This window comes from Cavia porcellus, unplaced genomic scaffold (genome assembly GCF_034190915.1).
Source record: "Cavia porcellus strain 051 isolate PalLab524CR breed Dunkin Hartley unplaced genomic scaffold, mCavPor4.1 scaffold_17, whole genome shotgun sequence".
In the NCBI taxonomy this organism is placed as follows: domain Eukaryota; kingdom Metazoa; phylum Chordata; class Mammalia; order Rodentia; family Caviidae; genus Cavia; species Cavia porcellus.
In genome coordinates this window covers 63,933,242-64,077,420 of record NW_026947500.1, presented here as the reverse complement: position 1 = coordinate 64,077,420, position 144,179 = coordinate 63,933,242, and the positions used below count along the sequence as shown (strand labels likewise).

At 37.2% G+C, this 144,179-nt stretch overlaps 1 protein-coding gene, 1 long non-coding RNA gene and 1 pseudogene across 2 annotated transcripts; all 3 read left to right on the top strand.

The window, feature by feature from the left end:
• Positions 1 to 18,343: 18,343 nt before the first annotated feature.
• LOC111756290 (uncharacterized) lies at positions 18,344 to 24,554 on the top strand. Its single transcript, XR_002790783.2, has 3 exons — positions 18,344 to 18,532; positions 19,084 to 19,177; positions 22,494 to 24,554. It is a non-coding gene; the product is annotated as an uncharacterized LOC111756290 (long non-coding RNA).
• A 32,856-nt stretch (positions 24,555 to 57,410) lies between these two features.
• On the top strand, positions 57,411 to 96,751 carry LOC100732831 (vomeronasal type-2 receptor 116-like). The gene is made up of 7 exons (XM_063229122.1): positions 57,411 to 57,511; positions 63,533 to 63,824; positions 64,959 to 65,765; positions 67,255 to 67,482; positions 68,604 to 68,730; positions 70,703 to 71,584; positions 96,549 to 96,751. Exons 1-7 carry the CDS (start codon positions 57,411 to 57,413, stop codon positions 96,749 to 96,751), a joined length of 2,640 nt encoding a protein of 879 aa, XP_063085192.1.
• A 4,499-nt stretch (positions 96,752 to 101,250) lies between these two features.
• On the top strand, positions 101,251 to 111,734 carry LOC100733119 (vomeronasal type-2 receptor 116-like; annotated as a pseudogene).
• The last annotated feature ends 32,445 nt before the right edge of the window (positions 111,735 to 144,179 follow it).

Genomic DNA, 144,179 nt, shown 5'->3' with positions numbered 1-144,179 from the left:
TTCTGAAATTCTCTCTGAGATATGCTTATACATTCTTTTCTCATTTAAGTGCCATTTTGGGAACTGGGTTTTCTATTTTGCTTCTCACTACACAGCTGTTGGATTAAAATGTTAATAGATATTAAATAACTGTGGGTTTTCCAGAATGATGGCAGGGTAGTGACCAGCAGAAACATAGCCTCTCCAGTATTTGGAATCCGGACGCTGGGATACAGCATTGTGAAGAGCAGGAGGAGGTGAGAAGTGGGTGCCTGGGACTCAGAATGGGTCACAGGGGGAGCGAACAGGGAAACCACAATGCAGAACAGCAAGGTGGCAAAGCAGTGTCTTCCCTGAGCTCACACTTAGGGTCTGTGGGGGCAGCTAGAACTCACAAAGGCACAGAGACACTGGTGACCCCTGAGACCTCCACAGAGAAACACGCCAGTGGAAGAGAGCAGTGGACACTGTGAATTGTTGTGATTGATGACTTATTTGGATTAAGATGTTTCCCAAAAAGGATGATTGGTCAGTACCCATTCAGGAAAAGGCAACAGAAATCACAACTCAGAACACCTAGAGGCTTGACTGTATCTATTAGCCAAAAGTGTCAGACTGAAGGGCAATCAAGTTCAAATTGGCTGTTTAGGGAGTAGAACCCAAGCAGATGGAGCAGATTTCAAGTACACAGCAGCAGCTAGAACAAGAAGCTCTTTGACGGTGAAGGTACATATGCTAGGTTAGATAAATGTCAAGAGACATTTAAAGATATCGGGTAGTATAAGTACAAAAAATTGCGATTCAAGGGCTTAAAATGGGGAAGATAATGGGTGTGCAAGAGTCTACATTGGGTCACCAGGAAAGCCAGAGAAGAGAACCAGATCTTGTGATCATTTATTATATGTCAACCACAAGCTCCTGAAGCTTTTTAACTTGATTTTTGACAATACCTGACTGATTTACAAAGTAACAGCACTCTTCCCCCAGCATTTCACAGGCGCTTCCCTTTTCAGCCACCAGGACATCAAAAACTCAGAGATTTTGGAGAACTACTGAAGCCAGTGAGTTGATTTGGTCCTGAAGGGAGTCTACAGTTTTTGAGGTGCCATAAAGGGATGTTATTAATTCCTAAGATAACTGGGTGTAGAAGTCAGTGCCCATTCTGATACCTCCAACTTTCATACCAATAGCTGAGAGGAAACCTAATCCTGTAAGACTTAGAGAAACAGGAATGCCTCTGTGGGATATTTGATTATGTGAGGGTGTTGGGGAGATTTGCAACCTGCTTATGATTTGGGTTCTAGTATGAAGTATGACTCATGGTACCACTACTGCTAAAGTACAGGAGCCCTGCCATTTGTATGGGAGACAGATGAAAAATTATCCATGAAGTGGACATACAACAGTTGAGATGTCTGTCATAGAGTGGAAAGATGTGCAACAGTCTAAATTTTCCACTTTAGAGACAGTTCCATGAGGGTTAAGGTGGTGAATACCAGAAATGTATTTGAGCTAGATTTAGGTGGCCAATGATTTTGGCATGTGAGTTTCTTTGTGGTGTAGAGATGCTTTGAGTGACAGGATAAGCAATATAGAGGTCTTGTTGAAGAGGTAGGCAGAGCCAGCAATCAGAGAGGTCTGTAGTTTTGGGTATCTGAAGAACAGTCTTTAAAAGTTGACAAGTATTGTTAAAGATCTGAGGTATAGATAGTGAGACAGGGGTGTGAGAAGATAAAGATGAAGGCAGTAGACAAAGAAGGAGGAATCACATGTTTCATATTACCCTCTTGTGGAGGGTTAGAAACCTCTTGCATTATACAATGTTGGTACCCGATGCAGTTGGAAACCCCATGTTTGGCTTTATGGAAGCAGAGGAAATGTCTGCAGATGTTGAATGGTAAAATGTAAATTTTTTTTATTTAAAGAGAAAAACAAAACAAAATGAAGCAAGACAGTAAAATGCTAGAAGCAACACAGATTTTCAAGAGAAAAAACATACAGTAAGAGTTCACCAGTTAATAGATCACACATTGTCAACTTACAAACAGCTGTCCAGATGACAAAATTAAAGCATACAAAGTGGAGATTAATACGGTGAGGTTGCAGTCAGTTCTGTTCAATGATCCAAGAAAAACTCAGCAATATGGTTCTCTTTCCTAAACATTTAAATAAACTTGCAGTTATATCCTTGAGATCACTTTCCTTCCTCTCATTTTTACACTAACAATCGCGCATTTTAGTTTCCATTACTTCCACAGTTTTTTTTAACTTTTTCTTTGAAGAGGAAAAGAAAAAAGATTGAAAAAAAAGGCCAAAAAACAAAAAACAAAACAAGACGGATCAAAGAAATACCCAATGTGACAAAGCAAAACAGAGTCATTTAGATCAGGAGGATGGACATAGCATAAAATGAAAAAAAAAATAAAAAAAATAAAGGGGGGGGGATTACTAGGTGATCAACAATGGTCACCATTATGCCTCTTGTTATCCTAAAAAGAATAACCTATATCAGCTAGTATAAAAGAATTGAACAAAACTATACATAAGACCAATAAAACCACATTGGAGAGCTTACAGGATTCCAAAGAAGATAATAGTCAAATAATAACGGGCATCATAGAATATCTTGTTGCCTTCTAAATGGCTGCCTATACCCTCAAACTTGATACTATTAAGTGAAATAGAATATAATAAAATCAGTCAGAACAAGATATGAAGAACACTACAGAGGTTCAAATCAGGTTAATAGGGAAACAAAAAAATTACTATAATCTATCGCACTATTTTTAATTTAATTTTTCCTTAGTTAAAAGATACTAAGAAATAAATTAAATTTTTTTAAAAAAGGAAAGAAAAAGGTGGGGGGACCTAGATAAAAAAGTATCAATATAACAACATCAGTCAGAATCGAAAAATTTAACCATCATTGTGTTTCACTCCCAGATAGCTTGACATTAATAGTAGTTACCACAGTGACTCTTTCCTTGAAATATTTTAGTCTAACTTCGTATACTATAGCATCAAATTTATCAAGACAGTATGAGACCGTTCAAGAGAATGAAATTGTTGCAGGGAATTTAGAACCAGCTAGCAGAAAGCAAACATCAATTTCTATATTATCTTTGTCTATAAAAAACTTGCTTATACTATCGCATCCATTAAGATATAATAAGGTACCACATGTTAGAACCAATGGAAACAAATGAACAAAAACTTGATGGGGCTTCAAAACAGGATGATATTAAATCAGCGCTAGCTATTACGCTCTTATTCTCTTCAAAATAGTCATTTGTAGTATTGCGAAGTTTTTTTTAAAAACAAAACCACAAATGTATTAATCTAATTGTGGTCTTCAGGTCACAATTGAAAAGACCCTTTTCCTTGGCTATTACGAATAAATTATTTACCCCTTGGTTTATTCTAGGATTGGGTATGGTTTTAATGTTTACATGTAAATGCATGATAACTCTTTTCAAAATCAACTAGTGGTGCCAGACTTCAAGACAGCTTTTCTTTTGAACTATCTGTGTTGCCTTTACTACCTTAGCAGCCAGGTCACCTGCCTCCACATTATGGTGGAACAATTTCCAGCAATCTGTGACTTGAGGACAAGGATATATATATATATATATATATATATATATATATATATATATGTGGAAGACGTGCCTACTGGGGCCCAGATTGACCTGTTTTGTCTGGGATAAGGCAGTGGTCATTACCCAAGCATCATCAGCTGTGAGGAGTTGAGGAATTTGGATTCTGAGCTCATATTGGGAGAGCTGTTTGCTGATGCTTTTTAAATTTTTTTATTTAAAAAAGACTAAGGTAAAAGAGGACATAACAAAACAGGTCAGAACAGAACAGTTTAAGCTACATAGTGTTTCACAAGAAGACAATCCGACATAACAGTAGCTACCAGAGTGTCTCTTTCCTTGAAATATTTGAGTATACCTTCGTATACTATAGCATCAAACATAAAAAGACAGTGTGAAACTATTCAAGGGGATGAAAGTATAACAGAGTATTCAGAATCAACTAACAGAAAATGAACAATGGTTACTATATTATCACCTTATCTATAAAATATTTTATTTATACTATCACATATAATAAAAGCCATTAAGATACAAAATGATAAAACCAATGGAGACAGAACAAATGTTTGGTGGGACTTCAAAACAAGATAATATTAAATCAGCATTAGCTATTATAATGTCTTGTTTTCTTCAAAATAGCTGTTCATACCAACACAGACAATAAAATCAAACAACCCAGAATAAAACCATTCTAATTAATGAATGACAACATTATAATGCTTCAAAGCAATGTAATGGGCAATCATGATTACCACATACTTTTATGTATTCTTACCATTTCTTATAGTAGGGAAACTATTCAGTATTTATACATGTGAGTTTGATTTATTTTGCTTATGAGTATGGTCTCAAGCTGCATCAATGTAGTTATAAATATCTCAATGTGATCATTCTTTATAGCTGAGTAGTACTCCATTGTATAAAAATACCACAATTTTTAAAATCCATTCCTCAGTTGATGGACACTTAGGTTGTTCATAAGATCTGGCTATTACAAATTGTGCTTCTATAAATATGGGTGAACATATATCATTGTGCTATAAAGTCTTCAGTTCTTCTGGGAATATGCCTAGAAGTGGAATAGCTGGAACAAATGGGACCTCCACCCCCAGGTTTCTGAGAAATTTCCAGACTGACCTCCACAATGGTTGCACCAGTCTACACTCCCACCAACAGTGCAGAAGAGTTTCTTTTTCACCACAGGCTCTCTAGCATTTGTCGTCAGTAGTTTTCTTGATTCTGGCCATTCTTTCTTCAATGACATGGAATCTCAGTGTGGTTTTAATTTACATTTCTTTAATGAGTAATGATGATGAACATTTTTCATGTATTTATTTGCCATTTGTATTTCTTCATTTGAGAACTGTGTATTCATCTCAGATGCTCACTTTTGGATTGAATCTTTGAATTCTGTGGTTCTGATTTTTAAAAATTCTTTATAGGTTTTAGACAGAAGACCTTTGTCTGAGGGATATTTCACTAAGATTGTTTCCCAGTTTTTAGGAGTTCTTTTCACTATGCTAGAGATTTCTTTTGAAGTGCAGAAACTTTTTAAAAAGACATGATCCCAGTTGTTGATTCTGGGAAGTATTTGCCGTGCAGTTTGATTCCTGTTCATGAACTCTCCACTTACCCCTATGTGCCCAAGGGTTTTAACCAACTTGTCTTGCAATAGATTTAGTGTTTCTGATTTAATATTCAGATCTTTGATCCATTTAGATTTTAATTTAGTACATGATAGGCATGGGTCTAGTCTTAGTTTTAGGCATACAGAGAGCCAGTTTTTCCACCACTATATATTAAAGAGACTGTTGTTCTGCCAGTGAACATGTTTGGCCCCTTTATCAAAGATAAGGTGGTTGAGTGTGTTGGTAGTTGTGGTTGGATCTTCTAATGTATCCCATTGATCTTTAGCTCTGTTTTTATTCCAGTACTTTATTACACTTGCTTTGTAGCATAACTTCAAGTCAGGGATTGTGATGCTTCCTGCCTTGCCTTTGCTGCTTAGAACTGTGTTTGCTATTCTTGGTCTCTTCTGGTTCCAGATGAATTTTAGAAGTGATTTCTATAGATCTGTGAGGTATGTTGATGGTATTGTGCTTGGAATTGCATTGAATCTGTATAAAAATTTTGGAAGATTGGCCATTTTCACAATATGTATTCTTCCTATCCATCAACAAGGGGTGTCTTTCCACTTTCTGAGAGCCTTTCAATTTGTTTTTTTCATTGTATCATAATTTTCCCTATATAGATCTTTCACTACTTTAATGAGGATAATTCATAAATATTTCATTTTTTTGGTTGCTAGTGTGAAGGTTGTGGCTTCTCATATTTCTCTCTCTGTGATCTTGTGGTTAGTGTATAGAAATCCTATTGATTTTTGAGTATTGATTTGTATCCAGCTACATTGCTGAATTTATTTATTATATCTAGGAGTCTTTCCATGGAGTTTTGAGAGTCTTCTATGTAGAGTATCATGGCATCCACAAATAATGATAATTTAACTTCTTCTTTTCCTATCTTTACCCCTTTTATTTCTCTCTCTTGCCTAATTGCTCGGGCTAGTATTTCCAGTACTACATTAAATAGGAGCAGTGACAAAGTGTCTTTGCCTGATTTCAAGGTAATGACCTTCAGTTTTTGGCCATTTAGAACGATACTGGTTGTTGGTTTGTCATAGATGCCGTTTATCATATTGAGGTAAAGACCATGTATTCCAATTTTCTGTAAGGTTCTTATCATGAATGAATGTTGGAATTTATCATAAGCTTTTTCTGCATCTATAGAAATGATCATGCATTCTTACTTTTGGCTTTACTGATATGGTGGATTACATTTATTGATTTACGTATGTTGAACCATCTCTGCATGCCTGGGATGAATTCCACCTGGTCACGGTGTATAATCAGTCATCTTGATGATTTGCTGCATCCTATTTGCCAATACTTTTTTGAGGATTTTTGCATCTGTGTTCATTAGGGAGATTGGCCTGTAGTTCTCTTTTTTAGTTGGGTCTTTCTCAGGTTTGCTACTAGAGTAATACTTGCTTTCAGGAATGACTTAGGAAGGATTGCTTTCCTTTCAATTTCATTGAAGGATTTGAGTAGTGTCAGCATTAAGTCTTCGTTGTATTTCTTGTAGAATTCTGCAGTGAATCCGTCTGGGCCTGGGCTCTTCTTTGTAGGTAAGGACTTAATTACATTTTCAATTTCATTAATATAAATTGGATTATTCAACAGTTTTACATCTTCTTGACCTAACTTTGTTACTTTATGTTTCTAGGAATCTGTCATTCTCTTCTGTATTATCAAACCTATGAGACTAGAGGTTTTTGACATAGGTGTTGATGAACTTCTGTATTTCTAGAGTCTGTAGTGATTTCACCTTTTTCATTCCTTATTGCAAGAATTTGGCTCAGAGTCACCACAGGACAGACACAGTATCCCTTGTGTCTGGAAGCATGGGGACCCATGGGACCTGTTTTAGCCTCCAGCAGGGCAGGGCTTTCCTCCAGGTTGGCGGCTTACATGGGAACTGGGGGGGCAGGCGGGAGGGTCAGAGATGGCCCTGCCTGGAGGGGGCCAGTGTGGGCATCAGAGGGTCACAGGTTGGGGACTCAGGTAGAGCTGGGAGCTGTGTCTCTGTGGCGAGCGCAGCACAGGTCCCCAGGAGATGCTATGTGAGGAGGAAGCTGTTATAGTCAGGTGAGGCGCGGTCCTACTGAGGAGCTGCCTGTGCAGTGTGCTGGTGCAGCAGTAGGCATGCACACATGGGCCAGCAGAGAGGAGGGAGGGACAGAGGTACAGAGGATGGGGAGGTGGCAGATTTTGTGGGCCTCATAGGCCAAGGAAGCGGCGAGCATCCCCCAGAGAATAGGAGGAGGCCAGAAGTCATAGCTCTTCTGAGGGTGGGAGCATCCCTGCAGTTGCTCACATCAGTCCCTAGCTGGGTCAAGGTCTGACACAAGGCTGATGAGCCCCTCTCTGTCAGGGACACTGCTGTCCCTGAGCCTGAGGGTAACTGAGGCTGCAGCCTCTGGGGATGCAGAGGGACAGGTGCAGCTCTTGTGGATCAGGATCCCCAAACACTGCTGTACCCTGGCTGCCCTGCTAGGCTCTGCACCAGGTCTCTCCTCTGGCTGGGGTCAGGTACTCACTTCCCACACTGTCCCCAGGGTCCTTCCCTCCTCCCAGCAAAGGTCCCCAGCTCCTGCAAGTCCCTTCCCAGCAACTGCCACAGCCTGGATGTTGGCACCCCTGCATTGTGGAAGATCTGCTCATGTTGGAATCTGTCATTCTGTCTTCCTCTTCCCTGGGTTGGCCTGCTGCATGACCTGAGCCTCCTGCAGACGGACCCCAGGTCCTGTGCCTGCACCCTCCATGCTCAGTCACAAAGCAGCCCTTTCTTAGAGGTATTTTTGTTTTGAGTCCAGGACCCTGGGTAGTGACTTGGGCTTGGGGACCCAGAGCACCTTTCCCTTCCTCTCCATACTCCTTGGGCCACACAGACCCGAGTGGCAGGGCAGGTGGTGCTGGAGCTTATGGGGTGGCAGGCAGCACCCCAGTGGTTGTGGGGCACATTGATGTGGTGTGAAGCTCTGCTGCCTTTTGGCCCTGAACCCCCACCAGCTAGGTCTGTGTCCAGGAGCAGAACTGCCTGGGGGGGGGGGAGGGCAGTGCCCTGGGCTTATCACTCGCTGTCCTTCGCTTAGCTGAGTTTGTGAGGAGAGACTGGTGTGTTCTGCCCCTAAGGGTGGACTAGGATGAGGAGGACCTGGAGGAGGAGCACATCATGAAGATGAGACGCCCAGCCTGGGGCATCTGCATAGGGCTTTTCCCTGCCTGCACCACTTTTCTCTCTTGCTGTCCTCACGCTGAAGTTCCAGAGGAGATGGAGTGTCAGCCTCAGTCTCCACGTCACACTTGGGGTGATGTATGGGTGCAGCCCCCCGGCCCATGCTGTCCCTGGGAGGTGAGGGGGAGGACATGGCAGTCCCGAGCCCCTGAGACCTATGCTCCTGCAGTGTCACCAGGCCTGGCTGGTGTTGCCCAGCTGGCCTTCCTTGGTGCCATCTGATGCAGGTGATGCTGCCTCCTTTGGAACCTGAAATTGTAGTCACTGTCCTTTTTCCCGCAGGCTCCAGGCCTGGATGCTCCGAGAGCACCTGGGGCTGTTGTGTCCCCTCTTTGACCTCCCCTTCATCTGCTCTGGGCAGATTTACTACTGCAGCCGGATGCACTCCCAGCTGGCCCAGGTTATGCAGAGAGTTCAAAAGAGCCCCTTTGGTAAGGACACCAGGCTGGGACATGGAGCAGCTTGTGACCCTCGACAGGGACACCCGGGCCTTCCCTTATTATGGGAGCCGGCTTGCCATCCCTGTGGCCCAGGTGAGAGTGTATTTATGCAGGGGTTCCTGCTCTGTAGTCTGGGGAGACACCCCTCAAAAGGCAAGGTTGTCCAGCTCTGATGGATCCAAGGGTAGGAGGCCAATTATTGGCATGGGACTCTAGACTGGGTGGGTAATCATGGAGAAACTGAGGCACGCTTCTCCTCCCTTCCTCAGTCTCCACCCTGAATCTGGCCCTGTGTGGGTGAGGTGAGTGTAAGGAGTGCTGGACCTGCTGACGGATGCACAGGAAGAAGCTGGGCAGTCAGGGACCTGAATTCCTCAGTCCACTTTGCCCTTGTGGTGTCCCACTGAGGTTGCCATGTGTTGTATGTGACGTTCTGGGACTGCCCTGTGTGATCACTGTACGTGAGCTTCAGTGCTCACACCTGAACTAGGACCTTATGCTTCCTGGGTTCTGAGTACTTCTCACTGTTCATCACTATTTTAATTGGAGAATGTGTTTTCCCTTGTGCAGCACTCGAGACTGAACCCAGGTCCTTTGCACTGAGCTGTATCACCTCCACCTTTTGTTTTTGTTTGTATTTTTAAAAAAAATGTTAAGACAGGGTCTTATCACATTGTTGCCCAGGCTAAGCCAGAACTTGCCATCTTCCTGTCTCAGCTTCCCAGGGTGCTGGGATGACACATGCACCACCACACCTGCCTTGGAAAATCTTTATAACAAAATGTACCTAAAATTGACAAAGTGCAAAAGTTTGATTACTGCCCTCCACTCCTCCACCCTCAGCTGAGGCAGAGTTTATTGAGCTGAGTAGCAAATGAGGAATCTGAGCCTCCGAGGTTACACAGCTGTCACAGAGTCACACAACTCTGTGAGTGGCAGCAGCTCCAGCACTGCAGATCATAGCTGATTCCTGGGCTTCAGAGCTGCATGGGGGCTTAGGTGAGGTCAGCAGCAGAGATTCCCCAGTTCTTTCTCATCCTTGATCCCCTCTGAGTCTGTCAGCTCCAAGCCTCCTGTGTCGGTACTTCTGAGACAGGCTGGGGATGCAGTCACAGTTCTACGCAGTCATTTTCTCTTCAAATTTCCCTAAACATGGATGATCCAGGCAGGGAATAACACAATTCCCATCAGGACTGAGGGGAGCAGGCAGGTTCTCCATGGGACCAGCCTGGCCACCACCCCAGCAGCCTGCTCTCCCCTCCAGATGGTGGTGCTGCCCTACCTGATGCTCCCACATGTGGCCACACAGCAGGCTGTGGGTATCTGGCTGCAGGGCCAGGTCATCATCATTGATGAGGCGCATAATCTGATCTATAGCATCACAGGCATCCATGGCACAGAGGCCAGTGGGTCCAGGTGGGTTGGCCTACATGGGGCTGCAGGCCATGGACCCTTCCCCAAGGCCCCTGACCTTGATTCTTCTAGGGACAGCACTTGGCAGAGCTTTACAGAGGCTGCTGGTTGGATGGGAAGGGGGCCATAGAGCAGCAGGCATCTCGGGTCGCTGGATCTTGTTACTCTCTTGTGTTGCTCAGGGAAATTTAATTGGGGTATACTTGGGGTCCCCAGAGGCTCCTCTTCCTACTCCTTCATGTCCCATGTGCTGCATTAGCTGCTTCTGCCCTTCTTGCTGACCCTCAGTGGGGCCAAAGTCCTGACTCATGCTGTGAGCCTGGGAACTCAGAGGGTCAGGCTGGTCCCCAAGTTCACACAGTGCAGGAATGGGGAGCAGAGATGGGACCGCTGGCTTCACACCAGCTGAGCAGAGCCCAGGTTCTTTAGGCTGCAGTGTGGTGTTTGCCATGTGAAACCCCAGGTCTTTCCCCGTTCCATGAAAACCAGCAGGGAGCTTCCTTTGCTGAGGGTTTCAGCCTCTCCTTTTGCCCAGCCTGAAGTGGCTGCACACGGAGCAGAGCTTCCTGTGCCCTCAGCTCCATCAGCCCCAGGGTCACAGACCCACACTGTATGGGTTCCTGGCTTCTGAGCCCCATGCCTGTGACAGCTCGTGTGAGTCCCAAGCTGGCATTTTCTGCACGTGGCATCAGTTCTCCCCTGCCCCAGTGCTCAGCTGCTTGTCCAGAGCCTGGTCTGACCTCAGCCTGTGCTCCATGCTCTGTCCACAGCTCTGCATGGCCCACTTCTAGTTGGTGCAGTACATGGACCTGTACAGGTGGGACATGCCTCGGGGTTAAAGGGAAGGTCCTGGTCACTTTGGCTTACAGAGAGTGTGCCTGGCTCACCTTCTCATCAGGGTCCTCTGTCCTCGGGGTGTGCCTCAAGGGGCTCTGATTGAGACAAGACTGCTGGCTCTTGGGAGCCAGCCTGTCTTTTTCCTGGGGTGGTGATAGTTTTGTGATCCAGCTGGGCCAGGTAGTGGGGACCTGTAGCGGAGCACTAACTCGAGGCCTGCAGGTTTCTCAGCAGGAAGCATCTGAAGGTCAGGAACCTGATGTCCATCAAGCAGATCCTGTATTTGCTGGAGCAGTTTGTGGACATGCTGGAAGGTAGGCAGGCACTTTCCTAAACCCCCACCTTTTCCTTGGCTGCCAGTAGGGACCCGGAGATCTCCCGTGGGTATCCTGTGTCTTGGTCATTGATCTGTGAGATTCTCCTATCTTCTGCTGAGTCCACCAGTCCAACCTCACAGCCTAGTGCATTTGCCCACATTCTGTGCCCTTTTATTGTTTTCTTTTTGGTACCAGAAATGAAACTCAGGACCTTGCACTTGCCGGGAAGGCATTGTGCCCTGACCCCTCTATGCCCTTCCCCCCACCAACTCTTTTCCACGGGTGACGCAGTGTGTGACATTCTGTGAATGGACTGCAGTCTGGCAGCATCTACAGTGCCCTGCATGGCCTCAGTTTCATTTGTCCCATGACAGGAGTAGCCTGTGTGTGTGAACCCAGTTTATAGATCAGTCACTGAGCACAGACCAGGTACTTCTGGTGTGACCCTGCTGCAGACATCTGGCCTGGTTGTGCATTGGTGCCTATGATGGTGGGGTTCTGCAGAGGGATCTTAACCCACACGGGGGGTCTCAGCTTCCTCTGCCTTGGCTGCTGCAGCCCACAGCCCTGGCTGCCATTGGCTCCCTGCACTGTGCACAGTGGGTGGCTGGCTGCCCTGCCCAGGAGGAGGAGCAAAAGGAAACAGTTTTCATGCACAACAGGCCCAGGAGGCAACTGAAACCTCTGCTCTCTCTGTGGGTCTCTGACCACCAAAAATGACCAAAAGCAAAGCAGCCACAGGAGTGCGCTGAGACGCTAAGGCTTAGTTATATGAGCAGTGTGGAGATGAGAAAGCGGAAGTGGGTGGTGGGTGACTCCACCTTGATCTGTTTGTATCTCTCTCTGAGGAAATATCAAGTAGAACCCCAACACACAGAGCCGCTCACAGACAGGTGAGGGGTCAGCTGCTGTGTCCTGTGACACCGGAAACTGGGCTCCGAGCAGCCTCCCAAACCCTCCTGTCTCCTTGTCCTGTCTGCTCTCAGGATGGAGCTAAATACCATCAATGACTTCCTCTTTCAGAGCCAGGTGGACAGAATCAACCTGTTCAAGGTAGAGCTGCCACTTTTCCATGCAGGCCCATCACGTGTCCTTTATGGTGCCAGCTGCCTTCAGGTCACAGAAGGAATAAAAAGCAGAGATCCCATCAGGCAGCAGTCAGAGGACTGAGGACCCCAAACACAAACATGGGAAATTACTGGCCCCTTAAAGCATTGTATATCCAGAAACTGACCTTCAGTCTGGGGTCGGGCTCAGTGAGAACAGGAGCCTTTCTTGAACCTCAAGGGGCATAGTGGAGACTGCAAGTTCCCCTACTCCTCTTCCATCTCACCCCAGAGCCTCAGCTCTATTCACAGCTTCTGACCTTCGCTTCCCTCACCCTGTACATCTAGGTCCTCTGCATGGTGAATAGACACTGTCGCTGGAATCAATACCTAGTGACTCCACAGCCTTAGCCACCCCTGTAAACAGAACACGTGCTGAGTTGTGAGGAGTGGCAGTTGGGGGCCACATGACAGCACCCCAATCTATGGGCATAACAGTCCGCACACCCAGCTGCCGGGAAAGCCTTATGGTTTGTCCACTGATGCTCTGGACATTTCCTTTCTAGGGGATTCATGGCCGGAATTACAGGTGCATAGTCTTGGAAAAACACAGGGCATGAGCTGACATTTAAGTAGCGTGGAAATGATGTGGTGTTTGAGAAGCTCCTTTCTTTTTGAGTGTGTAGGGGGTTGGGTCTTTTGTTTTTTGGTTTCTATCATCTCTGATACTTAGTCATACAGGGATCTCTTGGTTAGTGTTTCAGTTTCCGTATGAAGAGTCCCCTAACACTCTTGTATGGAGGGCCTGATTCGCAATGCAGTAGAGTTCAGAGCTGGAGTCTAGAAAGGTCAGTGAGTCCTGAGGGATCTCAGCTCATCAGTGGATTGATCTTTTGAGTTCAGAACTGGGGGGCCATGAGGAGGTGGGCCCAGGTGGAGAGAGTAGGTCATGGAGGAAGGAGGGGAGGAGACATGTTTGAGCATATCTTGCCTTTCCCCATGCTCTTGCTCTCTGATTGCCTTCTCTTTGAGATGAAGTATCCTGCTTTCCTGTGCCATGCTTTTCCACCATGTGATTCTGCCTTGAAGTTGGCTACAGCCATGAACCAAGACATCTGAAATCAAGAGCCCAAATCAATCTTTGCTCCTTTAAGCCATGGAAGTCAGGTATTTAGTTTCAGGAATGCAAAGCTGACTAATACAACCCCAGAGAAGTGGGATTGTTGGCTGTGATGATGGGATGGCCGGTGATGTGATTCAGAAGCCTTCAGTTTGTGGAAGTAATTTGGAAAGGTTTAGAAACCCATGCTAGAGAAGCTCTAGAATATGGTAAGTGGAAGTGAATGGACAATCTTGAGGGGGAGTTTAGAGGACCAGAATGCCCATAGAATGAGAACGGATTATGTTCCTCAATTTCCACATGCGGAGAAGGATATTACTAGAAGTCAAACTAGAGGCCATTCATGTTACATTCTGGCAAAGCAATTGTCTATATTTTATCCATGCATTAAAAATTTGCAGGAGGCTCAAAGGTGATGAACTAGTTTACCTAGTGGCAGAAGTGTCAAGGCAGTACAGCTCTCAGACCGTGTCACAGTAGGGATCCACTGACAAGTTCAGTGGCTGAGTGTGATGTCAGGGGCTGGGTCCTGGTGTTATTCTTGGCCCTGGCTTCTCTGTTCTGTTTTCCTTCCTGGCTAGTGAGAGCTGGGAACCCTTTCCTCCACTATTTTCTTCCTGAGGCCATCTCTGCATCCAATGGTGGCCTGGAAACATGACATGAAAGAAACCTTCCTTCTTTTAGTTGTGGATGACAGTACTGTCTCAGAGTTGTGAAAGTGACTTCTACAGCGCAGGAGGGTGATATGTGACAGACTCCCTGCAGGAGCCACTGAGAGGTTGATGTGTGAAGCCATGTGAAAGAGGCCAAAGCTTCGATGGAGACCCCTAAACCTGAAAATGCTAGGAATGTGGAATGTGGGCCAAGGGATGATGTGGGTAAGGAACCCAGCCAGCTCTAGAGAGAGGCTATGTGGCTGCAGCTGGCAAATCATAGAGGCGGAACCACACAATACCTTTGGGGTTCATGTACTGTCACCTTGTGCACAGATGCCGGTCATGGAGTTCCCAGATTTAATGTTTGCCTTGCCAGAGTTTTGTCCTACTTCCATCCAATTCTTTTCTGCCCCATATTCAACCCTTTTGCTGTGAGAGTGTTGATACTAGGTATCAAGTTTACTGGCTATTTTACATTGGGAGTGTGTATTACACATCTGGAATCTTACAGGGGTTCACAGGTAAGAGTTGCTTTAAGTCTCAGAGGAGGCTTTGGACGTGGGCTTTTGAGAAATGCTGAGAACTTTTGAGAGGTTAGCAACACTTTGTCATAGACTAAATTCATTTTCCATAACAAAACGCACAAGAGGCCTTGGGGGCCAGGAGAAGAATGTTACATTTTGGATAAATGTGATCTTCAAATGGCTTATGTGTTCAGGGAGGGGGCGGCATTGGGAGGTGATTAGATAATGTGGCACTGATCTCATCAATGGATTGATTCACCAGTGAGGTCATCACAGAATGGGTGACTAGAGAGGGCAGGCCCTAGGTGGAGGGAAGGGCCCTTGGGTATGCCTTTGGAAGGTTTCTCTTTCTTGCCATTACTGTTTCCTAGCTGCTGTGAGGCAAACCTCTGAAACCAAGAGCCAAAATAAACTTTCTCCTTCAAACTGTGTGTGCCATCATTTTGTTCTGCAACACAAAGCTGTGGTCCCAATTAAGTCTGTCTCTGAATCTTAGTGCCGCATAACTGGGAATAGCAGTGTCTGAGGAAGGGTAAGAAATGCTTGGCTACCTTCTGTGGTCTCCCCACATTCTGTCCACAGCTGAATGCAGCACTCTATGAAAATTCTATCCCAAGTGTCTGACTTAGTGTATCAACTGTTTCCTGCTGGGATGCTGATATTTCAATGCACTGAAAGTATAAGCAAAACCATGATAATGGATGTATCCCTACACAGTGAGGCACACAGTCACATCTGCAATGACATTGTCTCCACCCTTCCCTCATCACCACTCCCCTGTTCTACTCCAGCCAAACTGTTTCCTCGGGGTAGGTTCTTGCATGGCAAGATAGCTGTTACCATCCCATTTATTAGTATCTGTCCAAATGCCTTTTATATGAGTACCTTTCCTCTCCTGCTCTGTGAATGGTAAGTTTTCAGACCCTTCACCTCTTGTAACAGAAGATCCGTTACCAATTTGTTAGTTTCCCAGGTAATACTTCTGGTTACAGCTGGTCACTGCGAAGCATAGCTGGTCATTACGATGCATATTGTGAGATCCAGTACCCAGTTTACAATGCATTCTGCCTTGAACTTCCTTCTTTCTTATCCCATATAAGCCCTAGACCACTAGATATCAGGACCTGATATTTTGGGGATGATCCCAATGAGTGCCTGCTGACTTAAATAAATCTGTCTTCAAATACTGGGTGTTGTTCTGGTGTTTTTGGCTGCTGTAGCATCTGGTGCATCAGCTGGGAAGATCAAGCATGTTGACCTCTTTGGTCACCTGTAATGGCCCTCTTGCATGGAGCAAGGACCTCTCCAGGTCTTGACAGGAAAGTGCATCTTGAAGATTTTTTGAGTCCTCTCAGAGGTCGGGATACCTGGCTTCATATTTGAATGGGTCACATAGCACCCCAAGGGGAGGAGGATGCAGTCTGTTTGTCTGTCTGTGTATTCTAATGTGATCCTTGACAGCATTATTCTGTAAGTCCTGCTCAGCTTGAGCAGAAGGGGAGTCTAATCAATTCTCCTGAGGGAAAGGGTTAGAATGTTTAACTTGTGAGTGCCTGTTGAAGGAGTGTGTGAGTGAGTGGAATGGACACTAAGCAAAAATGTATGAATGAAAGTCCTCCCGAGGTGCATTTAAGAAAAGGCAGGATGGTGCTGGGCTTACTGAGCGAGGCCAGATTCCTTTGGTTTTCCAGCATCACCTCCCTGTACAGTGATGCTGGGGATCCCTGGAGGAAGAGCAATGCCCACTCCTCCTGGTAGAAGTCCATGTCTGCAAGCTGAAAGGTCCCCAGGTCTTAAACCATTGAAAACCTCATGGCTCCATCCAGTACCCTCCATTATGGACAGGGAGGGGGCACAAGCTGACAGAGCCAGGGAAGAAAGTACAGAGGACAGGATGTGTGGAAGGGCTTAGCACTTCAGCCTTAGGGCGCAGACTTCAGTGCTCACCTCCTGTCTACTTGTGTTGCTTCGAAGATCCAGTGTGATGCTATGCAGGGCATCTCTCCTGGTCATATTGGAGGCTCCAGGAATCCAACAACCTTCAAGCAACAGAGTTGAGCACAGTCCAGAGACAATGCAAAGACAGCAGAAACATTTAGTAAATGAATGATGATTTGGAAGAGCTTAGACTCACCTGCAACCAGCATGTCAGGAGCTCACTGATGAGTCTCCTTCCTGCTCCATGCTTTCTCATCAGAGGCTGGGCACAGGGAGGACTGAGCTGTGGAGGAAGAAATAAATCACAAGAATCCAGGTTATCCCACATTGTGACAGGCTGGAGCCTTCTCCCCCCAGTCTGATTGTACAAAGCCCAACTAGTACATAAACAACACATGCACATACCATGCACACTCACAGCACACATGTCCTCCTTATGCAGACACTTACAGATTCCATGAGAAACCAGGGTCCATCTCATCCCAGCCAGAATACAAGGCTCAAGGCTCTGGCTGACTATGCCTAATTCACAGATGAGGAAAGTGAGATTGTCAAGGAATCATTTTTTATCAGATTTACAGAAGTATTAAGTGTCATTCTCCCACACAGGTGACACTCAGGACAAACCGTAAACCTCCAAGTCCCAAACTGCAAAAGCTGCCCATCAGACCAAGGATCTTGGGTTCCCAAAATCCACTCTCACTATATCCAGGATCCCATCCCTGTGCCTCTGTATGGGCAGGGCTCCCAGGACTCCATGATGCCAGCCTTCAATCTGAGATCTGCTTGTCTTTAAATTTGAGACAGGGTGTGACCAAGATGCCCTGGCTGGGTTTTGACTTGTGATTCTCTTGTCACCTACAAGCTCGCATTACAGATCTAGGTCACTACTGTTGGCCTCAGTTACTACTTTAAAAAGAAAAATTACTGAGTTAAGGTGTAAGAAGTGCTCAGCCTTGACTGGATTTATCCAATTTCGATTTCCATCTGGCCATCTGCCAGCTCATTTGGCTGGAGACAGATTTTATGCTCTCATCAGACTCTGCAACCTTGTCATGACGAGATCCGGTACTGAATGCTAAACAGTTCCTACAGTTCATTTAGGACTCCAGACTCAGGCCAGGGGACCCTTTCACGGGGACAATGCAAACAGCTGAGTGGCATGTTGCTTGCTCCCCATGACAGGCCTTCCTCTTCCGGTTCTGCGCAGAAGCGTTTATGTCTCAGCTTGCGGTCTCGCTCTGTCTGTGGCAGTTAGGGAGAGGGGAGGTGTCGCGTGTGGGGACGGAGGCGGGTCAACGGCCGAGCAGCTGTTCTCAGGGGCCAGAAGTTTCAGTTGGCTTAGTGGATTCAAGACGGGCCCCCCACTGGGTAGACATGGAGTTGGGGGAGAGGCCCAGGGCCAGCAATCGGGTTTTGGGGTGTTGACTGAGCATGGATGAGAGGGCGGGAACTGAGATATTTGCAGGACTAGTTCTGGGGTCCGGGGGCGGTGCCAGCTGTGGTCCAGATACCAGGGTTACTGGGTTAACGTGTAGTAAATGTGGACAGCGTGATGGGCCTGGGATGGGGTTGGGTTCAGAGGCTTGGCGGTGAGACTCTCAGAGTAGGCCAGACTGCACTAGATTTATCAGATAGCGGGATGGGAACAAATCCTAAACTTTACTTCTGTCCCTGTCCTCGTTCACACACCCTGTGGAGCAAGACAGGCTTTCAGGGCTTTTCTATGTATGAATTTTTAATCCTTTTAATTGCTTTCAGAAATGGATCATCTAGACATCTTACCAACTTTTTTCCTGGAGCCAGTAGGTAAGCATCTAATTACCTCTTACACTAAGATTCTTTGTTTTGGAGGAGCTGCCCTAGACTATACATAAATATATAGGAAAGGTTCAATTTTACAAGTCAGTAAAATAGCCTCATTCCTACTCCTGTTTCTCAGTCGGTGTGCTCAGGTATAAACTATCATTTTCCCCTGTGTCTCTCCAGGTGCAGAGAGAGATTGTGTGTGTGTGTGTGTGTGAGAATGTTAGAGTCATTCATTTAGTAAATCCTGCTGGACACCTCCGTAATCACTGTTTTAGGTGCTGTGGGTATTACCTGGATGAAACAAAGTTCCCTGCCCTGACGTAACTTGAATTTCACTTGGGAGGCTGAGGACGGATGCACAGGAACTAGAATTCCTGACATTCAAGGCACTTGTGAGCACAAGGGGGAAAGAGGAAAGGGCCTGAGAACAGTCTCAAGCGATCTTCCCCTTGGCTGCTGCTCCCCGCTTATTTATCACACTGGGCCTCTCCTCTCCTTGTCACCTGTGCCCTTGTCACACACATTGCCAGCCACAGCCTGTCCTCCTTCAGTACACAGCATCTGCTCTGATTGTGGGCACTCAGGACGGCTGCAGGGTGTCGTGTCCTTGGATTTGGGAGCTTGGAAGCCACAGCAGCTGCACGGGTGAGTGCTTTGCTCATTTTCACTGCCCAGCTCCTGTCTGGGATCTGTGGTGTGGGAAACTTCACAAGCATGGATGCCCCGGAAATGGAGGTCCAGGAAAGGAGTTGCTGATTGCATCTGAAATGACTTTTAGATTCTGAACAGGGAAAACTGGCATCTTTTTCAGGTCTTCCCAATTTTGAATGTGATACAGCCACTAACTGACTCAGTTCTTTCTACAGAAAGCCTTTTGACATGTGATTCTCATGAAATGCGCTGCATTTCATTTAGGTTTATTACTAGGCAGTTTATGTATATTTAGCTTTAATTTTTCTCTTCTCCTTACCCCTGATTTTTTTGGTGGTTTTGTTTTGGGGGAGTTTTGAGACAAGGGTCTTACTGTGGAGTGGAGACTATCCTGGAATTCACTATGTAGCCAGGCTTATCTGAAGCTCCTGGTCCTCCTGCTTCACCTTCCTGGGTTATGGCCATTCACCATCAAGCCTGGCTTATTTATTTCCTCTTTCAATTTTTTGATAAGATTTTTGTATGCAAGGAAGAATTGTGTGAGAATTTTACAGAAGAATCCTGGATAGAACTCCAGTCTATATGTGAATAAAGCTTGCCCAGTATTCACATTTTCCCCATTTACTTTGTAGTCACACTTTATATTCTCACTTTATACATACCTATACCATGGGCATTATGTTCACAATCTCCCTTACATATGGCTTTCATAATAAAAAGGGTAATTTTCTTACAGTAATTAACAGAATCTGGAAGTCTGTCTTTTGCAGTGCTATTATCTCACACAAAGCCCACATTCACAATTCATTGATTTTCACAAAGACCTCTTCTATAGCTTCATTTTTCATGTGCCAGGTTCTGGTCCAGGATCATGTCTTGGATTTAGTTGTTGAATTCCTTCAGTACTGATCTGGAAGTTTTTCAGGTTTTTTCTCTCATGTAATTACCATTTTTGAACCAGGAAGACCAGATATTTTGTAGAATGTTTTAGGATATTGATGAAGCTGGTACTTCTTCTGGCAAGATGCAAGTTTGATATATGTGTGTATACTTCATGTATAGGCATATGTATACATAGCACCATGTGAAAATGTGCACACACACATATATGTATATATTAACATGGAGAGATACTGGTATGTAGCTATATATTTAAATGTTTATGTATATACATATGGTTGGCGTAATTTGCATGCTTTAAAATTTATATTAAAAACTATGACTTGATACCTTGAATTAAAATCCAACAACACAAATCATTCTAAGTCCTTTGTCTTTCCCATCTCGCACAATTTTCTCTAAGAGTGATAATCGTGGGTGTTAATACACTTAAGACTCTTCAGTTTCACCATGAGTGAAAAATAGTTTCATTGGGCCAAGTCACTTTTTAAAGTTTGTATTTTTATTGGTGCAAGCTTGCAGTATACAATGATTACGATCATTGTAGGGAATTGGTATATGTATATAACATATCCCAATTTTTATCCTCTTCTAGCCCTCTTTAAAAAATTTTTCAGCATTTCATTTATCCAGATAAGCATGAAGTGAAATATCATAAATACATATTAATTATCATTAGTACAGATATCAAGTTAATTATAAATAAAGATTAAGAGTCATACTAATGGGCACAAACACATATAAAGCCACTATACTAAATCATGGTACACACTTAGATATTGTTATTGTTGATCCTAATACTTTTTCTCTCTTTTTTCTATTTTATTTTGTATTTTATTTATGTATTGAGTTGCCTAGATGAGAGAAGGGGTATTTAAACCTGTGTGTCTGGTTTACTTCACTTAACATTGTGGTCTGAACTTAATGTACAGGACTGATTCCTAAAAGCTGTAAAGGATGGAAAGGGAGGGTGGATAAAGGGGGCTGGATCTGATCAGTGCATGCTGCATGCATGTGTTGAAATATCACACTGAGTCCAATTGGTAGGTGCCACTCATGTTAATAAGAACACTAAAAATATAAAACTCAGAGGCAAATGAAACGTTGTTAAATTTTTATTGATGCCTAATGGCATATCTTTATGGGCACCACGTGATGAACTGATGTTTGTTCACCTTGTGTAATGAACAGAACAGGTGGTCAGTGTATTGATCACCCAGTGCACCAATATTTTCTTATGCTTAACTTTATGAAAAGCTCTCTGCTAGCTGCTCTGGAGTGTAAGGTGCTCCATTCATAATAGCTCTGTTTATCCTGATGTGCCGGTAGAGCCCTAGTGCACATTTCTCCTGTCTACTTGTAACCTTGTGCTTTTTGGTCATTCCTGCCTGGTCCTGCCTTCCTCTCTTTCCTTCTCAGGAAAGATAACCACTGTTATTCTTGGGACTTCTCTATAGTTACTTTGCTTTTCCTTTTTTTTTGGTGAGATCATGTGGTTTTTGTCTTTCTTTAACTTACTTTGCTTAGTTTCTTCCAGTTGAATGCACATTATTGCAAAAGGTGAGATTCCATATCATGTTTAAAAAGTCACTGAGCAAGACTTCATTATGTATTTATAAAGCACACTGTTTCCTTGTATTCCTCTGTTGAGTGAATGTGGAACTTTGATAGATTTTAAAGCTTGGCTCTCATGATTATAACTGCTATTAGGTTGCATGCTCAGATATACTTTTTAAAATAATGATGTTATTATTTATTGAAAGATATCCAGTTGAGAAATAGGGAAATAATGATCAGGTTATATGGGACATAATTTTGATTAAGTCTAGCTATGTCATATTTCTGATTTAGACTTTGCATTCAGAGAATTCTATACAGGAAGCAGGGGCAGGGAACATATTTTTCTTTACATCCACCCTCTTGATAAAGCAAGGTAGTGGCAGAACCATTTTATTTGGAATCATTTTGTTCCCTTTGAATACATAACACTTCTAATGTTAAGAAATCAAGTCTCAGACTAGGAAATTTGCAGTGTTATTTCTACTGTGCTGCACTCATTATCGATCCTGTAGTTGGACCTGGCTTTCTTCCTATCCATGTTTGGAAGTTTTCCATCACAAGAGGTTGAGCCAAGACAATGTTCTGAGCCATGGGATTGAGGTAGTGAAATAACCTGAAGTAGCACACTGTCCAGGCGTCCACTGATTTATCTGAAGGCTGTTTTTTCTCTTTTGAAGTGTCTTAAGTGTGTCATCAGATGCCTGAGACATAGCAGATGTAATCTGAGGAGTCACAGTGTGTCCAAGCCCTCGGTTAGTGACCCCTGCGTGGAGATGGCAGGGAAAAGGCAATGAGAATCGCACTCATGATGACAATGACAACAAACTTTCCTTTTGGTCTTGTTCCTCAGGAGTGATACTTTCCTGTGACATTCCCTGGCTGTCTGCTCAACATGCCCTCTTGTTCAGAAACATCTGCACTAACTGAAACATCCCTCACAGTGAGAAAAGGATCAAACATGAGCCTGGTGCTTCCCGGACACATGGTTTCTTTGAGGACCTGTGGTGGTGAGCATTAACTGCAATGGGCATCTCAGTACAGATAACAGAGTCCCAGAGTCCTGTGACCAAGCCTATACAAGTTACGATTGCTCTGCATGGATTCCAGAAACAACACGAACTTTTACCAGTAAAGCAGTAACTATGGATTCTAACAGCAAACAGAACAGATCAGCTTTGCCAGGAGAAATTTATTATACGCTGGCTTAGATTGGTCTTCTGTTAGTGCTTCCCAAAACAGTAAGAGGCAATAAATAGTAAGGAGTGCTAAACTATTGTTATCACCAGATACGTGTGTGCATTTTAAGTCCAAAGCTGCTGATTCATGTATGTCAAGTAATTGACAGATGGAAGTGTTTATGGTAGTGAATTGTCAGACCCCTGTGTATTGCAGTTTGCACCCTGTTTGCACTCAAAGAGCAATGCTTCTCCCATAGGCCATAGTGAGCAGTTGCATAAAGGAGGGGAATGCGTGTGCTCATCTTTGGCTTCTAGGACTAATAACAGATCTGAGTACCAGATAGTTGGTAAAAAATCTTTTAAGTTGCAAAATCACATAAGCTTCGTAACGTTCTCTAAATGTATATTGCAGTTTTGGGTACGTTAAAGGTACTCAACTATCTATACCGCCTACAGGAACCTTCCAATAGATCCTTATGACTGATTTTATGTGGAATGCAGTTAATGTTGCAGTATTGTCCACAACAATGTAGATCTAGTCAACAGTAAAAAGATTCCAGCAATAAACAGGCCTTGTGTGTAATCCAACCTCTAGCTTTTCAGTTCCCACATGCACAGGGAAATTGCGGTGACTCCAGGCTCCAGGTGGATGACCACTGCTGAAGGTCAGTCAGATCCATGGCCTCTGCACCTTTCAGATACACATGCAAGGAATGATTTGTCACACGGAAACTCTGAGTTGCAAGGAAAGGAAAGTTGATGAAGAAGGTAAAGGGAGCCGTTCATTCCCCTGTTTCCTTACCGTGCACACAACTGAGAAAGAACAGGTGGGCTTTCCCCACTGAAGGCTTCTCCAGTGAAGCTGTGATTCTGCTGCTGTGATGCTGGGCACTCAGGGTGCTTGGATGGAGCAGTGGGGGCAGCATCATTTCTTCCTTAACATGCATCTGTCCAGTGCAATGGGAGTGGAGCCATGGACAGGCCACTGCCTTCACCTGGGGCTCACACAAAGATCTAGCAGCAAACCCTGGAGGAGAACTGTGCCTTTGGGTATCAGCCTCTAGAGACCCTGCACACTGTGTTCTGCCCTGAAGCTGTCTGCCTGCTCTGCCTGCTCTGCCTCTTCTTTGTGAATCAAGCTTCCTGACACCTGCACTCCAAGGCATCTCTTCCCCTGACTCTGTTTATGGATGGGACCCCAGGAGTTCCTCACTCAGAAAGGACATCCCCCTGGGAAAAATCCAAGGCCATCCCATGTATGTCTCAGATGCTCTTTGTACTGATTTCATTTCCTTTGGATGTATTCCCAAATGTAGGGTTGCCAGTAAAGGATGACAATATTTTTCTGTATTTAGAGAAACTGCCCCACCATTTTCCATGTTGCCAGTTCTCATTCATTGCCATTTCCATTCTCAAATTGTAAATTTCTGTGACATTAGGTATAACAAGCTTTAGTTGTGAAATGGAAAGCATGAAAAACAAAGGAATAAGAATATTAACTGTATTAAAAGCTTTTATGTATCAAAGGACAATATCATCATAGTGCAAATATGTCCTACAACAAGTGGGAAGATGGGAAGGGGACCGGGAGCTGGAAGTAGCAAGGTTGGGTGGCGGGGTGAGGGATGAAAAAAGATGTGTCCCATGCATGTGTCAACTGCCCACCGTGAGTGTAATCATTATGTACTGCAAGTGTATACAAATAAAATGAATTCCAATAATGGAAGAAAACTTGTGCAAGTCATGTTGCAGAAAGCGCTCATATCCAAAATATGTAAATGACAATGAAAGGACAAACAAGACATTGACATAGGTAGAGAAATCGGGTAGTTCTAAAGGTATTTTCATGAGGCTAAATGTGCACAGGAAGCTTCAAAACACTACTAGTAATCAAATAGGTGCAGGGAGAAAACCACAATTAGGTCACAGTTCATGCACACTAGGGAGTCCTGAGTAATGAAAATGTGAAGTAAGCCTAGTACCAGAGAGGATGTGGAGAAGTTGGGGCCTTCATACAGTGCTGATTGGAATGTAAACCGATGCGGTCAATGTGGGAAGAGATCAGAAGTTGAACACAGGGCAGCAGGGCAGCAGGCCATCTGAAGCTGCTGTCTGCCTCGGGGAGGTTGGTGTGGTAAAGGTTTAAGGAGAAGCTGCACCTCAAAGCCAGGTCCCTCTCACCAAGTTTTGGGCACTGTGGGCTCCAGAGTGAGTGCAGATGGAGGCATAACAGCAAACTTCCAGAAAGACAACCCTCAACTTGTTTATAAAGGTGGAAACTAAAGATGTTTTGAATTATCTGAGAAACATAAATTCTGTAACCAGGATTATGTTTTTTGACACTTTCAAAAAGTCAAATGATTAAATGCACACATGCCCTAGTGTTGAGAAAAACCTGTAAGCACCGCTCTATGAAACATCACACACACCCACACTCTCACACACACACATTCCTCTTCCCATTGAGTGCTAATACCATTCTGGCATATGGTAGAAACTTCACCAGCCTAATATTGAGTGCAGTATTCTTTTCCTGATGCATATTCAAGAGAGATAAACAGATGCATTCTATAAATTCCTGAAAAATATTTACAATGGGTTCCTTAGAGCTCCTCAGAGGTGACAACAAATTGGTTTCCTATTCTAGGATGAGTGCAGACAGTATGGTATTCTGGGAGGAATACTGCTCAGGCATAAGAAGTAATGAAAGGTGTCTACTGTCCTGCGGGTGATCTTCAAACTTAACAAGTGAGTGAAATGAGAATAATAGGTCACGTGTTATTTCATTTCTTGAAGCCATCAAAGAGGTACATCCACATAAACAGAATGAGACAGATGACTACATAATCTGATGCTGGGGACTTACATAAATACCTACATTAATAACTATGTCGTGGGAACAGAGATTGTTACAAGGTGATGAAAATATTTTTTCATTTGATGGGACGATTCCAGACATTTGTGAATGGAATCTATGCAGTATGCATGTGAGTATATAATTGCCAGAGATTTGTTCCCTACGAGGTAGTTCATATTTATTCTGTTAGTTACACTTCAATCAGAAACCATTATCTCAAGTATGGACGTGGAAAAAGGAAAAACTATAGCCAAAGCAGAGTCACAATATGTAAGGTGTTAGTAGAACACATGGTTTCATTTTAAATTTTTATTAGTGCATGCTTGTAGTGTATGATCTTTAATTCCTTGTGTGGAATTGTATAGGAACATAACACGTCTTAATTCTTTTTTCTTCCCTTTCCCACTCCCCCACGGTCTCTGGACCCCTTTCAGTCTCACAGAGATCCATCTCCTACTTCCTATTACCTAATTTTTTGTTCTTTTTATTTTTAAAATAATTATTTTAAAGAGATTAAGACATAAGAGGACATAAGAAGGCTGATCAGAAGAGAACAATGTAAGCAACGCAACATTTTACCACAAGACAACCTGTAATTAACAGTAACTACCATAATGTCTCTTTCTTTGAAACAGTTTAGTGTAACTTCATGTACAATAGAATCAAACATAACAAAGTAGTATAACACCATTCAAGAGAAGGCAAGTATTACAGGGCATTTACAACCAAATAACAGAAAATGAACAATGGCTGCTATATTATCTCATTTTCCATAGAATTTGTTTATATTATCAAACACAATATAATCCAGTAAGATACAACATGATAGAACCAATGGAAAAAGAAGAACAAAAGCATGGTAGGACTTCAGAGCAAGATGATATTAAGTCAGCACTGGCTATTATAATGTCTTCTTTAAAACAGCTGTTCATACCATCACAGGTAATAAAATCAAACACACGAGGGTAAAACCATTCCAACTAATGAATGCAAACATTATAACGCTTCAAAGCAATATAATGGAGAATCATGATTACCATAAAGTCTTGTATACTCTTAGCATTTCTCACCCTAGGGAGACTATATAGTATTTATACATATGAGTTTGATGTATTTTGCTTATAAGTATGGTCTCAGATTGGTCCTTTTACTTATAAATATCTCAATGTGATAATTTTTATAGCTGAGCAATACTTCATTGTATAAAAATACTACAAGTTTTTTAATCCATTCCTCAATTGATGGACATTTAAGTTGTTTCCAAGATCTGGCTCTTACAAATTGTGCTGCTATAAACATGGGTGCACATTATATCACTGTGGTATGATGTTTTCAGTTCTTCTGGGAATATACCTAGAAGTGGAATAGCTGGAAAAAGTGGGACTTCCGCTGGGCAGGCCTGCAGTGGCCTCCCTGCTCCCAGTGGTGCTTGGCGGACTCTCTCTTGTCTAATTGCTCTGGCTAGTATTTCCAGTACTATATTAAATAGGAATGGTAATAAGGGACATCCTTGTCTTGTGCCTGATTTTAAAGTAAAGGCCTTGAATTTTTGGCCATTTAGTATGATACTGGCTGTTTGTTTGTCATAGATAGCCTTTATTACATTGATATAAAGACCATCTATTCCAATTTTCTGTAAAGTTCTTATCATAAAATAATGATTGACCTTATCACATGTTTTTTCTGCATCTATTGAAATGATCATGATTTTTACTTTTTGCTTTATTGATATCATGTATTACATTTATTGACTTTCATATGTTGAACCATCTCTGCATGCCTGAGATGAATCCCACTTGGTCATGGTTTATAATCTTCTTAATGATTTGCTGCATACTATTTGCCAATATTTCATTTAGGACTTTTGCATCTGTTTTCATTAGGGAGATTGGACAGTAGTTCGCTTTTTTATTTGGATCTTTCTGTAGCTTTGGTACTAGAGTAGTATTTGCTCTCAGGAATGACTTAGGAAAGATTGATTCCCTTTCAGTTTCATTGAAGAGTTTGAGGAGTTTTGGCATTAGGTCTTCTTCGTATTTCTTGTGGAATTGTGCAGTGAATCTGTTTGGGCCTCACCTCTTATTTGTAGGTAATGACTTAATTACACTTTCAATTTAAATGATAGAAATTGGGTTATTCAACAGTTTTACATCCTCTTGATCTAGCTTTGGTACTTCATATGTTTCTAGGAATCTCTCTATTTCTTCTGTGTTATCAAACCTTTGAGAGTAGAAGTTTTCAAAATAGGTGTTGATGATCTTCTGTATTACTATAGAGTCTATAGTGATTTTGCCTTTTTCCTTTCTTATTGCATGAATTTGAGCTTTCTCTTCCCTTTTTAAAATAAGGTTGGCCAGGCACTTATCAATTTTGTTTATTCTTTCAAAGAACCTACTCTTTTATTCATTGAGTCTTTGGATTGTTTTCTTAGTTTCCATTGCATTGATTTCTGCTCTGATTTGCATAATTTCCTCTTTTCTTTTTGCTTTGGGCTTGACTTGCTCGTCTTTTTCTAGACGCTTGAGGTTTAACATCTGGTAAATTATTTGTATTCATTCTGTTTTCCTGATGTTCTAACTCAGTACAATAAATTTTCCTCTGAGGATGGCTTTCATTGCACCCCACAGATTCTGGTAAGCTGTATTTGTGTTTTTGTTTGCTTGTGGATATTGTTTAATTTCTTCTTTAATTTCCCCTGTGACCGACTGATTATTCAAGAGTGTGTTATTTAGTTTCCATGCGTTTGTGGGATTTTGGCTGTATCTTTTATCATTAATTTCTAATTTCATAGTGCTATGATCTGATAATTTGCAAGGGATATTTTCAACTCGTTTGCATTGATTTAAATATGTTCCGTGAGTTAATATATGGTCTGTTTTAGAGAATGCCCCATGTATTGCTGGGAAGAATGTGTCTTCTGATGTTGGATGGAATACGCTGTATATGTCTATCAAGCCCATTTGTTCACAGGTGTGATTCAGTTCTGTTATTTCTTTGTTGATTTTCTGTCTGGTTGATCTCTCCCTTTGTGTCAATGGTGTTTTAAGGTCTCCTGTTATAATTGTGTTACTGATAATTTGATTTTTAATTTCTATTAATATTTGTTTTATATAACTGGGTGCTCTGGAATTTGGTGCATACATATTTATGGTAGTTATCGCTTTCACCTAACCAGCATGTAGTGACCTTCTTTATCTCTTCTCATCATTACTCATTTAAAGTTCACATTGTCTGCAAACAGAATTGTATTCCCACTTTTTTGGGGGACTCCTGTTGCATGAAGTATTGTTTTACATCCTTTGACTTTCAGTCTGTGAGTATCCTTTTGGATTAGATGTGTTTCTTATAGACAGCATATGGTTGAATTTTGTTTCTTGATCCATTCTGCAAGTCTGTTTCTTTTAATTGGTGCATTAAGACCATTTACGTTAATGTTCATAACTGTTATATGTTGGTTTATTGTTGATATGTTATCTTTCTGCTGTTGCATCTGTATCTTCTGTTGTGTTTATTGTATGCTTTGCTTAGTGGTTTTTTCCTAAGTGTATCTAAACTGTCTTTCAGTATTCTGGCAGAGTTGACTTGGTGATCATAAAGTTCTTCACCTGTTCTTTGTCATGGAATTATCTTACTTACACATCAATTTTGAAGAACAGTGTTGCAGGGTACATCCATCTAGATTGGAACTCATTTTCCTTTAGAATCTGAAATACTTCACCCCATGCACTTCTTGACTTTATGGTGCTGAGAAGTCTGCTGTAATTCTGGTAAGTTTTTCATTATAAGAGATCTCTCTTTTCTCTATGACAGCTTTTAATATTCCATTCTTATGTTGGATTTCTGGGATATTGATTTTTATGTTTTGGTGTAGTTTTATTTTGGTTATGACTATTTGGAATTCTGTATGCTTCACTGATCCTGATTTCAGTTTCCTATGTAATGGTTGGGAAATTTTCAGCTATTACTTCTCTAAATATCTTCTTGACAACCTTTATGTTGTCCCCTTCTTTTTCATCAATCACTATCAAAATTATGTTGTTTTTCTTTGAGTCTTCTTGCAGTTGTTTAGTTGTTATTTCCTGATTCCTTGTTATTTTTAAAAGATCTTTCCTTTCCTGTTCACTAGCTGCAATCTTGTCTTTGAGTTGTGAAATTCTATCTTCACTTTCATTGAGGCAGTTTTTACAGCTTTCAGTGTAATTTTTTATTTCCTGTATATCTCTTTGCATCTGCTTTATGTATTCTGTTTGTTTCTTATATTGCTCATCCAAGGATCCTATATTTTTGTTTAGTTCCTTCACTGAGACATTTATAAACAAATGGGTGCAGCTTGACACCATACTCATAAGTGGAATAAATCAAACCTACATGTATAAGTACTGAGTAGTTTCCCTAGTGTAAGAAATGATAAGAATACATAAAAGTATGTGTTAATCATGATTCCCAGTTATACTGGTTTGAAGCCATATAATGTTTTCACTCACTAATTGGAATCGTTTTAATCTGGGTTGTTTGATTTTACTGTCTGTGATAGTACGAATAGTTATTTTCAAGAAAATAAGACAGCGTAATAGCTAGCTTTAATTTAATGTCTTCCTCTTTTGAAGCCCCATCAAGTTGTTGTTCGTCTTTTTCCATTGGTTTTAACATGCTGTATCTTATTATATTTTAATATATGCGATAGTATAAATAAAAATTTTTATAGGCAAAGAGATAATATAGAAACTGTTGTTTGTTTTCTGTTAGCTGGTTCTAAATACCCTGCAATACTTTCATTCTCTTGAATGGTTTCACACTGTCATGACAAGTTTGATGCTATATTATACGAAGTTTATTCATGTTTCAATATAAAGATTTATTAATTAAAGTGAAAATGTAGTTACATAACTTAAAAAGTACTGATGGTGAAATTGTGCAAATATGCTTGCAGTGTTCTAATAGCATTCGAAAGAACAACAATTTACAATATACAATGAGGCTAGAATATATTTACAAATTTGCTGTTATTAAAATTTTAGAATAGGTCCCTGGTAAATGGTGGTGGTCAGGCAGAGTGTGGCCCTTCCAGGGGGAGAACCAGCAGCAGCTCCTGAGATCCCCAATATTCAAAGACCCAATCCAAAAGTTGGCATCTGAAACGAATACACAGTTCTTAGATGAAGAAATACAAATGGCAAATAAATACATGAAAAAATGTTCATCATCATTAGTCATTAGAGAAATGCAAATTAAAACCACACAATTAAAACAGGAGACCTTAACACACCAGTGACACCAAGGGACAGATCCACCAAAAAGAAAATCATCAAAGAAATAACAGAATTGAATCACACTGATGAACAAATGGACTTGATAGACATATAGAAAGTGTACCATCCAACAACCTCAGAATACACATTCTACTCCGCAGTACATGGGTCATTCTCTAAAATAGACCATATATCAGCTCACAGGACATATTTAAATAAAATTAAAAATATTAAAAAAATTGAAATTATCCTTAGCATGCTATCCGATCACAGGGCCATGAAATTAGAAATTAATGATAAAAGATACTGCAAAAATCTCACAAATACATGGAAATTGAATAACACACTATTGAGTAATCAGTGAGTCACAGGGGAAATTAAAGAATAAATTAAACAACACCTAAAAGAAAATGAAAATACAAATACAACTTACCAGAATGTGTGGGATACAATGAAAGCTGTCCTCAGAGGAAAATTTATTGCACTGAGTTTCCACATCAGGAAAACAGAATGAATACAGATAAATAACATGACGTTATAGCTCAAACATCTAGAAAAAGAAGAGAAAGTCAAGCCCAAAGCCAAAAGAAGAGAAGAAATTATAAAAATCAGAGCAATAGAGACTAAAAAAACAATCCAAAAAACCAATGAATCAAAGAGTTGGTTCTTTGAAAGAATAAATAAAATTGATAAAGCCCCCAGCCAACCTTATTTAAAAAAAGGAAGAAAAAGCTAGGTCAAGAGGATGTAAAAGTGCTGAACAACCCGGTTTCTATTAATGAAATTGAAAACATTATTGAGTCCTTACCTACAAAGAGCCCAGGCCCAGATGGATTCACTGCAGAGTTCTATAAGAAATACAAAGAAGCTGGGGATTTAGCTCAGTGGCATAAGTGCCTGCCTTGCAAGCAGGTAGTCGTGAGTTCGATCCTTAGTACCAATAAAAAAGAAAAGGACAAAAAAAAAAAAAGAAATACAAAGAAGACCTAATGCTGACACTCCTCAAACTCTTCAATGAAATTGAAAGGAAAGTAATCCTTCCTAAGTGATTCCTGGAAGCAAATATTACTCTAGTACCAAAACCTGAGAAAGACTCAACTGAAAAAAACTACAGACAAATCTTCGTAATGAACACAGATGCAAAAATCCTCAATATAATATTGGAAAATAGGATGCAGCAAATCATTAAGAAGATTATACACTATGATCAAGTGGGATTCTTCCAAGGCATGTAGGGATGATTCAATATATGTTAATCAACAAATGTAATCCACCATATCAATAAAGCCAAAAGTAATAATCACCTGATCATTTCTATAGATGCAGAAAAAGCTTTTGATAAGGTCCAAGATTCATTCATGATAAGAACCTTGCAGACAACTGGAGTAGATGGTTTTTACCTCAATAAAATAAAGGCCATCTATGACAAACTAACAGCCAGTATCATACTAAAGGGCAAAAAATGAAGGCCTTTACTTTAAAATCAGGCCCAAGACAAGGATGTCCTTTGTCACCACTGCTATTGAGCACTGCTAATATCGCACTGGATGTACTAGCCAGAGCAATTAGACAAGAGTGAGAAATAAAAGGGGTAAATATAGGAAAAGAAGAAGTTAAAGTATCAATTTTTGCACATGACATGATACTCTGCATAAAAGACCTGCAAAACTCCATTGAAAGACTCTTAGGTAAAATAAATAAATTCAGCAATGTGGCTGGATACAAAATCAATACAAAAAAGTCAATAGCATTCCTTTACACTAACAACAATATCACAGAGAGACAAATAAGTGAACCCACACCCTTCACACTAGCAACCAAAAAATGAAATATTTAGAAAGTATTCTCATGAAAGAAGTGAAAGATCTATACAAGGAAAATTATAATACACTGAAAAAAGCAATTGTAGAGAATCTCAGAAATTGGAAAGACTCCCTTGATCATGGATATGAAGAATAAATATTGTGAAAATGGCCATTCTCCCAAAAGTGTTATACAGATTCAATGCAATCCCAATAAAAATACCATCAACATACTTCAAAGTTCTAGATAAATCACTCTTAAAAATTCATTTGGAGTGAGAAGAGACCTAGAATAGCAAAGACAGTTTTAAGCAGTGAAGGCAAGACAGGAGGCATCACAATTCCTGGCTTGAAGTTGTATTACAGAGCAGCAGTAGTAAAATCAACATGGTACTGAAATCAAGACAGAGCTCAAGGTCAATGGAATAGATTAGAAGATAAAACCAAAATACCAGCACACTCAACCACCTTGTCTTTGATAAAGGGGCCACATATGTTCACTGGAAGAAGGACAGTCTCTTTAATAAATGATGTTGGAAAAACTGGCTCTTCATGTGCCAAAAACTAAAACTAGTCCCATGCCTGTTACCATGTACTAAATTAAAATCTAAATGGATCAAAGATCTGAGTATTAATACAGAAATACTAAGTCTATTGTAAGACAAATTGAGTAAAATCCTTGAAGACATAGGGGTAGGTAGAGAATGCATGAATAGGACTAAAACCACATGGGAAATGCTTTGCAGAATCAATCACTGGGATCACCTCTTATTAAAAAGTTTCTGCATATCAAAAGAAATCTTCAGCATAGGGGAAAGAATCTGCACAAACTGGGAAAAATCTTTTAGTGAACCGTCCCTCATACAAAGGACTTCTGTTTAAAACATATGATGATTTAAAAAAATCAGATCCCCAAAATTCAAATATTGAATCCAAAATGGGCATCTGAGATGAATACACACTTATGAAGAAATACAAATGACAAATAAATACATGAAAAAATATTCATCATCATTACTCATTAGAGAAATGCAAATAAAACCACACTGAGATTCCATCTCATGCTTGATGGAATGGCCAGTATCAAGAAAACCACCACCAACAAATGCCGGAGAGGCTCTGGGGAAAAAGGAACCCTCCTGCACTGTTGGTGGGACTTTGGACTGGTGCAACCATTGTCGAAGTCAGCCTGGAGATTTCTCAAGATCCTGGAATTGGAAGTCCCATTTGTTCCAGCTATTCCACTTCTAGGCATATTCCCAAAAGAACTGAAAGCATCATTCCACACTGATAAATGTGCAGCCATGTTTATATCAGCACAATTTGTATTAGTAATATCTCGGAAACAACCTAAGTGTCCATCATCTGAAGAATGGATTAAAAATTCTGGTATTTTTATACAATGGAATACTACTCAGTTACAAAGAATGATCTCATTGCAATATTAATAACTAAATGGGCACAGCTTGTGACCATACTCATAAGTGAAATAAATCAAACCCACATGTATAAATACCTAATAATTTCCCTAGTTTATGAAATGATAACAATTCATAAAAGTATGTCCTTGTTTTTACTGATTTTATTATATTCTTCTCCTAAAATGTATCTAGTGTCCGAATCAGTTCTACAATATTTTCCTGTCTAATATTTGATACAGTTTGAGATTTATTATATTACATAGAGTAGTTTTACTTCCTTCTTTAGTAGTCTTGTGTCAGGAAATGTTATATATATATATATATATATATATATATATATATATATATATATTTTAAAGAGATTAAGACAAAACAGGTCATAACAAAACATGAGAAAAGAACAATGTAAGCAAAACATTATTTCATCCGAAGACAACCAATAATTAAAAGTAACTACCACAATGTCTTTCTTCTAAATAGTTGAGTATAACTTCATATATAATAGTATCAAACATAACAAAATAGTATAAAATCATTCAAGAAAATGAGAGTATTACAGGGTTTTCAGAACCAAATAACAGAAAACGAACAATGGCTACTATATTATTTCATTTTCTATAGGAAATTAGTTTATACTTTCTTTTTAATGAACAAAATTTTATTACTTTTTTATTTAAAGAGAAAAAACAAACAAAACAGTAAAAGGGTACAAGTTATACAGAATTTCAAGAAAAATTATACAGTAAGAAATCACTAGTTAATAGATTACATATTTTCATCTTAGAAATAGTTGTTCAAATTACAAAATTAAAGCATACAAAGTGGACATTCAAACAGTGATATTGCAAACAGTTCTGTTTAATGATCCAACAAAAACTTAGTAATACGGTTTTCTATCTTAGACACTTAAATATACATGCAGTCATATCCTTTAGATCACTTTCTTTTCCTCTCTTTTTTACATTAACAATTACAAATTTTGGGTTGTATTATTCCTACAGTTCTTATTACTTTTTTGAAGAGAAAAAAAACCAAATGTGACAAAGCAAAACAGAGTCAGTTAGAACAGAAGGATGGACATAGTACATAATGTAAAAACAGAATACCAGGTGATCAACAATGGTTACCATTATGCTTCTTGCTGTCTTAAGAAGAGTTGCCTATATCATCAGGTATAATAAAATTGAACAAACAGTACAGAACAAAACCAATAAAACCTAAACAATGGAAACCTTATAGGACTTCAAACCATAATGGGCATCATACTAAATCTTATTGCCTTCAAAGTGGTTGCCTATGCTCTCTAACTTGTTACTATCAAAAAAAAAGAATAGAGTAAAACCAGTCAAAACAAGATGGGGAGAGCAATACAGGGTTTGAAATCAGGTTAATAGGAAAACAAAAAAGTGCTATAATATAACCCACTATTTTAAAATTTATTTTTCCCTTAATTAAAAAATAATAAATAAATAAATTTAAAAAAAAGAAAAAATGGGGAGATTGAGATAAAAGAGGACATAACAACATAACACAGGTCAGAAGAGAACAATTTAAGCATCATAGTGTTTCACCACCCGATAACCTGACATAATAGTAGTCACCATAGTGTCTCTTTCCTTGAAATATTTGAGTATAACTTCATATACTATAGTATCAAACATATCAAGGTAGTGTGAAACCATTCAAGAGAATGAAAGTATTACAGGGTACTTAGAACCAGCTAACAGAAAATGAACAACGGTTTCTATATTATCTCTTTGCCTATAAAAAATTTTGTTTATACTATGACATATTAAAATATAATAAGATACAACATGTTAAAATCAATGGAAACAGATGAGCAACAGCATGATGTGACTTCAAAACAAGATGATATTAAATCAACACTAGTTATTATGATGTCTTATTTTCTTCAAAATATCTATTCGTACTATCACAGACAATAAAATTGAACAACCCAGGTTAAAACCATTCCAATTAATGAGTGAAAACATTATATGGCTTCAAACCAATATGATTGGGAATCATGATCACCACACACTTTTATGTATTCTTAATATTTCTTACACTAGGGAAACTATTTGGTATTTATATATGTGAGTTTGATTTATTTCACTTATGAGTATGGTCTCAAGCTGCACCCACTTATTTATAAATATTTCAATGTGATCATTCTTTATAGCTGAGTAGCACTCCATTGTATAAAAATACCACAACTTTTTATCCATTCCTCATTTGATGGATACTTAGGTTGTTTCCAAGATCTGACTATTACGAGTTGTGCTACTATAAACATGGGTGCACATAATATCACTGTGGGATGATGCTTTCAGTTCTTCTGGGAATATGCCTAGAAGTGGAATAGCTGGGTCAAATGGGGCTTCCAGTCCCAGCTTTCTGAGAAATCTCCAGATTGACCTCCACAATGGTTGCACCAGTATACACTCACACTCACAGTGCAGGAGAGTTCCTTTTCCCCCAGAGCCTTTCCAGCATTTGTTGTTGTTGGTTTTCTTGATCTTGGCCATTCTTTCAAGAGTGAGATGGAATCTCAGTGTGGTTGAAATTTGCATTTCTCTAATGACGATGAACTTTTTAAATATATTTATTTGCCATTTGTATTTCTTCATCTGAGAATTGTATATTCATCTCAGATGCCCATTTTTGGATTGGATCTTTGAATTTTGGAGGTCTGAGTTTTTAAAATTTTTTATATGTTTTAGACAGGAGTCCTTTGTTTGAGGGGCAGTTCACTAAGATTTTTTTTCCCAGTTTGTGCGTTTTCTTTTCATTATCCTGGAGATTTCTTTTGACATGCAGAAACTTTTTAATAAGAGGTGATCCCAGTTATTGATTCTGGGAAGTATTTTCCGTGTGGTTTGAGTCCTGTTTATGAATTTTCTAGCTACCCATATGTCCTCAAGATTTTTACCCAATTTATCTTCCAATATACTTAGTGTTTCTGTTTTAATATTCAGATCTTTGATCCATTTAGATTTTTTTTAATACATGGTGATACGCATGGGTCTCATTTTAGTTTTAGGCATATGGAGAACCAGTTTTTCCACCATTATTTATTAAAGAGACTTTCATTCTTCCAGTGAACATGTTTGGCCCCTTTACCAATGATAAGGTGGTTGAATGTGTTTGTAGTTGTGGTTGTATCTTCTAATGTATTCCAGTGGTCGACACAAGTCTCACATTAGAAAATGAAATTTAAAGAAGATCAGTAGAAAGATCTCAACAAGCAATGCTATAAAAATTCACTGTACTTTGGTACTACCATACAGAATTTTCCTGAATTTGACACATAAATTCAGTACATTGTCATTTTAAATTCAAGAGAATTTGGTATCATGAATACTAACTGAGATTTGTGACAAGGGAAATACAAAACCAAATATCAAACTAAGTTTGAATCAGCATATTTAAATGACACTAATTCTTAAAGAGGACAAAACATAATGTGATACACTGGAGAATTGTGAAATGTAATGATTTGAACAAATCTATCATAATAAAAATGATGGAAAAGGACAAGTGGAAGACAGGTAAAATTAAGTAAAATAGTCAAACAAAAATTTAAAAAATTATGACAAAATTTATAGAACAAGACTTCCAGACAAATATGCATGTCAAAAGTTGAGTTTTTCAGTTGTTGTTAACATTAAGACTATCACAGGAAAAAATAAGAGTCATTTCTTTACTGATGTAAACTCTAAGTTTTATTCTAATAACTAACTCAAAAAATGTTGCAGATTTGCACTGAAAGCACTGTACTTTAGAAATGACTTTTGTTAAAACTAAGTTTTCTTATTTACCAGAATATTTTATCTCTGAACTCATGCAGATAATTTTTTCTGATCTTAACAAAATAACATAGCACTTAGAGACCAGCCCTGCACCAGTGGCCAAGATGGAGAAGACCTCCATGGCCACCATTACCTTCCCCTTGTTGCTGTGGTACACGGGGAGGAAGGTGACCCACACACTGAAGAACACCAGCATGGTGAATGTCAGGAACTTGGTTTCATTGAATGTGTCTGGCAAGGAAAATCACTGTGAAGTGAGTGGGACCAGGGAGCCCACGTATCCCAGGACGCAATAGAAGGCAGTGAGGGAGCCCTTGTTGCACATGATGATGATGTGGCTGTGTTCAGAATGTGCATATGTGTCCAAGTAGGGTGAATTTGTCTGCATATAGATGCCACAGTGAGTTATACCAGGGTGTAGATGGGGATAATACAGTTTTCTTCCCCTGATACCAGCAACTGCCTCATCCTTCTGCCTGGAGCAGTCATCCTAAAGGCCAGCACCAGAGTAAGTGTTTTGGCCAAGATGGTGGAAACAGCCACAGTGAAGACAACTGCAAATGTGATCTGCTAGATGATGCTGGTGGCTGTGTTGGGGTGGCCAATGAAGAGCAAGGAACAGAGGAAACAGAGTGTGAGGGAGATGAGCAGGGTGTACCTGAGAGCCAGGTTATTTGCCTTGACAATGTGAGTGTCTTGGTGCTTCACAAAGAGCCCAAGGACAGCAGCTGTGAGAACAGTGAGACTCAGGGCTGTGCCAGCCAGCACCTTCCCCATGAGATCTTCATGAGCCAGGAATGTCACTGACTTTTGGAGGCAGTAGTATTGCTGTATTGTGACATACTTGTCGTCAGGGCACTTCACACACTGTTCCATATCTACTGAGACATTCAAACAGTCTTTAGCTCATGTTCATTAATTCTCTCCATTCAGTCAACCATTCACAGAATTTCATGTCTTCCTAAGAAACATTGTGATCTTTTGCTTCTGTTTCATATTTTTTTCATCTTAAAGTATTTTCTTTCCATTTCTAGACAAGCATCTCTAATGCAAGAACTTTGTACTGTTACATCAACTCTACTTTCAAAAATTATTACATTTTGAAATTATCTTATCACAGCATTGCCCAGGCTGCACTCCAGTCTGTGATCCTTTTGTCACAGCCTCCTGGAGTGACTGGATTCCGGGTCTGCATCAACAACCCCACATTTTCATTTGATTTTCTAGACAGCAAGCAAAGGAATGTTATCCTTACAGTACTTTACAAACAATCCTCCCCTTCACAGTTCTATATTTTCAAAGATCAATAAAGTATACACATACTCATAGCTATCCTATGTAAATTCATGTTTTACAGGTTTGTTTAGTAAATAACAGCTTGAGAAAACTAAGTACTTTACTATGTTATAGAAATATAATGAAATTTACACACTGTCCAGTAGGATATGTTCTCACCCTCCATGAAAGTTTGAAGCTTTCTTGAAAGGTCATGCTGCAGTTTGTATGACAATTATGTAGTTTGTGTAGAATAAATTGTAAAATACTAACTTCCTCCCATTGTTGACTAATTCCATCCATGAACATGCTTTCTTCAATTATTTCAGTTTTTTATTAGAAATGTTTTTTTGGTCTTATATAATACAGGAAAGTGTTCTGTACTTTCAGAACACTTATTCGTTTTACAACTATATCACAGTGCTTTATCACTTCTTAAGTGTGAATCTGTCTAATATCATCTTTCAATGGGTAATAACTCACCTACAGATATAGATTACTTTTCACTTTATATTCCACCACCATTGGTTCAGTTATTAATTTCTGTGTGCTTTATATTTACAAACTAACACTGCATTAACGTTATCCCAGATATATCCTTCTTTCCCATACTTAAATGCTTTTGTATGTTTTTCTGAGTGTTTTATATCAGCAGACACATATAGCATACCTGGTAGAAGGAGTCACAAGGAATATTCCACTGTGACATTTGCTTTCAGAATTTAACTGCAAGAAGTGTGCTGTTCCTTAGGGTTGTATAAATGTCATTTATAGGATGTATGCTGTTTCTTAATATCCTTAATTTATTAACTTTTACTTTTCTTTATAAATCATGGAAATGATTTCAATTTTATATTTTCTTAATTCATTGATACCACTTTTAGTTTTACTGACATAGAACACTAAATTATGTTTAATAGATTGAATTTGGTCATGGATTCCCTATTTAGAATATGTGTCAATTTGAATAGAATATGCCAGTTTAGTTCCCAAAGGAAAGTGTTCTGTAAACTTAGCTCCTTGTAACAACATGCTCAGCTGTTGGTAACAGAGTGTAGCCTTTTCCTCTCTTTTAAAAAGTATACATTCATATTACATTAATATACATTTTTAGTACATAATGAGTCCATTAACTGATGGGAATTGGTATATGTACATGACACATTCATAATTATTTCTCTCCTTTCAACTCTCCTTTTATTGTGCCAGCTTCTAATTCATTTATTTATCTTGTAAATCCTTATACATTTTGTAGGATAAGTGACATATAAACCATAAGACAACTATCCTACATTTTTTTCTAAAGTTTCACTGCTGGACTATGGTAACTTAATCTCCCTTTCCTTTTTCCTCTTCAATACCTTTTATTATGTTTCTACGTGTTAAATTTTTCAAATGAGAGAAGCTTGGCAATATTTTCACTAAGGTGTCAGATGTACTTCACCTTACATTATGGGCTCAAGGTACATCATATTTCCAACAAATAAGTCATTATTCTTCTTTATGACAGAGTAGTAGTCTATAGAACTCCTAGATTTTGTATATCTTCTTAACATAACTGATTTTGTCACTTTTTGCTTTCTTTGAAGGAGTTTTCATAAATGGGCATTAGCACAATGATTTAAGCATTGAAATTTCACAGCTAGTACATTTTTTTGAGTTTTGACTTCTCAGCATTTACTTTTATTATATTTTATTAGTGCTTATTAATTTTATGAAATAATAAGTTTCACTGTAATATTTTCTGCCTGTATATAATAATATCTTTTTCTCAACTTTGCCCTCCCTTACACCCCCTCCCACCTACTCTTTTCCCCTTCTCTAGTAGCAGACTCCTTCCACTTTATACAATCAGTGTCGATCCCACATATCAGGGAGAATGTGTGATACTTCTCAGCACGAGTCCGGTTTATTTAATTTTACATGAAGATGTCCAGTTTTGTTAGTCATGAAAATGTCCTAATGGCATTTTACTTTATGACTGAATGCATTGATGCATATGTATAATACATATCTTTATTGACTTTCTAATGGCATCTTAGGCTGACTCAATATATTAGCTATTATGCATTCTGTACCATGAACATAAACATGAAAGTATGTCAGTAGAATGCTGACCAATTCCTTCATGCATATACTATGGATTATATAACTGGGAGTAGGTTAGAGTTATTACTTTTAATACTTAATCCACATAAACAGTTTAGGGATTTATTAAATTAAGAACCCAAATTTGTTAATAGAATTTGGTCAATTTGTTTTTTTTTCTTTAAACTCTAGGTATTTTCTGTATTTTGTGAATTTCAGATAAACATTTAAATAGATTGGTGTAGAACATTGAACTATATACTATATTTTCATAAGGCAAATTTACACACATCTGAATAAATGGTGAAATTTTTAGTTATGATATTATTATTTTTTGAAATATGTCTGTCAACTTTTTGTAAAGTATTCATTTTCGTCATTTTTTTTTTACCAAAATCAATCTTGGTTCTGTTGAGTTCTTTATCTGTGTTTTAATTTCCTAAGCATTCATTTCATTTTCTTTCTCAGCTGGCATTTCTAGTTTCAATTTTCTCTTTGTTACCTAGTTTGTAAAAATGTTTCAAATGCAGAATTTGTTTTTCAATGACTGAATATTCATAGAAGCATACAATATGAAATACGTACTTTTCACTAAAATAGATTTTGCTTCAAATTTAGTATTTGATAAGTCTTTCAAGTACAGGTGCGTGCTAATTTGTATTTTAAATTTTTTTATGAGAAATAAAATTTTTGAGAATCGTTATTGAGAAACCAGAATTATAAACAACTTAATAGAAACGTATCACACACTCAAACTCCATTGAGAATACATATCCAAGTTAATACAAGTTATATCATCTGTCTTGATAACATCAATCCAAATTTGAAGTCATAGTAGGTAGGTTGCAAAATGATATCACATGTCAGCTGTTCAAGTAAATTAGAAAATATCCAGTATAATGGTAAGTGTACCATGTCATGCTTTTTCATCATGTCAAATGTTTGCAAAGTCATAATTCTTAATTTGTGTGATTCAGTAATTTTCTATACACTGTCTCTATTCTCACTCTAATAATATCTGTGTTTCAAGGACATAGAATTTCATTTTTATCCTTTTGAATAGTGCACTAATAGGAACTAGCTATTTAGGCCATGAATGCTACTCTTAAGCAAGAATTTATGGCGTCTTAATTCTTCTTGGCACAATAATGAATGAGTCAATTTCTCATCTCTGCTTCAAAACATCCAACATGGAGAACTTAGAACAAGAGAATTTATTGTGGCCCAGATTTTCAGTCGATAGTCAGTGTCCTGAAGGCAGAAACGGCATGGAAGAAAGATTAGGGCAACAACAATTGTTCATGCCATGGAAGCAAACAGCACAAAGAGAGACAGACCAAAGTGTGTGTGTGTGTGTGTGTGTGTGTGTGTGTGTGTGTGTGATTCACATCCCCACAAATCCCCACTGAGGCATGAAAACTCCTCTTACATTCTCCTAAAAATATAGAGCCCATCATTTATTCATTCTCTTAGACTGAATGCATACCATCCAGCAGCTCTGTGGCACAAAATATGATTCAGGGTATATGCGATTAATATGTGACTTCTAGTATATCAGAGATAACATGCCAATAACTGCTGTCATACTGTACTCCAGGCATGTACCACACTAAAGATATATCTCTGTCTCAAGTCATGCACAATAATTCTGAACACCTGCTTTCTGTCAAGATCAGTGCTAGATCCTGAAAAGTAAAAATATTCTGGATCTTCATCTCCAAGTAATCAAAATGAGGTTTCAATAATATGCACAGCTGTTGTTTAATAATTCTAAGTGGTAAGATTTATGGTGAAAATAGAACTCAGAGATGAAAAGTTGGGAGAAGTGTTCTCATGAGAAAATACTTTAATGGGGTATAGAAAAGCAACTCAGAATAGCTTGGGAGTGCATTGGGCACCTGTAATCCCACCTACACAGTAATCTGAGACAGACTGGGGAAATGTTTCAAGATTTGTCTCAAAATAACAACAAAAACATATGGACATATGGCGGAGGGTGAGGGAGCCACTTGGCCCAAACCTCACTAAATGAAATCCAATTTTAAAAAAGAATGTATGAGTACATATAGAGAGAAGGACAGAGAATATACTGAGTTCAAGAAATGAATTCTACCTGACAGAAGAAACAATTTTGTCATCATTGTCCTTTGGAAGATATTTTTCTTTCTATTTCTTGGATGGATAAGGTGAATAATATGAAATGAACATGGAGAATTTCTCCCTAAGACACACTCTTAGCATTGCCATCAGTGATCTCATTCTCTGGGCAAGGAGTGCAATCAAACAGCAGGCAGCTTTTCCCTCCTGAAAGGTTTTCCTGAATCCATGATGACAACTCTCATTGCATTCAAAGCGAGCCATCTGAGGAAAAAATATAGATTGCTGCATTCTTTGAAATATATCATTTAGTACTGGAAAGAAAAAAATACATACATAAATAGTATTACATATACGTATTGTGAGTGTTATATTTAACAACAAAATTAATAAGCATTTACAAAATATAATTAAATATGTTCTTTTCCAATTCTTTGGAAAGCTAAGAATAAATGACAAAATTGAAACTGAAATTTTTAAATGTCATAGTTTTTCCTATTACAAAAATTTAGTGTACAAAATCTACAGCAATATTTTGGTTATTCGTTGTTACTGATGTTCTTTGTAAAGAAGTGAAAAATATCAGGCCTCAAATTCAAATACCCAATCTAAAAATGGGCATCTGATATAAGCACATACTTTTCAGATGAAGAAATACATGTGGCTCATAAATGTATGAAGACATGCTCAACATCACTAGCCTTTCAAGAAATTCAAATTAAGGCAACATTGAGATTTCGTTTCACTCCAGAAAGAATTAATGCCATCAAGAAATCAACAATATCAAATATTGGCAAGCCTGTGGGGAAAAATGAACACTTCTCTATTGCTGGTGGCAGTAGAGAGTACTGTTGGTGGTTGTAGACTGGCACAACCACTGTGGTAATCAGTGTGGAGATGCCTCAAAATCTCTCATTGGAGGCCCCTTTCAAACCAGATATTCCCCTCTGTGCATTTTCCCAGAAGCACTGGAAACATTACATCACAGTGATATATGTGTACCCGTGTTTACATATAAAGCACATATAAAGAAGCACAATTTGTAATAACTAAATCTTGGAAACAACCCAAATCCCCATCAACCAAAGAATGGATAAAAAAGATATGTTTTTTTACCACATGGAATATTAATCAGCTTAAAGAATGGTGAACTTGAGGTTTTTATAGATAGATGGATGCAACTTGAGGCCATATTCATAAGTCAAATAAATCAATGTCTTATGTGTAAATATCATATTGTCTCCTAGTATAAAAATCATTGAAAATGTAATAAGATTCAAAATGTACAATAGATATTGTGAAAATGAAAGTGCAAGAAAGTGCTTAAAAGGAAAGAACAACTAGAATTGGTGAAAGGAGAAAAGGGAGAAGGGAAGGAAGAGAGCATATGTACATAGGTGTACATATATATATATATATATGTATATATATATACAAGATAGATAATAATATTATTAATCTTTGTAAGTTCATTCAGAAGAATATTTTGTGTTTTCATTGTTTGATCATTTATATATATATTATATATTAATATTGCATACTTTTATCTTATAAATAGTTCAGATTACAAGATTTAGGCAAAAAAAGATGAAAATGACAGAAGACATGGATAGATTCATATAAATATATATGAAATATATGAATTGTCAAAACTGAATCAAAAGACACAAATACACTAAATAATTAAATATCAGTCAAAGAAATTGAAAACACAATTAAAAACTTACCAACAAAGAAAAATAACTGGTCCTGATAGATTCATTGTTGGATTCTAAAAGAAATTCAGACAAGACATAATACTACTATTTCACAATCTTTTTAATAATATTGAAGGAAAACAGTATTTCAAAACTAATTCCTAAAAGCAAATACTATACAAATATCAAAACCAGAGAAGGACCCAACTAAATGAAGGAAAGTCAGATCAATCTATTAATGAATACAGATGTAAACATTCTAAATAAGATGCTGACAAAAGAATTCAGCAAATTATCAAGATTATTGACCATGGTCAAGTAAATTCATCCAAGGGATCCAGGGGTGGTTCCATATACACAAGTCAACAAATATAATTTACCATGTCAACAGAATTCGTGCTAAAAATCACATGATCATATCAATAGATTATCCATTTGTAATAAACAACTCACAGAAAAGTTGAATAGAATATCTTTACATCAATCTGGTAAAGGTCATCTACAATAAACCAACACTAAGATGTTCACAATAGTCTGAAAGTAAAAGAAATCCAAAAATACACCAACAGATAGCAGGGTACACAAAGAGTGGCATATACTCACAAGGGAATAATACTTAGCCATTAAAATTAAGGAAACTTAAACATCTGTCAAAATGGGTGACTCTTGAAAACATGATAGACAAAGGAACCAACATAAGTATGCATACTTTATGAGCGCCTATGTGATATGCAGAATAGACAGATACATAGAAATTGGATTAAGTGTTTGCAAGGAGACTAACTGGTGGGAGGAGGAAGGAAGGAAATGAGCATCAACTGAGAAATGGATTTGGAGTTTCTTTTAGGGGGAAGAAATGTTCTAAAATTAAATAGAGTGGATGGTTCCATAACATTATGAATATACTAAATTGCTTCCTTAAATAAGTTTTAAGTTCTGTGGATTTTATGTCAGTAAACACATAAGAATAAAAGGCCATCTGAGGCACATTTAACAAACTTCAAGATAGTACCAAGCTTACTGAGAAAGGTCAGGTTCCACCAGTTCTCCAGCATTACCTTCCGGTTCAATGACCAGCAATTCCCACTCCTCCTGAGTGAAGTCCTTGGCTATAACCTTAAAAATCACCATGTCATGAATCATTGCAAACATCATGGCTTCTGCAAGGGTACTTTAGTGTGGACAGGAAAGGACACAGGCTCACAGGGAACAGGAGGGCTCAGCACTCTTTCATTAGGCTCTGGGCTCAGACTTCAGTGCTAATTTGCCAACTACTTGGCTGGATCTGAAGGTCCAGTGCGATGCTATGCAGTAATTCTCTCCCTACTCAGACTGGGAGCTCCTGCAATCTAACCTCTATCAAGCTGCAGAGTTGAGCACAGTCAAGGACAATGCAAAGATAGCAGAAATAATTATTAAGTGAGTGATGATTGGACTAAGGGAGCTTAGATTCCCCTGAAATCTGTGTGTCAGGAATTCACTAATGAACCTCTCCTTCTCTATGCATCCTTTCTGAGTGGAGGCTGGGAAGAGCAAGGACTGAGCTGGGGAAGAGGTAATGAATTGCAAGAACTCAGCATGCTTAGTTTTCTGACAGCCTGGAGGCCTCTCCACCCATCTGATTGTACAAAGCCCAATGAGCACATGTAAAAATCATGCACACAACAAGCACACTCACAGTGCACACATTCACCCCTCACATATACCTACAGCTTCCATGAGAATCCAGGGTTCCTCTAAATGCACACAGGGCTCCAGGTTCTTGATGATTATACATGTGTCCTAGGTGAGGAAAGTGATATTCTGATGGCATTGTTGTTTTTATCAGGTTTGCAGAAGAATTAAGAATCATTCTCTCATACAGGTGACACATAAAAAAACCCCAAAAACTCTAAGTCCCATATTACAGGAGTTTCCCATCAGACCTAGGAGGTTTGGCTCTCAGAATCTACTCCTGCTATGCCTTCTTTGCAATCCTTAGATGTGCTGTACCACAATATGAATTGGGGTCCATAGAACCTGACTCCCATGGCTCCAGAGTGCCAAATTGATCATGCTGTCCTTAAACTTGTGATCCTCTTGTCTTGAATTCTGAGACTGAGTGTGGCCCAGATGCCTAGCCTGGAACTACAGGTTCATATGACCATGACCAGGTTCCTTTATTTCTTTCAAAATAATAATTATAGTATTAATAATGATAATTGCTGAGTTAAGGTATAATAAATCCTCAGGGTTAGTCAGCACAGGACACACCCAACAGGACCCAGAGGAGAAATTTAGGTGACTGGTCCTCCTCTTCATTGTGGCACTCAATAATAAGACAAAGATTAACCACAAAGTAGGAAAATAAGATACACAAAACTGACAGTTGTGACTATTAAGACCGAAAGGCCAAATATTAGCCCAAAAGCTGAAAATGACAAAATGAAAAAGCAAAATTCAATGTGAAAGATCTAATCCATTAGAAGCAAGAAAAAATGACAGTGAAATAGCAGATTTTAAAAGTCATTTTGTAAGAACCGGCGTCGCAGGGAGGAAGACCCCAAGGACTCAGCTCGTAGTGAGGAGTAAAAAGTTTATTTCCATGCGCATGGGGTCCCCCAGGCAAACAAGTGCGGAGGGCCCCGAGGGGGAATTGTGTAGGGTTTTTAAGGGCGCAAACGGGAGGCAAGCGAGTTTACAGAAGCAGATTGCATTGGTTAATTTTGAGCAGCATAGGATTTGGCAGAAATTGATTGGAGGGGTTTGGGGTTGAGTAACCATGGAGACTGGGGGTCCTAGCCCAGTCACTATGTGCCCAGAACAGAACAGTTACTTGTCTTACTTATCTCGTTGAGACAGAACAACCTTGCAGGTGCATTTTTTCTTCTTTTTTTTTTTTTGCTCGGTTTTGATAGCTCTGGGGAGTTAGGCATTCCTTTCTGCTCTGCTCTGATAACTCTGGGGAGTTAGGGAGTTAACCCTTTTATTCCCCGCTCTGGGGAGTTAGGGAGTTAACCCTTTCATTCCCCGCTCTGGGGAGTTAGGGAGTGAAACATTCTTTGCTGCTTTTTATAACTCGGGGAGGGGGTTATAGCAGGGGGGTCAACTCTCACAATTTACCAGAAACCTCTGAAAAGATAGCACCTAAAATAAAGAAACAAGTTCATGAGACTACAGAGGAAATCAAAATATAAATAACTTTTTATATAAAGATAGAAATAACAACCTTAGTAATTGAGATGTTCAGCATAGCTAGAGAAGAAATAGAAAATAAAATTGATTGAAACCTTAAATGAACAATATAGAAATAAGCAGAATCCATGAAACAAACTCAAGGAGATATTAAAAAAAAAACAAAAAAAAACCCCAAATTCTATTGAAACCTGGCAGAACCATTTAAACAAAGCCGAGGATAGAATTTTGGACCCTGAGGACATGACGCCAGATAGCGATCATGAAAGGATAGAACTATGGAAAACAACAAAGCAGCATGAAAAAACTATCCAGCAGATTCAAGATGATGCCAAGAGAAATAATATAAGACTCATAGGCATCAATGAAGAGGCAGGAGTCAACGCAAATGAGACTGCAAACTATTCACAGAATAGCAGAAAATTTCCCACACATAGAGAAAAATGTCTGATACACAAATAAGAGAGGCATGTGGAATGCCAAGCAGTCACAATCAATGTAAGATTACTTTAAGGCATACAATATTAAGTTCCCCAACATACAGCATAAAACTGAATATTAAAAGGTATTAGAGAAAAGAAACATCTCACCTATCAAGGAAAGACCAGGAGGATCATGGGAGATTTTTCAGTGCAAATCGTCAAGTTAAGACAATCTTGGAGTGAAGCATTTCAAGCCATAAAAGAAAGCAACTTTCATGTCAGAGTGATGTACCCAGAAAAACTGTCTTTCAAGTTTAATGGAAAACAAGATGCTTCCATTACTAAGAACAACTGAAGAAATTCATTTCCACTAAAGCAACCCTAGAAACAGTATTGAAATGTATACTACATAGAGATAAAAATGATCACAGTCTCCAGAACAAAAGTAAAAAGAAACCACCAGGCAGGGCAAGAAATTAAACATGGGGAAAAATCAGAAAACAGACAACAGGAACATAATAAGACAAAATTAAGCCAGGACATATCAGTTAATTCCATAAATGTAAATGATCTCAATTCATCTATCAAAAGAAAAAGATTGATAGCATTGATCAAGAAATAGGATACCACAATGTGGTGTATACAAGAAACACATATGACTCAAAAGAAAAAATCACAGCTTAAAGGCCAAAGGCTGGAAAACAGTATCCCATGCAACAGGAACCCAGAAAAAAGCAGGGGTAGCTCTTCTTTTTGCAGACAACTTTAACTTGAAAACTAAAATTGTTGAAAGAGATAAAGAATGTCACTATATACTTGTTAATGGAAAACTTCAAGAGGAAAAACTAACAATTATAAATATATATGCACCACATACAGGAGCACTCAACTATGTAAGACAAATACAAATGGACATGAAAAACCACATACAAAAGAACACAATTGTAATAGGGGACCTTAACATCACACTGTCACAGACAGAACTAGCCAAAAATTCAGCAAAGAAATAACAGAAATGAATCATACCCATGAGCAGTTGGACTTAGTGTATGTTTACAGAGTGTTCCACCTAATCACACCATAATATTCATTCTTCTCAGCTCCACGTGAGATATTCTCCAATATAGACGATATATTAACCCATAAACATTCTCAGGTAAATGAAAAGGGAGTGAAATTATCCTGTGCAAAATATCTTACCATATCACACTGAAATTTGAAATTAATTGTAAGACAAATTGCAAAACATACATGAATATATGTAAATTAAACAACAACATTTTGAACAACCAGGGGGTTACAGGGGAAATTAAACAAGAAATAAAACAATACATTCATTCAATGAAAATGCAGAAATAATATGTTGTAACCTGTCAGGTGCAAAGAAAGAAGTCATAATAGGGAAATATATAGCAACAAATAGTCACATCAAGAAAACAGAATGAGCACAGATAATCAACCTGATGCTACATCTCAAGCTTCTAGAAAAGGAAGAGCAAGTCAAACCTAAATTTCCTAGAAGAGAGGAAATTGTAAAGACCAGAAAAGAAATTAATGCAATGGAAACTAAAAAGATACAAAGAATTAACAAATCAAAGATCTGTTTTTGAGAGAATAAACAAAATCAATAAACCTCTAACCAACCTTATTAAGAAAAAGAAAGTTAAAACTCAAATTCATGCAATAAAGACTTAAAAATGGAGATTAGTACAGATCCCATGGAAATTCAAAAGATTATGAACACCTACCTTGAAAACCTCTACTCATATAGAGTGGAAAACACAGAGGAAATGGACAGATTTCTAGAAACATATGAACTACCAAAGCTCAATCAAGAAGCTATAACAAATTTGAATAACTCAATATCAACTACCAAAATTGAAAATGTGACTAAAAACTTATCAACAAAGAAAATCCAGGTCCTGATTCATTTACAATTCTATAATAAATTTAGAAAAGATTTGACACCTATAATTCTTAAAATCCTCAATGAAATCCCAAGAGATGCCATCCTACCTAACTCATTGCTGGAGGCAAGTGATACCAAAACCAGAGAAAGACCAAACCAAAAAGGAGAACTATAGGCCAATCTAATGAACATTGATGCAAAGATTTTCAACACAATATTGATAAATAGAATACAAAAAATCATCAAGAAGATTATACATCTAGACCATGTGGGATTTATTCCAGGAATGTGGGCATGTGTACACATACGCAAATCAATAAGCTAGTACACCACATCAAAAGAGCCAAAAATAAAAATCACATGATTATCTCAATAGGCATTGAAAAAGCTTTTGATAAAGCCTAACACCTGTTCATGATAAAAACCCTACAGAAACTCAGAATAGATGGTGTCTACCTAAATTTCATGAAGGCCATTTATGACAAACCAACATCCAACATCATACTAAATGAAAGCCTTCACTCTAGAATCAGGAACAAGATAAGGATGTACACTATCATCATTCCCATTTAATATAGTTCTGTAAATAGTAACCAGAACAATCAGACAAGAGAAAGAAATAAAAGAATAAAGATAAGAAAAGAAGAGGCTAAATTATTATTATGTGCAGATGACATAGTACTTTACAGAGAAGACACAAAAAATTCTATTAAAATACAACTAGAGGTAACAAATAAATTCATCAGTGTAGCTGGATGTAAAGTCAGCACTCAAAATTCAATAGCATTTCTGTACACAAACAAAAACTCAGAGAGGGAAATTATTGAAATATCAACTTCCACAATAGTATCTAAAAAATGAAATATTAGTAATTGACCTAACCAAGAGTGTAAAAGATCTATATGCTGAAAATTATACTACTGTAAAAAAAAGGAGATTGAAGAGGATACAAGAAAATGGAAGGCTATCTCTCATTCTTGGGCAGGGAGAACCAACATAGTGTAAATAGCCATACTCCCAAAATGGTCATACAGATTTAATGGAATCTGAATCAAAATACCATTAACATACCTCATGTGCTATGTTTATCCTTGGTTTTGACTGACAGCTTTGTTTTGCCATATTTGACTTTATTCTCTCCCCCCCCAAAAGTAATAAGAACTAAGGAGTAATAAAATCCAAAATGTGTAAATTTTGTTGTAAAAAAGAGAGGGAGGAAAAAAAAAAGAGCTCTAACGGATATAACAGCAAGTGTGTTTAGGGGTGTTAAATAGCTGACTATATTAATGTTTTTGGATCATTGAACACAGCTGTTTGCAGTCTCTCTGTTTGAATGTCTACTTTGTATTCTTTGATACTGTGATGTGAGCAACTATTTCCAAGATGATAATATGTAATCTATTAATAGGTGATTTCTTACTGTTATTTTTTTTGTAGTTTTGTATTATGTGTAACCTTACACCACTTTGTTTTGTTTTGTGTTTTTCTCTTTTTCCTCTTAAATAAAAAAAAAGATCTACAGAAAATATGTCTAAAATTCATTTTGAAACAGAAGAGATGTAGAATAGCAAAAGCAATTCTGGTCAATAAATGCAAAGCAGGGGGATCTCAATTCCTGACCTGAAACTATACTACAAAGCTACAATGATAAAATCAACATGGTACTGGCAAAGAAATAGAGCTGAGGATCAATGGAACAGATTAGAAGATGCAAACACTAGGACAAAGATACTAAGCCACCTTGTATTTGACAAAGGGGCCAAACACATTTACTAGAAAAAAAACCTGTTTAACAAATGGTGTTGGAGATACTAGCTCTTTACATGGTGAAGCCTAAAACTATACTGAGTCTAGTTTAAACTAAACTAAACTAAACTAAACTAAACTAAACTAACCTCAACTGAAATTCACACACTAAATTAAAGTGAAAATGGATCAAGGACCTAAATATTAAAACAGAAATACTAAATTCTGTTGGAAGACAAGGTAGGTAAAAATCTTAGAGACATAGCAGTAGTCAGAAAATTCATGGACAAAACACAAGCTGCATTGGAAACACTTCAAAGAATCAACAACTGGGATCTCATATTACTAAAAAGTTTTTGCACTTCAAACAATTCACGAACAAAGTGAAAGGAAAACGCAACCAATGGGGAAGAATTTTAGCACACAATCCCTCCGACAAAGGACTTATATCCAGAACATATAAAGTATTGAAAAATGCCAAGCCCCGCAAATTCGAAGATCCTCTCCAAAACTTGACATCTGACCTGAAAACACTTTTCTCTGATGAAGATTTACAAATGGAAAATAAATAAATACATGATAAAATGCTCACCATCACTGATCATTTGAGAAAGTTAAAACAACACTGAGGTATCATCTCACCCCAGATAAATGGTTGTCATCAAGAAATCTACTGATGAAAATGATGCAGAGGCTGTGAGGAAAAAGGAACACTTCACCACTGTTGGTGAGAATGTAGACTGGCACAGCAACTGTGAAAATCAGCATGGAGAATCCCCAATAAACTAGGACTGGAATTTCCATTCAATCTAGCTATTCTCCTACTGGATATATCCCAGAAAAATTAAAAAGCTCATGTCACAATAATATATGTACACCCATGTTTACATCAGCACAATTCATAATCTCTAAATCTTCTAAACATCCAAAATGCACATCAACTGCAGAGTGGATGAAAAAATATGGTATTTTTATAAAACAATTACTCAACTATAAAAAAGGATGATCTTGAACCCTTTGTAGATAAATGGAGGCAAATTGAGACTATCCTCATCAGTGAAATAAACAAGACTCACTGTCTGTGTAGTGAAAAAATAATAATAACTGAATGAGTAACAGGATTCAAAATGTATAATAGGTATTGTAAGAATCAAGGGGATGGTAAGTGTTATAAAGTGTGTAACTGTATATATAAGTGTTTAAGATAGAGGACCATACCACTAAATTTTTATTGGATTATTTAACAGAATGCTTTGTACTGTCAATGTTTGAGTGCCTATCCAATTTTTTTTATTTAAGGAGAAAAGAAAAAAAAACAGTGAAAGGGTACAAGTTATACAGATTTACAGAAGAAAAAAATGAACAGTAGGAAATCATTAGTTAATGGATTACATATTGCCATCTTAGAAATAATTGTTCAAGTCACAAAATTAAAGCTTGTAGAGTGGACATTCCAACAATGATACTGCAAACAGTTCTGTTCAATGATTCAATAAAACTCTGTGATATCATTTTCTATCTTATACACTTAAATATACATGCAGTTATATAGTTTAGAGCACTTTCTTTTCCTCTCTTTTGTACAATGACTATTACACATTTTGGGTTTCATTGCTCCCACGGTTCTTATTGCTTTTTTGGAAGAGAGTAAAACCAAATGAGACATAACAGAACAGAATCGGTCAAGTCAAAAGAGTGGACATAATAGATAATATAAAAACATAATACAAGGTGATCAACAATGGTTACCATAATGCCTCCCGCTATCTCTAATAGAATTGCCTATATCATTAGTTATAATACAATTGAACAAAACAGTAAAGAACAAAACCGACAAAACCAAAACATTGGAGACATTGTAGGTCTTCAAAAGTAGATAAAAGTCAACGAGAATGGGCGTTATAATGAATCTCATTATCTTCACAGCTGATGCCTAAACTTTCGAACCTGATACTATCCAGCAAAACAGAATAGGGGAACATCAGTCAAAAACAAGATGGTGAGAGTAATACAGGGCTTCAAATCGAGATAATAGAAAGTCAAAGTGGGTTACTATATTATATCCTGCTATTTTTTCCCTTTAATTAAATGGATAAAAATAAAAAAGTAAATAATGGAGTGGAGATTGAGAAAAAAGAGGGCATAACAGCGAAACAGCACAGATCAAAACATAACCATTTAAGCAGAATAGTGTTTCACCACCAGATACTTCCAACCCAAAAGTAGTTACCGTATTGACTCTTTCCTTGAAGTCCTTGAGTACAACTTCGTATACTGTAGCATTAAATATATCAAAACAATGTAAAACCATTTAAGAGAATGACAGCATTACAGAGTTATTTAGAATCGACTAACAGAAAATGAACAATGGTTTCTGTATAATCTCCTTGTCTTTAAAAGGTTTTTGCTTATACTATCATACATAATAAAATCCAATAAGATACAACCTGTTTAGACCATTGGAGACAGAAGAACAAAAGCTAGATGAGACTTCAAAACAAGATGATACTAAATCAGTATTACCTATTAAGATGTCATTTTCTCCAAAATAGCTGTTCCTATCATCCAATCTTCTCTGTCTCATTTCTGTTGTGCTCTTTTTCTGTCAGTAGCTGTCAGTTTGTCTTCTTCATTTTGTTCTCTGCTCCATTCGTTGTGGCCTCCCCGCCACTATTTCTGGGTTCTTTGTATTTTTCTTTTTTTAGAATATCCTGCAATACTTTCTGTAGGGTTGAATTGGTGGTTGCAAATTCCCCCAGTTCCTTTTTATCTTGGAAGCACCTTGTTTTTCCATCAATTTCCAGGGACAGTTGTGCAGGATATCTCAATCTTGGCTGGAGATTATTATCTTTCAAAGCTTAAATTATTTCCCCCCATGCTCTTCATGATTTGATGGTTTGTGCAGAGAAATCTGCTGTAATTCTGATGGGTGTTCCCTTGTAAGTGGTCTGTTTCTTGTCTCTTACAGCTTTTAATATTCTGTTCTTGTATTGAATTTCTGGAATTTTTATTATTATATGCCTGGGTGTTTCTCTGTTAGGGTTGTAGGTAGCTGGGGTCCTGTATGCCTCATACATCTGAGTATCTTTACCTTTTGCTAAATTAGGAAAATTCTCCTGGATTATTTCTGTGAGTAGCTTTTGAAGTTCACTTGTTTGTGTCCCTACTTCTTCTTTTATGTTCTTAATCCTTAAGTTATGGCTCCTCTTATCATCTTCTTGTCTTTGTATTATTGCTGTTTGTTTCTTTGTTATTTTTAAGAAGTTTTTCATTTCATTCTCCCATATTACAAGTCTGCCCTCCAGTTCAGATAGTCTGTCCTTAGTTTCTTTCAAGCTGTTATGCCAGTCTTGGATAGATTTCTTATTTTCTTGATAGTCCCTTTGAACCTGCTTCACGTACTCTATGCTTTCTCTGTTTTCTCCTTCAAACAATTCTCCCCTCTTTTTCTGTTCTTCCATTCCACCATCTGTTTTTTCCTGGGTGGTGCTTAGCATTTCTCTAACTATTCTGCATACTTCTAGCTTCAGGTCGTTGATAACTTCATTCCTGAATTGGTCTATGAGGCTCTCTATGTGGTGCTTAATGTCTATTGGTGCGGTGTCCACTATGGCCTGTTTCTCAGAATTGGGGGCCGAGGAGCCTTTCTTGTTGCTTCCCTTCCCCATATTCTCCGTTCCTTATATATATGCAAGTTTACATAGGAGGCCCAGCTTCCCTGCCTGTCAGCCACAGCCTGATCAAATTGCGCTGGCTAGGTGTTCCCGCCCACTGCTGCGCACCAGGGAGTTACGGACTAGGCAGCCTACGCGGGAGTCAGTCGCCCCTCCGGGCCACCATCAGGCTCTGGGATCTGGGTTAGGCCAGCCTACTGAGTCCGCCTGCAGTGTCACGCAGGCCAGGCACTTTTCACCAATCCCATCCAAGAGGGGAATGTGTGGCTAGAGTCGCCACCGCACCCTGCTCTTACAGGACTGCCCGAGCCCAGAAAGTCCTCCGCTGGAGTCAAACTGTGGTAGAGTGTCAGTTTCTCTCACTCATCTCGCCACAAGTCAGTGTATGCCTCTTTGTCCGTCCTGTTTTCAACTCCGTTCGCAAACTCCCATTTCCAGAGCTTCTGCGCGTCTCTCCTTGCCGAGCCGCTGTGGAGTCAGCCAGCCGCCGAGCGGCGGGAAACCCAAATCGCAGTTTCCAATGGCGCAGGGTCCAGCCTCCACACTGAGTCTTTTCTGTTCCTATTTTAGCGCCAGGACTGCATTCCAAGTTGGTTTCTCTCAGCCCAGTTCGTTCCTGAGTCAGCAGAGCATATCTCTACCAGCTCATGTCTCCTTAGTCCGCATCATTCCTGACTTCTGAGCCGAGCCTTTCAGAGAGCCTCCGGTAGTTGCTGTTATCTGTCCGCCATGTTCTCCTGGAAGTTTGCCTATCCAATTTTTATGATCTTATTTTGTAACTTGAACAATTATTTCTATAATGACAGTATGTACTGTATCAACTAGCGGTTTCTTAGTATTAATATTTTTTGAATTCTATATTACTCTACCTTTTTGTATTTTGCTTCATCTTTCTTTCTTTAAAAAAATAAACACTAAAATAACAAATCTGACATTCACACTAGAGATAAAAGAGACAAGAGCAGAAAATAAAATATGATTTACATAACTTAACAAAGAATAGATATTGAAAATAAGTATAATTAAAAATACAGAAATTAATTCAGGGATAACAACTTGAAAAACATTAATTCATCTGTATTAGCACTGTGGTTTGTAATTTTAGGCAGTACAATTTGTTATGCTAGGTGAAAAGATTATACTAAAAATGAGGTTGTATTTTAAGGTAAAAAATATTTTCATTGAAAATTTTGGAATGAATAATGGAGGTAGTGTTTAAATCTGAAATGTTAAAATGTATGGTAGAGACTAAATGTGGTTGGTATATTTTGAATGTCTGTTTCCCCTAAACTTTCTTCTGTTCATCAGATCTGTCAAAGATTTATTCTTTTATCTTATGAGAATAACATAGCACTTAGAAACAAAGATGCAGCCCCACACTGGAGGCCAAGGTGGAGAAGACCTCCATGGCTTCATTGAAGATGTCAGGCAGGTTTCTGGCCAGGAAAGCAGGACTAGGGAGCACAGGTATGCCAGGACACAATACAAGGCAGTGAGTGAGCCCTCGATACACACAATGACGATGTGTTCATATTCAGAGTGGGCATCTGTGTCACTATAGGGTAGATTTATCCCTACCCAGGTGCCTCAGAGAGTGAGTTGGATCAGATAGCAAATGGGGTTAATATAGTTTGGTTCTCCTGATACCAACAACTGCCTCCCTTCTGCCTGGAGCAGTGATTTTAAAGGCTAGAACCACAGGAATGGTCTTGGCCAAGACAGAGGAAATAGCCACACTGAACACAAGTCCGAATGTCATTTGTTAGAGGATGCTGGTGGCTGTGTTGAGACGGCCAATGAAGAGCAAGGAACAGAGGAAGCACAAGAGGAGGGAGATAAGCAGAGCATAGCTGAGAGTCCTGTCATTGGTCTTGACTATGGCAATGTCTTGGTACTCCACAAAGATTGCCATAATCACGGCTGTGAGTACAGAGAAACACAGAGCTATGTGAGTCAGAGTCAACTCTAGGGCATCCTCAAAGGATAGGAAACCCACAATCTTGGGGAGATAGCAATCTCTGTTTCTGTTTGGATACTCATGCTTTGGGCATTGTGTGCATTGCTCTGCATCTGGGGAAAAAGCAAATATTCAGTATTTCTTTTTCAGGAAGTTTTCATTTTTACTAAATTGATGAAACTCACTACTCTTTCAATGTCATTATGTATACATACTGCTTAACATGCAGTATTGTGGTGTAACAGATTGCATTTCTGCTTGCTTGGCTCAGACATAATTCATCTATCTAAATGTCATGTCAAAGGCATTCAAGTGGCATGTCCACCAGATTTAACAGAATGGGATTGGAGGCCAGGTCATCCTGGGACTCAGTGATGTCACTAGGATTGTGAGCTCCTCTCCATCTTTCTCTTGACTTTCCTCAGTCTTCCTCAGGAATAGCTTTGTAGTGGCACAAAGTTTACTCAAGGCAATCTGTTTCAAAGGTTTCCCTCATTTCCCCCCAAATGGAGAATTGTGTAGTACTGATAAAAGCTGAATGTGTCCTCACAATATAACTTTTGTGTATTGATTCTTGTGAGTAATGTCTCTTAAACACTCAAATTTAAATACTGTTACATATATACTCTACAACCTAAGTTTATAATTATCTATAGCTTTTCTTATTTTCTTTTTTGTCGGTCTACATTTGTATTTATCAATAACGTTTTATCAATTTTTTCACCTAAATATTGAAAAAAATGAAAATATTTTCATTTTGAATGCAATTGTTTTACAGGTTTATAACACTTTTGGTAGTAATTTGTATTTTAATCCTGTTACAGAAGAACAGTGTATTTTTAAATATCTCCAATTTAAAAAGTCTATAATCTTCAAAATGTAAAACTGGAAGTCAATTTTGCACTATATACATCATTTGACATAACAGAGTCTTTACACTATAGAAGAATACATAATAATGTATCACAATTCATTTAACTCAGATTCAATATAATGCAAAAATTCTATAACCATTTTTTTATTTTACCAATTCTTGTGAGTATGCAGTTCCTAAAATGAATGTTTTCATTACGTATTGCAAAAATATATGAAAATAGCAAAAATTTTGTACTTGAAATTTGTTATGAAAAAGTATTGTAATTAAAACATCAAAGAATCCACAGGAACCTTTGAGAATTACATGTTTTTTTTTTTGATTTTTTTTTATTTAAGAGGAAAAAGAGAAAAACACAAAACAAACCAAAGCGGTGTAAGGGTACACGTAATACAGAACTACAAAAAAAAAAAAAACAAAACAAACAAACAAAAAAACCCCAACAGTCTCCCTGTTTGAATGTCCACCTTGTATTCTTTGATACTGTGATTTGAGGAACTATTTTCAAGAATTACATGTTTTGTTTCACAGGTTAGCTTAGTCCAGGTTCACTGTTCCATTTTATCCATGCCCTTCAAATAAAATGACTTTGGTTTTGTAATATTAAGGTCAATGAATGTAAACTAGCAGACAATTCAATAGTTTAGAGGCTCCTCCAAAAGTCTAAACTACAAATATTTTTAATTTAGTAATCTCACTACTGAGTGTATATAGAGAGAATACAAATGATTTTAAGGACATATTTGCTCTGTCATTTCCTTTGCAGAATTACTCAAGCAGCCAATACATGAAATGAAACAGAGCATCTACTCACAAGTGAGTGCAAAACAAAGTGTATATATTTTTAATAAAACACTACAGTCTCTTTAGAAGAGACCAATTCTCTCATGTTCAGCAACATGGATAAAAGTAGTGTATATTGGATGAAATAAGGGAGGCATAGAAAGAAAAACACTATAGATCTCTGTAACGCCAAGGTTAAAAAGCCAAAGACAGAGAGAGTAAACTGGGAAACAAAAGTATTTGGAAAGATTTTGGAGAAAGGAAACAGCTTTATTCAGACAGAAGGAATAATTTAGCAGTTTTATTATACATCATTCTTCATATAGACGACAACAAACGTTGCATTTTGTTTCTTTTCACCACAAACTGATATAAGATTTGTATGCTTTGATATAACAATTTCACAACATACACAAATCACAAAATATCCAGTTGAACTGTATAAATAACTTCAACTTCTACTTCTCAACAATAAACTATAAATAAACAGTCAGGAAAATCTATCAGAAAAGTTTATAAGAAGAGAATTGAAACACAAGAATAAGAAAGCAGTCAAGGATACAGCTCAGTGGCTCAGTGATTACCTGGAAAGGGCAAGGTTGGGAGTTTGACTTCTGTTAGCAATACAAATAAATAAATTAATTAATAAATTAAGAAAACAGGACCTAATTTCTGGATGACAAGTAAAGTTATTCTTAGTTACAGCTCAGTAAACAATTTAATAGTGTTAGAATTCAAAGTGGGCAGAGTGTAAACTATCAGGCTCAGAGATAATCACTGAAACTCTGTCATGTGTCAGGGCAGCTGGTTTTCTGTGTCAAGCAGCTTATTTTGCTATGAATCCTGAGGTCCATTTCTTCCAGGAGTGCAATGCAGGCAGGAAGACAGAGACTAAACTAAATCACTTAAGGTGGATCTAGGGGCTGCACAACTGGTCATCAGTGCTAAATTTCAGTTGTGTACTTTCTTCTTAAGATGTCATATAGAATTTGGCCACTAGATGTTTTCCCAATATCAAAACCCTCTATCAAAGTATGCCACATTCCTCAGAACAGGCTCTTACAGGCTGCATACACAAAAATATTCACGCACTATCTCAGGATGCGGTGTGGAAATCTTGGTGGACCAAGACGAGATAATAAAGCCCAAGAAGGATTCATAAACATATTTTTAAGTGTTATTTCACCAAACTGTGGGGTGGCAGGTGCAGAGCCCAAGGCCTGGGAGATCCCCAGAGATCCTTCAGCAGGTGACATGAAGCACTGAAAAGAGAGAGCCAGCAATGATCTGATCATAACATGATCTAGGGTGATATGTGGCCTCCGTGGCTATGTTGCTGATCCATCACTTTCTGTTTAGCTGTGCTGCTGTCTAGTAAGCTGGTTTGGCAAATGTTACACTTTGTAAAGTCATCTAATGATTTTGGGACTCCTCAGTGCCTTTGATTCTCATTGCTGAAGGCTGGTTCCACAGACAGGATCCAGCTCCATTTATTTAAGTGAGACATAAAAAAAAAACTTTTTCTCTACTTTGGGGGAGCTGAACATGTTCTTTATTTTCCTCTTTCTCCTCTTGAAAACTTTACATGCATCATGGAGGGAAGTTTCATGGTGCTTAACATACCTGCGTCCGAGTGTCCACAGAGATGGAGACTTGGTGCTTGGTGGGTTTTTCCCCCTCTACCACACGAACCAGGATCCAGATGTATCCCGCCTGTCCTTTCTATTCACACCAAAAACTTATATAAGAGCCAGTAGGTAAGTTCCACACTGTGTGTGTGTGTGTATTAAATATGGTTATGACTCTGTGTGATTGGATGTGCTTGCATTTGTGTAATGCTTGGATTGGTATGCCTTGAGAACTATTTTTTAAATATAAAGACATGGCTGGAAGACATACTGATGATTTCTGAGATTATCTTGCTTCTTGATCTTTTGACCATGTTTCAATTTTCTTCTTCTCTCCTCTCCATGAAACATAGATTATAGAATTCCTCATTTTTATGCACAAAGCATCACATGCAAGCTCATTATCAAGCATTATAAAGTACTTCAAATAAATGAAGTACCTGCTGCTTCATCATCCCCTTCTGAGACATCTCATGGAGTGGTAGCCTTAGGCATCTGACAAACCAAGCCCTGGTCTGACATTAATAATGAACCCAAGTGACTCACTTTATGTGTCCACTTTGGACAGGGAAATTTTAAAAGTATGTCTCATAGTGAAGCCCACCACAGCTGAGATCCATAGCCAAAGCTGAACGTGTCCTACAAAATGTCCATAATTGAATCTTATCAGACTTGATGGTCTTTCTTCTTATCTTAGATTAATTAGAAGAAAATGAAACCATCATTTAGGCGGGCTTATTGCTCTACTCCAGGAATCTCTTTGTTAACTCTTCCTGAAAGAAAAGCAGAAATTTATTAATTGGAGGCTTAGTCTACCGTATGGTATATGAGTGTAATAACTAAATTGCTGAATTAATTTAGGGATTCAATGGCAGGTTAGCATGTTCTCTGTACATGACTTGCTGGTGTAAATGTTGTGTACCTTAAAAGTGTTGCACATATCAGTATGTTCATGTCATAAGAGAGTCAAGCTGTATGCAGTTTGGTTCCATGGCTGTCTCTATCCTTAGCCATTTCTCCCAACATCCTTTAATAATTATCATTTCAGTCATAAGTATGCACTTGATATAAACGATACTGGTCTACCAACTTGTGGAGTAAAATTCTAGTTCTCTGCCATTGTAAGGACAATTGGCTACCATTTACCTCTCTATTGTTAACTTTGAATTTATCTCCCTTTTGTCTATTTCTATATCTTTACCAAAAACATAAAATGGACTATTTTCTGTCCACTACTTCATTCATGTAAAATCTAAAGTTAGATAACTTCACTGATTCTTCTCATGTTCCGCAGTTAGGAATGTAGGAATTGATGATAGAGAAGAGAAAATCTTAATCACAGATAACCTTCAGGAAACCTGTGTGCCCACGAGTTCATGGGGCCAGATTAAGGCTACTACCCAATTTTACAAAAACAGACGCCCCATTTTGCTCTCCACATTGTGATATCCACTCAGAGATATTCTGAATACTCTTTTTTTTCCAAAAAGCCAATCAAATTTATCATAGTTATAAAACAGTCAAAATGTCTATTTCCATACTTGTGAAAGACCTAATATAAGCACAGACTCTCAACTTTATTCTGTAAATGGTGTTGTAGTCAGAGGGATTATAGCTCAAACATAATTTCCTGTGATTAATGAACATTTCTGTTATATTTTGCAGTTCTATTATGTGTTACTTTACCTAAGTATGCCAACACAAATTTAAGCAATGTTAAATATTTTATGTGTAATTAACTTTCTGTACTTCTGATACCTAAATGTCCAGTATTTTAAAACAAACTCTGCACATTTTCTTGATCAATGTAAGCGAAATAAAATCAATGGACCAAAATGTATGGTCACTGACAAAGCTGATGATATTTCTTGTTAAACACTCATAGGAAGCCAGCATATTTTTCACTACCACCATAGCTTGTCCCATTTCCTCCTTCAGCTCCTGGAAGACACTAGTCTAATTTGTGATGCTATTGATTTGTCTATTCAAAATATATCCTATGAGTGAATCCATATGATTTCTGACATTTTCTGTCTGGATTATTTCATGTTGTGCAATTTGTTCAAGTTTTACTCAGATAGCAGGTACTCTTGTGAGCAATAACCTTACAGTGTCCTAGTATATTTGTCTTTTGGGGCATCAACTCTCTCTGTTTGCACAAAATGGGGAAAATACTACCAATTCTACCAAATTCTACCAATTCATGGCTACAATTAGTGAAACTGATACAATTTCTACTTGAACAGATGGTTTTGGAAGAGCTACCAGTATGTTCTGGCTTTCTACTTTGCCATTGAGGAGATCAACAAGGACTCCCAGCTGCTCCCCAATGTGACCTTGGGTTTCCATGTCTACAATGCCATTGCCAGTGACCACTTTGCCTTGTGGAGCACTCTGCATTGGCTTTGTGGAACAGACATATCCCTCCCTAACTACAACTGCCAGACACACAGAAAATTTGCTGCTGTCATTGCAGGAACCTCAGCAGCATTTTCAGCTGAGACTGGAACAATTTTGGAACTCTACAAATTTCCCCAGGCAAGTGGACCATGAATTTGGGCAATAATTTTTCCAGTATCTCCAATAGGGGTACCTCTGGTAAGAGAGAAATATGGAGACTAAGCATAGACACCCTGTAAAAAGTTAAATGATAAAGGAATATCCTTGTGTTTACAGATAATCAAGATTACAAAGAGAGAGAGAGAGAGTGGAAATGTGGTTACTATGGGCCTCAATCCATATTTTTGTCCAGCTCCAGAGCACTGACTTCTCATTTTCCTTTACACTGACTGCTGGCAGCTCACAGTCGGTGTTGTGATGCATGTCCATTACAGAATATGACAGTCTCAGGAGTCTCTAGAGGTCAGTAACTGTCCCATGTGGGGCTAGAAAGAGCAGGACATGTGACTTCTTTGAGAAAACACTGTGGGCTTAAGTTTTAGAGAACCCAATGAACAGCTAAATCTCTTACAACTATATTAAGATAGAGATACTTGCTTTTCTAAGTCCTACCTTAAATTCACCTACTTGGGAAACTCACACAAAAATTTCTGCTTCCTGTAGTCTGTGTTGTGTTTGTTTCCAGATGATATTTACAGCAGGAATATCAGTTAAGTAGAATAACTGAAAAACAGGAGCATTGCATTGGAAAAAATCTTGAAACAGTGTTTTTGCAGTTATCCAGGGATAGTGTTTATATTACTTAAGGAAACCTAGGTTTTAGTGCTTTAATAATGTGAAAACATTCAGAGATTAGAACATTGAAGATTTGTTTCTTTATCAGACAGTCCATCCACTATTGGTTGCTGCCAGGTGACTTTACAGATGAAGGCAGAATGGAGAGTGGTAGGCAGATATCCTATCTTAATGCTATAGCCAAAGTTTATTCCATCTTGAATCATGTGCCAGATGTGAAAAGTACATGTGGACCGTAACAATTATTTCACTAAATAAGACATACATGTGATAATTCCTAAATGCTGTGCAACAGTAAGCACAGCACTCTGTTCAGAACTTGAGGACTGGGAAATCTCTACACAGCTTTCTCTTTACCAATTAGTAGTTTATTGAGTAACCCCACCTTGGAGAAAACAGTCAAACTCTCCCTGCAAAGTGTGCAAACACCAATCTCAGTAATCTCCGGAGTCATGATATTTCTGTTTGTTTTTCCAGGTTACATATGGACCTTTTGACCCCATTCTCAGTGACAAATACCAATATCCATCGGTCTATCAGATGGCCCCCACGGACAGCACTCTGGTGCATGCAATGGTCTCATTATTGCTGCATTTTGGCTGGATATGGGTGACCATCTTTGTATCTGATGATGTGAAAGGTGAGCACTTCCTGGGGGACCTGAAAGCAGAGATGCTAAAGAAAGGTATCTGTGTGGCCTTGACAGAAAAGCTCCCTGCCACTAAGATAATGTATGCATCGAGTGACATCACTTTCATGAGCAAGATCAGAGCTTCATCTGCCAATGTGCATATCCTGTATGGGGAAGTCGGGAGTCTCATCACTGTGGACATTGCAGCAGAATTCTTTTTGACAACAGGAAAGGTGTGGATCATGACTGCAAAGTGGGACATTGTTGTGTATGAGACAAACCACATGCTGCATTCCTTTCATGGAAGCTTCTCATTTTCTCCTCACAAGGGGGAAATTCCTGGTTTCAGACACTTTCTCCAAACAATCAAGCCTTCCCAATACCCTGAAGACTTTTATTTCAGCAAATTGTGGCTCACTTTTTTTGATTGCTCACTTCCTGGTTCACAATGTGGGAGAATTGGAGTTTGCCCACCAAATACATCCTTAGAGTTTATGCCTGGAAACATTGACCTCATGACATTGTCTGACTCCAGCTATTTCATCTACAATGCTGTTTATGCATTGGCCCATGTGCTGCATAAAATGCTTTTGCAAAAAGCAGAATTGGGTTCTTCTGAAGATGCAGAGCCACCTGGTCTTCTTCCTTGGCAGGTAAACCTACTTCAGAAGAAGAATAGGTACTGAGGAGTTGATGGTGTGTGAAGGTATTTTAATGTGATGTACCATAAGCAGGTTTTCATTCCTAGATCAGCAGGGTTAGGCAAATGAATTAGTGGCCTTTTGCTCTGGACATGTATATATCTGTAATTATCACCTGCAGTGGTAGACTTTTGTGGATGAGTATTGGGATCCCAAACTACTTAATTATATATTACACCATAACTTTCCAAAGTAGTATAAAGTGATGCTAAGTACCTAAATAGGAATCATGACAAAAATACATGTTGAATAACTGGTCGGATCTATAACACTCCTTGAAATAAATCCAAACCAGAAAAACATGGTCACAATAATTGTATCTATTTCATTCAGATTGTTGTATACTTTGTAGCCCAAATCCTTTTTTTTGTAATTTGAATGAAAATGAAAAGACCCCTACAAAACAATGCTGGGAAATATATTGCTCATCAACATTGCTAGTCTTTACATTTGGACAAGGACTTTGGTTTCATTTTTACTTGCGATGCTATGAAATATATATATTGCATATATATATTGCATCCTGTTACCAGTCAAACACAAATATGTTTAAATTTTAAAATTGAAGTAATTAAATACCAGCATAGGGTATGTTTATGAAGTCTTCCCTTTATATGTATAGGCAAGCACATTAATCAGAATTTGAGTCATTAAATAAAATACTACAGAAACAAAAATACATAATATTCATTTCAGTACCAACAATAATAACTGTGTACAACACTGCACTTAAGCCCTTGATTCTAAGAAAAGTTGATGTTTGGCATGGCATATCCAGAAGGACAATGGTGGATCATTTAGAGTGTTTATGTCCACATTTTGAAGAGCTTAAATAAAAATTGTTAAAAGAATCAGAGGTGAATTATTTTCCACAATACAATGTCACAGACCATATATACTGGACTACATAACACCAAAATAAACCCAGATATTTCAGGATACTCTCACTTTATGAAAAAAATCATCGCAAACAAAAGAAAAAAATAATTCATCTTGTGCATTCTTAAGTTTTACACAGGTATAAGTCAGATATGAAAAGTACACACAGTCGGTGATTATATTTTCATGAGCATGGGTATTTCTGCACATTCATGGTGCTATTGGTAGAATGCATTAAACCAGTGCATCCATGTTTAGTCCTTATCAGTGTTTGAGAGTTAGCATTGTATTGGCCTAAAATCAAACTATGAGTCTGGGTTGGAAAAGAGATCACTTAACTGCCACTCAGGAGGCAATCTTCTAGAATTTTTGCAATGCTATTTCTTTACACCTCCAGTCATGTATGGGGATCAAGGTTCCCACTTAGACTCATGGAACAGTGACTACCCAAGCAGAAAAGACTGTCAACAATTACACATGAGCACTTAGTTTTGACAAAACTACTTAACATGTATGTAATCTGTATGCAGTCCTCATTTCCTGTCTGATGCCTCTCCTGCAGCTCCATACCCACCTGAAGAAAGTGGAATTTACAAACAGTGCTGGATACTCCATATTCTTGGATGAGGAAAGACAGCATGTGGCACAGTATGACATCCAGAACACACTGAATTTTCCAGGTGGCCTTAGCGTGCTGGTTAAAGTAGGGGAGTTTTTCTTTAAGAGATCACATGGCCAAAGCTTGGTGATTAATGAAGACTTGATAGAATGGCCTATTGGTTTCACAGAGGTATGAATCCATTTCAGTATAAGACACATAAAGACATACTTGAAAACAGTTCCAGAATCAGACTGTAATGCGTTCTACTAAGCACTGATGTCACCTTCATATTTTGTCTCTGCACCACATCTTCTGAGCTAACTTCCTGAGAAACAGCAAGTTTGTAGAACATACTATATTTTAGTTTGGATATATTTATTTGTGGTACAGTTGAGTGATAAATACAAATAGCAGTAAAATATGGCTGGATGTATACCAATCATATCCCTCTAAATAACTCAACATATTTTAGTTATACATGGCAAGAGTCATTTTTAAGCTTTGACTCCCACTAATTAAGCCCGATATTAACATATGATTAATGTTTTCTACATGTTATCATTATTCTCTTTTGTCAGCATTAAGAATCTTTGACCTCCAAATTTTGTTCTTCTTAGCTTCCAAATGAACTGACAGGATATCATTTTATCTTTCCAAACTTGGACCATTCCACACAAATTTTCAGATTAAAATAACAATCATGCTCTGCATACTGGTTGTGTTTTTCATTGTTAGAACATGGTATCCTCTTGATTATGAAGCCATAAGTGCAATAAACTGAAGTGGAGACTCACTTGTTTCTGTATTTTATGTTGGTACTATTTTGTTGGTTTGTTTATTGTTTTTCCCATTAGTTACTCTGTGTTTAGCCAAATTATCAACTCATTGCACTGTGTTTTCTAGAACAAAGGCCTATGTCCAACCAAGTACTATGGCCTGGTAAAAATCCCCTCAGGAGGAGTACAAGGACTCTTAACTTACTACATGGAAATATGCCTCTAAAGACATGGTGAAGTAGATAGATCAAAAAGCAAAATCGCACGGGTGTGTTGCTTGTGATCTAATAAAGTGACCAAGGACCCTGGAAATACTTGACAAATAGTTTCATAAACAATAGAAAGATAACCATTTTGATCCTGAATTTGATAACTAGGTCATATAAACATGACAGATGGTGGGAAAAGTGGTTGTGATCCATTCCTAATGCAAATCAAATATCTTTCTGTTTTATTAATCTGGAAATATGTACATCATATTTCATCTGCTCATATTGTGAAAAATCATAACCAGTGCTTGTTTCTTCCCCTTAGACTCCTCCTCAATCAGTGTGTAGCCAGAGCTGTGGTCCAGGATTCAGCAAGATTCCTCAGGAAGGAAGACCTGTCTGCTGCTTTACCTGCATTTTCTGCCCAGAGAGACACATATCCAATCAGACAGGTACCAAATCTACAATGACACTGTGGTAACTGCTCCCTCTAACAACTTCTCACTAATGTGAAGCTGAGTTTTTTGCTAATGGGGTAAGAGTGAAGCACTGTTTGCCACTCGCCTACTAATTCATTCTTTCAATGTACCCTGTTATAGTCATAGTCACCAGGTACACACTTTTGTTTGGTGATGTTGATTCTATGGTGCTCAACTGACGCACTAATTCCCATGGTCATCTGAGGTTATATCCAATGGTGAGTGAGACAGGGTCACTATGAAATCTTACAGTGAACCTAGATTAAGGTAATTGATGAAACAAAATGTGTGTATTTCTCAAAGCTTCCTGTGGATGCTTTGATGTCTCAAATCTAAAACTTTTCTATAACAAATTCCAAGTACATAAATTTTTGATCTTTGTAAGTATATGTCTACAATGCCTAATAACATTCATTTTCATGACTTGTTGCTCACTTGAATGGATAAAGTGGAAAACCTATTTTAGAATCATTGTATTACATTGTATGCCTTGTCATGGATTTTGTACACAGTGTTACACATTCGTCATTAGTGTGAGAACTGTTAGTTACATCATATGGTATATATAGTGCAAATGAACATAGAACTCACTTTCAGTTTTAAACTTTGGAGATTTTAAATTTTAAATATTGGAGACTTTTAAAAATGCACCGTTCTTAAGTAATAGTATTAAAATACAAATTGCTACCCAAAGAGTTATAAACCATTAATACAATTGCATTAAAATTGAAAATATTTTCACTTTTTCAATATTTATATGCAAAATTAATGAAAAAAGTCACAGAGAATTACAAATGTATGAAGACAAAGACAAAATAGAAACAGAAAATGCTACAGATAGTTATAAACTTAGGTTGTAGAGTATGTATGTGAGAACATTTAAATATGATTGCTGAAAAAATATTACTTACAAGAATAATAACACAAATGATAAAATAAAAGGTCAAGAAACAATTGTCCAATCAGACGGGATGATAGCTTTGACAGAAGATAGTTGGATAACAATAAAGCAATCATAAATCTCATGTTATATCAGGACTATACGTTTCACAATTTAAGGAGAATTGAGGGAAATATTCAAAATATACTCTCTTGGGTGAATTTTGTGCCAATAAAAAGCTTAACCTGAGAAAGATTGAGGAGAGTCAAGAGAAGGGTGGAAAGGACCTCACCATCATAGTGACATCACAGAGTCTCACGATGACCCAGCCAGCTATCCCATCCTGCTGAATCTGGTGGACATGTCACTTGAATACATTTGAAATGAAATTTAATTAGATTAATTATTCCTGAGTCAGGCATGTAGAAATAAAATCTAGTATATATTAACCACTATGTATTCATAGTGAAATTGAAGCAGAGTTGAATTTCTTTAGTAAATTTTTTATTTTAAAGAGGATAAAACTAAACATAACAAAACAGAACAAAGTAGATCAGAAGAAAACAATGTGACACAGATTTCAAAGCAAGACACCAGGAGATCTACAGTGGTTACCATAATGTTTCTCATTTCCTTTTAGGTAGTTGTCAATATCTTCACACATAATGAATTCATACAAAACAAAATAATATTGAACAGATTAGAACAGAGTGATGAAGACATTATAGTAATTCAAAACCAGACAATAGGAAAATCAACCATGGCTGACATAATGCCTCTTGTTCTCCTCTGAATAGCTTTTCATATCTTCATATATGTTGAAATTAAACAATATATAAGAGATTAAAACCCCTCTGGACAAGAATAAAATCATCGGATTTCACAACAAGAGAATATGGAATCAGCAATGGATACCCTGATGTCTCTTTTTCTTCAATGTAGCTGTTCTTTTCATCACACATAATAAAATCAATTCTTGTAAACTGTTTAAGATGCAAATTTCATTAACTTGATAAAAATGAAGAATTTCTGAAAAAGAGTACTGAATCTTTGCTTTTTCCCCAGATGCAGAGCAATGCACACAATGCCCAAAGCATGAATACACAAACAGAAATAGAGATCGCTGTCTCCCCAAGATTTTGGACTTCCTGTCCTTTGAGGATCCCCTAGGAATGGCCCTGACACAAATAGCTCTGAGTTTCTCTGTAATCACAGCTGTGATTTTGGCAATCTTTGTGAAGCACCGAGACACTGCCATAGTCAAGGCCAATAACAGGACTCTCAGCTACACCCTGCTCATCTCCCTCCTCCTGTGCTTCCTCTGCTCCTTGCTCTTCATTGGCCGTCCCAACACAGCCACCTGCATCCTCCAACAAATGACATTTGGACTCGTGTTCACTGTGGCTGTTTCCTCTGTCTTGGCCAAGACCATTACTGTGGTTCTGGCCTTTAAAGTCACTGGAAGAAGGATGAGGCATTTGCTGGTATCAGGGGCACCAAACTATGTCATCCCCATTTGCACCCTGATCCAACTCACTCTCTGTGGCTTCTGGATGGGGACAAATCCACCCTACATTGACACAGATGCACACTCTGAACCTGGCCACATCATCCTCTTGTGCAACAAGGGCTCCCTCACTGCCTTCTACTGTGTCCTGGGATACCTGGGCTTCTTGGCTCTGCTCAGCTTCACTGTGGCTTTCCTGGGCAAGAACCTGCCTGACACCTTCAATGAAGCCAAGTTTCTGACATTCAGCATGCTGGTGTTCTGCAGTGTGTGGGTCACCTTCCTCCCCGTGTACCACAGCAGCAAGGGGAAGGTGATGGTGGCCATGGAGGTCTTCTCTATCTTGGCCTCCAGTGCAGGGCTGCTGGGCTGCATCTTTCTTCCTAAGTGCTATATTATTCTCATAAGATCTGAGAACAACACTTTTACAGGTTTAAAGAGTAGGAAAAATGTTAGGGGAAATAGATATTCTAAAAATATCAACTGCCTGTAGTGGCTACCATGTATTGCAGTTTACATAATTAAACTCCACCTTCGGTATTCATTGCCAAATTCTGAATGAAAATAAAATGTTTTTACGTTAAAATACATTTTAATTTTAATATAATAATTGCAGTAAATAAATCAATTTCTGCTGTCTATAACTACAAACAACAATGCTATTGAAGATGAGTGTATGTTTTTCAAGTTGTTAACCCTGGTTTTACTTCCATATATTTTCAATCTACACAAATTCTCAAGATCTAATTTTGCTAAATTATTTAAATTATTCATGTTTTGTTTTCTGCTGCTTGCATCTATTTTAACTCTTGCGTATATCTCAGGTGTTATTTTTGTTAGTATCATCTTTTACTAGACTTATCCTCAAATCTATTGGCTTGTGAAGTTAAATCTTTTATATAATTATAGTGTGTGGGGACCAATCACTCTCAGTACTCCTGCTCTTAAATCTAATTTTAATTTGGCTGTTGTAAGTGTTAAATAATCCACTCCCTAAGCCTGTCTAAATATTCTGAAGCATTGAATTATCGTTTTGTCCATAAGTACATACATTAACATTACTTATAAGGAAATACAATTCAGTTCCACGCAATAGTCTCATCCGAAGATTGAGAACATGATCTCACTAAGGCAGGTCAAAACTTACTTGGTGGTGTCAGCTACGCTCATTATCATTATTGTGTGTGTATGTGTGTGTGTGTTGTGTGTATGTGTGTAAATACAGTGCAAATCAGGCAGTTCAAATGAATTATCACTCAAAAGCTTCAATTTAATAAAAATCTTAATCACATATTCTATTTCAAACAATAAAATCAATATTGTCTTAACACACATGTGATATTAAAATTGAAATTTGTTATTTTTTCTTGAAAAATATTGAAATGCATTCACTGTAAATCACAACTTTAATTAATATACCTAGCTTGTATGTATACAGTCTTGACATGTTACCATCTCTTAAGTTGACAAATACTTCCTTAACATTTAGTGACAATATTTTTCAATTTTAAAATTTAAAAGTAAGTTGAAAATATATTTCTATTTTAACACTTTTCTCATCCTCTTCATCTTTTTTATGTAATTACATTAAACAATTGATAAACTGATATTGACATATTGATTTTAAATAATTCCATGTTTAATACTCATGCTCAACATCATTCCTATTTTGACAAACTCAAAATGAACTTTAATTGAACCACAAATAGTTCCACTCTTTTGAGAGGACTTCTGAATTCAAGAGTTGTCAAAGTCTACCTATGTGATTCTTCTTATCAATAATTTTGATGGTGGAAAACATATAAAAGTATGTTCCAGTGTTTCTGGTAAAAATCCCATAGTTTCATGAAATTGTAAACATGGAGAGGCACAGGTTTCATGTTAGAAACGGAGCTTCATGACATATTTAGCCATAAAATTAGTATATTAGAAAAAACTGAAAAGTCAAAAGCTGGCAAAGCTTATTGTTCTGAAATACAAATTATTTCTGCATTGGCTTTGAGTTACTGATTTAAGGATTTCTGATTTTAGTGTAATTATTGGTTTCTCAAATAATGTGGAATGTGTGGCTGAGAGATGTTTCTGGTACATATTAAAGCAGAATTTAGGTTTATTTTCTTACTTGAGGAGTTCTCTTCTCAATTTACTCCTCCCCAATGTTTATGACTCTGACATCACCTATGAAGAAAGAATTAAAGCTTCTGTCTCAGAGGGAAGATGAGGCAAGCCAAAGGATCAAATGATCTACCTTTGTTTGGGCAAGAAGTGGGCCTTATAGACATCCCTGCAAGACAGTAGAGTGGCTTAACTATTATGATCTAGAGACACAAATCCAAGAATGACATCGTAGCTTTGTCCGTCAATCCTTTTCAACTACTGCCCTCCTGAATGAGAAACACCACTGTCCCTCCTACTTAAAGAAGTCCCATTCCCTCATAGATGTAATGCAATTCAAGTTTCAGATTCACAGCTCAACCTGACCAGACTTGAATCATCTATTCTTTTTTTTTTTATTTTTATTTAAGGAGAAAAGAAAAGAAAGAAAAAAAAACAGTGAAGGGGTACAAGTTATACAGATTTACAGAATAAAAAAATGCGCAGTAGGAAATCACTAGTTAATGGATTACATATTGCCATCTTAGAAATAATTGTTCAAGTCACAAAATTAAAGCTTGTAGAGTGGACATTCCACCAATGATACTGCAAACAGAATCATCTATTCTTGATGCTGTTAGACATTAAGCACAAGAGGGTGACACAAACAGCCCTCTGGTGATTGGAAGACAATGACAAAGTGGGTGTGTTTAATGTTCAATATCTTCTCATGAACAATTCTGAGAAAAAGTTTCCAAATGGGACCCCAAAATAGAAAATAGTTACAATGCTTGAAGTAATACCAAGACAATCTCCTAGAAGGCATTAAAGAGAGTGCAAATAGAACAATAATATGGGAAAGATTCTAGAGGTGCTGCAGGAGACTAATAAAAGCCCTAACCAGTTTTACAAAAGGCTCTTTGCAGTTTTTTGACTGTAAAGTCCATTTAGTACTTGGGATATTTGAGAATCAGCACATGATAAATGCTGCCTTTGTGCAAGAGGCTCAAAGAGACAGTAGGCATTAGCTACAAAATATAAATGGTTTGCTGGCATGAAGGTAATCCAGGTTTTGGAGGTGACCAATAAAGCTATGTAAATTGTTACGAGAGGCCCAATGGCAAGACGATAGGAAGCTAAAAAGGAAAGCAGATCTGCTAGCAGCAGCACTCACAGGAAAGATGACAGAGGTCACAAGAAGGCAGGGGTGTGGACAGGGACAAGGCACAGGTCAACTGGGCAGGGACCCACAACCAAGCAACAGTTAGAATGGGATCTGTGTGTGTGTGTGTGTGTGTGTGTGTGTGTGTGGTAAAAAGAATGGGAACTTGAAAATTGAATTTCCAGAAATAATGCAAAGTATGAATCTAGGAAGTCACCTGTTAAAGTCTAGCACCCTCAAAGGAGTCAGGTTCCCACCTTATTACACTTTCACAAACTTCAGACTATGAGGACTGTGTAAAACTGGGCTCCATCTCTTTAGGTCTCCCAAAGAAGATGTATGGTCACAATGCAAGTAGGGGATCAAGTGATGGACTTTATGTTACAGAATGTAGCTGAGAACTCAGTAATAGCACAACTGATTGGATGAGTATCAAACTGAAATGTGATTATTTTGGAAGCCACTGGGGTCCCAGTAATAAAGCCATTTTGCTAGTCAAAAAGAAGAGGAATAGGGGAATGAGAGCACCAGCAAGAATTTCTGTATATTCCAAACTGTCCAGTTCCTTTGCTGGGAAGCTAATTCTTCCAAAACCTACAGGCCTAGTTTACCTGTGGGATACAGGGAAATATCACTGTAATGCTGGCTCAACTTGGGGACATTGTGCCAACTCCTACAGTCTCATAAGCAGAGGAATGGAGACTGTGCTCAGATAAGTCAGCCAAGCTGAGACATGATGAGCTATATGGGAAGGTGCATAAGGTTCTCTCATTGTATTTGATAGATAACCTTCTGAGCTGGGTGTAAATCAGCCACTGGTGATAGTGGAACTGACACTGTGGACAGTTCTGATTTGGTTCTGCCTGTATCTCCACCCAAAGGAAGCCATAATATAGGCATTCAAGGACATTTAAATCAACTCTTAGAACATGTTATCTTGCCTAGAGGCCTGTTATCCTGGGACACCCTAGTTGCTTGTGAACAAGCAACTAATGAACATGGACCAGTATATTTTTGTGCTGTGAATCAGGCCACTATATTCATCCACTCTATAATACCAAATAAATATACATTGATGGGACTCATTCAAAGAAGTGCTTCTGTTAAATCCAAACCTTGCTTGGATTTAACAAATGCGCTTTTCTGCCTATAGCTTGCAAGTCAGTTCATTTTTGCATTCCAATGAGAAGACCTCATCAAGGATTGCAAAGAAAAACTCACTTGGGCCGGAGTTCCATTGGGATTTAAACTCTTTCCCACAATCTTTGGAGAGGTTCTGGGTACTGATCTCAAAGCTTTCACCAAACCAGAGGAAAACTGCATCTTGCTGCAGTATGTAGATGACATTCTTCTGGCAACTGCAGCCAATGTGGATTTATCAGGGAAACATAGACCTCCATCACTTATTTGAAGGGCAAGAAATATATCCAAGAAAAATGCACTAATCTTCCAACTAAAGGATGAATATTTAGATTTCATAGTGACACAAGGGGAACACAAACAGGGCACTGAATGAAAACAGTCTGTTCGTGCCCTCTCGATTCTTTCCACTTGGTGCAGACAAGAGTGATCTTGAGGACAGCAGGATTGTCATAACTGGGCCCCAAATTTCTCACTTATGCTTAAACCCCTATATTAAGCCACAAGAGGGAGAGGCCAGGCTCTGAAATGCGAATCAAGTAAAAACATTTAAACAAATCACAGAAGCCTTGACTTGGGCTCCACCCTTAGGACAGTCTAAACCTTTTCTCCATATGTCCATTAATGAAAGGATATGGCCATAGGGATCTTAACCCAAGGCATGGATTTCTGGTCTTCCCTGGTACCATAATTATCAAGAACTATTGAACTCTGTATTCCAAGGATGATGTCCATACTTCAAGACTGTTGCTGCCACTGCCCTAATGATACAGGAGGCTGACTAGTAACTCTAGGACTACAATTGATCATTAAAATTTCACACTTTGTTGTAAGTTTAATTAACCAAATGAAGCACTGTTGTTTGGCAAATATAAAGATGTTGATATGTGGGCAACTAAGTAAAAAAACCCATATAATTCTAGAAGCAGTGAAAATTTTCAACCAAGTTACTTTACTCTAGTCAATACTTGTCAAAGTTTGTCAGTTTCTAAGCTGTGCTTGGTGCTATTGCCAGTTGTTCTACTTCAGCCATGATGTCACTCCTATTGTAATCCTTTTATCACAATACTGTGATTGTTTTGAGTCACAATCATCATAAGACTCTACTATAAAAGGACTGCAAGCTGAATCAAACAGAGCAATTTCTCTTCTACCCTAAATTGGGCAGGTAGTATCTTCAGAGTGACACAAAGATGAAGAATCAAATAAACCTACAACATGGCTCTGAGGAATAGACATTGTCTAGGGAAGCATCAATACTAATCATAAAGCTATTTACCATAAAGCAATATATAAATATCAACCCGGAAAACAAATTACAATTAAAAATAGAAAACTACAAGATGCATAAGCCAAATGCAAACCAGAATTCCAACCCACAAATGACAAGTCCAAATGAGGTCAAGGAAATCAAAAGTCAATACCTTCTATTTTCTGGAATGATGGCTACATAATTAAAAAAGAATCAGATAAATGAAGCTATCAAGAAAATTATCTCAGACAAAAAAGTATTGGCAACCAAAACAATGTGTTACTCAATGATTCTAGACTAGACACAGAGGTAAATCAGAAGAGATAAGGAAAATGATGGAAGCCGTAAATTTCCAACAAGAAAAGAAATGGAATCCATGAAACACTTTCAAACAGATATCCAGGAGACTGAAGATGGCACTGAATATATACACAACTGACTGAATGAAGGCAAGGACAGGAAGTCAGATTTAGAAGACAGGATTTAAGATAATAACCATGAAAGAAATATATCTTTTTTTTTTATTTAAGAGGAAAAAGAGAAAAACACAAAACAAACCAAAGCGGTGTAAGGGTACACGTAATACAGAACTACAAAAAACAAAACAAAACAAACAAAACAAAACAAACAAACAAACAAACAAAAAAAACATAACAGTAAGAAATCACCTGTTAGTAGATTACATATTATCATCTTGAAAATAGTTCCTCAAATAACAGTATCAAAGAATACAAGGTGGACATTCAAAAGGGAGACTGCAAACAGCTGTGTTCAATGATCCAAAAACATTGATATAGTCAGCTATTTAACACCCCTAAACACACTTGCTGTTATAGAAAGAAATATATCTTAAAAAGAGAAATTGTCAGAAAAATTAATCAAATTGCTGTAAGATTATACAAATAACAACAACAAAAGAGCACCTAGCATTAATAAGAAAGCTTGAGACAAAATGAGTGCCACACATAGAAACAAAACTTCACATAAGTAAGGACAGAAAGTTTCAAGAACATCAAAAATAATTTGAAATCCAAATAACTGCTGAATATGAAGCTCCAGTTAGCTATGACCAATATATAATTTCATCAAGGCACATACTCATCAAGATTCCAGAAACTCAGCATAGTTATAGAGTATTAAAACCTTTTAAATAAAAGAAGCAAATCATTCATAAATGAAAACCCTTCACAATCAAGGCAGACTTCTTAACACAAATGATTAAGTCAAAGAGTTTGCAATAAAGTATTCCACATTCAGTAGGAAACCAGCCTTCAAAAGGACTTACATAGCTTATAGAATTCTCTTTCAAAATTAGTGAAGCAAGATGCTTCCACAATAAAGTATAACTCAATAAATTCATGACCGCCAAATCAGCTCTCCAAAAATTCTGAAGGATATTTTAGAGAGAGATAATGAAAACCACAATTCCAAGAACAGCAATATAAAAAATCCACCAGGTAGGGAAATATGTCAAAGTGAGGGGAAAGGAAAAAATGAACAATAATAAAATAAAATGAAAAGAAGTTTACAATACACATCAGCTTTAACCATCAATGAAAATGATCTCAATTTGCCAATAAAAATAAACAGACTTGCTGGAGATATCAAGAAATGATACTCAAGAGTATCCTGTGCTCAGAAAACACATGTAACTCGAAAACCTTGCTTGATCAGTCCACTGAGCAGATCAGCACAGCCCTACTCCAAGTAGACACGATACTGCATGAGGCAATTAGAGAGATTTACACATCCCACCACTCTCCTGTTGTTTTTGTTATATTTCACTGCCATGAACAATTGCTTTATAGCCAGCCAATTATGGACTGAAAGCTCTACAAATTGTGAGGTAATAAACTTTTCCCCTTTCAACTTTGAATGTCTTGGTATTTTTTCTTAGTAATGAGAAAAGTAGCTAAGAGAGGGATGATCATGCATATCTAAGTTGTGTCAGTATACTTAATATTAAAAGATCCCAATGATAGGACGTGTTTTTCAAGTCCAGGAATGTATCATTTGTGGAGCAGACACATTGCTATCAAATATTCTTTTCACATATTTTGATACAGATGGAGAAATAGATATCAGTTGTTTTACATGGAAAATTTAGCAACATGGAGAACCTGGGTTACAAACTAACAGTGGCAGGTTACATTCACTGGAAGCAATTTCATACTTTATCCACTCCGAGAGACTGTCATTTTCATAAATGACCATATTTATGGTTTGAAAAATTTTATACAGACAGCTAAATAATCCACATACCCAAAATATAGTTACCACATGACATACAGTATCATATATTTAATTAATTGCATCTGTTTTTTGATTGTTCATTTAAGAGCTGTCATCACAATGCCCATTTGACATAGTGGCCTGTGAATATTATTTATACAAACATGACTGATGAGAAAAGACAAAGCTCATCTATTAAGGTAAGACCATTAGAATCACAGCAGTTGTTTCAGCACAAACCCTCAAGTCAAGATGAACTTGGAGTTAGGTACTTCAAGCCCTGAATGAAAACAAATTTCAACCTAGACTGATGTATTCAGCAAAATTTTCACTCAAATTTAATGGAGAAACAAGGTATTTCCATGACAAAGAACAACTGAAGAAATTCACATCCAACAAGTCAACCTTAGAAAGAATATTGAAAGACATACTAGAGATAAAAAAAGAAGACGTTCCCAGAACAACAACAGAAAAAAACACCAGATAGGACAAGCAATTAAACAAGGGGGAAAATCAGAAACAAATAACTGGAACATAATGTGGCAAAGTTGCGCCAGTATATATGAATGATAGTTATAAATGTAAATCCCCTCAATTCACCTATCAAAGGGACATAATGGATCAAGAAACATGATCCTACAATATTCTGTATATAAGAAACACATCAAATCCAAAAGGAAACTCATAGATTAAAAGTCAGAGGATGGCAGATGGTATTCCATGCAACAGAAGCCCAGAGAAAAGCAGGGGTAATATTCTATTTGCAGACAACATAAACTTCAAACTTAAAATGATTAAAAGAGATAAAGAAGGTCAATACATACTTGTTAGTGAAAAACTCAAGAAGAACAACTCAATAATTATAAATATATTTGCACTAAATACTTGAGCACCCAACTATATAAGATAGATACTAATGGACATGAGAAACCAAATACATAAGAACACAATTTTAATAATGGACGTTAACACCCCATTGTCACAAAGACATTGATTACCTAGACAAAAATCAGCAAAGAAATAATAGAATTGAATCATACCTGTGAGCAATTGGACTTTGTAGATATTTACAGGGTGTTCCACTGAACCACATCAGAATACACATTCTTTTAAGCTGTGCATGAGACATTCTCCAAAATAGACCATATACTATCCCATAAAACATTGTTAAGCAACTGCAAAGGTATTGCAATTATCCCATTCATACTATCTGACATAATGCACTGAATTTGGAAATTAATGGCCAAAAATTTCAAAAACTGCATAAATACATAGAAATTAAATAATAACCTTTTGAACAACCATTGGACTACAGATGAAATTAAAGAAGAAATAAAGCAATATCTACAATTCAGTGAAAATGTAGACAACACACTGTTAGCTGTGGAATGCAATGAAAATAGTCTTAAGAGGGAAAAATGTAACAATAAATTGTCATATCAAGAAAACAGAATGAGCACAAATAAAAAATCTAATGCTTCATCTCAAGCTTCTTGAAAAAGAATAAACCCAAAGCCTATAAAGTAGAGGAAATTGTAAAGATTAGAGCAGAAATCAATGGAATTGGAATTTAAAAACTACAAAGAGTTATTGATTTAAAAAGCTGTTTTTTGAGAGAATAAACAAAATTGACAAATCTCTAGCTCTCTGCACAAAGAAAAAGAAAGAAAATACACAAATTCAAGCAATAAGGACTTAAAAGGGGGAAATTACTACAGATCCCATGGAATTTCAATAGATCATGAATAACTAATTTGAAAAATCTGTACTGATATTGAATGGAAAACACAAAGGAAAAGGAAAGTTTTCTAAACACATATGAACTACCAAAGCTCAACCAAGAAGATATAGCAAGTTTAAATGACACAATATAAGCTACTGAAATCGAAAACATCATTAAAAACTTACCAACAAAGGAAAAAGTGCAGGTCCTGATGGATTCATGGCTGAATTCTACAAGAAATTTAGAGAATATTTGATGCCAATATCTGTAAGCTTTTCAATGAAATTGAAAAGGAAGCTATCCTCCCTAAATGATGACTGGAGGCAAGTATGACACTCATTCCAAAACCAGACAAAGACCCAACCAAAAAGGAGAAATATAGGCCAATCTCACTAATGAACATTGATTCTCAATAAAATACTGGCAAGTACAATGCAGCAAATAAACAAGAAGATTACCACAGGGGATTCATTCGAGGAATGCAGGAATTGCTTAATATGCAAATCAGTAAATGTGATACACCACATCAACAGAGCCAAAAACAAAAAAATACATGGTCATCTCAATAGATGCAGAAAAGCTAATGATAAAGTCCAACACATGTTCATTATAAAACCCTTCATAAACTTGGATTGAAGTTACATGGTGGTAACTTCAATCTTATAAAGGCCATCGATTGTCCCTTATCACCACTCCTGTTCAAATATAGTTCTGGAAATAATAGCCAGAGAAATTAGACAAGTGAGAGAAATAAAAGGATTAAAGGCAGGAAAAGAGGAAATTAAATTATCATTACGTGCAGATGACATGATACTCTATATAGAAGACTCCCAAAACTCCATTGAAGGACTCCTAGATATATAAATAAATTCAGCAATGTAGCTGGATACAAAGTCAATACTCAGAAATCAATAGCATTCCTGTACACTAAAAAAATCATTGAGAATTAAATGAGACACCACCCCCTTCACACTAGCATCCCCCCAAATGAAATAGTTAGGAATTAATCTCATGAAGCAAATAAAAGATCTATATAGCGAAGATTATAATACCCTGAAATATAAATCGAATAGGATCTCAGAAAATAGAAAGGCACCCCTTATTAAGGGATAGGAAGGATAAATATTGTGAAAATGGTCAAGCTACCAAAACTTTTATACATATTCAACGCAATCCCAAAGAAAATATCACTGACATGCTTCATATATTTAGAGAAATCACTCCTGAAATTCATCTGTGTCCAGAAGAGATCTAGAATAGCAAAGGCAATTCTGAGCAGCAAAGACAGGGCAGGAGGCATCACAATCCATGGCTTGAAGTTAAACTACAAAGTTATTGTAATAAAATCAACATGGTGCTGGAAAAACAGATCAGAAGAACAATGGAATAGATTATAAGATACAACCACTACTACAAACACACCCAACCACCATACCTTTGACAAAGGGGCCAAACATGTTCACTGGAAGAATGATAGTCTCTTTATTAAATGGTGCTGGAAAAACTGGCTCTCCATATGTTGAAAAGTAAAATTGGACCCATGCCTATCACCATGTACTAAACTAAAATCTAAATTGACCTAAGATCTAAATATTAAAACAGAAACATTAAATCTATTGGATAACAAATTAGCTAAAAATCTTGAAGACATAGGGATAGGTAGGCAATTCATTAACAGGTGTCAAACCACACAGGAAATTCTTCCCAGAATCAATAACTGGGATTATGTCTTATGAAATAGTTTCTACAGGTTGAAAGAAATCACAAGAATAGTGAAAAGAAAACCTACAAACTGGGAAAAAATGTTAGTGAACTGTCCTTCAGACAAAGGACTTCTGTCTAAAATATTTAAAGAATTTTAAAAAGTCAGACCCATGGAATTCAAAGATCCAATCCAAAAATGGTCATTCAATATGAATACACAATTCTCAGATGACGAAATACAAATGACAAATAAATACATAAAAAATGGTCATCATCATTAGTCATTAGAGAAATGCAAATTAAAACAACACAGATTCCATCTCAATCTAGAAATGATGGCCAGGATCAAGGAAACTACCAACAATTAATGCTGGAGAGGCTTTGGGAAAAAGAACTCTCACGTACTTTTGGTATACTCATGTATATTGGTGCACTCCCTTGGAGGTTAGTCTGGAGATTCTTTAAAATTCTGGGATTGGAAGTCCCATTGCCATAGCTATTCTGCTTCTAAGAATATCCCCAGAAGAACTGAAAACATCATGACACAGTGGTATATGTGCACCCATGTTTATAGAAGCACAATTTGTAGTAGCCAGATCTTGGAAACAACCTAAGCGTCCTTTAACTGAGGAATGGATAATAAAAGTTGTGGTATTTTTATACAATGGAGTACTACTCAGCTATAAAGAATGATCACATTGAGATATTTATAAATAAATGGATGCAAGTTGAGACCATACTCATAAGCAAAATAAATCGAAGTCACATAACAGATACCATATAATCTCCCTAGCATACAAAATGGTAAGAATACATAAGATTTTATAGCAATCATGATTCACCATTGCATTGATTTGAAGCCTTATATGTTTTTATTCATTAGTTGGAATGGTTTTATTCTGATTTGTTTGATTTTATTATGTGTGATGATATGAACAGCTGTTTTGAGGAAAACAATACACTATGGCAGCCATTGCTGATTTATCATCATCTTTCTTTGAAGTCCTACCATGCTTTTGTTATTTTGTTTCAATTGGTTCTATCATGTTGTGTCTCATTGGATTTTAATATGTGTGATAGTATAAAAATTTTTCAATAGAAAAGGAGATAATATGGTAGCCATTGTTCATTTGCTGTTATTTGATTCTGAATGCCCTGTAATATTTTTATTTTCTTGAATGGTTTTATACTATTTTGCTATGTTTGATACTATTGTATGTGAAGGTATGCTCAACTATTTCAAAGAAAGAGACATTATAGTAGCTACTGATAATATCTGGTTATCTTGTTGGAAGTCCTGTATTGTTTATGTTCTTTCTTATTCTGTTTGTTTTGTCCTCTTTTATTAAACCCTTTAAATAAAAAAATATACACCACCTGTCACAAACCAACAGCCAACATTATACCAAACAGACAAAAACTGAAAGCTTTCACTTTAAAATCAGGAACAAGAAAAGGATGTGCACTGTCACCACTCCTATTCAATATAATTCTGGAAACACTATCCAGGGTGATCAGACAAGAGAGATAAATAAAAGGAGTAAAGACAGGAAAGGAAGAAGTTAAATTATCACTATTTGCAGATGACATGATACTCCATATACTTGACCTACAAAAAACTCCATTAAAAGACTACTAGACGTAATAAACAAATTAAGCTGTGTAGCTGGATACAAATTCAATGCTCAAAAATAGCTTTCCTGCACACAAACTAAAAACTCACTGAGAGAGAAATCATGGAAATATTACCCTTTACAATAGAATCTAAACAAGTGAAATACTTAGGGATCAATCTAACTAAAAATGTTGAAGACCTGTATATGAAAGGTATGCTACACTAAAAAGGAAATTGAAGGGGATATTAGAAAATGGAAGGATACTCAATGCTATTGGCTAGACAGAACAACAGTGTGAAAATGGCCATACTCCCAAAACTGTTTTACAGATATAATGCAATCCAAATCAAAATCCCATTAATGTAACTCACAAATATAGAGAAAACACTCCTAAAATTCATCTGGAAACAGAAGAAAGTTAGAATTGCAAAGGCAATTCTGGTCCACACACACAAGGAAGGAAGCATCTTAATTTCTGACTTAGATCTATACTAAAAAGCCACAGTGATAAAATCAGCATGGTACTGGCAAATAAATAGACCTGAGGAACAATGAAACAGATTAGAAGATGCAAAGATGACTAAAAAGATATTCAGCCACCTGACACTTGACAAAGATGCTGAGCATGTTCACTGGAATAAGGTTAGCCTCTTTAACGAATGGTGTTGGAAAAATTGGCATTCCACATAATGAAGACTGAAAATAGATCCATGCCTATCATCATGCACAAATCTAAAGTCTAAATGGATCAAAGATCTAACTATTAAAACAGAACACTAAATCTACTGGAAGAGAAGGTAAGTAGAAGTCTTGGAGAGATAGGAATAGGCAGAGAATTCATGAACAAACCACAAACTGCACAAGAAACACTTCAAAGAATCAACAACTGATTGATATTATTTTATTGTTTCTGCACTTCAAAAGAATTCACCAACAGAAAGAAAAGAAAGCCCACAGAATGGGAAAGAATTTTAACCAGCAACCTCTCAGACAAAGGACTTATATCCAAAACATATAAAGAATTGAAAAACATCAAGCCCTCCAAATTGAAAGACCTTCTCCAAAAATTGGCATCTGGGATGAGCACGTAGTTCTGAGGTGAAGTTACACGAAGGGCAAATAAATACATTAATAAATGTTTACCATTACTCGTCATTTGAGAAATGCAAATTAAAATAGCATTTAATTTTGCCTCACCCCAGAAAGATTAGCTGTCATCAAGAAAACAAATTATAACAAATGTTGCCAAGGCTGCAGGGAAAAGGAACACTGCTCCAATGTTGGTGGAAGTATAGACTGGTACAGACACTGTGTAAATCACTATGGAGATTTCTCAGAAGACTAGCATTGGAAGTTCTATTCAACCCAGCTATTCCCCTCCTGGGTATTTTCCCAGAAAACCTGAAAAGATCATGTCACAGTGATATATGTGCACCCATGTTTATAGTAGAACAATTTGTAATAGCTAAATCTTGGAAACAACAAAAATGCCCATCAACTTCAGACAACTTTAGACAATGGAATATTACTCAGCTATAAGAAAACATGATCTCGAGGCCTTCATAGGTAAATGGGGGCAACATGAGACTATCCTCATAAGTAAAATAAATAAGGTTTATAAATATTACATTGTGTCTCTAGTGTAAAAAGTAATAAGAACTGGAGAAGTAATAAAATCCAAAATGTGTAATTGCTATTGTCAAAAGGAGAGGAAAAGAAACTGCTCTAAATAATATAACTGTATGTGTGTTTAAGTGTGTAGGATTCATAACTATATTACTAAGTTTTTGTTGGATCACTGAGCAGAACTGTTTGCAGTCTCACTGAATGTCCACCTTGTGTGATTTAATTTTGTAACTTGAACAACTATTTCTAAGATGATAGTATGTAATTTGTCAACTAATGATTTCTAAGTGTTTATTTTATTGTTTTGAATTTTGTATTATTCTTTTTTCTGTTTTGCTTTTTTCTCTTAAAATAAAATAAAATAAAAAAAGATGGCTGATGAAAGTTGCAACATACCCATAAAATAGTGTGTATGCCCTCACTTGCATCTTCCATGAGATGTCTCTATTGAAAGTTGAAATGTAGTCGGTGAGAAATCATGTTTTCCCTGTCAGGTAGTGTCTTCCACTTTTATCAAAGTTCCATAATTAAAGGCTTTCCAAGGGGCTGCAAAAGAGACAATTCTTGAATCCATGATGACAAATCTCACTGCATACAAAGTGGGCCATTTGAGGAAAAAATATAGATTGCCGAGTTCTTTGAAATGTATCATTTAGTACTGGAAAGAAAAGAAATACATACATAAATAGTATTACATATACGTATTGTGAGTGTTATATTTAAGAACAAAATTAATAAACATTTACAATATATAGTTAAATATGTTCTTTTCCTATTCATTGGAAAGCTAGGAATAAATGACAAAATTGATAAAATTGAAACTGAAATTTTTAAATGTCATAGTTTTTCCTATTACATAAAATTTGGTGTACAAAATCTACAGCAATATTTTGGTTATTTGTTGTTACTGATGTACTTTATAAAGAATTGAAAAATATCAGGCCCCCAAATTCACATACCCAATCTAAAAATTGTCATCTGATATAAGCACATACTTCTCAGATGAAGAAATACAAGTGGCTCATAAATATATTAAGATATGCTCAACATCACTAGCCTTTTTAAGAAATGCAAATTAAGTCAACCTTGAGATTTCATTTCACTCCAGAAAGAATGAATGCCATCAAGAAATCAACCAATATAAAATATTGGCAAGTCTGTGGGGAACAATGAACACTTCTCTGCTGCTGGCAGTAGAGAGTACTGTTGGTGGTTGTACACTGGTATAACCACTGTGGAAATCAGAGTGGATATTCCTCAAAATGTATCATAATAGGCCCTTTTCAAACCAGATATTTCCCTCTGTGCATTTTCCCAGAAGAACTGGAAACATCACATCACAGTGATATATGTGCACCTGTGTGTACAGAAGCACAATTCATAATAAATAAACCTTGGAAACAACACAAATACCCATCAACCATAGAATGGATAAAAAGATATTTTTTACCACACGGAATATTAATCAGCTTAAAGAAAGGTTAACTTGAGGTTTTTATAGATAGATGGATGCAACTTGAGGCTATATTCATAAGTCAAATAAATCAATATCTTACTTGTAAATATCATATTGCCTCCTAGTGTAAAAAGCATTGAAAATGTAATAAGATCCAAAATGTACAATAGATATTGTGAAAATGAAAGTTCAAGAAAGTGCTTAAAAGGAAATAACAAGTAGAATTGGTGAAAGGAGAAAAGGGAGAAAGAAAGGAAGAGATCATATGTTTATAGGTGTATATATATGTACATATATATATATATGCACACAAGATAGAAAAAAATACTATTAATCCTTGTAGGTTCATCCAGAAGAATATTTTGTGTTTTCATTGTTTGATCATTTTTATATATATTATATATTAATATTGCATACTTTTATCTTTTAAGTAGTTCAGATTATAAGATTTAGGCATAAAAGATGAAAAAGACAGAAGACATGGATAGATTCATATATATATATAAATACATATATATATATATGAATTGTCAAAACTGAATCAAAAGATACAAGTACACTAAATAACTAAACATCAGTCAAAGAAATTGAAAACACAATTAAAAACTTACCAACAAAGAAAAATAACTGGTCCTGATAGATTCATTGCTGAATTCTAAAAGAAATTTAGACAAGACATAGTAGTACTATTTCTTAATCTTTTTAATGATATTGAAGGAAAACAATTCTTCCAAAGTAACTCCTAAAAGCAAATACTAGGCAGATATCGAAGCCAGAGAAGGACCCAACTAAATAAAGGGAATTCAAACCAATCTGATGATGAATATAGACGTAAACATTCTAAATAAGATTCTGGGAAAAGAATTCAGCAACTCATCAAGATTGTTGACCATGGTCAAGTAAATTCATCCAAGGGATACAGGGGTGGTTCAATATACACAAGTCAACAAATATAATTTACCATATCAACAGAACTTGTGGTAAAAATCACATGACCATATCAATAGATTATCCATTCATAATAAACACCTCACAGAAAAGTTGAATAGAATGTCTTTACATCAATCTGGTAAAGGTCACCTACAATAAACCAACACCAAGATGTTCACAATAGTCTGAAAGTAGAAGAAATCCAAAATACATCAACTGATGGCAGGGTACACAAAGAGTGGCATATACTCACAAGGGAATAATACTTAGCCATTAAAATTAAGGAAACTTAAACATCTGCCAAAAAATGGATGACTCTTGAAAACATGATATACAAAGGAACCAACATAAGCCCACACACTTTTGAGCGCCTATGTGATATGCAGCATAGACAGATGTATAGAAATTGGGCTAAGTGTTTGCAAGGAGACTAAGTGATGTGAGAAGGAAAGAAGGGAATGAGCATCAATTGAGGAATGGATTTGGAGTTTTTTTGGGAGAAGAAATGTTCTAAAATTAAATAGAGTGGATGGTTCCTTAACACTGTGAATATACTAAATTGCTTCCTAAAATGAGTTTTAAGTTCTGCGGATTTTATGTCAGTAAACACTTAAGGCCATCTCAGGCACATTTAAGAAACTGCAAGATAGTACTGAGCTTATCGAGAAAGGTCAGGTTCCACCAGTTCTCCAGCATCACCTCCAGGTACAATGACCAGCAATTCCCACTCCTCCTGGGTAAAGTCCTTGGCTATAACCTGAAAAATTACCATGTCACGAATCATTGCAAACATCATGGCTTATTCAAGGGTACTTTAGTGTGGATAGGAAAGGACACAAGCTCATAGGGAACAGGAGGGCTCAGCACTCTTTCGTGAGGCTCTGGGTTCAGAATTCAGTGCTAATCTGTTGTATACTTGGCTGGATCTGAAGGTCCTTTGCGATGCTATGTAGTGATTCTCTCCCTACTCAGACTGGGAACTCCTGCAATCTAACTTCTATCAAGCTGCAGAGTTGAGCACAGACAGGGACAATGCAAAGATAGCAGAAATATTTAGTAAATGAGTGATTATTGGACTAAGCGAGCTCAGATTCTCCTGCAATCTGTGTGTCAGGAATTCACTAATGAACCTCTCCTTCTTTATGCATCCTTGCTGAGTGGAGGCTGGGAAGAGGGAGGACTGAGCTGGGGAAGAGGTAATGAATCGCAAGAACTCAGAATGATTAATTTTCTGAGAGCCTGGAGGCCTCTCCACCCATCTGATTGTACAAAGCCCAATGAGTACATGTCAAAATCATGCACACAACAAGCACATTCACAGTGCACACATGCACCCCTCACATACACCTACAGCTTCCATGAGAATCCAGGGTCCCTCTCAATGCACACAGCAAACAGGGCTCAAGGTTCTTGATACAATATCCCAGGTGAAAAAGTGATGCTCTGATGGCATTGTTTTTTTTTTATCAGGTTTACAGAAGAATTTAGAATCATTCTCTCATAAAAACAACCCAAAAACTGAAGGTCCTATATTACAGGAGTTGCCCATCCGACTTAGGAGGTTTGGTTCTTGGAATCTACTCCTGCTATGCCTTCTTTGCAATCCTTAGATGTGCTGCACCACAGTATGAATTGGGCTCCATAGAACCTGACTCCCATGGCTCCAGAGTGCCAAGTTGATCATGCTGTCCTTAAACTTGTGATCCTCTTGTCTTGAATTCTGAGACTAAGTGTGGCCCAGATGCCTAGCCTGGAACTACAGGTTCATATGACCATGACCAGATTCCTTTATTTCTTTCAAAATAATAATTATAGTATTAATAATGATAATTGCTGAGTTAAGGTGTAATAAAACCTTAGGGTTAGTCAGCACAGGAATAATACAGGACATACCCAACAGGACCCAGAGGAGAAATTTAGTTGACTGGCCCTCCTCTTCATTGTGATACTCAATAATAAGACCAACATTAACCACAAAGTAGGAACATAAGATACACACAACTGACAGTTGTGACTGTTAATACCAAAAAACCAAATATTAGCCCAAAAGTTGAATATGACAAGATGGTAAGCAAACTGCAATGTCAAACAACTAGTCCATCAGAAGCAAGGAAAGATGACAATGAAATAGCAGATTTTAAAAGTCATATACCAGAAACCTCTGAAAAGATAGCACATAAAATCAAGAAACAAGTTCATGAGGCTATAGAGGAAGTCAAAATATAAATAATTTCACACATAAAGATAGAAATAACAACCTTAGTAAATGAGATGTTCAGCATAGCTAGAGAAGAAATAGAAAATAAAATTTATTGAAATCTTAAATGAACAATAGAGAAAACAAGCAGAATCCATGAAACAAACTCAAGGAGATATTCAAAAAACAAAAAATTCTATTGAAACCTGGCAAAACCATTTAAAATGAAGCTGAGGATAGAATTTTGGACCTTGAGGACATGACGGCAGATAGTGATCATGAAAGGGGAGAACTATTGAAAACAAAGCAGCATGAAAAAACTATCCAGCAGCTTCAAGATGATGCCAAGAGAAATAATATAAGACTCACAGACATCAATGAAGATGCAGGAGTCAACACAAATGAGATTGCAAACTATTCACAGAATAGCAGAAAATTTCCCCCACATAGGGAAAAATTCTGATATATAAATAAGTGAGGTATATGGAATACTAAGCAGTCACAATCAACATAAGATTACACTAAGGCATATAATAATCAAGTTCCCCAACATGCAGCATAAAAACTGAATACTAAAAGCTGTTAGAGAAAAGAAACATCTCACCTATCAAGGAAAGACCAGGATGATCATGGGAGATTGTTCAGTGCAAATCTTGAAATTAAGACAATCTTGGAGTGAAGCATTTCAAGCCATAAAAGAAAACAACTTTCATGTCAGAGTGATGTACCCAGGAAAACTCTCTTTCAAGTTTAATGGAAAAAAAGACACTTCCATTACTAAGAACAACTGAAGAAATTCATTTCCACTAAAGCAACCCTAGAAACAATATTGAAATACATACTAGAGATAAAAATGATCACAATCTCCAGAACAAAAATAGAAAGAAATCTCCAGGCAGGGCAAGAAATTAAACAAGGGGAAAAAGCAGAAAACAGACAACAGAAACATAATAAGATAAAGTTAAGCCAGTAGATATCAGTTATATCCATAAATGTAAATGATATCAATTCAGCTATCAAAAGAAATAGATTGATAGCATGGATCAAGAAATAGGATACCACAATACAGTGTATACAAAAAACACATATGACTCAAAAGAAAAATCACAGCTTAAAAGCCAATGGCTGGAAAACAGTATCCAATGCAACAGGAACCCAGAAAACAGGAGTAGTAGCTCTTCTTTTTGCAGATAACTTTAACTTGAAACCTAAAATTGTTAAAAGAGATAAAGATTGTCACTACATACTTTTTAGCTAAAAACTTCAAGAGGAAAAACTAACAATTTAAAATATATATGCACCAAATACAGGAGCACTCAACTATGTAAGACAAATACTAATGTTTTTTTTTTTCAATTTTTTTTATTTAAGAGGGAAAAGAGAAAAACACAAAACAAAACAAAACAAAACAAAAAAAAACAAAAGACAAATACTAATGGACATGAAAAACCACATACAAAAGAACATAATTGTAATAGGGAATCTTAACACCGCACTGTCACAGACAGATTAATCAACTAGCCAAAAATTCAGCATAAAGAAATAACAGAACTGAATCATATCTGTGAGCAGTTGGACTTAGTGGATGTTTACAGAGTGTGCCACCTAATCATATCATAATATTCATTCTTCTCAGCTCTACATGAGATATTCTCCAATATAGACCATATATTAACCCATAAATATTCTCAAGTAAATGAAAAGGGAGTGAAGTTATCCTGTGCATAATTTCTTACCATAGCACACTGAAATTTGAAATTAATTTCAAGAGAATTTGCAAAACATGCATAAATATACGTAAATTAAACAAAAACATTTAAACAACCAGGGGCTTACAGTGGAAATTAAACAAGAAATAAAACAATGCATTCATTCAATGAAATGCAGAAATAATATGTTGTAACCTGTTGGGTGCAAAGAAAGAAGACATAAGAGGGAAATATATAGCAACAAATTGTCACATCAAGGAAACAGAACGAGCACAAATATTCAATCTGATGCTACATCTCAAGCTTCTAGAAAAAGGAAGAGCAAGTCAAACCTAAATGTCCTATAAGAGAGGGCATTATAAAGATCAGAGAAGAAATTAATGCAATGAAAACTAAAATCAATACAAAAAATTAACAAACCAAAGAGCTGTTTTTGAGAAAATAAACAAAATCAATAAACCTCTAGCCAACCTTATTAAGAAAAAGAAAGTTAAGACTCAAATTCATCCAATAAGGACTTACAAATGGAGATTACTACAGATCACATGAAAATTCAAAAGATTATGAACACCTGCCTTGAAAACCTCTACTCATATAGGGTGGAAAACACAGAGGAAATTGACAGATTTCTAGAAACATATGAACTACCAAAGCTCAATCAAGAAGATACAACAAATTTGAATAACTCAATATCAACTACCAAAATTAAAAATGTGACTAAAAACTTATCAACAAAGAAAATCCAGGTCCTGATTCATTTACAATTCTATAATAAATTTAGAGAAGATTTGACACCAATAATTCTTAAACTGTTTAATGAAATCCCAAGAGATGCCATCCTATCTAACTCATTTCTGGAGGCAAGTGATACCAAACTCAGAGAAAGACCAAAACAAAAAGGAGAACTACAAGCCAATCTAATGAACACCAGTGCAAAGATTCTCAATAAAATATTGATAAACAGAATCCAAAAAATCATCAAGAAAATTATATATCTAGACCATGTAGGATTTATTCAGGAATGCAGGGATGTGTATACATATGCAAATCCATAAGCTAGTACACCACATCAAAAGAGTCAAAAATAAAAAAAATCACACGATTATCTCAATAGGCATTGAAAAAGCTTTTGATGAACTCTAACACCTGTTCATGATAAAAACCCTACAGAAACTCAGAATAGATGGTATCTACCTCAATTTCATGAAGTCCATTTATGACAAACCGCCATCCAACATCATACTAAATGAAAGCCTTCACTCTTGAAGCAAGAAAAAGATAAGGATGTACACTATCACCATTCCCATTTAATGTAATTCTGTAACTATTAACCAGAACAATAAGACAAGAGAAAGAAATTAAAAGAATAAACGTAAGAGGCTAAATTATTATGTGCAGATGACATGATACTTTACACAGAAGACTCAAAAAAAACTCCATTAAAAGACAACTAGAGGTAACACATAAATTCAGCAGTGAAGCTGGATATAAAGTCAATACTCAAAATTCAATAGCATTTCTGTACACAAACAAAAAACTTAGAGAGGGAAATTATTGAAATATCACCTTTCACAATAGTATCTACAAATGAAATATTAGTAATTGACCTAACCAAGAGTGTAAAAGACCTATATGCTGAAAATTATACTACTCTAAAAAAAAAGGAGATTGAAGAGGATACAAGAAAGTGGAAGGCTATCTCTTGCTCTTGGGCAGGGAGAACCAACGCTGTGAAAATGGCCATACTCCCAAAATAGTCACACAGATTTAATGCAATCTGAATCAAAATATCATTAACATACTTTAAAGATCTACAGAAAATATGTCTAAAATTCATTTTCAAACAGAAGAGATGTATAATAGCAAAGACAATTCTGGCCAACAAAGGAAAAGCAGGGGGGATTTCAATTCTTGATCTGAAACTGTACTACAAAGCAAAAATGACAAAATCAACATGGAACCAGCAAAGAAATAGACCTGAGGATCAATGGAACAGAGTAGAAGGTGCAAACACCAGGACAAACATACTAAGTCACCTTGTATTTGACTAAAGGGGCCAAACACGTTTACTAGAAAACAGCCTCTTTAACAAATGATGTTGGAGATATTGGCTCTTTACATGCTGAAGCCTAAAACTATACTGAGCCTAGTTTAAACTAACTAAACTAAACTAAACTAAACTAGACTAGACTAGACTAAACTAAACTAAACTGAAACTCACGCAGTAAACTAAAGTGAAAATGGATCAAGGACCTAAATATTAAAACACAAATACTAAATCTGTTGGAAGACAAGGTAGGTAAAAATCTTAGAGACATAGCGGTAAGCAGAGAATTCACGAACAAAATGCAAGCTGCATTTGAAACACTTCAAAGAATAAACAACTGGGATCTCATATTACTAAAAAGTTTTTGCACTTCAAAGAATTCAACAACAAAGTGAAAGAAAAGACGCACCGAATGGGGAAGAATTTTAGCACACAATCCCTCAGACAAAGGACTTATATCCAGAACATAAAGTATTGAAAAATGCCAAGCCCCCCAAATTTGAAGATCCTCTCCAAAACTAGACATCTGACCTGAAAACACTTTTCTCTGATGAAGATTTACTAATGGAAAATAAATACATGATAAAATGCTCACCATCACTGGTCATTTGAGAAATGCAAATTAAAACAACACTGAGTTATCATCTCACCCAGAAAAATGGTTGTCATCAAGAAATCTACTGATGAAAATGATGCAGAGGCTGTGAGGAAAAAGGAACACTTCACCACTGTTGATGAGAATGTAGACTGATGAGGTGCAGCTACTGTGAAAATCAGCATGGAGAATCCCCAATAAACTAGGAATGGAAGTTCCATTCAGTCCAGCTCTTCTCCTACTGGATATTATCCCAGAAAAACTGAAAAGGTCATGTCACAATAATATATGTACACCCATGTTTATAGCAACATAATTCATAATAGCTAAATCTCCTAAACATCCAAAATGCACATCAACTGCAGAGTGGATGAAAAAATGTGGTATTTTTTATAAAACAGACTATTAATCAACTATAAAAAAGGGTGATCTTAAGCCCTTTGTAGATAAATGGAGGCAAATTGAGAGTATCCTCATCAGTTAAATAAACAAGACTCACTGTCTATGTAATGAAAAAAATAATAAGAACTGAAAGAGTAATAAGATCCAAAATGTATAATTGATATTGTAAAAATTAAAGGGATAGAAAGTGTTATAAAGGATATAACTGTATGTATAAGTGTTTAAGATAGATGACCATATCTTTAAATTTTTATTAGATTATTGAACAGAATGATTTGTACTGTTAATGTTTGAGTGTCTATCCAATTTTTATGGTCTCATTTTGTAACTTGAACAACTATTTATAAAATGACAGTATGTACTGTATCAACTAGCTATTTATTAGTGTTAATATTTTTTAAATTCTATATTATTCTACCTTTTTATATTTTGTTTCTTCTTTCTTTCTTTAAATAAACATTAAAATAACAAATCTGACATTCACACTGGAGATAAAAGAGATACAAGAGCAGAAAACAAAATATGATTCAAGTAACTTAGCAAAGTACAGATATTGAAAATATGTATAAATAAAAAAGATGAAAATTAATTCAGTGATAACAACTCGAAAAACATTCATTTGTCTGTATTAGCACTGTGATTTGTAATTTTAGGCAGTACAATTTGTTATGCTAAGTGAAATGATTATACTAAAAACAAGGCTGTATTTTAAGGTGAAAATTATTTTCGTTGAAACTTTTGGAATGAATAATGGAGGTAGTGTTTAAGTCTGAAATGTTAAAATAGATGGTAGAGACTAAATGTTGGTATATTTAGAATGTCTGTTTCCCCTAAACTTTCTTCTGTTCCTCAGACCTGCCAAAGAGTTATTCTTTTTTTTTTTTTTTGTCTTTTTATCGGTACTGGGGATTGAACTCACAACTGCCTGCTTGCCAGGCAGGCGCTTATGCCGCTGAGCTAAACCTCCAGCCCCTAAAGAGTTATTCTTATATCTCATGAGAATAACATAGCATTTAGCAACAAAGATGCAGCCCCAAACTGGAGGCCAAAATGGAGAAGACCTCCATGGCCACCATCACCTTCCCTTTGCTGCTGTGGTACATGGGGAGGAACCACATGGGTTGACCCACACACTACAGAAAATGTTGAAATTTAGGAAGTTGGCTTCATTGAAGATGTCAGGCAGGTTCCTGGCCAGGAAAGCAGGACTAGGGAGCACAGGTATGCCAGGACACAATACAAGGCAGTGAGTGAGCCCTCGATACACACGATGATGATGGGGTCATGTTTAGAGTGGGCATTTGTGTCACTTTAGGGTAGATTTGTCCCTATCCAGGTGTCACAGAGAGTGAGTTGGATCAGATAGTAAATGGGGTTAATGTAGTTTGGTTCTGATACCAGCGACTGCATCATCATTCTGCCTGGAGCAGTGATTTTAAAGGCTAGAACCACAGGAATGGTCTGGGCCAAGACAGAGGAAATAGCCACACTGAACACAAGTCCGAATGTCATTTGTTAGAGGATGCTAGTGGCTGTGTTGGGATCGCCAAAGAAGAGCAAGGAGCAGAGGAAGCACAAGAGGAGGGAGATGAGCAGGGTGTAGCTGAGAGTCGTATTATTGATCTTGACTATGGCAATGTCCTGGTGCTCCACAAAGATTGCCATAATCACAGCTGTGAGTACCGAGAAACACAGAGCTATGTAAGTCAGAGCCAACTCTAGGGCATCCTCAAAGGATAGGAAACCCACAATCTTGGGGAGATAGCGATGTCTTTTTCTGTTTGGATACTCAGCTTTGGGCACTGTGTGCATTGCTCTGCATTTGGCGAAAAAGCAAAGATTCAATGTTTCTTTTTCAGGAAGTTTTCATTTTTACTAAATTGATGAAACTCACTGCTCTTTCAATATCATTATGTATACATACTGCTTAGCATGCAGTATTGTGGTGTAGCAGATTTCTGCTTGCCTGGCTCAGACATAATTCATCTAACTAAATGTCATATCAAATGCATTCAAGTGGCATGTCCACCAGATTTAACAGAATGGGATTGGAGGCCAGGTCATCCTGGGACTCCGTGATGTCACTAGGATTGTGAGCTCCTCTCCATCTTTCTCTTGACTTTCCTCAGTCTTCCTCAGGAATAGCTTTGTAGTGGCACAAAGTTTACTCAAGGCAATCTGTTTCAAAGGTTTCCCTCATTTCTCCTCAAATGGAGAATTGTGTAGTACTGATAAAAGTTGAATGTTTCCTCACAATATATTTTAACTTTTGTGTAGTGATTCTTGTGATTAATGTCCCTTAAACACTGAAATTTAAATATTGTTGCATACATACTCTACAACCTAAGTTTATAATTATCTATAGCTTTTCTTATTTTCTTTTTGTCTCTCTGCATTTGTATTTATCAATAATGTTTTATCCAATTTTTTTTACCAAGTATTGAAAAAATGAAAATATTTTCATTTTGAATGCAATTGTTTTACAGGTTTATAGCACTTTTGGTAGTAATTTGTATTTTAATCCTGTTACTGAAGAACAGTGTGTTTTTAAAAATATCTCCAATTTAAAAAATCTATAATCTTCAAAATGTAAAACTGAAAGTAAACTTTGCACTATATACATCATTTGATGTAACAGAGAGTCTTTACACTATAGAAGAATACATAATAATGTATCACAATTCATGACATCGGATACAATATAATGCAAAAATTCTATAACCATTTTTCTATTTTACCAATTCTTGTGAGTATGCCATTCCTAAAATGAATGTTATCATTACGTATTGCAAAAATATATGAAAATAGCAAAAATTTTGTACTTGAAATTTGTTATGAAAAAGTATTTGTTTTGAAACAGCAAATCATCCACAAGAAGCTTTGAGAATTACACATGTTTTGTTTCACAGGTTACCTTAATCCAGGTTCACTGTAAGATTACATATTCACCCTGTCTCACTCACCATTGGATATAAACTAGGATGACCATGGCAATCAGTGCTTCAGTTGAGCATCACAGAATCAGCACCACCAGAAAAAAAGTATGTCCCGGGTGCTGTGACTATAAAATGGGTACACTGAAGGGATGAATTAGTAGACGAGTGGAAACCAGTGCTCCACTCTGATCCCATTGGAAATATGCCTAGCTTCCCATTACTGGGAAGTTATTAGAGGGAACAATTATCACAGTGTCATTCTACATTTGCTACTTGTCTGATTGAAAACATGTCTCTTTGGGCAGAAAACACAAATAAAGTAGCAGATAGGCCTTCCTTCTTGAGGAATTTTTCTGAATCCTGGACCACAGCTCTGACTACAAGTGAACGAGGGGTCTAAGAGGACGAGAGAAGCACTGGTTATAATTTTGCACATTTGAGCAGATGAAATATGATGTATGTATTTCCAGATTAAAAAGACAGATAGATATTTGACTTTTATTAGGACATGATAGTATGCCATCTTTTGCCACAGCCGACCATGTTTATATGACCTATATCAAATTTGGGATCAAAGTGTTTATCTTTCTATTGTTTTGGAAACAATTTTTCAAACACTACCAGGTTTCAAGATGATTATGTTATGTCACGTGTAACATTCCCATACTGTTTTGTTTTCTGATTTATCTCCATGCCTTTAGAGGCGTATTTTGATGCAGTATCTGTTAAGAGACCTCCTGACATGACTTTTACCAGGCCATTGAACTTGGTTGGACATTTATTTATGTTCTGGAACACAGAATGCAATGAGGTTATAATTTGGCTCAACTCGGACAGTAGCTACTGAGAAAAACAATGAACAAATCAATAAATAATGCCAACATAGCAATATTGAAAGAACTCCATGAATAGCCATTTGAATTTACAACATTTCTGGGCTTCATAATCAAGTGGTCACTTCACTCTAATAATGAACAACATAAACAGCATGCAAAGAATGTTTGTTATATATATTTCTTGATAAATTATGTGGGAATGTCCATATGTGGGGAGACAATATTAAATCACATCAGTGCTTTGGGATTATAAGTATAAGAAATTTTGGAGGCCAAAGTTTCTACAAACCAACAAAACAAAATGGTAAAAAAGGCATTGTACAAGTGTGCCCTAGTCACTGTATAGCAAGCAAATTTACTACATTTCAAGCATTTATTAGTGCACATTTGGAGGACAGAAAACAGAAGGTGGTGATAGTCTTTTACTGACCTTGTGTAAGGTAGTTTAGTTATTTTTTTCCTCATTAACTCCTCTCTCATTCTCCCCCAAGTGCTCTTTGGCTCTCTTCCATTTCCTTGTTCTCTACATTCCCCTTTCCATGAAGAAGTCTGCCATTTAGTTTTTTTTGTTCCTGTTCCTTGGTGTTTGTATTCATTTGTACTTATTTTACCTTGCGTTTATAGCTTTAGAGGAAGCACGCCATTTTTAACCTGTTGAGATTGGTTTATTTGATTTAAGCACATCGCGCTCCATTCTACCCATTCTTCCAATAAAATGACTTTGGTTTTGTAATATTAAGGTCAATGAATGTAAATTAACAGACAATTCAATAGTTTAGAGGCTCCTCCAAAAGTATAAACTACAAATATTTTTAATTTAGTAGTCCCACTCCTGAGTGTATATGCAGAGAATACAAATGAATTTAAGGATGTATTTTCTCTGTCATTTCCTTTGCAGAATTACCCAAGCAAAATGAAGCAAAACAGAGCATCTACTCATAAGTGAATGCAGAACAAAGTGCATATATTTCCAATAAAACACTACAATCTCTTTAGAAGAGAACAATTCTATCATTTTCAGCAACACGGATAAAAGTGGTATATGTTGGATGAAATAAGGGAGGCATGGAAAGAAAAACACTATAGATCTCTTTAAAGCTAAGGTTAAAAAGACAAACTCACAGAAAGTAAACTGGGAAATGAAAGTATTTGGAAAGATTTTGAGAAAGGAGACAAAGCTTCATTCAGATAGGAGGAATAATTTAGTAGTTTTATTGTACATCGTTCTTCATATAGAGGACAATAAAATGTTGCGTTTTGTTTCTTTTTACCACAAACTAATTTAAGAGTTGTATGGTTTGATATTACAATTTCACAATATACACAAACCACAAAATATCCAGTTGGATTATATAAATATATTCAATTTCTACTTCTCAACAATAAACTATAAATGAGCAGACAGCAAAATCTATCAGAAAAGTTTATATGAAGAGTAGTGAAACACAAGAATAAAAAAGAAGCCAGGGATACAGCTCAGTGGCTCAGTGATTGCCTGGCAAGGGAAAGGTTTGGAGTTCGACTTTTGTTACCAATATAACTAATTGATTAATTAAGAAAACAGGACTTAATTTCTGGATGACAAGTAAAGTTATTCTTAGTTATGGCTCAGTAAACAATTTAATGGTGTGAATTAAAAGTGGGCAGAGTATAAGTTATCAGGCTCAGAGATAGTTTTAGTACTCTATGATGTGTCAGGGCAGCTGTTTTTGTGTCAAGCAGCTTATGTTGTTGTAAATCCTGAGGTCCATTTCTTCCAGGAGTGCAATGCAGGCAGGAGACAGAGACTAAACTAAATCCCTTAGGTGGATCTGGGGGGTTGCACAACTGGTCATCAGTGCTGAACTTCAGTTGTGCACTTTCTTCTTAAGATGTCATATGGGATTTGGCCACTAGATGTTTTCCCAATATCAAACCATCTATCAAAGTATGCCACATTCCTCAGAACATGCTCTTACAGGCTGCATACACAAAAATACCCAGGCACTGTCTCAGGATGCGGTATGGAAATCTTGGTGGACCCAGATGAGATAATAAAGCCCAAGAAGGATACATAAACAAATTTTTAAATATTATTTCACCAAATTGTGGGGTGGCAGGTGCAGAGCCCAAGGCCTGGGAGATCCCCAGAGATCCTTCAGGAGGTGACAGAAGCACTGAAAAGAGAGAGCCAGCAATGATCTGATCATAATGTCACCAAGGGTGATATGTGGCCTCAATGGCTATGTTGCTGATCCATCACTGTCTGTTTAGCTGTGCTGCTGTCTAGCAAGCTGGTTTGGCAAATGTTCCACTTTGTAAAGGCATCTAATGATTTTGGGACTTCTCAGTGCCTTACACAGAATTTGATTCTCATTTCCAAAGGCTGATTCCACAGCCAGGATCCAGCTCCATTTATTCAACAGAGACCCCCCAAAAAATCTTTTTCTCTACTTTGGGGGAGCTGAACATGTTCTTCTTCATTTTCCTCTTTCCACTCTTGAAAACTTTACATGCTTCATGGAGAGAAGTTTCATGGTGTTTAGCCTATCTGCGTCCAAGTGTCCGCAGAGATGGAGACTTGGTGCTTGGTGGATTTTTCCCCCTCTACTACATGAACCAAGATCCTGATATATCCCGTCTGTCATTTCTATCCACACCAAAAACTTATATGAGAGCCAGTAGGTAAGTTTCACACTGTGTGTTTGTGTGTGTGAGTGTGTGTGTGTGTATGTGTGTGTGTGTGTTTGTATGTGTATTAAATATGGTTATGAGTGATTGGATGTACTTGGATTTGTTTAATGCTTGAGTTGGTATGCCTTAAGAACTACTTTTTGAAATGTAAAGACATGGCTGGAAGCCATACTGATGATTTCTGAGATTATCTTGCTTCTTGAACATTTGGCCATGTTTCACTTTTCTTCTTCTCTCCTCTCCATGAAACATAGATGATAGAATTCCTCATTTTTATGCACAAACCATCACATGCATGCTCATTATTAAGCATTATCAAGTACTTAAAATAAATGAAGTACCTGCTGCTTCATCATCCCCTTCTGAGACATCTCATGGAGTGATAGCCTTAGGCATCTGCAAACTGAGCGCTGGTCTGACATTAATAATGAACCCAAGTGTCTCACTCTATGTGTCCACTTTGGAAAGGGACATTTTAAAAGTATATCTCACAGTGAAGCCCACCAGAGCTGAGATCCACAGCCAAAGCTGAACGTGTCCCACAAAATGTCCATAATTGAATCTTATCAGACTTAAGGTGGTATTTCTTCTGATCTTAGATTTATTAGAAGAAAATGAAACCATCAATTAGAGGAGCTTATTGCTCTACTCCATAAAGAAAAGCAGAAATTCATTAATTGGAGGCTTATTCTACTGTACGGTATATGCCTGTGATAACTAAGTTGCTGAATTAATTTAAATAGGGATTCAATGGCAGGTTAGCATGTTCTTTGAACATGACTTGCTGGTGTAAGAGTTAATTGTACCTTAAAAGTGTTCCACATATCAGTATGTTCATATCATAAGGGAGTCAAGCTGTATGTAGTTTGGTTCCATGGCTGTCTCTATCCTTAGCATTTTCTCTCAACATCATTTAATAATTATCATTTCAGTAATAAGTGTGCACTAGATATAAATGATACTGGTCTGCCAACTTGTGCAGTAAAATTCTAGTTTTCTGGCATTGTAAGGACAATTTTCTGTCATTTCCCCCCCTCTATTGTTAATTTTGAATTTCCCTTTTTTCTATTTTTATATCTTTACCAAAAGCATAAAATGGACTATTTTCTGTCCATTACTTCATCCATGTGAAATCTATGGATAGATGACTTCACTGATTCTTCTCATGTTCCACAGTTAGGAATGCAGTAATTGATGATAGAAAAGAGAAAATCTTAATCACAGATAACCTTCAGGAAACCTGTGTGCCCAAGAGCTCACGGGGACAGATTAAGGCTACCATCGCATTTTACACAAATGGAAGCCCCATTTTGCTCTCCACATTGTGATATCCACTCAGAGGTATTCTGAACACTCTTATTGTTTTCCAAAGAGCCAACCAAATTTTTCATGGTTATAAAACAGAAAAAATGTCTATTTCTATACTTCTGAAAGTCCTAATATGAGCACAAACTCTCAACTTTATTCTGTAAATGGTGCTGTAGTCATATGGACTATAGCTCAATCATAATTTCCTGTGACTAATGAACATTTCTGTTATATTTTGCAGGTCTATTACGTGTTACTTTACCTAGGTATGCCAACACAGATTTAAGCAATATTGAATATGTTAGGTGTAATTAATTTTTGTACTTCTGATACCTAACTCTCCAATATTTTTAAATAAACTCTGCGCATTTCCTTGATCAATGTAAGTGAAATAAAATCAGTGGACAAAAATATATGTTCAGTGACAAAGCTGATGATATTTCTTGTTAACAGTCATAGGAAGCCAGCATATTTTTCACTACCACCTACTCACCCATAGCTTGTCCCCGTTACTCCTTCAGTTCCTGGAAGGTACTTGTCTAAATTGCAATACTATTGATTTGTCTATTCAAAATATATCCTATGAATGAGTCCATATGATTTCTGATATTTTCCTTCTGGATTATTTCATGTTGTGCAATTTGTTCAAGTTTCACTCATATAGCAGGTACTCTTGTGAGCAATAACCTTACAGTGTCCTAGTATACTTGTCTTTTTGGACATCAACTCTCTCTGCTTGCACAAAATTGGATAATACTATGTTTTACCATTTTCTGGTTATAATTAGTGGAACTGATACAATTTCTAATTGAACAGCTTGTTTTGGAAGAATTACCAGTATGTACTTGCTTTTTACTTTGCCATCGAGGAGATCAACAAGGACTCCCAGCTGCTCCCCAATGTGACTTTGGGTTTCCATGTCTACAATGCCATTGCCAGTGACCACTTTGCCTTGTGGAGCACTCTGCTTTGGCTTTGTGGAACAGATTGCCCTCCCTAACTACAACTGCCAGACACACAGAAAATTTGCTGCTGTCATTGCAGGAACCTCAGCAGCATTTTCAGCGGAGACTGGAACAATTTTGGAACTCTACAAATTCCCCCAGGCAAGTGGACCATGAATTTGGGCAATAATTTTTCCAGTATCTCCAGTAGGAGCACTTCTGGTAAAAGGGAAATATAGACACTAAGCATAGACACCCTGTAAAAGGTTAAGTGATAAAGGAATATCCTTGGGTTTATAGATAATCAAGATTACAAAAAGAGAGAGAGAGTGGAGTTGTGGTTACTATGGGCCTCAATCCATATTTTTGTCCTGCTCCAGAGCAATGACTTCTCATTTTCCTTTACACTGACTGCTGGCAGCTCACAGTTGGTGTTGTGATGCACGTCCATCACAGAATATAACAGTCTCAGGAGTCTCTAGAGGTCAGTAACTGTCCCATGTGGGACAAGAAACAGCAGGACATGTGACTTCTTTGACACTGTAGGCTTAAGTTTTAGAGAACCCAATTTATAGCTGAACCCCTCACAATGCTATTAAGATTCAGATATTCACTTTTCTAAGTCCTACCTTAAATCCACCTACTTGGAAATGTCACACAGAAATTTCTGCTTCCTGTAGTCTGTGTTGTGCGTTGTTTCCAGAAGGAATTTACATCACAAACATCAGCTTTGTGGCATAACTGAAGAACAGGAGCATTGTATTGGAAAAAACGAAATACTGTTTATGCAGTTATCCAGGAATAGTGTTCATATTACTTAATAAAAGCTAGGTTTTAGTGCTATAATAATGTGAAAACATTCCGAGATTAGCACATTGAAGATTTGTTTCTTTATCAGAGAGTATATGCACTATTGGTTGCTGACAGGTAACTTTACAGCTGAAGGCAGAAGGGAGAGCAGTAGGCAGATACTCTATCTTAATGCTATAGCCAATGTTTATGCCATCCTGACTCATGTGCCAGATGTGAAAAGTACATGTAGATCTTAACAATTGTTTCATAAAATAAGACATAAATGTGATAATTCCCAACTGCTGTGCAACAGTAAGCACAGTATTATGTTCAGAACCTGAGGACTGAGTAATCTCTACACAGCTCTCTCTCTTTACCAATTAGTAGTCTATTTAGTAGCCCCACCTTGGAGAGAACACTGAACCCCCCACATGCAATGTTTGCAAACACCAATCTCAGTAAATTCCAGAGTCATGATATTTTTGTTTGTTTTTCCAGGTCACATATGGACCTTTTGATCCCATTCTCAATGACAAGCACCAATATCCATCGGTCTATCAGATGGCCCTCAATGACAGGACTCTAGTGCATGCAATGATCTCATTATTGCTGCATTTTGGCTGGACATGGGTGGCCATCTTTGTATCTAATGATGTGAAAGGTGAGCACTTCCTGGGGGACCTTAAAGCAGAGATACTAAAGAAAGGTATCTGTGTGGCCTTGACAGAAAAGCTCCCTGTCACTAAGATAATGTATGCATCAAGTGACATCACTTTCATGAGCAAGATCAGAGTTTCATCTGCCAATGTGCATATCCTGTATGGGGAAGTCGCGAGCCTCATCAATGTGGATATTGCAGCAGAATTCTTTTTGACAACAGGAAAGGTGTGGATCATGACTGCAAAGTGGGACATTGTTGTGTATGAGACAGACCACATGCTACATTCCTTTCATGGAAGTTTCTCATTTTCTCCTCACAAGGGGGAAGTTCCTGGTTTCCGACAATTCCTCCAAACAATCAAGCCTTCCCAATACCCTGAAGACTTTTTTTTCAGCAAATTATGGCTCAAATATTTTGATTGCTCACTTCCTGGTTCACAATGTGGGAGAATTGGAGTTTGCCCACCGAATACATCCTTAGAGTTTATGCCTGGAAACATTGACCTCATGACATTGTCTGATTCCAGCTATTTCATCTACAATGCTGTGTATGCATTGGCCCATGTGCTGCATAAAGTGCTTTTGGAGAAAGCAGAATTTGGTTCTTCTGAAGATGCAGAGGAGCCTGGTCTTCTTCCTTGGCAGGTAAACCTACTTCAGAAGAAGAACAGTTACTGATGACCTGATGGTGTCTGAAGGTATTTTAATGTGATGTACCATAAGGAGGTTTTCATACCTAGGTCAGCAGAGTTAGGCAAATGCATTAGTGGCCTTTTTCTCTGGACATGTATATATCTGTAATTATTTCCTGCACTGGCAGACCTTTGTGGCTGAGTGTTGGGATCCCAAACTATTTAATTATATATTATACCATAACTTTCCAAAGTAGTATAAAGTGATGCTAAGTACCTAAATAGAACTCATGATGAAAATACATGTTGAATAACTGGTCAGATCTATAACACTCCTTGACAAAAATCCAAAACAGAAAAACATGGTCACAATAATTGTGTCTATTTCATTCAGATTGTTGTATATTTTATAGCCCAAATCCTCTTTTTTGCAGTTTGAATAAAAATGAAAAGACCTCTACAAAATATTGTAAAATGATCCTGCGAAATGTATTGCTCATCAATATTGCTAGTCATTATATTTGGACAGGGACTTTGGTTTCATTTTTACATGTGATGCCATGATATATATATATATATATATATATATATATATATATATATATATATATTGCATCCTGTTACCAGTCAAACACAAATATGTTTAAATTTTAACCTTGAAGTAATGGAATCCCAGCATGGGGTATATTAATGAAGTCTTCCCTTATATGTATAGGCAAGCACAATAATCAGAATTTGAATCATTAAATAAAAGTACTACAGAAACAAAAATACATAATATTCATTTCAGTACCAACAATAATAACTCAGTACAACACTGAACTTAAGTCCTTGATTTTAAGAAAGTTGATATTTGGCATGGTGTATCCTGAAGGAAAATGGTGGATCATTTAGTGTTTGTGTTCACATACAGAGCATAAGTAAGACTTGTTAAAAGAATCAGAGGTGAATTTTTTTCCACAATACAATGTCACAAACTATATATACTGGACTACATAACACTAAAATAAACCCAGATATTTCAGGATACTCTCACTTTATGAAAAAAAATCATTTCAAACAAAAGAAAAAATAATTCATGGTGTGCATTTTCTTAAGTTTTATGCAGGTATAAGTCAGATATGAAAAGCACACATGGTCAGTGAGTATATTTACACAAGCATGGGCATCTCTGCACATTCATGGTGCTATTTGTGGAATGCATTAAACCAATGCATCCATGTTTAATCCTTATCAGTGTTTGAGGGTTAGCATCGAATTGGTCTAAAATCAGACTATGAGTCTGGGTTGGAAAAGAGATCATTTAACTGCCACTCTGGAGGCAATCTTCTAAAATCTTTGCAATGCTGTTTCTTTACTACTTCAATCATGCATGGGGATCAGGGTTCCCACTTAGACTCATGGGACAGTCACCACCCAAGCAGAAAAGAATGTCAACAATTACACATGTGCATTTAGTTTTGACAAAACTGTTTAACATATATTTAATCTGTATGCACTCCTCATTCCCTGCCTGATGCCTCTCCTGCAGCTTCATCCCCACCTGAAGAAAATGGAATTTACAAACAGTGCTGGATACTCCAAATCCTTGGATGAGGAAAGACAACATGTGGCACAGTATGACATCCAGAACACACTGAATTTTCCAGGTGGCCTTAGGGTGCTGGTTAACGTAGGGAAGTTTTTCTTTAAGAGACCACATGGCCAAAGCTTGGTGATCAACGATGAGTTGATAGAATGGCCTGTTGGTTTCACAGAGGTATGAATCCATTTCAATGTAATACACACAGAGACATACTTAGAAACAGTTACAGAATCAGACTGTAATGTCTTCTACTAAGCACTAATGTCACCTTCACGTCTTGTCTCTATACCACATCTTCTGAGCTAACTTCTGATGAATCAGCAAGTTTGTGGAAGATACTTTATTTTAGTTTGGATATATTTATTTGTGGTACAGTTGAGTGATAAATACAGATAGCAGTAAAAATATGGCTAGATGTTTACCAATCATATACCTCTAAATAACTCAACATCTTTCAGTTATACACAGCAAGAGTCATTTTTATGCTTTGACTCACACTAATTAAGTCAGATATTAACATATGATTAATGTTTTCTACATGTTATCATCATTCTCTTTTGTCAGTGTTAAGAATCTTTGACCTCAAAATTTTGTTCTTCTTAGCATCCAAATGAACTGACAGAATATCATTTTATCTTCCCAAACTTGGACCGTCTCACACAAATTTTCAGATTAATATAACAATCATGCTTTGCATACTAGTTGTGTTGTTCATTGTTAGAGCATGGCATCCTCTTGATTATGAAGCCCATTAGTGCAATAAACTCCATAAGAGGCTCACTTGTTTCAGTATTTTATGTTGGCACTGTTTTGTTGGTTTGTTTATTGTTTTTCCCATTAGTTACTTTGTGGTTAGCCAAATTATCATCTCATTGCACTGTGTTTCCTAGAACATAGCCCTATGTCCAACCAAGTACAATGGCCTGGTAAAAATCCCCTCAGGCGGAGTACAAGGACTTTTAACTTACTGCGTGGAAACGTGCCTCTAAAAATATAGGGAAGTAGATAAATCAGAAAGCAAAATGCCATGGGTGTGTTGCTTGTGATCTAATAAAGTGACCAAGGGCCCTGGAAATGTTTGTCAAATAGTTTCATAAACAAAAGAAAGATAACTGTTTTGATCTGGAATTTGATAACTAGGTCATATAAACATGACAGATGGTGGGAAAAATGTTTGTGATCAATTCCTAATGAAAACCAAATATCTTTCTGTTTTATTAATCTGGAAATATGTACATCATATTTCATCTGCTCATATTGTGAAAAATCATAACCAGTGCTTCTTTCTTCCCCTTAGACTCCTCAATCAGTGTGTAGCCAGAGTTGTGGTCCAGGATTCAGCAAGATTCCTCAGGAAGGAAGACCTGTCTGCTGCTTTACCTGCATTTTCTGCCCAGAGAGACACATATCCAATCAGACAGGTAGCAAATCTACAATGACACTGTGGTAACTGCTCCCTCTCACAACTTCTCACTAATGTGAAGCTGAGCTTTTTGCTAATGGGGTAAGAGTGAAGCACTGTTTGCCACTCGCCTACTAATTCATTCCTTCAATGTACCCTTTTAATAGTCATAGTCACCAGGTACGCACTTTTGTTTGGTGATTTTGATTCTATGGTGGTCAACTGATGCACTAATTCCCATGGTCATCTGAGGTTATATCCAATGGTGAGTGAGACAGGGTCACTATGAAATCTTACAGTGAACCTGGATTAAGGTAATCTATGAAACAAAATGTGTGTATTTCTCAAAGCTTCCTGTGGATGCTTTGATGTCTCAAATCTAAAACTTTTCTATAACAAATTTCAAGTACATAAATTTTTGATCTTTGTAAGTATATGTCTACAGTGCCTAATAACATTCATTTTAAGGACTTGTTGCTCACTTGAATGGATAAAGTGGAAAACCTATTTTAGAATCATTGTATTACATTGTATGCCTTGTCATGAAATCTGCACACAGTGTTACGTATCCGTCATTAGTGTGAGAACTGTTAGTTACATCATATGGTATATATAGTGCAAATGAACATAAAACTCACTTTCAGTTTTAAACTTTGGAGATTTTAAATTTTAAATATTGGAGACTTTTAAAAATAAACTGTTCTTAAGTAATAGTATTAAAATACAAATTGCTACCCAAAGAGTTATAAACCTTTAATACAATTGCATTCAAATTGAAAATATTTTCACTTTTTCAATATTTATATGCAAAATTAATGAAAAAGTCACAGAGAATTACAAATGTATGAAGACAAAGACAAAATAGAAACAGGCAATGCTATAGATAATCATAAACTTAGGTTATAGAGTATGTATGTGAGAACATTTACATATGATTGCTGAAAAAATATTACTTACAAGAATAAAATCACAAATGATAAAATAAAAGGTCAAGGAACAATTGTCCAATCAGACAGGATGATAGCTTTGACAGAAGATAGCTGGATAGCAATAGAGCAATCATAAATCTCAAGTTGTATGAGGACTATACATTTCACCATTTGAGGAGAAATAGGGAAATCTTCAAAATATACTGTCTTGGGTGAATTCTGTGCCAATAAAAAGCTTATCCTGAGAAATACAGAGATAATCAATAGAAGGATGGAGAGGACCTCACCATCATAGTGACATCACAGAGTCTCAGGATGATGCAGCCAACTATCTCATCCTGCTGAATCTGGTGGACATGCCACTTGAGTGCATTTGAAGTGAAATTTAATTAGATAAATTATTCCTGAGTCAGGCATGTAGAAATGCAATCTGGTATATATTAATCACTATATATTTATAGTGAAATTGAAGAGTTGAGTTTCTTTCTTATTTAATGTACTTTTTTATTTCAAAGAGGATAAAACTAAACATAACAAAACAGAACAAAGTAGATCAGAAGAAAATAATGTGACACAGATTTTAAAGCAATACACCAGGAGATTTACAGTGGTTACCATAATGTTTCTTATTTCCTTCTAAGTAGTTGTTCATATCTTCACACATAATGAATTCATACAAAACAAAATAGTATTGAAAAGATCAGAACAGAGTGATGAAGACATTATAGTAATTCAAAACCAGACAATAGGAAAATCAACAATTGCTGACATAATGCCTCTTTTTTTCCTCTGAATAGCTTTCCATGTCTTCATGTATGATGAAATTAAACAATATATAACAGAGTAAAACTACTCTGGACAAAGAATAAAATCATTATTGGATTTTACAGCAAGAGAATATGGAATCAGCAATGGATACCATAATGTGTCTTTTTCTTCAATGTAGCTGTTCTTTTCATCACACAAAAAAATCAATTCTTGTAAACTGTTTAGGATGCACATTTCATTGACTTCATAAAAATGAAGAATTTCTGAAAAATATTACTGAATCTTTGCTTTTTCCCCAGATGCAGAGCAATGCACACAGTGCCCAAAGCATGAATACTCAAACAGAAACAGAGATCATTGTCTCCCCAAGATTTTGGACTTCCTGTCCTTTGAGGATCCCCTAGGAATGGCCCTGACACAAATAGCTCTGAGTTTCTCTCTAATCACAGCTGTGATTTTGGCAATCTTTGTGAAGCACCGAGACACTCCCATAGTCAAGGCCAATAACAGGACTCTCAGCTACACCCTGCTCATCTCCCTCCTCCTGTGCTTCCTCTGTTCCTTGCTCTTCATTGGCCGTCCCAACACAGGCACCTGCATCCTCCAACAAATGACATTCGGACTCGTGTTCACTGTGGCTGTTTCCTCTGTCTTGGCCAAGACCATTACTGTGGTTCTGGCCTTTAAAGTCACTGGTCCAGGAAGAAGAATGAGGCATTTGCTGGTATCAGGGGCACCAAACTACATCATCCCCATCTGCACCCTTATCCAACTCACTATCTGTGGCTTCTGGATGGGGACAAATCCACCCTACATTGACACGGATGCACACTCTGAGCATGGCCACATCATCATCGTGTGCAACAAGGGCTCCCTCACTGCCTTCTACTGTGTCCTGGGATACCTGGGCTCCTTGGCCCTGCTCAGCTTCACTGTGGCTTTCCTGGCCAAGAACCTGCCTGACACATTCAATGAAGCCAAGTTTCTGACGTTCAGCATGCTGGTGTTCTGCAGTGTGTGGGTCACCTTCCTCCCCGTGTACCACAGCAGCAAGGGGAAGGTGATGGTGGCCATGGAGGTCTTCTCTATCTTGGCCTCCAGTGCAGGGCTGCTGGGCTGCATCTTTCTTCCTAAGTGCTATGTTATTCTCATAAGATCTGAGAACAACACTTTGACAGGTTTAAAGAGTAGGAAAAATGTTAGGGGAAATAGATATTCTAAAAATATCAACTGCCTGTAGTGGCTACCATGTATTGCAGTTTACATAATTAAACTCCACCTTCGGTATTCATTGCCAAAATCTGAATGAAAATAAAATCTTTTTACCTTAAAATACATTTTAATATAATAATTGCAATAAATAAATCAAATTTTGCTGTCTATAACTACAAACAACAATGCTATTGCAGATGAGTGTATGCTTTTTGAGTTGTTAATCTTGGTTTTACTTCCATATTTTTTCCATCTACACAAATTCTCAAGATCTGATTCTGCTAAATTATTTAAATTCTTCATGTTTTGTTTTCTGCTGCTTGTGTCTCTTTTAACTCTTGTGTAGATCTCAGGTATTTTTTTTTAGTATCATCATTTACTAGACTTATCCTTAAATGTATTGGCTTGTGAAGTTAAATCTTTTACATAATTAAAGTGTGTGGCCACCAATCACTTTCAGTGCTCCTGCTCTTAAATCTAATCTTAATCTGGCTGTTGTAAGTGTTAAATAATTAACTCCTTAGGCCTGTTCAAAGATTCTGAAGCATTAAATTATCGTGTTGTTCATAAGTACACAGATTAACATTACATATAAGGAAATAAAATTCAATTCCAAGCAATAGTCTCATCCGAAGACTGAGAACATGATCTCAGTAACGATGTCACACCTATTGTAATCCTTTTATTACAATACTGTGATTGCTTGGGATCATAATCATCTTAAGATTCTACTATAAAAGGACTGCATGCTGAATCAAATAGATAGCAATTTCTCTTCTACACTAAATTGGGCAGGAAGTATCTTCAGAGTGACACAAAGATGAAGAATCAAATAAACTTACAACATGGTTCTGAGAAGCCTTAATACTAACCGTAAAGCTATCTACCATAAAGCAACAGACAAGCATCAACCCAGAAAACAAATTAAAATTTAAAATAGAAAACTACAAGATGCATAAGCCAAATGCAAACCAGAATTCCAACCCACAAATGACAAGTCCAGGGGACAGTGAGGTAGAGGAAATCAAAAGTCAATACCTTCTATTTTCTGGAATGATATGTACAGAATTTAAAAAAAGAATCAGATAAATGAGGCTATCAAGACAATTATCTCAGATAAAAGAACTGGCAATCAAAACAATGTGTTACTCAATGATTCTAGACTAGACACAGAGGGAAAACAGAAGAGCTAAGGAAAATAATGGAAGCCATAAATTTCCAACAAGAAAAGAAATGGAACCCATGGAAAACTTTCAAACAGATATCCAGGAGACTGAAAATGGCACTGAATATATACACAACTGACTGAATGAAGGCAAGGACAGAAAGTCATATTTAGAAGACAGAATTTAAGCTAATGACCATGAAAGAAATATATTTTAAAAAGAGGAGGTGTCAGGAAAAATTAATCAAATTGCTGTAAGATTATATAAATAATAACAACAAAAGAGCACCTGGAGTTCATAAGAAGGCTCAAGATAAAATGGGTGCCACACATAGAAACAAAACGAAACTTCACATAAGCAATGACAGAAAATTTCCAGAACATCAAAAAAAATTGAAATCCAAATGACTGCTGAATATGGAGCTCCAATTAGCTATAACCAATATAAAATTCCACCAACGCATATACTCATCAAGATTCCAGAAACTCAACACAATTATAGTGCATTAAAACCTTTTAAATAAAAGAAGTAAATCATCCATAAATGAAAACCCTTCACAATCAAGGCAGACTTCTTAACACAAATGATTAAGTCAGAGAGTTTGCAGTGAAGTAGTCCACATTCAGAAGGAAAGCAGCCTTCAAAAGGACTTGTGTAGTTTATAAAATTCTCTTTCAAAATGAGTGAAGCAAGATGCTTCCACAATAAAGAACAACTCAATAAATTCATGACTACCAAATCAGCTCTCCAAAAGTTCTGAAGGATATTTTAGAGAGAGATAATGAAAACCACAACTCCAAGAACAGCAATATAAAAAATCCACCAGGTAGGGAAATATGTCAAAGTGAGGGGAAAGAAAAAAATGAACAATAATAAAATAAAATGAAAAGAATTGAACAATACACATCAGCTTTAACCATCAATGAAAATGATCTCAATTTGCCAATCAAAATAAACAGACTGGCTGGAGATATCAAGAAAAGCTATCCAATAGTATTCTGCGCTCAAGAAACACATAGAACTCGAAAACCTTGCTTGATCAGTCCACTGACCAGATCAGCACAGCCCTACTATAAGCAAACATGATACTATTTGAGGTGCTTAGAGAGGTTTTTTGCATCCCACCTCCCTCCTGTTGTTTTTGCCATGAACAGTTGCACTTATAGCCAGCCAATTATGGTCTGAAAGCTCTACTAATTTTGAGGTAATAAATTTTTCCCCTTTCAACTTTGAATGTCTTGGTATTTTTTCTTAGTAATGAGAAAAGTACCTAAGAGAGGGATCATCATACATATCTAAATTGTGTCAGTATACTTAATATTAAAAGATTCCAAATGATAGGAGATGTTTTTCAAGTCCAGGAATGTATAATTCATGGAACAGACAAATTGCTATCAAATTCTGTTTTCACATATTTTGATACAGATAGAGAAATGGATATAAATTGTTTTAAATGGAAAACTTAGCAACATGGAGAAGCTGGGTTGCAAACTAACAGTGGCAGGCTACATTCACTGGAAGCAATTTCATACTTTAGCCACTCCAAGAGACTTCTATTTTCATAAATGACCATATTTATGGTTTGAAAAATTTTGTACAGACAGCTAATTTATCCACCTACCCAAAAAATAGTTGCCACATGACATACAATATCAAATATTTAATTAACTCCATCTCTTCTTTTGATTGATCACGTAAGAGCTGTCATCACAATGCCTATTTGACATAGTGGCCCACAAATATTATTTATACAGAGATGACTGATGAGAAAAGACAAAAACTCAACTATCAAGGAAAGGCCAAAAGACCATTAGAATCACAGCAGATATTTCAGCACAAACTCTCAAGTCAAGATGAACTTGTAGTGAGGTATTTCAAGCCCTGAAAGAAAACAACTTTCAACCTAGACTGATGTATTCAGAGAAACTTTCATTCAAATTTAATGGATAAACAAGATATTTCCATGACAAAGAACAACTAAAGAAACACATCCACCAAGTCAACCTTAGAAAGAATATTGAAAGACATACTAGATAGAGATAAAAAGGATGACATCCCCAGAACAACAACAGAAATAAACCACCAGATAGGACAAGCAATTAAACAAGGGGGAAAAGCAGAAAACAAACAACTGGAACATAACATAGCAAAGTCATGCCAGAACATATCAATGATATCCATAAATGTAAATGCCCTTAGTTCACTTATCAAAGGGAATAGGTTGCAAGAATGGATCAAGAAACATGATCCACAATATGCTGTATATAAAAAACACATCATATCCAAAAGGAAACTCATAGATTAAAAGTCAAAGTATGGAAAACAGTTATTCCATGCAACAGAAGCCCAGAGAAAAGCAGGGGTAATATTCTATTTGCAAACAAGATAAACTTCAAACTTAAAATGATTAAAAGAGATAAAGATGTTTATGACCTACTCATTAGTGGAAAAACTCAAGAAGAAGAGCTCAACAATGATAAATATATTTGCACCAATACACGAGCACCCAAATATATAATATAGATACTAATGGACATGGGAAACCAAATACACAAAAACATAATTATAATAGGGAACTTTAACACCTCTTTGTCACACAGAGATTGATAAACTAGAGAAAAAAATCAGCAAAGAAATAATAGAACTGAATCAAACCTATGAGGAATTGGACTTAGTAGATATTTACAGAGTGTTACACCCAACCACATCAGAATACATATTCTTTTAAGCTGTGCATGGGACATTCTCCAAAATGGACCATGTATTATCCCACCAACATTGTTAAGTAACTGCAAAGGTATTGCAATTGCCTACTATGCCTACTATCTGACATAGTGCACTGAAATTGGAAATTAATGGCAAAAAATTGCAAAACCTGCATAAGTACATGGAAATTAAATAACAACCTTTTGAACAACCAGTGGACTACAGATGAAATTAAAGAAGAAATAAAGCAAAACCTAGAATTCAATGAAAATGCAGACAACATACTGTTAGTTGTGTTAGCTGTGTAATGCAATGAAAATGGTCTTAAGAGGGAAATATATAACAATAAATTGTCATATAAAGAAAACAATGAGCACAAATAAAGAACCTAATGCTTCATTTAATCTTCTTGAAAAGAATGAACCAAAAGCTTATAGAATAGAGGAAACTGTAAAGATTAGAGTAGAAATCAATGCAATTGGAGCTAAAAAATACAAAGAGTGAATGATTTAAAAAGCTGGTTTTTTGAGAGAGTAAACAACATTGGGAAACCTCTAGCTCTCCACATAAAGTAAAAGAAATAAAATACCCACATTCAAGCAATAAGTACAGAAAAGGGGGAAATTATTACATATCCCATGGAAATTCAAAAGATCATGAGTAACTAATTTGAAAATCTGTACTCACATAGAGTGGAAAACACAGAGGAAAAGGACAGATTTTAAAAACATATGAACTAACAAAGTTCAACCAAGAAGATATAGCAAGTTTAAATAACACAGTATCAACTATTGAAATTGAAAACATCCTTAAAAACTTACCAACAAAGGAAAAAGTGCAGGTCGTGACAGATTCATGGCTGAATTCTACTAGAAATTTAGAGAATATTTGATGCCAATATTCCTTAAACTTTTCAATGAAATTGAAAAGGAAGCAATCCTCCCTAAACCACTACTGGAGGCAAGTATCACACTCATTTCAAAACCACAGAAAGAACCAAATATAAAGGAAAATTATAGGCCAATCTCACTAATGGACATTGATTCTTCATAAAATACTGGAAAATAAAATGCAGCAAATAAACAAGAACATTACACAAAATGAACACAGGAGATTCATTTCAGGAATGCAGGAATGGTTTCATATGCAAATCAATAAATGTAATACACCACATCAACAGAGCCAAAAACACAAAATACGTGGACATCTCAATAGAGGCAGAAAAACCTTATGATAAAGTCCAACACATGTTCATTATAAAACCCTTCATAACCTTGGAATACATGGTGTCTACTGCAATCTTATAAAGGCCATCGACTGTCTCTTATCACCATTCCTATTCAATACAGTACTGGAAATACTGGTCAGAGAAATTAGAAAAGAGAGAGAAAAGCATTAAAGAGGAAAAGAGAAAAGTAAATTATTATATGGAGATGACATGATACTCTACATAGAAGACTCCCAAAACTCCATTGAAAGACTCCTAGATGTAATAAATAAATTCAGTAATGTAGCTGGATACAAAGTAAATAGTCAAAAATCAATGGCATTCCTATACACTTATTGAGATTGAAGTAAGATACACCACACCCTTCACACTAGCATCCCACAAAATGAAATACTTAGGTATAAATCTCATGAAAGAATTAAAGATCTGAGAGATCCGGCCATTGAGGGACTCAAACAGCTTATTCACCCACCCTCTTGGTAAACGCATGCAGCATGGGCCAGGAAGAGAAGAGAGCTCCTAAAGATCCAGCCATGGAGGGACGCAGGCAGCTTGCTCACCAGCCTTCTTGGTAAGTGTCTGCAATGAGGGACAGGAGGAGACGAGAGCTCCAGAAAGCCGGCCATGGAGGGACTCAGGCAGCTTACACAACCACCCTCTTGGTAGGCAGAGTCCACAACCAGGGCAGGAGGAGATCAGAGCTCCAGAGACCTGGACATGGAGGGACTCAGGCAGCTTATTCACCTGCCTTCTTGGTAAGCGTCTGCAACATGGGCCAGGAAGAGAACAGAGCTCAAGAGACCTGGGCAGGGAGGGACTCAGGCAGCTTGTTTTCCTGCCTTCTTGGTAAGCACCTGCACAGTGGGCAGTAGGAAAATGGAGCTCCAGAGATCTGGCCATGGAAGGACTCAGACAACTTATTCACCCACCCTCTTGGTAAGGGTCTGCGACAGGGCCAGGAAGAGAACAGAGCTCCAGAGAACCGGCCATGGAGTTACTCAGACAGCTTACTCACCCGCCCACTTTGTAAGTGCCTACAGCATGGGCCAGGAGAATCAACTCCAGAGATCCAGCCATGGAGGGAATCAGGCAGCTTTTTCACCCGCCCTCTTGGTAAGCTTCCGCAACCTGGGCCTGGCGGAGAACAGATCACCAGAGATCCGGTCATGGAGGGACTCAGGCACCTTATTCACCAGCACTCTTGGTAAGAGCTACAGCATGGGCCAGGATCAACTCCTGAGATCTGGCTATGGAGGGACTCAGGCATCCAGTTCACCCACACTCTTTGTAAGCATCTGCAATTTGGACCACGAGGAGAACAGAGCTACAGAGATCCGGCCATGAAGGGACACAGGAAGCTTATCCACCCACTCTATTGGTAAGCGTTTGCAAAGCAGGCTTTGCAAAAACAGAGCTCTAGGGACCCAGCAATGGAGAGACTCAGGCAGCTTATTCACCCACCCTCTTAGTAAGTACCTGCAGTGTGGGCCAAGAGGAAAATCAACTCCCGGGATCCAGCCGTGAGCAACTCAGGCAGCTTATTCACTCACCCTCTTCGTACGTGCCTGCAATGCAGGCCAAGAGGAGAACAGATCTACAGACATCCAGCCGTGAAAGGACTGAGGAAGCTTATTCACCCACCCTTTTGGTAAGTGTCTGCAACGCAGGCGAGAACAGAGCTCCAGAGAACTGGTCATGGAGTGACTCAGGCAGCTTATTCACCCAGCCTTTTGGTAAGTGCCTGTATATGGGCCAGGAGGAGAAGGTAGCTCCCAATTTTCAGCCTTGAAGGGAATCAGATAACTTATTTACCCACCCTCTTTGTAAGTGTCTATAATGCAGGCCAGGAGAAGAACAGTGCACCCGTGATCCGGCCATGAAGGGACTCAGCCTATTCACCCACCCTCTTGGTAAGCACCTGCAGCATGGGCCAGGAGGAAAATCAACTTCCGATATCCGGCCATGAGCAACTCAGGCAGCTTATTTCCTTGCCCTCTTGGTAAGCAACTGCAACGAAGGCCAGGAGGAGAACAGAGCTCCAGAGATCCCACCACGGAGGGACTCAGGCAACTTATTCACCCACCCTCTTGTTAAGCACCTGCAGCTTGGGCCTGGCGGAGAATGATTACCTGTGACGCTACTGCCATGAAGGCTGAAAATCAAGCACCCTTCTTCCGCCTTCCCCCTCCCTCCTTAGCTACTGGGGATAGATGTTTCAACATGTCTTGGGAGGATGACCATATGCAGTATAGCAAATATGTGGTATTTCTATCTTCTTTTTGAAGGCATAGATTGTTTTCACTGTTTTGTTATGTTTATTTTGCTCTATTCAGTTTTCTCAATTGGTTTTATAATGTTCTATTTTTGGATTGATTTTACAATATCTACTTGACTGGACAACTATTGTTAAATTAAAGAGATATATCATAGTACTTATTACTACTATCCCAGTATCCTACTGTGAAATCCTGTACCAATTTCACTGCATCATCTTGATTGGCTTTGTTCTGTCTTGTGCTGTTGCATTTTTACTACTTTCAAAATTAAAAAAATTAATATATGTTAAGACTTATGCATGCATAGAATCTATAAACAGTTTATGAGAACTGATCTTATGACAATTGATGAAATGAACAGATACTCTGAAGAAAAAGAGACACTAAAATACCCAGTGCTGATCCTGGAGTGTCATAATGTGAAACCCAGCAATAGTGTTATTTTTTGTTCAGAGTGATATTAGCTTGCTTGAGCTTATTCAATGTCAACATAATTGAAGACATGGGTAATTGCATGTATGTTTATGTGTAAAAGCTTTTGTTGGTTAGTTGAACAGAACAGTTGCAATCTCACTGTTTGAATCCTCACTTTTTATGCGCCATTGTAGTATCTTGAATAACTATGTGTAAGAAGACAATCTGTAATCATCAACTAGTGATTTCTTACTGTTTATATTTTTCTTTGAGATTATGTATTATTTCTACTCATTTTCTGTTTTGTTTAGTCTTTCTTTAAATTCAGTTTTAAAAAGAAGACACTACAGTATCTAGTGCTGATCACAGAGTGTCATGATGTGAAATCCAGCAATACTATTATTTTTTGTTCAGAATGATTTTAACCTGCTTTAGTTTGTTTAATCTAAACATAAATGAAGATATGGATAACTGCATGTATGTTTAAGTGTATAGTTTGACAACTATGTTACCAAATTTTTGTTGGACAGTTGAACAGAACTTTTTGCAGTCTTTCTGTTTGAATTCCCAATTTACATGTTCCATTTTTTTTTACCTTGAACAACTATTTGTAAAACGACAACATCCACTAGTGATTTCTTACTGTTTATGTTTTTCTCTGAACCTATGTACTATCTCTACTTATTTTCTGTTTTGATTAGTCTTTCTTTAAATAAAAACAAAAAAAGAATTAAAGGTCTCTATAGGGAAAAATACGTTGTCCTGAAAAAGAAATTGAGTAGGATTTCAGAAAATAGAAAGACACCCCTTGTTAGTGGATAGAAAAAATAAACATTTTGAAAATGGCCAAGCTATCAAAACTTTTACACATACTCAATGCAATCCCAAAGAAAATATAACTAACATGTGTCATATATGTAGAGAAATCACTCCCAAAATTCATCTGGATCCAGAATAGACCTAGAATAGCAAAGATAATTATAAGAAGCAAAAAAAAATGCCAGGAGACATCACAATCCATGACTTGAAGTCATATTATGAAGCTATTGTAAAGAAATCCACATGGTACTGGAATAAAATCAGATTTGAAGAACAATGGAACAGATTAGAAGATACAACCACAACTACAAACACATTCAACCAACTTATCTTTGATAAAGGGGCCAAATGTACTCACTGGAAGAATGATAGTCTCTTTAATAAATGGTGCTGGAAAAACTGTCTCTCCATATGTTTAAAACTAAAACTGGACCCATGCAAATCAACATGTACTAAACTAAAATATAAATGAGTCAAAGATCTAAATATTAAAACAGAAACATTAAATCTGTTGGAAGACAAATTAGCTAAAAATCTTGAAGACATAGGTTTAGGTAGAGAATTTATGAAAAGGAATCAAACCACATGAGAAATACTTCTCAGAATCAATAACTCTGGAATCATTTCTTATTAAAGAGTTTCTGCAGGTAGAAAAAAATCACAAGAATAGTGAAAAGAAAGCCCACAAACTGGGAAAAATCTTAGTGAACTGTCCTTCAGACAAAGGACTTCTGTCTAAAACATATAAAGAAAAAAAAATCAGACCCCTGAAATTCAAAGACCCAATCAACAAAGGGGCATCCAAGATGAACACACAATTCTCAGATGAAGAAGTACAAATGGCAAATAAACACACAAAAAATGGTCATCATCATTAGTCATTAGAGAAATTTAAATTAAAACATCACTGAGATTCCACCTTACTCCAGAAATGATGGTCAGGATCAAGGAAACTACTAACAACTAATGCTGGAGAGGCTGTGGGGAAAAAGAACTCTCCTGCATTGTTGGTAGGAGTGTAGACTGGTACATCCACTGTGGAGGTCAGTCTGGAGATTCCTTAAAATTCTGGGATTGGAAGTCTCATTTGTTCCAGATATTACACTTCTAAGAATATCCCCAGAAGATTTGAAAACATCCTGACACAGTGATATATGTGCACCCATGTTTATAGAAGCACAATTTATAATAGACAGATCTTGGAAACAACCTAAATGTCTATTAACTGAGGAATGGATAAAAAAGTGTGGTTTTTTTATATAATGGAGTACTACTTAGCTATAAAAAGGATCACATTGAGATGATTATAAATAAATGCGTTTTGAGTCCTGTTCATGAATTCGCTACCTACCCCTATGTTTTCAAGGTTTTTACCCAATCTGTCTTCCAGTAGATTTAGTCTTGATGGTTTAATATTCAGATCTTTGATCCATTTAATTTTAATTTAGTACATGGTGATAGGCATGGGTCTAGTTTTAGTTTTCGCCATATGGAGAGCCAGTCTTTCCAGCACCATTTCTGAAAGAGACTGACATTCTTCCAGTGAACATGTTTGGCCCCTTTATCAAAAATAAGGTGGTTGACTGTGTTTGTAGTTGTGGTTGTATCTTCTAATCTATTCCATTGATCTCCAGTTTTGTTTGATTCCAGTACCATGTTGATTTTACTACAGTTGCTTTGTAGTCAAGTCAGGGATTGTGATGCCTCTCCTGCCTTGCCTCTGTGGATTAGAACTGTCTTTACATTCTAGGTCTCTTCTGGTTCCAGATGAATTTTAGGAGTGATTTCTTGAGATCTATGAGGTATGTTGATCGTATTTTTATTGAGATTGCATTGAATCTGTATAACAGTTTTGGGAGAATGCCATTTTCACAATATTTATTTCTCCTATCCATGAGCAAGGGATGTCTTCCCATTTTCTGCGATCCTCTTCAATTTCTTTTTTCAGTGTATTATAATTTTCCATATATAGGTCTTTCACTTCTTTTGTGAGAATAATTCTGAAATATTTCCGTTTTTTGACTACTAGTGTGAAAATAGTGGCTTCTGTTATTTCTATCTCTGTAATTTTGCTGTCAGTATATAGAAAAACTATTGATTTTTGCATATTGATGTTGTATCCAGCTACATTGCAAGAATTTATTTATTATATCTAGGAGTCTTTCAATGGAATTTTGAGGGTCTTCTTTGTAGAGTATCATGTCATCCACAGTGATAATTTAACTTCTTCTCTTCCTATATTTACCACTTTTATTTCTCTCTCGTTTCTAATTGCTCTGGCTAGTATTTTCAGTACTATATTAAATGGGAGTAAAATCCTTGTAAAATCCTTGTCTTGTGCCCGATTTCAAGGTAACGGCCTTCAGATATGCCCATTTAGTATTATACTGGCTGTTGGTTTAAATTTTCCTCTGAGGAAAGCTTTCATTGCATCCCATAGATTTTGGTAAGTTGTATTTGTATTTTTGTTTGCTTGTAGATATTCTTTAATTTCTTCTTTAATTTTGTCTGTGACCCCACTGATTGCTCAAGTGTATTATTCAATTTCCATGTGTTTGTGGAATTTTTGCAGTTTATTTTATTGTTAATTTCTAGTTTCATGGCTCTATGATATGATAACATGCATGGGATCATTTCAATTCTTTTGGATTTATTTGTGTATGTTTTGTGGGCTAGTATGTGGTCTATTTTAGAGAATGTCCCATGTTCTGCTGAGAAGAATGTGTATTCTGATCTTGTTGGATGGAACACTCTGTGCATATATGTGTGCATATATATATATATATATATATATATATATATTTAGTCCATTTGTTCACATGTGTGATTCAGTTCTGTTATTTCTTTGCTGATTTTCTATCTAGTTGATCTCTCCCTTGGTGTCAATGGTGTGTTAATGTCTCATGTTATAATTGTGTAGTTGCTAATTTGGTTGTTTATTTCTGTTAATACTTGCTTTATATAACTGGGTGCTCTGGAATTTTATGCATATATATTTAAGATAGTTGTCTCTTTTTTTTAAGTTTTCCCCTAACCAGTATGTAATGACCTTCTTTATCTCTTCTGATCATTCTTGGTTTGAAGTTCACATTGTCTGCAAACAGAATAGTTACCCATGCTTTTTTTTGTGTTCCTGTTTCATGAAGTATTGTTTTCTATCCTTTGACTTTTAGTCTATGTGCATCCTTTTGGGTTAGATGGGCTTCTTGTAGACAGGATATGGTTGGATGTTGTTTCTTGATTCATTCTGCCAGCCTGTTTCTTTTAATTGGTGCATTGAGACCATTTACATTAATGTTTATAACTTTTATATGTTGGTTTATTTTGGGCATGTTATCTTTCTGCCTTTGAATCTTTATCTTTCCATTCTGTTTAATGGTCTTCTTTGCTTAGTGGTTTTCCCTAAGTGTATATAAACTGTCTTTCCAGGGAATATAAAATGTCTTTCCAGTATTCTTTCCAGGGTTGGCTTGGTGATAATGATGAGTATTGGTGTACATGTCTTCATGTATTTGTTTGTCATTTGTATATCCTCATCTGAGAATTCTGTGTTCATCTCAGATGCCCATTTTTGTATAGTCTTTAAATTTGGAAAGGGCTTGATGTTTTTCAGTTCTTTATGTTCTGGATATAAGTCCTCTGCCTGAGGAATTTTTGGCTGAAATCCTTTCCCATTCTGTGTATTTTCTTTTCAATTTGTTATTGCTTTCTTTTAAATTTCTTTTCACTGCTATGGCTTTCCTCTTGGGCTGATTTTGTTTGCTTCTTAAAGCATTTCTTAGATGATGCACATTCCAGGCTTTTCCAAACTTCTTGAGTTTGCCACTGCAGCTTTGGCTTCTCCCTCACAGCTTCATACACTGGCCTCTCAGTGGCACACTACCTGGATTCCCAGGTCTTTCGAAATTGTGGTGTAAGCATTTTTAATCTCAGAACCATTGCATTCTGGATGCAACTAAAACCAGGGAGATACAGAAGATGCCAAGGACTGCTGCCAGGTGAGTTAGTAGCCAGGCTTTCTTCCCTCTTGGTTTTAGATATCAAGTTCCTGAATCACTGAACATTGTGAACAAAATTCTAAGGATCATCTTCTCTATGCCATTTTGGGACCTGGTGCAGTCGCTTCCATTCTGGAATCTGGTGTAACCCCAAATGCCATTCTGGAGGATGGTGCTCTGTGGATCTCTTCTCAATAAAGTCTTTCAATTTTGCAGTTTTGAGGCTGCAAAGAGTAGGTCTTATTGTTTTTGTAATGCCTTCAGGCCATCTATTTTATTCTACTATACCTTCTCAGCAATTGAGATCTTTTCAACTCTATCTATCTAGCAGTACATGTATTTACTGGATGTTTCTTTTGACCAAACTCACAATATTTTAAATCATTTTACTGGGCTTGTTGCTCTTTATTATGAACAAATATCTGGCTAAAGCCCCACAATAGTCATGCTACTACATTAACATTTCACTGCCTTGTGATTTCTTCTTTAGTCCTCTTCCTTTAATCTTAGTCTCAGGCAACAAACTCTGAATACTCAGAAAATTCACACAACCTTTCTGCCAAGCTATAACACACATCATCTTGAGCCAATAGCCAATACAACCCTTCTTCCCAGTAGAAACCTCCCAAGATCCCTTACTGATTTTGTGGTCTAGTACACTCTAACCAACATCTCCCATAAAAAAGAGCCCAAGGCTTTACAGCTCTACTACTCCTTCAGGCAACATCTCTGTTCCCAAAGACATTCCCAAAAAGTGATTGAACCCCCTGGTCAGGTATAGTCAGAGCAATCCCAAGGATGTGTCACAAACTCTAGAATGATGTCTGAATGACTGAAGATTTGGAGTGAATCCATATTCAAACCAATAAAAACATCTAATACTTTATTTCTCAGATTTTTTTCCTGTAAATGTTTAAAATTTGTTGGTAATGTAAAAGTAGATTTTTCTATCATTTTAGTATAGTAATTATTTTAAAGGGAAAAAGTTATTTGTTGACTCAAATGACCAATTGTTTTGGTTATGTACTTATTTTTTTAATTTCTTGAAATTTGAAACCATATGCTTTGGTTAATATCCATTTGTCTTCTCTGTTCCAGTTTTGTAGATTTTTCTGCTCACATTATTAATATGGTGATTTACTTCAACATGAACAGAGACTTGTTTTTATTGCTTGCATTTCTGGTGAATAATCCAAAGGCTTTACATTAAATAAGTGTTTACTAATTTTGAGGCAAAACTTTTGTGTTGGAGACCACTATGAAGTGGCTCTGAGTAGGATTTAAAATTAACTAATTGGCTTTCTGTCTTTATCTTTGAGCCTGTCCTAGGCTTTTGCACCTTACCTGGTGAAGGGAGCCTGGTAAGTGAACCTCTATGAATCACTGGACCTATCTGAGGCCTATATTGGCACGTGAGGTCAGAGATACCTCAAAGGGCAAGATAAGGCCACAGCTGAAGACACCATGGCTCCAACAGTAATCAATTAGAGACTGCAGCTGAAGGTATTTCACTCCTGCAGTCTTAATCCTACCATAAGTATTGTCCTTTAAGTAGGACAGTTCTCCTAAATTGGCATAATTTACTACGTGGAGAATTCTTTGAAATGACTCCCAAGGTCATGCTCATTTCTCATGCTTTCCTCAGTTTTCCTGCCATTTGTTGTTCGACCTAATAAAAATGGGTGGTCCAGAGAAGTCTTTATCTTAGGCCTCAGATTCTTGAGCTCAGCTAAAGGGGTTGACACTCCTGGAGCCCTAAAATCGTACCATTGTCTCATTTTATTTAAGCCTCCAACATACATTCATTTGGGAGACTGGGGATGTAGGTCAGGTCATTTGCGTATATACAAATTCATATCTTTTTCTTCTCCCTCTTCTTTTTTTTGTCCATTTCCCTGAGTTATTTTTTCCTCTTTGAGCAGATTCTTACTCTTTCACAATATTTTGTATCTTTTTTATACTTACAGTTTCTTACACTAGTGAGAAAATGTTATTTACACAACTGAATTTGATTGACTTTTTAACATATCAATTGTATTTGTAGCTTTCTAAATTACTCTGACTTTCTAGTCAATATTTCCCCAAGTAATTTTGGTTTGAGTTAAATTTATAATTTGTTCACATTTGTAAAGCATAGAACTGTTACCAATAATATGTAATAATTATCGATTATCAGTTCTTTCTGGAGTGAGATGGAATCTCAGTGTGTTTTTAATTTGCATTTCTATAATGGCGAATAAAGCCAAATATCTTCTCATGTATTTATTTGTCATTTGTATTTCTTCAGCTGAGAAGTGTGTACTATCTTAGATGACCATTTTTGAATTGGATCTTTGAATTTTGGGATCTGATTTTTTTCTAATTCTTTAAATATTCTAGACAGAATTTTGTCTGAGAGACAGTTGACTTAGTTTTTTCCCATTTGGGGATTTTCTTTTTACTCTGTTGGAGATTTATTTTGGAATGCAAAAAAGATTTAAATAAGAGGAGAGCTCAATTATTGATTCTGGGAAGTATTTATCTTGCAGTTTTATTTTTCTTCACAAATTCTCTGCCTATTTCGATGTCTTCAAGATTTCTACCTACTTTGTCATCCAGCAGATTTAGTGTTTCTATTTTTATATTTAGTTCTTTGATCCATTTTGACTTTAGTTTGTTGTGTGGTGATAGGCATGTGTCTAGTTTTAGTTTTTGGCATATGAAAAGCCAGTTTTTCCAGTACCAGTTATTAAAGAGGCTATCTTTCTTCCAGTGAATATGTTGGTTCCCTTGAGAAAGATAAAGTGCCTAGCATGTTTGAAGCTGTGGCTCCATTCTAATCTATTCTATTGATCTTGAGATCTGTTTTTATTCCAGTGCCATACTAATTTTTTCACAGTAGCTGTGTAGTATAACTTCAAGTCAGGGGTTTGATGCCTCTGCCTTGCCTTTGTTGCCCAGAATTGTCTTTGCTATTCTAGGTTTCTTCTTGCTCCAGATGAATTTTAGGAATGATTTCTCTAGATATGTGAAGTACACTAATGTTATTTTGGTTGGAATTGCATTAAATCTGTATAACAATTTTGGGAGAATGGCCATTTTAGAAATACTTGTTCTTCATATCTGTGAACATGTAATACGTTTCCATTTTCTGACATCCTCTTCAAGTTTTTTGGATTACTGAAAACTTCACTGAATAGATGTTTTATTTCCTTTGTTATATTGATTCCTAAGCAATTCGTTTTTTGGCATACTATTATAAAGTGCATGGCTTCTCATATTTCTCTCTGTGAGTTTGTTATATGTGTATAGGGCTGCTATTTTTTTCTTAGTTTTGACTTTGTATCCAGCTAAAATACTGAATTTAGTTATTATACCTAGATGTTTTTCAGTGGAGTTGTAGAGTATCATGTCACTTGCAAATAATGATAATCTTCTTTTTCACCTATCCTTACTCCTTTTATTTTTCTCTCATTTCTAACAGCTTTGGCCGGTATTTCCAGCACTATATTGAATAGAAGTGGTGATAATGGACATCCTTGTCTTGTTCCTGATTTAAGAGTAAAAGTTTACCGTTTTTAACCCCTTAATATGATGCTGGCTCTGGATTTAGCATAGATGGCTTTTGTCACTTTGAGGTAAAGACCATCTACCCCAATTTTCTGTAGAGTTCATTCCATGAATGAGTATTTGTGCTTATCAAAAGCTTTTTCTGCATCTACTGAAATGATCATGTGATTCTTATCTTTGGTTCTGTTGATGTGGTGAATTACATTTATTGATTTGCGTATGTTGAACCATCCTTGCATTGCTGAATTGAATCGTGCTTTCAGGTGGTGCGTAAGCTTCTTGATGATTTGCTGCATTTTTGACCATGATTGTATTCAGAATTTCTGCATCTATATTTATTAAGGAGGCTGTCCCATAGTACTTTTTCTTGGTTGGGTCTTTCTCTGTTTTTGGTATTAGTGTAATACTTGCTTCCATGAATGAATTAGGGAGAATTGCTTCCCCTTCCATTTCATTAACGAGTCTGAGAAATGTTAGTATTAGGTCTTCCTTGAATTTCTTGTAGAATTTAGTTGTGAATCCACCAGGACTTGGGCTTTTCTGTGTTGGTAAGAATTTAATTAAATTTTTAATTCCATTAATTGAAATTGGGTTATTGAGCAGTTTTACATCTTCTTGATCCAGCTTTGTTAATTCATGTGTTTCAAGAAATTGAACATTTCTTCTGTGTGAGCAAACCTGTGAGAGTAGAGGTTTTTATAGTAGGTATTGATGATTTGAATTTCCACAGGGTCTGTAGTAATTTTTCGCTTTTCATTCCTTACTTCATGAATTTGAGTTTTTCTTTCCTTCTTAAAATAAGGTTGGCTAGGAGCTTAACAATTCCATTTACTCTTTCAAATAACCAACTATTTCTTTCATTAATTCTTTGTGTTGTGTTCTTAGTCTCTGTTGCATTAATTTTTTATATAATCTTTGTAATTTCCTCTCTTTTGTTTGCTTTGGGCTTGATTCGCTGTGATTTTTCTAGATATCTGAGGTTTAGCATCTGTGTGTTTGTGTTCATTCTGTTTTCCTGATGTGGGAATTCACCACAATAAATTTCATTACAATAATTTTCCTCTGAGAGCTCATTTCAATGCATCTCACAGGTTCCACTAAGTTGTGTTTGTATTTTCATTGTTTTTAGATATTGTTTATTTTCTTCTTTAATTTCCTCTGGATTATAAGTCATTTTCCTTTAAAATCTGAAATACTTCACACCATGCTCTTCTTGACTTCACTGTTTGTGTTGAGGATTCTCCTGTGATTCTGATGGGCTTTTCTTTATAGGTAATATGTCTCTTCTAACAGCTTTTAAAATTTTGTTCTTATGTTGAATTTCTTGGATGTTGATTAATATATGTCTGAATATATTTTTATTTTGGTTATGCCTAATTGGAATTCTATGTGACTAACTTATTTGTATGTCCATTTCCTTTCCCATACTTGGGAAAATTTTGGCTATAATTACAGGAAATAGACTTTTGATGTCATTTGTCTTGTCATGTTTTTCATTTATACCCAACCCACCCTCAGGGACATCCCCAAAAGGTCCTCCAGTGATTGACAACATTGGTTGAGCACCGACTGGATTCCAAGCAACATTCTGTGTCTGCACAGCTACATGGAGATCACTGTGCAAGATTTTGGCTCATGACTTTGAGTATAGACAGCCCCTGGCCACTCAGGGTGGTTGATCAGGGTCCAACCAGGCCTGGAGAGACCTCTGGAAAAAAGTCATCTGATGATTGATAATGCTGAATGGGTCCCTACCAGGTACCAAGTGATGTGGCAAGGCTGCACAGCTCGATGCAGATGGATGTAAAGTTTACAGCTCAGGACATGAGGTTCAAGTGCTTCTATGCACTTGAGCTTGCTGGGTAGGGGCAAAGTAGGCCTCATAGGATCTAAACAAAAGGTCCTCCAGAATCTGGGGAACTGGGCTGCTAGAAGGGAGTTCCAGCACACTATCTCGGGCCCAGAAGAGTTTAAGAACATCACTCCAAGTGGTCAAGGACCTGCCCAACTTCCAACCACACTAAAATGGACTCTGTAGGTTTCCAGCTGGAATGTTCCATGCCCACTAAACTTCTTTCAGTCTAGGGAACTGGGCAGCCAGGGGTGAGTTCCAGCACAGCAGCACGCACCCAGGGGGAGTTTAAGATCATCACTCTGAGTGGTTCAAGACTCACCCACATTCCAGCCACACTAGACTAGGTTTGGGAGTGTTTTTGGCCTGATTAGACCATATCCGGAAAACTTCTACAATCAGGGGAGCTGAGGGCACATAAAATGAGTTGCGGCATATCAGTGCTTATGCAGAGAGAGCCTTAGACCATCAGCTATAGTGGTTAGGAGCTTGCCCAGCTTCCTGGAAGAATGGAGGTGGCAAGAGAGGTCCTGGGGGTCTGCCTGGACCATGCTCAGCAATTTTCATTCAGTGCTAGGAGCCGAGAGCATAGGAGAAAATTTCCAAAACACTCAGGGGACGCTTAGGACCATTTCTTGAAACAAAGAAATATAGGAAAATGACAAGATGAAAGACCAAAATGCAATCTCAAGCCTCCAGCCCATTTTAAGAAAGCCTAGGAGCATGTACATAGAAGAAAATATATGCCATACACCTGAAATACCTGAAATAATAGCAACTGAAATAAAGAAGTAATTCCAGGAAGCTTCAAAGGAATTCAAACGAGAAATAATCTCCCACGTAAAATAAGAAATGATGAAAGCAATGAAAGAGATGCTTATCATATCTAAAGAAGACACAATTTAAAAATTGGAGGAACAAAACAAAAAGATAGAATCCCAGGGTGAACAGTATAAAAAACAAACACAATGCATGAGGCAGATTCAAAGAGATATACAGGAAATCAAAAGTCCATTGAAAGTTGTCAAAACAGCCTCAAAGAAAATGAAGATAGAATTTCAGACCTCAAAGTCAAGATTGCAGCTAGTGAACAGGAAAGGAAAGATCTTTAAAAAACCCAAGGAATCAGGAAATAACAAACAGCTGCAAGATGATACAGGGACAACATCATAAGATTGATAGGGATAAGTGAAAAAGAAGGGGACAACACAAATAATATCAAGAGGCTATTTACAGAAATAATAGATAAAAATTTCCCAAACATGAGAATGGAAACTGACATTAGGATCAGTGATGCATATAGAACATGTACCCATAACCAAAATAAAAATACACCTAGACATATAATAATCACCCAAAAATCTAACATAAGAAAAGAATACTAAAAACAGAGACAAAATGACAGATCACCTATAAAGGAGATCATATCAGAATCACAGCAGATTTCTCAACAAAATCAATGAAGCCATGAAGAGCATGAATGAAGTATTTCAGATACTCATGGAAAATGATTCACAACCTGGACTGCTGTACCTTGCAAAACTGTCCTTCAAAATGGATGGAGAAATAAGATACTTCCATGACAAAGAACAGCTGAAGAACTTCATGATCACCAATCCAACACTGCAAAGAATAATGAAAGACAGTTTAGATACACAAAGGAAAAAAACCACTAAGCAAAGCAAATAATTAAATAGAAGTGAAGAATAAAGATGCAATAGCAGAAAGATAAAATGTCAAAAAAACCAATATATAACAGTTATAACCATTAATTTAAATGGTCTCAATTCACCAATTAAAAGAAACAGACTGGCAGAATAAATCAAGAAACAACATCTAAGCATTTGCTGTCTACAAGAAATCAATCTAACCTAAAAGGAAACTCACAGACTGAAAGTCAAAGGATGGAAAACATACAACAGGAACAGAAAAAAAAAGTTATTCTGTTAAAAGTAGTTATTCTTTTTGCAGACAATGTGAACTTCAAACCAAGAATGATCCTAAGAGATAAAGGAGGTCATTACATACTGGTTAGGAGAAAACTTCAAGAGGAAGAGATAACAATCTTAAATATATATGCACCAAATTCCAGAGCACCCAGTTATACAAAGCAAGTATTAGTAGAAATGAAAAATCAACACAATGATAACAAGAGACTTCAACACATCATTGTTACCAAGGGCCAGATCAACCAGACTGAAAATCAGCAAAGAAAATACAGAAGTGAATCACACCTGTGAACCAATGGACTTGATAGACATATACAGAGTGTTCCATCCAACATCAGAATATTCATTCTTCTCAGTAGTATATGTAACATTCTCTAAAATAGACAACATACTAGCCCACAGAACATACTCAAATAAATGCAAAAGAATTGAAATTATCCCATGTAGTTTATCATATCATAGAGGCATGAAACTAGAAATTAACAATAAAAGAAACTGCAAAAATTCCACAAACACATGGAAATTGAATAATACACACTTGAGCAATCAGTGGGTCACAGACAAAATTAAAGAAGAAATTAAAGAATAACTAAAGCAAATGAAAATACAAATAAAACTTACTAGAATCTGTCAGATGCAATGAAAGCAGTCCTCAGAGGAAAATTTATTGCACTGAGTTCCCACGTTTGGAAAACAGAACGAATACAAATAAACAACATGATGGTATGCCTCAAACATCTAGAAAAAGAAGAGCAAGTCAAGCCTAATGCCAGAAGAAGGGAAGAAATTATAAAAAGAGTCAGAGAAAAATTAATGCAATACAGACTATAAAATAATCCAAAGAATCAATAAATCAAAGAGCTGGTTCTTTGAAAGAATAAAGAAAATTGATGAGTCTCTAGCCAACCTTATTTTAAAAAGGGAAGAAAAAACTCAAATTCATGGGGCTGAGGATTTAGCTCGGTGGCATAAGCACCTGCCTTGCAAGTGTGTGGTAATGAGTTCAATCCCTGGTACCAGTAAAAAACAAAAAGACAAAAACAAAACAAAACAAAACGAAAACCTCAAATTCATGTAATAAGAAATGAAAAAGGTGAAATCACTACAGACTCTGTGGAAATACAGATGATCATCAACACTATTTCCAAAGCCTCTACTCTCATAGGTTTGATAATGCAGAAGAAATGGACAAATACCTAAAAACATATGAAGTACTAAATCAGGGTCAAGAAGCTGTAAAATTTCTGAATAACCCAATTTCTATTAATGAAATTTTAAATGTAATGAAGTTCTGATCTACAAAGAAGAGCCAAGGCCCAGGCGGGTTCAATGTGGAATTCTATGAGAAATACAAAGAAGACTTAATCCTTACATTCCTAAAACTCTTCAAAGAAATTGAAAGGGAAGCAATCCTTCCTAAGTCATTCCTGGAAGCAAATATTACTGTTTTACTAAAATCTGAGAAAGATCCATAAAAAAAGAGAACTCCAGACCAATCTTCCAGTGAACACAGATGCAAAAATTCTCAATAAATTATTGGCAAACAGGATGCAGCAAATCATCAAGATGATTATACACCACAACCAAGTGGGATACATCCCAGGCATGCAGATATGGTTCAGAATACATAAATCAATAAATGTAATGCAGTATAGCAGTAGAGTCAAAAGTAAAAAAACACATGATCATTTCTATAGATGCATAAAAAGCATTTGATAAGGTCCAACACTCATGCATGATAAAGAATCTCACTGTTGTTTAACTTTGCATTTCTCTAATGACTAACGATGATGAACATTTTCTCAAGTATTTATTGGCCATTTGTATTTTTTCATCTAAGAACTCTATATTCATCTAAGATTCTCATTTTTGGATTGGGTCTTTGAATTTCGGGGGTCTGATTTTTTAAAATCTTTATGTAATTTAGACAAAAATCCTTTGTCTGAGCAAGAGTACACTAATATTTTTACCTAGTTTGTGACTTTTCTTTTCACTAGGCTATAGATATCTTTGGACTTGAAGAAACTTTAATAAGACATGATCCCAGTTATTGATTCTGGAAAGTATCTCCTGTGTGGTTTGAAACCAGTTCATGAATTCTCTACCTATCATTATGCCTTCAAGATTTTTAGCCCATTTTTCCATCTTTGTCTTTTTGAGAGGGCCTTAGCATTTCCTTTATTAATCTTTTTGTATCTTGCCTCACTTGGATTAGAATTTCAGTTTTAAGTTTATCTATGAGGTCACAAAATTTTTTTTTTTTGTCTTTTTCCTTTTTATCAGTACGGGGGATTGAACTCACGACTGCCTGCTTGCAAGGCAGGCACTTATGCCGCTGAGCTAAATCCCCAGCCCCACAAAAGTATTTCTTTATGTCCACTGATGCTGTGGTCAATATTACATGATTGCTGCCCTGGATCTCTTCTATATTTACCTCTCCTGGACTTAGTTTCCCAGGGTCAGCAGCTGGAGGCTTTTTTAATTTCTTTCTCCTGTCATGTTTTTGGTTTCTTTCAGACAGGTGTATAGTGGAGGTCTCAGACCCTCTCTCTATCACTTACAGTTTTTCTAAAGTGTGCTGGCTGGGGGCTTGCTGTTTAATGTTGTCTGAGGTGGATGCAGGGATGATGCGGGATAGCCCCTCTTCTCTGAGCCAGTTAACTGGTGAGTGCCTTCAGCATGTTAGTCTGTGCTGTGTGGACCTCACAGGTTAGGGAAAGTTTCATCCATGGCTATTGGGTCCCAACCAGGGGTGTGACCCAACCCAAGCAGATCCCCCAGCTCTCTTTGGGCTAGAGGAAGCTGACTGATGCCACTGCAGTTCCAGGTTCAGGCCTGTGCTGCCCAACTCCAATGTGTCCTCCAGTTGGCGACACTCACCATGGGACCAAATTTCCAGCACTCACCAAGAATTAATGCCGCTGTCCACCTTGGCTCCACTCTACAGTGTGCAGCATCCTCTCACCAAGGGCCCTGGATCACCAACTCCTGATTTCAGTGGCTGCAGCTTCAGTGCAACCATGAACCTTCCTACTCCAAGGCATGCCCAGCACTGCATGGGACCGGTCCCAGTGAGCGCATCTGGTTCCAGCCTTTCATCCACATTTTTCCCTCCTTTATTTCTTTTGCTTTTCCCTCAGTTTCTTCCTGGGTCATAAGAATCCCTCCCCTAGTGTCTGGTCTTCTCCATACTGTTAAATTCTAGCATCGGCATTGTTTTTCTCAGAGAGGTTCTCTACCCTGGTACCTATCAAGACGCCATATTCAGAACTCTGCCACCACTACTGATTTAATATCATCTTGCTTTGAAGTCCTACCATACTTGTGTTCTTCTGTTTCCATTGGTTCTATCATGTTGTATCTTATTGTATTTTATTTTTTGTGACAGTATAAACAAATTTTTATGCACAATGATATAATATATTGGCCATTATTCATTTTCTGTTATTTTATTCTGAATACCCCATAATAGTTTCATTCTCTTGAATGGTTTTATACTATTTTATTATGTTTGATACCATTGTATGTGAAGCTATGTTCAGCTGTTTCAAAGAAAGAGACATTATGGTAGCTACTATTAATATTGCGTTGTCTTGTAGTGAAATACTGTGTTGCATAAAGTGTTATGTTCTGACCTGCTTTTTTATGTCATCTTTTGTCTTAATCTCTTCAAAATAAAAAAATTAAAATGTCCTCCAATCATTGAGAATGCTGGGTGGGTCCTGGCAGGTTACACTCAATGTGCTGACATCACACAGTTGGATGGAGATTGCTATGGAGCCTTTCAGCTCACGACCAATTTTCCTTTTTCTCTATTAAACTCTGAAGAACACTTACCCTACATTATGGTCTGACTGATTTGTGAAAAATAAATTTCATATTACACATTTGTCTTCCACATTCTTATCTCTATTTTCCCTTTGTAATAAATCAGTTTTGATTATTAATTAATGTTAGTTTATGTCTCATCATATTAGGACTAAGGAACAAAAGGGAATCCACATCTCTGTTTACTATATTTTTCCTGTCTTGGAACCAAATAGTGTGAATTTTACAAAGGAAGCTTTGTGTGTATCAATCTTTGGCACTTTAATCATCAGAGTCCTGGATCATCTTACCAAAGTTTCAGGTCCCTTAAACATGTATGGCAACATGAGGTGATTCAGGTCAAGAGAACATGTTTCTCCATTTGCTGGCAACAGATGATATTTAAGAAACAGTCTTGGTTACCACCTACTTGGGAATTCATTGTGAAGAGCTCAGCTTCATCTACTTTCCTCCACCTGACTCAAAGCAGGCAGAACTGACCAAAGAGAGATAACTCAAACCCACATTTGTCCACACTTTCAGATAATTCAGTTCCACATTCTAAAATTATCCTCTGAGATAGGCTTCTCTAAATTGTATTTCCAATACTTTCAGATGGTTCTTAAAAGGGGAGTGGCCATCTCCTTTGCCAACATGAAAATGAAGACTTTGGCTCTTATTGCTCATAAAGCATATGTTCATCAGTACATGGACCTGCAATTTTGCATTTACAGATCACTGCCATGCTGAGGCAGGGAGGGCACATGTTGGAGACCAGCATGGGCAACTAAGTGAGATTCCATGTCAAATTCAAAGAAAATTAAACCTGGGAATGTATATCTATTTTAGAGTACTTCTGAATTTTATGTTTAGTACCTAGAAACACAATATATTTGCATTACCATTTTCTACACGAAGAAATGCAAATCATAATTTATGCATTATTATTGTTTTTAAACCTTTCTTCTTGACACTAAGCCCTAGAGTAAACTGACATATGTGGCATTTAGACTTTGTTCACCAAAAGGAACTTTTGATTTTTGCTCTACTTATTGATTGGACAGAAATCATTTTTCCTCACACTCATGCAAGAAGCTTAGAGCCTTGCACACTCCCCACATTTAAATATTTTTCTAACAATTTTTTTCATCAGTAGTAGGTGAGTTGTGACTGAAATATAAAGGGGATGTTTACATTATAACAATATATTAGTGTAAAAGACATTGCCATTGATCTAAGTAACATACATGTTCTACATTCAGACAAGAATGCCATCCTCATGGTTACTTCTTGAGCAGTGATGGAAATTAACAATTTTTTCCCATGTGCAGGTTAACATGGTGCTGGACAGTGCCTCCCTGCTTTCTTCTCAGGAACCCAAAAGTTAAACCTCCAGCTTTTCGTTCACACCAATACTCCTCCAACTAGTTTTCAATATGTCATTTTGTCCACTACTTTAACTTCACCTGTCAATCCCAAATAAATCCTGTGTTTTTTTCACGAACCTTCCAGAGAGTGTTTACATCTCTGTGGCAGCCCTTCTCTGCCCACAATAAAGGCCTCTTTTATTTCCACCTTTTAAAAAATATTTTTCTCTCTCACATGTCAGAAAACTAAACAGAAATCCTCTGTCCCAAGTGTCTTTACAAGGTACGATAAAAAATACAGAAACTGTTACTGCTTATTGCTTGATGAAGGAAATGCAGTCTCCAAATAATTACAATGCATTATACAGGCCACTGCTGGAGAGGGGACAATCAGACCCAAATCTTTCTCTGTGAGTTAGTGTCTTTTGCGTACTGCAAGGAGAGACAACTAGGCTTCATCAAGGGGTGATCTCTACCTGGAAACCAATGCCAGTTCAAGACACTGCTGGAGAGGGACAGCCAGACCCAAGCCTCTCTCCAATCAGTGCCACTTGCAGACTCTAGGGGAAGAGAACCAAGCCTCATAGGAGGCAATCTCAACCTAAAAACCAGCACCATGTGTGGGATCCTGCCACAGTGGGGACAGGCAGACAAAAGTCTCTCTCCACTAGTCAGTGCCATTCACAGACTATGCAGGGAGAGAGCAAGACATCACCAGGAAGAGATACCCACCTGAAAAATCGTATCATTTTCACTTTTTGTTGGGTTGGGTTTTATTCCGCTTTGTTTTGTTTATGTTAAATCTGGTGGCATGAGCAGCTATTTGGAAAATAGCAAGGCATATGGTAGTAATTTGGGGTTTACTATTGATGTTTTGAAATCCCTTATAGCATTCATTTTTATTGTCTCTACTCTGCTCTAGTCTGTTCAGTTTTTACCATGTCCAAAGTTATCTACAGCTATTTTGAAGACAACAAAATGCCATTATGGTGACTATTGTTTGTTTTGTAAATTTTAGAAATCCTGTATCATTTATATTGATTTGATTACTTTTATTCTGTTTTATTTTCCTTGGCTTTATTCTCTTTAAAATAAAAAAAAATTACAAGGGCGTATTTTACTGGCTACTTTTGTCTTGTTGCTGACGTAAAATGCTTGACACCCAAAATTAAGGAAGGAAAGGTTTACTTAACTCATAGTACATGGATGTTTCAGTCAAATATTGGCTTGCTCCAGGGCAGTGTGGTATGGCAGAGCAGCAACATCTGAAGGCAGAGGAAGACAACAAAAGTAGCCAGGGCAAAAACGGGGGAAATTAAGCCTTTTTTCCTCCCTTATACTATAAGCAAATTTTATACTGTATCTTCATTATATTGCACCATCACCGTGACCTCCTCTTGCATAAGCTAAAGATGTAACAAAGGAAGGGCTCTGGTAATCTGCTGAGTTACTTAGTTAAGTGTCTAAACATGTCAAGTTTACACAGTGTATCAATAAGTACTACTCCGTCATAAAGAAGGATAACTTTGAGACTTTTATCAGAAAATGGATGCAACTAACCATATTTATAAATGAAATAATCAAACTCACGTCTATTAATATAATATTGCCTCCCTACTGTCATAAGTTAAAATAAGTAAAACCCAAAATATGTAACACATATTGTGCAGCAAAAAGAAACTGTTCAAAATGAGAGAAACTTGGATGGGAGAAAGTAGAAAATAAAGAAGTGAAAGGAAAAATATATATATTTGCAAGAAAGTTAAGACGGCTATATTACAAGTTTCTCTTATTTCATTAAAAGAAGGTTTGTGCTATTATTGTTTGGGTCATTTTATAAACCTGTGTCTTGTACTGTGAATCACTACTTTGAAGATAACAATATGCAATGTATTAATTATTGTTATTCTATTTTGTCAAGTTTTGGAGTTTTATTTGGTTCTCTTCACAATGTCATGTATTGTGATACAGACTGTATAAAATATATCAAGTTCTTATCTGGAAAAATTCACTGACATCGGGTTTCTCGGTTATGAAATGACAATGACAGGCTACAATCTATGGGGACAATCTCATCCTTGAGTCATTCTATAAGTCTTTGAGTTTTAGAATATAACATAAGATTTCTGGTTTTAAAAACTATGCATGGTGTTAGTCTCTCCAAACACCCAAAAGACATCTTCCCCCATATGTAATTGATGAAATAGATTGTTCATTACCACATTTCAACTGTACATTGAAGAACTTTACCTCAGGCACAATTACTTCTGAATCACTGACACAAAGATGACTGCTGTGAGATACCATATGTACAACCCAGTGTCTGAAGTGTATGCAGTTGCCCATACCTTCTGCAAAGAACACATGTGACAGTTTCACTGTAGAGGAGGCAAAAGTTGTCCTGAGTAGTAAAGGCTCACCAGATGAAGAAACATCGCAAAAGGAAGAAATTATACATGAGAAGACGTGAATGCTATATGTTTCAAAGGAGGTAAATCTCTGTACCTTTCTGGTTTCAATAGCAAGGTATCTAAACTTTTCTAATGAACTTCTAAAAGGAAAATGTAATAAGTCATAAATCTTTACATATCTAAGTGATGATTAACAGTAATTTGTATATTCTATAAAATGATCCCATTTAATTCCACAAGCAGATTTTCTACTAATAACTTCATTATGTAGATATTTATTCCATGAACAAAATAAAACATGTTTAGAAAGCTTTGGCTACAAAGGATATTTCTGATTCCAATATATAACTTACTTAGATGAATTTGGTTAGGGAATCTTCTCTTGCAAATGACTAATTTTCAGAAACCAGCTGCCAATGGGCTTGTGCATGTGTTGGTGTCAATGTTGCATGATAAAGCATAGATTGAATTCTATATCAGAGATTTCCTTAATTTCAGTTTTATCGCCTTAACCTTGGGTTCCCCTCATTATAAGTTGTCATAACATGGAACTATACTATTATTCACTATTGTTATTCTCGTTCGATTTTTGACCCAGCAACATACTCCTATTGCCAAGCCTAAAAATCAGGCTTTCAGTTGCAGTGCACTCATCTTACTCACTTACAAGTTTCTCTGCTTTTTACTCTTCATTTGCCATCCCGAGAGAGACACGCTTATCCTGCAACAAATCACATGTGTAGTTCTGTTCCTTGTGTTTCCATTGTCTTGGCCAAACTTATTACTTTGATTTTGCACTTTAAGCTCACTGCTCCAGGCAAACAGATCATGTAATTGTTGGTGTCAGGGGCACCAAAGTCAATCATCCCCATTGGATCCCTGATCACACTCACCCTCATTGGAGTCTGGGTGGGAACAAGTCCACCCTACGTCGAAACAGACACATACTCTAGACATGGCCACATTATCATTGTGCACTCACTGCTGTATACAGTGTCCTGAGATACTTGGGCTTTCTAGCCCTCGTGAGCTTCATGGTGGGGCTTTCTTGGCAGGAATCTACCTGACACCTTTAATGAAGCCAAGTTCCTTGCAGTCATTATGCTGGTGTTCTGCAGTGTGTGAGTCACCTTTCTCATCATGTACCACAGCAGCAAGGGGAAGGTGATGGTGGCCATGGAAGTCTTCTCCATCTTGGCCTCCAGTGCATGGCTGCTGGCCTGCATCTTTGTCTTCAGGTATTATATTAGTTTGCCTAGATCAGAATTTCTCTACATCAATTTGCTGTTTATTTTAAAGAGGAAAAATTGAAAACATACAAAACTTCAAACACAATTTAATACCAAACTGACAAAGCTTAATATATCAAAGTCATTGCTCAGTTCATAGGATAAAGGCATGCACAATTGATCAAACAATGTAAATACCAACCACAGTTTTCAATGAACTAAATCAGTGGCATAATTTACCTTTCATTCACACACACACACACACACACACACACTCACACACACACACACACACACACACACACACCTTACTTTTGGGCTGTTCTCTGCCTTTCACAATATCTAGGTACCAGACACTCTGGAAAGCGTCCAGGGGAAGGTAGTAAAATCCGTCTTGAAGGACAACACGTCCTATGGTGAAGTCTAGATAGTGATACTCCCTGAGCTACAGCACCATGCAAGGCACTGCAGGCACCAAGTGAAGATGCCAGCTCTAGGTACTGGGGTCACAGAAGGCTTCACAACTGACTTAGAGGGTAACGAGACATCTCAGTCAGTGGTGGGAGATTTTACATCAGAAGCATTCAAGTAAACAAAATCCACTGAGGATGTGGCAGTGCATGGCACTTCTCTGGAGGTGTGATTTAGAAGATGCCAGAACAGAAAGGGGAACTGGTCTTGGGGACAGTTTTCCACAGGAATGAACACAAGATTTGAGGCCATGGAACCCTGAGTGAATATACAACTTCTGGGTAGTGGAAGGAGACATTTGGAGGGAGCAGAGGACAGGGATGAAAAGGAATAAAGGGAGGTGAAAGACCAACACGGTAAGCATGGTGGGATCAGGTGTGCTGTGCCATGATCCCTGCTACACCTCCTAACACTAGACAGAAGTTGAGAGATTCACAGTAATGAAAACAAACAAACAAAAAGCAGCAGAGCAAAAAACAAGCTCAAGAAAAGATGCAGAGACCTAGAATTGGATATGAGTTGGTAGAACAAGGACCCCAAAGCCCAGGGACCTCAGAGGTTCCCAAATGAGGCTCAAGAAATTCCAAACCAGAAAGGGCTACAGGCAGCATTGTAAGCAGAAGAACAACATGAAACACTTCTTCACAATGCTTTACTGTGAGAACTGAGTAAAGGAGCTCAGAAGTAAACTGAGAGGCACAGTGCCCAACTTCTAGCTGTAAGAACCTGTACAGAGACCACGAGTAGAAGCTCTCATGTTCTCAACCACTGTCCTACATCACTCACTCACTGTGCCTAGGGTACTCTCAAATATCCTGATCTCACTAGCTTCCAACACCTTTTACAGTTTTTCCATTAAGTCCTTCTGGGTAGAGTATGACAGTAAAGAAAAGGGGAAATGGAAGGCACCAACTTGCTGAGTTTTACAAACAATGGTTTTAGGAAAAAACATGAAATGTGTTACATTGTTGACAAGCAGTGAAATGGTACATAACAGTCTCCACAGTGGTCACAGATGTGTGCTGCATTGTACACTCTACAGCAAGCAGGGAACATGTTCTCTCCATGTGCTGTGGACTGGTAGGAGCCTACAACAGATTCATGCATCTCATCTAGATCCTTCATCATCAGGGGCTCAGTAGAAGGAGCTCAGGAAAGACCCCAATCACTGCCACAGTATAATCACTGCTTTCTGGATATCTTCCTAACAATTTTCTGTGGAAGGACAGGTGATGTTGGGATCAAGGCTAGTGCTGGAGAGTGCTTTGTAAGCATCTTCTGGTAGGCCTGTGCTGTATGGCACCTGCAGATTCAAGCTGTCCGCCCTTCTCTCATGGGGAAGTTTCATGAAACCCTGGCACCAGCAGTAACCAACAAGAATTGGAAAAAGAGGCAAGTGACATGCACCGGCTTAGTTCACAGACACAGCATTTGCCTTCCCTGGCCGGGCAAGGTAAAAGAGCAATTTCTTCATTTCATCTTTTATCTCCTCTTCTGAAATTCTCTCTGAAATATGCTTATACATTTTTTTCTTATTTAAGTGCCGTTTTGGGAACTGAGTTTTCTATTTTGCTTCTCACTACACAGTTGTTGGATTAAAATGTTTGTAGATATTAAATAACTGCAGCTTTTCCAGGATGATGGCAGGGTAGTGATCAGTAGAAACATAGACTTTCCAATATTTGGAATGTGGACACTGGGATACAACATTGTGAATAACAGGAGGAGGTGGAAAGTGGGTGCCTGGGACTCAGAATGGATCACAGGGAGAGTGAACAGGGAAACCGCAATGCAGAACAACAAGGTGGCAAAGCAGTGTCTTCTCTCTGAACTTACGCTTAGGGTCTGTGGGGGGGGGCAGCTAGAACTCACAGAGGCACAGAGACTACTGGCAACCCCTGAGGCCTCCACAGAGAAACACACCAGTGGAAGAGAGTATTGGACACTGTGGAATTGTTGTGGCTGATGACTTATTTGGGTTAAGATGTTGCCCCAAAAGGATGACTGATCAGTTCCCATTCAGGAAAGGGCAACAGAAGTCACAACTCAGAACATCTAGAGGCTTGGCTGTATCTATTGGCCACAAGTGTCAGAGTGAAGGACAATCAAGTTCAAATTGTCTGTTTAGGGAGTAGAATCCAAGCAGATGGAGCAGATTTCAAGTATGCAGCAGTTATCCAGAGTGTTGTGGGATGAAAATCTTCATATACAAGCCAATAGCCAGAACCCAGAAGCAGCCTGAAATTCAGGATTTGCTAGGATTATCCACCACAACCACAATTCTACTGCTGGTTTGCTGGGATCAGTCAACATAGATCTGGGCCCTATTTGCCCCCTCTGTCAACCAGTGACATCAGAGATACACCTAAAGTGGACATGTTTTTTTCTTCCCTTCTTTACCTTTGATTCTTTAAAATGCATATTTTTTGCTTTTTCTTAACAACTTCTTTAGTTGTTAGGTTTTTTTTTTTGAGTGGTTGAGACAGAGAGAGAGAGAGAGAGAGAGAGAGAGAGAGAGAGAGAGAGACTTTTTAGTGGGTGTGGGAGGATTGCAAAGGAATGCAAGATTCCCTTTTACCAGAGTAAACAACTGGGCTTTTATTATGTGAAACTGGGGGTGGAGCTTGGGGAGGTGAGCAAGGTGACATTTCAGAAATGGATTGGAAGAGCATAAAAACAGGAAACTGAAAGTTTATTTTGACCTGAGGAAAGAAGAAAGAGTAAATTGATGTGCTGTAGTTTGTTGCTGTTTCCATATTGAACCATCACCAGGATGACTCAGTGAATGTCATATATGCATAAACCCAGCATTCCTGTCTTTTGGTTGTTATGAGGTGATGACTGTCTTAGAATGACTCCTGCTGAACAGGGGTGTCATGATAAGTTCTGATGAGTTTGGCAGGAAGATTGCTAATAAAAACTGTTGCTTGGAGCAATAGCTAGGACAAGAAGCTCTTTGATGGTGAAGATACATATGCGAGGTTACATAAATGTCAAGAGCAATTTAAAGATACATGGTAGTGTAAGTACAAAAACTGTGATTCAACGACCTAAAATGGGGCAGATAATGGGTGTGCAAGAGTCTATATTGGGTCACCAGGTAAACCAGAGAAGAGAACCAGAACTTGTGATCATTTATTCTACATCAGCCACAAGCTCCCAACACTTTTTAACTTGATTTTTGAAAATATATGAGTGATTTATAAAGTAACAGCATTCTTCACCCAGCAT

Bases quoted from the DNA above. Each gene is read 5' to 3' on its own strand.
- LOC100732831 (XM_063229122.1), top strand. From the start codon at position 57,411: ATGCAGCCCCACACTGGAGGCCAAGGTGGAGAAGACCTCCATGGCTTC. The intron at 57,512-63,532 runs GTATGCCAGGAC...CTACTTGAACAG, and splicing joins AGCAGGACTAGGGAGCACAG to ATGGTTTTGGAAGAGCTACC. The intron at 65,766-67,254 runs GTAAACCTACTT...CCTCTCCTGCAG, and splicing joins CTGGTCTTCTTCCTTGGCAG to CTCCATACCCACCTGAAGAA.